A 144179-nucleotide genomic window follows, 5' to 3' on the forward strand; every position below is an offset into this window, starting at 1 on the left:
ACCAAGTTTAGCTCAGTTCTGGGCATCTTTGAAATACCTATACAAACTTGTTCCTACATAGTAACTTGCATCTTTGAATGAGAATGTGCTTGCTTACAGCAACGTGCTATATGTTCTGAATGCCCGAATTGGGAATCTGTGTCAAAACTTTGTTAGGAATTATGTGATCCTTACTAGATGGAAGTAAGGGAGATGGGGGCATGAAGTTATTTCTAGGAGTTGGACACATACCAAGTTTAGCTCAGTTCTGGGCATCTTTGAAATACCTATACAAACTTGTTCCTACATAGTAACTTGCATCTTTGAATGAGAATCTGCTTGCTTACAGCAACGTGCTATATGTTCTGAATGCCCGAATTGGGAATCTGTGTCAAAACTTTGTTAGGAATTATGTGATCCTTACTAGCTGGAAGTAAGGGAGATGGGGCATGAAGTTATTTCTAGGAGTTGGACACATACCAAGTTTAGCTCAGTTCTGGGCATCTTTGAAATACCTATACAAACTTGTTCCTACATAGTAACTTGCAACTTTGAATGAGAATGTGATTGCCTGCAGCAACGTGCTATATGTTCTGAATGCCCGAATTGGGAATCTGTGTCAAAACTTTGTTAGGAATTATGTGATCCTTACTAGCTGGAAGTAAGGGAGATGGGGCATGAAGTTATTTCTAGGAGTTGGACACATACCAAGTTTAGCTCAGTTCTGGGCATCTTTGAAATACCTATACAAACTTGTTCCTACATAGTAACTTGCATCTTTGAATGAGAATCTGCTTGCTTACAGCAACGTGCTATATGTTCTGAATGCCCGAATTGGGAATCTGTGTCAAAACTTTGTTAGGAATTATGTGATCCTTACTAGCTGGAAGTAAGGGAGATGGGGCATGAAGTTATTTCTAGGAGTTGGACACATACCAAGTTTAGCTCAGTTCTGGGCATCTTTGAAATACCTATACAAACTTGTTCCTACATAGTAACTTGCAACTTTGAATGAGAATGTGCTTGCTTACAGCAACGTGCTATATGTTCTGAATGCCCGAATTGGCAATCTGTGTCAAAACTTTGTTAGGAATTATGTGATCCTTACTAGCTGGAAGTAAGGGAGATGGGGCATGAAGTTATTTCTTGGAGTTGGAGACATACCAAGTTTAGCTCAGTTCTGGGCATCTTTCAAATACCTATACAAACTTGTTCCTACATAGTAACTTGCAACTTTGAATGAGAATGTGCTTGCTTGCAGCAACGTGCTATATGTTCTGAATGCCCGATTTGGGAATCTGTGTCAAAACTTTGTTAGGAATTATGTGATCCTTACTAGCTGGAAGTAAGGGAGATGGAGCATGAAGTTATTTCTAGGAGTTCGACACATACCAAGTTTAGCTCAGTTCTGGGCATCTTTGAAATACCTATACAAACTTGTTCCTACATAGTAACTTGCATCTTTGAATGAGAATGTGCTTGCTTACAGCAACGTGCTATATGTTCTGAATGCCCGAATTGGCAGTCTGTGTCAAAACTTTGTTAGGAATTATGTGATCCTTACTAGCTGGAAGTAAGGGAGATGGGGCATGAAGTTATTTCTAGGAGTTGGACACATACCAAGTTTAGCTCAGTTCTGGGCATCTTTGAAATACCTATACAAACTTGTTCCTACATAGTAACTTGCAACTTTGAATGAGAATGTGCTTGCCTACAGCAACGTGCTATATGTTCTGAATGCCCGAATTGGCAATCTGTGTCAAAACTTTGTTAGGAATTATGTGATCCTTACTAGCTGGAAGTAAGGGAGATGGGGCTGAAGTTATTTCTAGGAGTTGGACACATACCAAGTTTAGCTCAGTTCTGGGCATCTTTGAAATACCTATACAAACTTGTTCCTACATAGTAACTTGCAACTTTGAATGAAAATGTGCTTGCTTACAGCAACGTGCTATATGTTCTGAATGCCCGAATTGGCAATCTGTGTCAAAACTTTGTTAGGAATTATATGATCCTTACTAGCTGGAAGTAAGGGAGATTGGGCATGAAGATATTTCTAGGAGTTGGACACATACCAAGTTTAGCTCAGTTCTGGGCATCTTTGAAATACCTATACAAACTTGTTCCTACATAGTAACTTGCAACTTTGAATGAAAATGTGCTTGCTTACAGCAACGTGCTATATGTTCTGAATGCCCGAATTGGGAATCTGTGTCAAAGCTTTGTTAGGAATTATGTGATCCTTACTAGCTGGAAGTAAGGGAGATGGGGCATGAAGTTATTTCTAGGAGTTGGACACATACCAAGTTTAGCTCAGTTCTGGGCATCTTTGAAATACCTATACAAACTTGTTCCTACCTAGTAACTTGCATCTTTGAATGAGAATCTGCTTGCTTACAGCAACGTGCTATATGTTCTGAATGCCCGAATTGGGAATCTGTGTCAAAACTTTGTTAGGAATTATGTGATCCTTACTAGCTGGAAGTAAGGGAGATGGGGCATGAAGTTATTTCTAGGAGTTGGACACATACCAAGTTTAGCTCAGTTCTGGGCATCTTTGAAATACCTATACAAACTTGTTCCTACATAGTAACTTGCAACGTTGAATGAAAATGTGCTTACTTACAGCAACGTGCTATATGTTCTGAATGCCCGAATTGGCAATCTGTGTCAAAACTTTGTTAGGAATTATGTGATCCTTACTAGCTTGAAGTAAGGGAGATGGGGCATGAAGTTATTTATAGGAGTTGGACACATACCAACTGTAGCTCAATTCTGGGCATCATTGAAATACCTATACAAACTTGTTCCTACATAGTAACTTGCAACTTTGAATGAGAATGTGCTTGCTTACAGCAACGTGCTATATATTCTGAATGCCCGAATTGGCAATCTGTGTCAAAACTTTGTTAGGAATTATGCGATCCTTACTAGCTGGAAGTAAGGGAGATGGGGCATGAAGTTATTTCTAGGAGTTGGACACATACCAAGTTTAGCTCAGTTCTGGGCATCTTTGAAATACCTATACAAACTTGTTCCTACATAGTAACTTGCAACTTTGAATGAGAATCTGCTGCTTACAGCAACGTGCTATATGTTCTGAATAGCCGAATTGGGAATCTGTGTCAAAACTTTGTTGGGAATTATGTGATCCTTACTAGCTGGAAGTAAGGGAGATGGGGCATGAAGTTATTTCTAGGAGTTGGACACATACCAAGTTTAGCTCAGTTCTGGGCATCTTTGTAATACCTATACAAACTTGTTCCTACATAGTAACTTGCAACTTTGAATGAGAATCTGCTTGCTTACAGCAACGTGCTATATGTTCTGAATGCCCGAATTGGGAATCTGTGTCAAAACTTTGTTAGGAATTATGTGATCCTTACTAGCTGGAAGTAAGGGAGATGGGGCATGAAGTTATTTCTAGGAGTTGGACACATACCAAGTTTAGCTCAGTTCTGGGCATCTTTGAAATACCTATACAAACTTGTTCCTACATAGTAACTTGCAACTTTGAATGAGAATGTGCTTGCCTACAGCAACGTGCTATATGTTCTGAATGCCCGAATTGGGAATCTGTGTCAAAACTTTGTTAGGAATTATGTGATCCTTACTAGCTGGAAGTAAGGGAGATGGGGCTGAAGTTATTTCTAGGAGTTGGACACATACCAAGTTTTGCTCAGTTCTGGGCATCTTTGAAATACCTATACAAACTTGTTCCTACATAGTAACTTGCAACTTTGAATGAAAATGTGCTTGCTTACAGCAACGTGCTATATGTTCTGAATGCCCGAATTGGCAATCTGTGTCAAAACTTTGTTAGGAATTATATGATCCTTACTAGCTGGAAGTAAGGGAGATGGGGCATGAAGTTATTTCTAGGAGTTGGACACATACCAACTTTAGCTCAATTCTGGGCATCATTGAAATACCTATACAAACTTGTTCCTACATAGTAACTTGCAACTTTGAATGAGAATGTGCTTGCTTACAGCAACGTGCTATATATTCTGAATGCCCGAATTGGCAATCTGTGTCAAAACTTTGTTAGGAATTATGCGATCCTTACTAGCTGGAAGTAAGGGAGATGGGGCATGAAGTTATTTCTAGGAGTTGGACACATACCAAGTTTAGCTCAGTTCTGGGCATCTTTGAAACACCTATACAAACTTGTTCCTACATAGTAACTTGCAACTTTGAATGAGAATCTGCTGCTTACAGCAACGTGCTATATGTTCTGTATGCCCGAATTGGGAATCTGTGTCAAAACTTTGTTAGGAATTATGTCATCCTTACTAGCTGGAAGTAAGGGAGATGGAGCATGAAGTTATTTCTAGGAGTTGGACACATACCAAGTTTAGCTCAGTTCTGGGCATCTTTGAAATACCTATACAAACTTGTTCCTACATAGTAACTTGCATCTTTGAATGAGAATGTGCTTGCTTACAGCAACGTGCTATATGTTCTGAATGCCCGAATTGGCAATCTGTGTCAAAACTTTGTTAGGAATTATGTGATCCTTACTAGCTGGAAGTAAGGGAGATGGGGCATGAAGTTATTTCTAGGAGTTGGACACATACCAAGTTTAGCTCAGTTCTGGGCATCTTTGAAATACCTATACAAACTTGTTCCTACATAGTAACTTGCAACTTTGAATGAGAATGTGCTTGCTTACAGCAACGTGCTATATGTTCTGAATGCCCGAATTGGGAATCTGTGTCAAAACTTTGTTAGGAATTATGTGATCCTTACTAGCTGGAAGTAAGGGAGATGGGGCATGAAGTTATTTCTAGGAGTTGGACACATACCAAGTTTAGCTCAGATCTGGGCATCTTTGAAATACCTATACAAACTTGTTCCCACATAGTAACTTGCAACTTTGAATGAGAATGTGCTTGCTTACAGCAACGTGCTATATGTTCTGAATGCCCGAATTGGCAATCTGTGTCAAAACTTTGTTAGGAATTATGTGATCCTTACTAGCTGGAAGTAAGGGAGATGGGGCATGAAGTTATTTCTTGGAGTTGGAGACATACCAAGTTTAGCTCAGTTCTGGGCATCTTTCAAATACCTATACAAACTTGTTCCTACATAGTAACTTGCAACTTTGAATGAGAATGTGCTTGCTTGCAGCAACGTGCTATATGTTCTGAATGCCCGATTTGGGAATCTGTGTCAAAACTTTGTTAGGAATTATGTGATCCTTACTAGCTGGAAGTAAGGGAGATGGAGCATGAAGTTATTTCTAGGAGTTCGACACATACCAAGTTTAGCTCAGTTCTGGGCATCTTTGAAATACCTATACAAACTTGTTCCTACATAGTAACTTGCATCTTTGAATGAGAATGTGCTTGCTTACAGCAACGTGCTATATGTTCTGAATGCCCGAATTGGGAATCTGTGTCAAAACTTTGTTAGGAATTATGTGATCCTTACTAGCTGGAAGTAAGGGAGATGGGGCATGAAGTTATTTCTAGGAGTTGGACACATACCAAGTTTAGCTCAGTTCTGGGCATCTTTGAAATACCTATACAAACTTGTTCCTACATAGTAACTTGCATCTTTGAATGAGAATGTGCTTGCTTACAGCAACGTGCTATATGTTCTGAATGCCCGAATTGGCAGTCTGTGTCAAAACTTTGTTAGGAATTATGTGATCCTTACTAGCTGGAAGTAAGGGAGATGGGGCATGAAGTTATTTCTAGGAGTTGGACACATACCAAGTTTAGCTCAGTTCTGGGCATCTTTGAAATACCTATACAAACTTGTTCCTACATAGTAACTTGCAACTTTGAATGAGAATGTGCTTGCCTACAGCAACGTGCTATATGTTCTGAATGCCCGAATTGGCAATCTGTGTCAAAACTTTGTTAGGAATTATGTGATCCTTACTAGCTGGAAGTAAGGGAGATGGGGCTGAAGTTATTTCTAGGAGTTGGACACATACCAAGTTTAGCTCAGTTCTGGGCATCTTTGAAATACCTATACAAACTTGTTCCTACATAGTAACTTGCAACTTTGAATGAAAATGTGCTTGCTTACAGCAACGTGCTATATGTTCTGAATGCCCGAATTGGCAATCTGTGTCAAAACTTTGTTAGGAATTATATGATCCTTACTAGCTGGAAGTAAGGGAGATTGGGCATGAAGATATTTCTAGGAGTTGGACACATACCAAGTTTAGCTCAGTTCTGGGCATCTTTGAAATACCTATACAAACTTGTTCCTACATAGTAACTTGCAACTTTGAATGAAAATGTGCTTGCTTACAGCAACGTGCTATATGTTCTGAATGCCCGAATTGGGAATCTGTGTCAAAGCTTTGTTAGGAATTATGTGATCCTTACTAGCTGGAAGTAAGGGAGATGGGGCATGAAGTTATTTCTAGGAGTTGGACACATACCAAGTTTAGCTCAGTTCTGGGCATCTTTGAAATACCTATACAAACTTGTTCCTACCTAGTAACTTGCATCTTTGAATGAGAATCTGCTTGCTTACAGCAACGTGCTGTATGTTCTGAATGCCCGAATTGGGAATCTGTGTCAAAACTTTGTTAGGAATTATGTGATCCTTACTAGCTGGAAGTAAGGGAGATGGGGCATGAAGTTATTTCTAGGAGTTGGACACATACCAAGTTTAGCTCAGTTCTGGGCATCTTTGAAATACCTATACAAACTTGTTCCTACATAGTAACTTGCAACTTTGAATGAGAATGTGCTTGCTTACAGCAACGTGCTATATGTTCTGAATGCCCGAATTGGGAATCTGTGTCAAAACTTTGTTAGGAATTATGTGATCCTTACTAGCTGGAAGTAAGGGAGATGGGGCATGAAGTTATTTCTAGGAGTTGGACACATACCAAGTTTAGCTCAGATCTGGGCATCTTTGAAATACCTATACAAACTTGTTCCTACATAGTAACTTGCAACTTTGAATGAGAATGTGCTTGCTTACAGCAACGTGCTATATGTTCTGAATGCCCGAATTGGCAATCTGTGTCAAAACTTTGTTAGGAATTATGTGATCCTTACTAGCTGGAAGTAAGGGAGATGGGGCATGAAGTTATTTCTTGGAGTTGGAGACATACCAAGTTTAGCTCAGTTCTGGGCATCTTTCAAATACCTATACAAACTTGTTCCTACATAGTAACTTGCAACTTTGAATGAGAATGTGCTTGCTTGCAGCAACGTGCTATATGTTCTGAATGCCCGATTTGGGAATCTGTGTTAAAACTTTGTTAGGAATTATGTGATCCTTACTAGCTGGAAGTAAGGGAGATGGAGCATGAAGTTATTTCTAGGAGTTCGACACATACCAAGTTTAGCTCAGTTCTGGGCATCTTTGAAATACCTATACAAACTTGTTCCTACATAGTAACTTGCATCTTTGAATGAGAATGTGCTTGCTTACAGCAACGTGCTATATGTTCTGAATGCCCGAATTGGGAATCTGTGTCAAAACTTTGTTAGGAATTATGTGATCCTTACTAGCTGGAAGTAAGGGAGATGGGGCATGAAGTTATTTCTAGGAGTTGGACACATACCAAGTTTAGCTCAGTTCTGGGCATCTTTGAAATACCTATACAAACTTGTTCCTACATAGTAACTTGCATCTTTGAATGAGAATGTGCTTGCTTACAGCAACGTGCTATATGTTCTGAATGCCCGAATTGGCAGTCTGTGTCAAAACTTTGTTAGGAATTATGTGATCCTTACTAGCTGGAAGTAAGGGAGATGGGGCATGAAGTTATTTCTAGGAGTTGGACACATACCAAGTTTAGCTCAGTTCTGGGCATCTTTGAAATACCTATACAAACTTGTTCCTACATAGTAACTTGCAACTTTGAATGAGAATGTGCTTGCCTACAGCAACGTGCTATATGTTCTGAATGCCCGAATTGGCAATCTGTGTCAAAACTTTGTTAGGAATTATGTGATCCTTACTAGCTGGAAGTAAGGGAGATGGGGCTGAAGTTATTTCTAGGAGTTGGACACATACCAAGTTTAGCTCAGTTCTGGGCATCTTTGAAATACCTATACAAACTTGTTCCTACATAGTAACTTGCAACTTTGAATGAGAATGTGCTTGCTTACAGCAACGTGCTATATGTTCTGAATGCCCGAATTGGCAATCTGTGTCAAAACTTTGTTAGGAATTATATGATCCTTACTAGCTGGAAGTAAGGGAGATTGGGCATGAAGATATTTCTAGGAGTTGGACACATACCAAGTTTAGCTCAGTTCTGGGCATCTTTGAAATACCTATACAAACTTGTTCCTACATAGTAACTTGCAACTTTGAATGAAAATGTGCTTGCTTACAGCAACGTGCTATATGTTCTGAATGCCCGAATTGGGAATCTGTGTCAAAGCTTTGTTAGGAATTATGTGATCCTTACTAGCTGGAAGTAAGGGAGATGGGGCATGAAGTTATTTCTAGGAGTTGGACACATACCAAGTTTAGCTCAGTTCTGGGCATCTTTGAAATACCTATACAAACTTGTTCCTACCTAGTAACTTGCATCTTTGAATGAGAATCTGCTTGCTTACAGCAACGTGCTATATGTTCTGAATGCCCGAATTGGGAATCTGTGTCAAAACTTTGTTAGGAATTATGTGATCCTTACTAGCTGGAAGTAAGGGAGATGGGGCATGAAGTTATTTCTAGGAGTTGGACACATACCAAGTTTAGCTCAGTTCTGGGCATCTTTGAAATACCTATACAAACTTGTTCCTACATAGTAACTTGCAACGTTGAATGAAAATGTGCTTACTTACAGCAACGTGCTATATGTTCTGAATGCCCGAATTGGCAATCTGTGTCAAAACTTTGTTAGGAATTATGTGATCCTTACTAGCTTGAAGTAAGGGAGATGGGGCATGAAGTTATTTATAGGAGTTGGACACATACCAACTGTAGCTCAATTCTGGGCATCATTGAAATACCTATACAAACTTGTTCCTACATAGTAACTTGCAACTTTGAATGAGAATGTGCTTGCTTACAGCAACGTGCTATATATTCTGAATGCCCGAATTGGCAATCTGTGTCAAAACTTTGTTAGGAATTATGCGATCCTTACTAGCTGGAAGTAAGGGAGATGGGGCATGAAGTTATTTCTAGGAGTTGGACACATACCAAGTTTAGCTCAGTTCTGGGCATCTTTGAAATACCTATACAAACTTGTTCCTACATAGTAACTTGCAACTTTGAATGAGAATCTGCTGCTTACAGCAACGTGCTATATGTTCTGAATAGCCGAATTGGGAATCTGTGTCAAAACTTTGTTGGGAATTATGTGATCCTTACTAGCTGGAAGTAAGGGAGATGGGGCATGAAGTTATTTCTAGGAGTTGGACACATACCAAGTTTAGCTCAGTTCTGGGCATCTTTGTAATACCTATACAAACTTGTTCCTACATAGTAACTTGCAACTTTGAATGAGAATCTGCTTGCTTACAGCAACGTGCTATATGTTCTGAATGCCCGAATTGGGAATCTGTGTCAAAACTTTGTTAGGAATTATGTGATCCTTACTAGCTGGAAGTAAGGGAGATGGGGCATGAAGTTATTTCTAGGAGTTGGACACATACCAAGTTTAGCTCAGTTCTGGGCATCTTTGAAATACCTATACAAACTTGTTCCTACATAGTAACTTGCAACTTTGAATGAGAATGTGCTTGCCTACAGCAACGTGCTATATGTTCTGAATGCCCGAATTGGGAATCTGTGTCAAAACTTTGTTAGGAATTATGTGATCCTTACTAGCTGGAAGTAAGGGAGATGGGGCTGAAGTTATTTCTAGGAGTTGGACACATACCAAGTTTAGCTCAGTTCTGGGCATCTTTGAAATACCTATACAAACTTGTTCCTACATAGTAACTTGCAACTTTGAATGAAAATGTGCTTGCTTACAGCAACGTGCTATATGTTCTGAATGCCCGAATTGGCAATCTGTGTCAAAACTTTGTTAGGAATTATATGATCCTTACTAGCTGGAAGTAAGGGAGATGGGGCATGAAGTTATTTCTAGGAGTTGGACACATACCAACTTTAGCTCAATTCTGGGCATCATTGAAATACCTATACAAACTTGTTCCTACATAGTAACTTGCAACTTTGAATGAGAATGTGCTTGCTTACAGCAACGTGCTATATATTCTGAATGCCCGAATTGGCAATCTGTGTCAAAACTTTGTTAGGAATTATGCGATCCTTACTAGCTGGAAGTAAGGGAGATGGGGCATGAAGTTATTTCTAGGAGTTGGACACATACCAAGTTTAGCTCAGTTCTGGGCATCTTTGAAACACCTATACAAACTTGTTCCTACATAGTAACTTGCAACTTTGAATGAGAATCTGCTGCTTACAGCAACGTGCTATATGTTCTGTATGCCCGAATTGGGAATCTGTGTCAAAACTTTGTTAGGAATTATGTCATCCTTACTAGCTGGAAGTAAGGGAGATGGAGCATGAAGTTATTTCTAGGAGTTGGACACATACCAAGTTTAGCTCAGTTCTGGGCATCTTTGAAATACCTATACAAACTTGTTCCTACATAGTAACTTGCATCTTTGAATGAGAATGTGCTTGCTTACAGCAACGTGCTATATGTTCTGAATGCCCGAATTGGCAATCTGTGTCAAAACTTTGTTAGGAATTATGTGATCCTTACTAGCTGGAAGTAAGGGAGATGGGGCATGAAGTTATTTCTAGGAGTTGGACACATACCAAGTTTAGCTCAGTTCTGGGCATCTTTGAAATACCTATACAAACTTGTTCCTACATAGTAACTTGCAACTTTGAATGAGAATGTGCTTGCTTACAGCAACGTGCTATATGTTCTGAATGCCCGAATTGGGAATCTGTGTCAAAACTTTGTTAGGAATTATGTGATCCTTACTAGCTGGAAGTAAGGGAGATGGGGCATGAAGTTATTTCTTGGAGTTGGAGACATACCAAGTTTAGCTCAGTTCTGGGCATCTTTCAAATACCTATACAAACTTGTTCCTACATAGTAACTTGCAACTTTGAATGAGAATGTGCTTGCTTGCAGCAACGTGCTATATGTTCTGAATGCCCGATTTGGGAATCTGTGTCAAAACTTTGTTAGGAATTATGTGATCCTTACTAGCTGGAAGTAAGGGAGATGGAGCATGAAGTTATTTCTAGGAGTTCGACACATACCAAGTTTAGCTCAGTTCTGGGCATCTTTGAAATACCTATACAAACTTGTTCCTACATAGTAACTTGCATCTTTGAATGAGAATGTGCTTGCTTACAGCAACGTGCTATATGTTCTGAATAGCCGAATTGGGAATCTGTGTCAAAACTTTGTTGGGAATTATGTGATCCTTACTAGCTGGAAGTAAGGGAGATGGGGCATGAAGTTATTTCTAGGAGTTGGACACATACCAAGTTTAGCTCAGTTCTGGGCATCTTTGTAATACCTATACAAACTTGTTCCTACATAGTAACTTGCAACTTTGAATGAGAATCTGCTTGCTTACAGCAACGTGCTATATGTTCTGAATGCCCGAATTGGGAATCTGTGTCAAAACTTTGTTAGGAATTATGTGATCCTTACTAGCTGGAAGTAAGGGAGATGGGGCATGAAGTTATTTCTAGGAGTTGGACACATACCAAGTTTAGCTCAGTTCTGGGCATCTTTGAAATACCTATACAAACTTGTTCCTACATAGTAACTTGCAACTTTGAATGAGAATGTGCTTGCCTACAGCAACGTGCTATATGTTCTGAATGCCCGAATTGGGAATCTGTGTCAAAACTTTGTTAGGAATTATGTGATCCTTACTAGCTGGAAGTAAGGGAGATGGGGCTGAAGTTATTTCTAGGAGTTGGACACATACCAAGTTTAGCTCAGTTCTGGGCATCTTTGAAATACCTATACAAACTTGTTCCTACATAGTAACTTGCAACTTTGAATGAAAATGTGCTTGCTTACAGCAACGTGCTATATGTTCTGAATGCCCGAATTGGCAATCTGTGTCAAAACTTTGTTAGGAATTATATGATCCTTACTAGCTGGAAGTAAGGGAGATGGGGCATGAAGTTATTTCTAGGAGTTGGACACATACCAACTTTAGCTCAATTCTGGGCATCATTGAAATACCTATACAAACTTGTTCCTACATAGTAACTTGCAACTTTGAATGAGAATGTGCTTGCTTACAGCAACGTGCTATATATTCTGAATGCCCGAATTGGCAATCTGTGTCAAAACTTTGTTAGGAATTATGCGATCCTTACTAGCTGGAAGTAAGGGAGATGGGGCATGAAGTTATTTCTAGGAGTTGGACACATACCAAGTTTAGCTCAGTTCTGGGCATCTTTGAAACACCTATACAAACTTGTTCCTACATAGTAACTTGCAACTTTGAATGAGAATCTGCTGCTTACAGCAACGTGCTATATGTTCTGTATGCCCGAATTGGGAATCTGTGTCAAAACTTTGTTAGGAATTATGTCATCCTTACTAGCTGGAAGTAAGGGAGATGGAGCATGAAGTTATTTCTAGGAGTTGGACACATACCAAGTTTAGCTCAGTTCTGGGCATCTTTGAAATACCTATACAAACTTGTTCCTACATAGTAACTTGCATCTTTGAATGAGAATGTGCTTGCTTACAGCAACGTGCTATATGTTCTGAATGCCCGAATTGGCAATCTGTGTCAAAACTTTGTTAGGAATTATGTGATCCTTACTAGCTGGAAGTAAGGGAGATGGGGCATGAAGTTATTTCTAGGAGTTGGACACATACCAAGTTTAGCTCAGTTCTGGGCATCTTTGAAATACCTATACAAACTTGTTCCTACATAGTAACTTGCAACTTTGAATGAGAATGTGCTTGCTTACAGCAACGTGCTATATGTTCTGAATGCCCGAATTGGGAATCTGTGTCAAAACTTTGTTAGGAATTATGTGATCCTTACTAGCTGGAAGTAAGGGAGATGGGGCATGAAGTTATTTCTAGGAGTTGGACACATACCAAGTTTAGCTCAGATCTGGGCATCTTTGAAATACCTATACAAACTTGTTCCCACATAGTAACTTGCAACTTTGAATGAGAATGTGCTTGCTTACAGCAACGTGCTATATGTTCTGAATGCCCGAATTGGCAATCTGTGTCAAAACTTTGTTAGGAATTATGTGATCCTTACTAGCTGGAAGTAAGGGAGATGGGGCATGAAGTTATTTCTTGGAGTTGGAGACATATCAAGTTTAGCTCAGTTCTGGGCATCTTTCAAATACCTATACAAACTTGTTCCTACATAGTAACTTGCAACTTTGAATGAGAATGTGCTTGCTTGCAGCAACGTGCTATATGTTCTGAATGCCCGATTTGGGAATCTGTGTCAAAACTTTGTTAGGAATTATGTGATCCTTACTAGCTGGAAGTAAGGGAGATGGAGCATGAAGTTATTTCTAGGAGTTCGACACATACCAAGTTTAGCTCAGTTCTGGGCATCTTTGAAATACCTATACAAACTTGTTCCTACATAGTAACTTGCATCTTTGAATGAGAATGTGCTTGCTTACAGCAACGTGCTATATGTTCTGAATGCCCGAATTGGGAATCTGTGTCAAAACTTTGTTAGGAATTATGTGATCCTTACTAGCTGGAAGTAAGGGAGATGGGGCATGAAGTTATTTCTAGGAGTTGGACACATACCAAGTTTAGCTCAGTTCTGGGCATCTTTGAAATACCTATACAAACTTGTTCCTACATAGTAACTTGCAACTTTGAATGAGAATGTGCTTGCTTGCAGCAACGTGCTATATGTTCTGAATGCCCGAATTGGCAGTCTGTGTCAAAACTTTGTTAGGAATTATGTGATCCTTACTAGCTGGAAGTAAGGGAGATGGGGCATGAAGTTATTTCTAGGAGTTGGACACATACCAAGTTTAGCTCAGTTCTGGGCATCTTTGAAATACCTATACAAACTTGTTCCTACATAGTAACTTGCAACTTTGAATGAGAATGTGCTTGCTTACAGCAACGTGCTATATGTTCTGAATGCCCGAATTGGGAATCTGTGTCAAAACTTTGTTAGGAATTATGTGATCCTTACTAGCTGGAAGTAAGGGAGATGGAGCATGAAGTTATTTCTAGGAGTTGGACACATACCAAGTTTAGCTCAGTTCTGGGCATCTTTGAAATACCTATACAAACTTGTTCCTACATAGTAACTTGCATCTTTGAATGAGAATGTGCTTGCTTACAGCAACGTGCTATATGTTCTGAATGCCCGAATTGGCAATCTGTGTCAAAACTTTGTTAGGAATTATGTGATCCTTACTAGCTGGAAGTAAGGGAGATGGGGCATGAAGTTATTTCTAGGAGTTGGACACATACCAAGTTTAGCTCAGTTCTGGGCATCTTTGAAATACCTATACAAACTTGTTCCTACATAGTAACTTGCAACTTTGAATGAGAATGTGCTTGCTTACAGCAACGTGCTATATGTTCTGAATGCCCCAATTGGGAATCTGTGTCAAAACTTTGTTAGGAATTATGTGATCCTTACTAGCTGGAAGTAAGGGAGATGGGGCATGAAGTTATTTCTAGGAGTTGGACACATACCAAGTTTAGCTCAGATCTGGGCATCTTTGAAATACCTATACAAACTTGTTCCTACATAGTAACTTGCAACTTTGAATGAGAATGTGCTTGCTTACAGCAACGTGCTATATGTTCTGAATGCCCGAATTGGCAATCTGTGTCAAAACTTTGTTAGGAATTATGTGATCCTTACTAGCTGGAAGTAAGGGAGATGGGGCATGAAGTTATTTCTTGGAGTTGGAGACATACCAAGTTTAGCTCAGTTCTGGGCATCTTTCAAATACCTATACAAACTTGTTCCTACATAGTAACTTGCAACTTTGAATGAGAATGTGCTTGCTTGCAGCAACGTGCTATATGTTCTGAATGCCCGATTTGGGAATCTGTGTCAAAACTTTGTTAGGAATTATGTGATCCTTACTAGCTGGAAGTAAGGGAGATGGAGCATGAAGTTATTTCTAGGAGTTCGACACATACCAAGTTTAGCTCAGTTCTGGGCATCTTTGAAATACCTATACAAACTTGTTCCTACATAGTAACTTGCATCTTTGAATGAGAATGTGCTTGCTTACAGCAACGTGCTATATGTTCTGAATGCCCGAATTGGGAATCTGTGTCAAAACTTTGTTAGGAATTATGTGATCCTTACTAGCTGGAAGTAAGGGAGATGGGGCATGAAGTTATTTCTAGGAGTTGGACACATACCAAGTTTAGCTCAGTTCTGGGCATCTTTGAAATACCTATACAAACTTGTTCCTACATAGTAACTTGCATCTTTGAATGAGAATGTGCTTGCTTACAGCAACGTGCTATATGTTCTGAATGCCCGAATTGGCAGTCTGTGTCAAAACTTTGTTAGGAATTATGTGATCCTTACTAGCTGGAAGTAAGGGAGATGGGGCATGAAGTTATTTCTAGGAGTTGGACACATACCAAGTTTAGCTCAGTTCTGGGCATCTTTGAAATACCTATACAAACTTGTTCCTACATAGTAACTTGCAACTTTGAATGAGAATGTGCTTGCCTACAGCAACGTGCTATATGTTCTGAATGCCCGAATTGGCAATCTGTGTCAAAACTTTGTTAGGAATTATGTGATCCTTACTAGCTGGAAGTAAGGGAGATGGGGCATGAAGTTATTTCTAGGAGTTGGACACATACCAAGTTTAGCTCAGTTCTGGGCATCTTTGAAATACCTATACAAACTTGTTCCTACATAGTAACTTGCAACTTTGAATGAGAATGTGCTTGCCTACAGCAACGTGCTATATGTTCTGAATGCCCGAATTGGGAATCTGTGTCAAAACTTTGTTAGGAATTATGTGATCCTTACTAGCTGGAAGTAAGGGAGATGGGGCTGAAGTTATTTCTAGGAGTTGGACACATACCAAGTTTAGCTCAGTTCTGGGCATCTTTGAAATACCTATACAAACTTGTTCCTACATAGTAACTTGCAACTTTGAATGAAAATGTGCTTGCTTACAGCAACGTGCTATATGTTCTGAATGCCCGAATTGGCAATCTGTGTCAAAACTTTGTTAGGAATTATATGATCCTTACTAGCTGGAAGTAAGGGAGATGGGGCATGAAGTTATTTCTAGGAGTTGGACACATACCAACTTTAGCTCAATTCTGGGCATCATTGAAATACCTATACAAACTTGTTCCTACATAGTAACTTGCAACTTTGAATGAGAATGTGCTTGCTTACAGCAACGTGCTATATATTCTGAATGCCCGAATTGGCAATCTGTGTCAAAACTTTGTTAGGAATTATGCGATCCTTACTAGCTGGAAGTAAGGGAGATGGGGCATGAAGTTATTTCTAGGAGTTGGACACATACCAAGTTTAGCTCAGTTCTGGGCATCTTTGAAACACCTATACAAACTTGTTCCTACATAGTAACTTGCAACTTTGAATGAGAATCTGCTGCTTACAGCAACGTGCTATATGTTCTGTATGCCCGAATTGGGAATCTGTGTCAAAACTTTGTTAGGAATTATGTCATCCTTACTAGCTGGAAGTAAGGGAGATGGAGCATGAAGTTATTTCTAGGAGTTGGACACATACCAAGTTTAGCTCAGTTCTGGGCATCTTTGAAATACCTATACAAACTTGTTCCTACATAGTAACTTGCATCTTTGAATGAGAATGTGCTTGCTTACAGCAACGTGCTATATGTTCTGAATGCCCGAATTGGCAATCTGTGTCAAAACTTTGTTAGGAATTATGTGATCCTTACTAGCTGGAAGTAAGGGAGATGGGGCATGAAGTTATTTCTAGGAGTTGGACACATACCAAGTTTAGCTCAGTTCTGGGCATCTTTGAAATACCTATACAAACTTGTTCCTACATAGTAACTTGCAACTTTGAATGAGAATGTGCTTGCTTACAGCAACGTGCTATATGTTCTGAATGCCCGAATTGGGAATCTGTGTCAAAACTTTGTTAGGAATTATGTGATCCTTACTAGCTGGAAGTAAGGGAGATGGGGCATGAAGTTATTTCTTGGAGTTGGAGACATACCAAGTTTAGCTCAGTTCTGGGCATCTTTCAAATACCTATACAAACTTGTTCCTACATAGTAACTTGCAACTTTGAATGAGAATGTGCTTGCTTGCAGCAACGTGCTATATGTTCTGAATGCCCGATTTGGGAATCTGTGTCAAAACTTTGTTAGGAATTATGTGATCCTTACTAGCTGGAAGTAAGGGAGATGGAGCATGAAGTTATTTCTAGGAGTTCGACACATACCAAGTTTAGCTCAGTTCTGGGCATCTTTGAAATACCTATACAAACTTGTTCCTACATAGTAACTTGCATCTTTGAATGAGAATGTGCTTGCTTACAGCAACGTGCTATATGTTCTGAATAGCCGAATTGGGAATCTGTGTCAAAACTTTGTTGGGAATTATGTGATCCTTACTAGCTGGAAGTAAGGGAGATGGGGCATGAAGTTATTTCTAGGAGTTGGACACATACCAAGTTTAGCTCAGTTCTGGGCATCTTTGTAATACCTATACAAACTTGTTCCTACATAGTAACTTGCAACTTTGAATGAGAATCTGCTTGCTTACAGCAACGTGCTATATGTTCTGAATGCCCGAATTGGGAATCTGTGTCAAAACTTTGTTAGGAATTATGTGATCCTTACTAGCTGGAAGTAAGGGAGATGGGGCATGAAGTTATTTCTAGGAGTTGGACACATACCAAGTTTAGCTCAGTTCTGGGCATCTTTGAAATACCTATACAAACTTGTTCCTACATAGTAACTTGCAACTTTGAATGAGAATGTGCTTGCCTACAGCAACGTGCTATATGTTCTGAATGCCCGAATTGGGAATCTGTGTCAAAACTTTGTTAGGAATTATGTGATCCTTACTAGCTGGAAGTAAGGGAGATGGGGCTGAAGTTATTTCTAGGAGTTGGACACATACCAAGTTTAGCTCAGTTCTGGGCATCTTTGAAATACCTATACAAACTTGTTCCTACATAGTAACTTGCAACTTTGAATGAAAATGTGCTTGCTTACAGCAACGTGCTATATGTTCTGAATGCCCGAATTGGCAATCTGTGTCAAAACTTTGTTAGGAATTATATGATCCTTACTAGCTGGAAGTAAGGGAGATGGGGCATGAAGTTATTTCTAGGAGTTGGACACATACCAACTTTAGCTCAATTCTGGGCATCATTGAAATACCTATACAAACTTGTTCCTACATAGTAACTTGCAACTTTGAATGAGAATGTGCTTGCTTACAGCAACGTGCTATATATTCTGAATGCCCGAATTGGCAATCTGTGTCAAAACTTTGTTAGGAATTATGCGATCCTTACTAGCTGGAAGTAAGGGAGATGGGGCATGAAGTTATTTCTAGGAGTTGGACACATACCAAGTTTAGCTCAGTTCTGGGCATCTTTGAAACACCTATACAAACTTGTTCCTACATAGTAACTTGCAACTTTGAATGAGAATCTGCTGCTTACAGCAACGTGCTATATGTTCTGTATGCCCGAATTGGGAATCTGTGTCAAAACTTTGTTAGGAATTATGTCATCCTTACTAGCTGGAAGTAAGGGAGATGGAGCATGAAGTTATTTCTAGGAGTTGGACACATACCAAGTTTAGCTCAGTTCTGGGCATCTTTGAAATACCTATACAAACTTGTTCCTACATAGTAACTTGCATCTTTGAATGAGAATGTGCTTGCTTACAGCAACGTGCTATATGTTCTGAATGCCCGAATTGGCAATCTGTGTCAAAACTTTGTTAGGAATTATGTGATCCTTACTAGCTGGAAGTAAGGGAGATGGGGCATGAAGTTATTTCTAGGAGTTGGACACATACCAAGTTTAGCTCAGTTCTGGGCATCTTTGAAATACCTATACAAACTTGTTCCTACATAGTAACTTGCAACTTTGAATGAGAATGTGCTTGCTTACAGCAACGTGCTATATGTTCTGAATGCCCGAATTGGGAATCTGTGTCAAAACTTTGTTAGGAATTATGTGATCCTTACTAGCTGGAAGTAAGGGAGATGGGGCATGAAGTTATTTCTAGGAGTTGGACACATACCAAGTTTAGCTCAGATCTGGGCATCTTTGAAATACCTATACAAACTTGTTCCCACATAGTAACTTGCAACTTTGAATGAGAATGTGCTTGCTTACAGCAACGTGCTATATGTTCTGAATGCCCGAATTGGCAATCTGTGTCAAAACTTTGTTAGGAATTATGTGATCCTTACTAGCTGGAAGTAAGGGAGATGGGGCATGAAGTTATTTCTTGGAGTTGGAGACATACCAAGTTTAGCTCAGTTCTGGGCATCTTTCAAATACCTATACAAACTTGTTCCTACATAGTAACTTGCAACTTTGAATGAGAATGTGCTTGCTTGCAGCAACGTGCTATATGTTCTGAATGCCCGATTTGGGAATCTGTGTCAAAACTTTGTTAGGAATTATGTGATCCTTACTAGCTGGAAGTAAGGGAGATGGAGCATGAAGTTATTTCTAGGAGTTCGACACATACCAAGTTTAGCTCAGTTCTGGGCATCTTTGAAATACCTATACAAACTTGTTCCTACATAGTAACTTGCATCTTTGAATGAGAATGTGCTTGCTTACAGCAACGTGCTATATGTTCTGAATGCCCGAATTGGGAATCTGTGTCAAAACTTTGTTAGGAATTATGTGATCCTTACTAGCTGGAAGTAAGGGAGATGGGGCATGAAGTTATTTCTAGGAGTTGGACACATACCAAGTTTAGCTCAGTTCTGGGCATCTTTGAAATACCTATACAAACTTGTTCCTACATAGTAACTTGCAACTTTGAATGAGAATGTGCTTGCTTGCAGCAACGTGCTATATGTTCTGAATGCCCGAATTGGCAGTCTGTGTCAAAACTTTGTTAGGAATTATGTGATCCTTACTAGCTGGAAGTAAGGGAGATGGGGCATGAAGTTATTTCTAGGAGTTGGACACATACCAAGTTTAGCTCAGTTCTGGGCATCTTTGAAATACCTATACAAACTTGTTCCTACATAGTAACTTGCAACTTTGAATGAGAATGTGCTTGCTTACAGCAACGTGCTATATGTTCTGAATGCCCGAATTGGGAATCTGTGTCAAAACTTTGTTAGGAATTATGTGATCCTTACTAGCTGGAAGTAAGGGAGATGGAGCATGAAGTTATTTCTAGGAGTTGGACACATACCAAGTTTAGCTCAGTTCTGGGCATCTTTGAAATACCTATACAAACTTGTTCCTACATAGTAACTTGCATCTTTGAATGAGAATGTGCTTGCTTACAGCAACGTGCTATATGTTCTGAATGCCCGAATTGGCAATCTGTGTCAAAACTTTGTTAGGAATTATGTGATCCTTACTAGCTGGAAGTAAGGGAGATGGGGCATGAAGTTATTTCTAGGAGTTGGACACATACCAAGTTTAGCTCAGTTCTGGGCATCTTTGAAATACCTATACAAACTTGTTCCTACATAGTAACTTGCAACTTTGAATGAGAATGTGCTTGCTTACAGCAACGTGCTATATGTTCTGAATGCCCCAATTGGGAATCTGTGTCAAAACTTTGTTAGGAATTATGTGATCCTTACTAGCTGGAAGTAAGGGAGATGGGGCATGAAGTTATTTCTAGGAGTTGGACACATACCAAGTTTAGCTCAGATCTGGGCATCTTTGAAATACCTATACAAACTTGTTCCTACATAGTAACTTGCAACTTTGAATGAGAATGTGCTTGCTTACAGCAACGTGCTATATGTTCTGAATGCCCGAATTGGCAATCTGTGTCAAAACTTTGTTAGGAATTATGTGATCCTTACTAGCTGGAAGTAAGGGAGATGGGGCATGAAGTTATTTCTTGGAGTTGGAGACATACCAAGTTTAGCTCAGTTCTGGGCATCTTTCAAATACCTATACAAACTTGTTCCTACATAGTAACTTGCAACTTTGAATGAGAATGTGCTTGCTTGCAGCAACGTGCTATATGTTCTGAATGCCCGATTTGGGAATCTGTGTCAAAACTTTGTTAGGAATTATGTGATCCTTACTAGCTGGAAGTAAGGGAGATGGAGCATGAAGTTATTTCTAGGAGTTCGACACATACCAAGTTTAGCTCAGTTCTGGGCATCTTTGAAATACCTATACAAACTTGTTCCTACATAGTAACTTGCATCTTTGAATGAGAATGTGCTTGCTTACAGCAACGTGCTATATGTTCTGAATGCCCGAATTGGGAATCTGTGTCAAAACTTTGTTAGGAATTATGTGATCCTTACTAGCTGGAAGTAAGGGAGATGGGGCATGAAGTTATTTCTAGGAGTTGGACACATACCAAGTTTAGCTCAGTTCTGGGCATCTTTGAAATACCTATACAAACTTGTTCCTACATAGTAACTTGCATCTTTGAATGAGAATGTGCTTGCTTACAGCAACGTGCTATATGTTCTGAATGCCCGAATTGGCAGTCTGTGTCAAAACTTTGTTAGGAATTATGTGATCCTTACTAGCTGGAAGTAAGGGAGATGGGGCATGAAGTTATTTCTAGGAGTTGGACACATACCAAGTTTAGCTCAGTTCTGGGCATCTTTGAAATACCTATACAAACTTGTTCCTACATAGTAACTTGCAACTTTGAATGAGAATGTGCTTGCCTACAGCAACGTGCTATATGTTCTGAATGCCCGAATTGGCAATCTGTGTCAAAACTTTGTTAGGAATTATGTGATCCTTACTAGCTGGAAGTAAGGGAGATGGGGCATGAAGTTATTTCTAGGAGTTGGACACATACCAAGTTTAGCTCAGTTCTGGGCATCTTTGAAATACCTATACAAACTTGTTCCTACATAGTAACTTGCAACTTTGAATGAAAATGTGCTTGCTTACAGCAACGTGCTATATGTTCTGAATGCCCGAATTGGCAATCTGTGTCAAAACTTTGTTAGGAATTATATGATCCTTACTAGCTGGAAGTAAGGGAGATTGGGCATGAAGATATTTCTAGGAGTTGGACACATACCAAGTTTAGCTCAGTTCTGGGCATCTTTGAAATACCTATACAAACTTGTTCCTACATAGTAACTTGCAACTTTGAATGAAAATGTGCTTGCTTACAGCAACGTGCTATATGTTCTGAATGCACGAATTGGGAATCTGTGTCAAAACTTTGTTAGGAATTATGTGATCCTTACTAGCTGGAAGTAAGGGAGATGGGGCATGAAGTTATTTCTAGGAGTTGGACACATACCAAGTTTAGCTCAGTTCTGGGCATCTTTGAAATACCTATACAAACTTGTTCCTACATAGTAACTTGCAACTTTGAATGAAAATGTGCTTGCTTACAGCAACGTGCTATATGTTCTGAATGCCCGAATTGGGAATCTGTGTCAAAACTTTGTTAGGAATTATGTGATCCTTACTAGCTGGAATTAAGGGAGATGGGGCATGAAGTTATTTCTAGGAGTTGGACACATACCAAGTTTAGCTCAGTTCTGGGCATCTTTGAAATACCTATACAAACTTGTTCCTACATAGTAACTTGCAACGTTGAATGAGAATGTGCTTGCTTACAGCAACGTGCTATATGTTCTGAATGCTCGAATTGGGAATCTGTGTCAAAACTTTGTTAGGAATTATGTGATCCGTACTAGCTGGAAGTAAGGGAGATGGGGCATGAAGTTATTTCTTGGAGTTTGAGACATACCAAGTTTAGCTCAGTTCTGGGCATCTTTGAAATACCTATACAAACTTGTTCCTACATAGTAACTTGCATCTTTGAATGAGAATGTGCTTGCCTACAGCAACGTGCTATATGTTCTGAATGCCCGAATTGGGAATCTGTGTCAAAACTTTGTTAGGAATTATGTGATCCTTACTAGCTGGAAGTAAGGGAGATGGGGCATGAAGTTATTTCTAGGAGTTGGACACATACCAAGTTTAGCTCAGTTCTGGGCATCTTTGAAATACCTATACAAACTTGTTCCTACATAGTAACTTGCATCTTTGAATGAGAATGTGCTTGCTTACAGCAACGTGCTATATGTTCTTAATGCCCGAATTGGGAATCTGTGTCAAAACTTTGTTAGGAATTATGTGATCCTTACTAGCTGGAAGTAAGGGAGATGGGGCATGAAGTTATTTCTAGGAGTTGGACACATACCAAGTTTAGCTCAGTTCTGGGCATCTTTGTAATACCTATACAAACTTGTTCCTACATAGTAACTTGCAACTTTGAATGAAAATGTGCTTGCTTACAGCAACGTGCTATATGTTCTGAATGCCCGAATTGGGAATCTGTGTCAAAGCTTTGTTAGGAATTATGTGATCCTTACTAGCTGGAAGTAAGGGAGATGGGGCATGAAGTTATTTCTTGGAGTTGGACACATACCAAGTTTAGCTCAGTTCTGGGCATCTTTGAAATACCTATACAAACTTGTTCCTACCTAGTAACTTGCATCTTTGAATGAGAATCTGCTTGCTTACAGCAACGTGCTATATGTTCTGAATGCCCGAATTGGGAATCTGTGTCAAAACTTTGTTAGGAATTATGTGATCCTTACTAGCTGGAAGTAAGGGAGATGGGGCATGAAGTTATTTCTAGGAGTTGGACACATACCAAGTTTAGCTCAGTTCTGGGCATCTTTGAAATACCTATACAAACTTGTTCCTACATAGTAACTTGCAACGTTGAATGAAAATGTGCTTGCTTACAGCAACGTGCTATATGTTCTGAATGCCCGAATTGGCAATCTGTGTCAAAACTTTGTTAGGAATTATGTGATCCTTACTAGCTTGAAGTAAGGGAGATGGGGCATGAAGTTATTTATAGGAGTTGGACACATACCAAGTTTAGCTCAGTTCTGGGCATCATTGAAATACCTATACAAACTTGTTCCTACATAGTAACTTGCAACTTTGAATGAGAATGTGCTTGCTTACAGCAACGTGCTATATGTTCTGAATGCCCGAATTGGCAATCTGTGTCAAAACTTTGTTGGAATTATGCGATCCTTACTAGCTTGAAGTAAGGGAGATGGGGCATGAAGTTATTTATAGGAGTTGGACACATACCAAGTTTAGCTCAGTTCTGGGCATCATTGAAATACCTATACAAACTTGTTCCTACATAGTAACTTGCAACTTTGAATGAGAATGTGCTTGCTTACAGCAACGTGCTATATGTTCTGAATGCCCGAATTGGGAATCTGTGTCAAAACTTTGTTAGGAATTATGTGATCCTTACTAGCTGGAAGTAAGGGAGATGGGGCATGAAGTTATTTCTAGGAGTTGGACACATACCAAGTTTAGCTCAGTTCTGGGCATCTTTGAAATACCTATACAAACTTGTTCCTACATAGTAACTTGCATCTTTGAATGAGAATGTGCTTGCCTACAGCAACGTGCTATATGTTCTGAATGCCCGAATTGGGAATCTGTGTCAAATCTTTGTTAGGAATTATGTGATCCTTACTAGCTGGAAGTAAGGGAGATGGGGCATGAAGTTATTTCTAGGAGTGGACACATACCAAGTTTAGCTCAGTTCTGGGCATCTTTGAAATACCTATACAAACTTGTTCCTACATAGTAACTTGCATCTTTGAATGAGAATGTGCTTGCTTACAGCAACGTGCTATATGTTCTGAATGCCCGAATTGGCAATCTGTGTCAAAACTTTGTTAGGAATTATGTGATCCTTACTAGCTGGAAGTAAGGGAGATGGGGCATGAAGTTATTTCTAGGAGTTGGACACATACCAAGTTTAGCTCAGTTCTGGGCATCTTTGAAATACCTATACAAACTTGTTCCTACATAGTAACTTGCATCTTTGAATGAGAATGTGCTTGCTTACCGCAACGTGCTATATATTCTGAATGAACGAATTGGCAATCTGTGTCAAAACTTTGTTAGGAATTATGCGATCCGTACTAGCTGGAAGTAAGGGAGATGGGGCATGAAGTTATTTCTAGGAGTTGGACACATACCAAGTTTAGCTCAGTTCTGGGCATCTTTGAAATACCTATACAAACTTGTTCCTACATAGTAACTTGCAACTTTGAATGAGAATCTGCTGCTTACAGCAACGTGCTATATGTTCTGTATGCCCGAATTGGGAATCTGTGTCAAAACTTTGTTAGGAATTATGTCATCCTTACTAGCTGGAAGTAAGGGAGATGGGGCATGAAGTTATTTCTAGGAGTTGGACACATACCAAGTTTAGCTCAGTTCTGGGCATCTTTGAAATACCTATACAAACTTGTTCCTACATAGTAACTTGCATCTTTGAATGAGAATCTGCTTGCTTACAGCAACGTGCTATATGTTCTGAATGCCCGAATTGGGAATCTGTGTCAAAACTTTGTTAGGAATTATGTGATCCTTACTAGCTGGAAGTAAGGGAGATGGGGCATGAAGTTATTTCTAGGAGTTGGACACATACCAAGTTTAGCTCAGTTCTGGGCATCTTTGAAATACCTATACAAACTTGTTCCTACATAGTAACTTGCATCTTTGAATGAGAATGTGCTTGCTTACAGCAACGTGCTATATGTTCTGAATGCCCGAATTGGGAATCTGTGTCAAAACTTTGTTAGGAATTATGTGATCCTTACTAGCTGGAAGTAAGGGAGATGGGGCATGAAGTTATTTCTAGGAGTTGGACACATACCAAGTTTAGCTCAGTTCTGGGCATCTTTGAAATACCTATACAAACTTGTTCCTACATAGTAACTTGCATATTTGAATGAAAATGTGCTTGCTTACAGCAACGTGCTATATGTTCTGAATGCCCGAATTGGGAATCTGTGTCAAAGCTTTGTTAGGAATTATGTGATCCTTACTAGCTGGAAGTAAGGGAGATGGGGCATGAAGTTATTTCTAGGAGTTGGACACATACCAAGTTTAGCTCAGTTCTGGGCATCTTTGAAATACCTATACAAACTTGTTCCTACCTAGTAACTTGCATCTTTGAATGAGAATGTGCTTGCTTACAGCAACGTGCTATATGTTCTGAATGCCCGAATTGGGAATCTGTGTCAAAACTTTGTTAGGAATTATGTGATCCTTACTAGCTGGAAGTAAGGGAGATGGGGCATGAAGTTATTTCTAGGAGTTGGACACATACCAAGTTTAGCTCAGTTCTGGGCATTTTTGAAATACCTATACAAACTTGTTCCTACATAGTAACTTGCATCTTTGAATGAGAATCTGCTTGCTTACAGCAACGTGCTATATGTTCTGAATGCCCGAATTGGGAATCTGTGTCAAAACTTTGTTAGGAATTATGCGATCCTTACTAGCTGGAAGTAAGGGAGATGGGGCATGAAGTTATTTCTAGGAGTTGGACACATACCAAGTTTAGCTCAGTTCTGGGCATCTTTGAAATACCCATACAAACTTGTTCCTACATAGTAACTTGCAACTTTGAATGAGAATCTGCTGCTTACAGCAACGTGCTATATGTTCTGAATGCCCGAATTGGGAATCTGTGTCAAAACTTTGTTAGGAATTATGTCATCCTTACTAGCTGGAAGTAAGGGAGATGGGGCATGAAGTTATTTCTTGGAGTTTGAGACATACCAAGTTTAGCTCAGTTCTGGGCATCTTTGAAATACCTATACAAACTTGTTCCTACATAGTAACTTGCATCTTTGAATGAGAATGTGCTTGCTTACAGCAACGTGCTATATGTTCTGAATGCCCGAATTGGGAATCTGTGTCAAAACTTTGTTAGGAATTATGTGATCCTTACTAGCTGGAAGTAAGGGAGATGGGGCATGAAGTTATTTCTAGGAGATGGACACATACCAAGTTTAGCTCAGTTCTGGGCATCTTTGAAATACCTATACAAACTTGTTCCTACATAGTAACTTGCATCTTTGAATGAGAATGTGCTTGCTTACAGCAACGTGCTATATGTTCTGAATGCCCGAATTGGCAATCTGTGTCAAATCTTTGTTAGGAATTATGTGATCCTTACTAGCTGGAAGTAAGGCAGATGGGGCATGAAGTTATTTCTAGGAGTTGGACACATACCAAGTTTAGCTCAGTTCTGGGCATCTTTGAAATACCTATACAAACTTGTTCCTACATAGTAACTTGCAACTTTGAATGAAAATGTGCTTGCTTACAGCAACGTGCTATATGTTCTGAATGCCCGAATTGGGAATCTGTGTCAAAGCTTTGTTAGGAATTATGTGATCCTTACTAGCTGGAAGTAAGGGAGATGGGGCATGAAGTTATTTCTAGGAGTTGGACACATACCAAGTTTAGCTCAGTTCTGGGCATCTTTGAAATACCTATACAAACTTGTTCCTACCTAGTAACTTGCATCTTTGAATGAGAATCTGCTTGCTTACAGCAACGTGCTATATGTTCTGAATGCCCGAATTGGTAATCTGTGTCAAAACTTTGTTAGGAATTATGTGATCCTTACCAGCTGGAAGTAAGGGAGATGGGGCATGAAGTTATTTCTAGGAGTTGGACACATACCAAGTTTAGCTCAGTTCTGGGCATTTTTGAAATACCCATACAAACTTGTTCCTACATAGTAACTTGCAACTTTGAATGAAAATGTGCTTGCTTACAGCAACGTGCTATATGTTCTGAATGCCCGAATTGGCAATCTGTGTCAAAACTTTGTTAGGAATTATGTGATCCTTACTAGCTGGAAGTAAGGGAGATGGGGCATGAAGTTATTTCTAGGAGTTGGACACATACCAAGTTTAGCTCAGTTCTGGGCATCTTTGAAATACCTATACAAACTTGTTCCTACATAGTAACTTGCAACTTTGAATGAAAATGTGCTTGCTTACAGCAACGTGCTATATATTCTGAATGCCCGAATTGGGAATCTGTGTCAAAACTTTGTTAGGAATTATGTGATCCTTACTAGCTGGAAGTATGGGAGATGGGGCATGAAGTTATTTCTAGGAGTTGCACACATACCAAGTTTAGCTCAGTTCTGGGCATCTTTGAAATACCTATACAAACATGTTCCTACATAGTAACTTGCAACTTTGAATGAGAATGTGCTTGCTTACAGCAACGTGCTATATGTTCTGAATGCCCGAATTGGGAATCTGTGTCAAAACTTTGTTAGGAATTATGTCATCCTTACTAGCTGGAAGTAAGGGAGATGGGGCATGAAGTTATTTCTTGGAGTTTGAGACATACCAAGTTTAGCTCAGTTCTGGGCATCTTTGAAATACCTATACAAACTTGTTCCTACATAGTAACTTGCATCTTTGAATGAGAATGTGCTTGCTTACAGCAACGTGCTATATGTTCTGAATGCCCGAATTGGGAATCTGTGTCAAAACTTTGTTAGGAATTATGTGATCCTTACTAGCTGGAAGTAAGGGAGATGGGGCATGAAGTTATTTCTAGGAGTTGGACACATACCAAGTTTAGCTCAGTTCTGGGCATCTTTGAAATACCTATACAAACTTGTTCCTACATAGTAACTTGCAACTTTGAATGAGAATCTGCTGCTTACAGCAACGTGCTATATGTTCTGAATGCCCGAATTGGGAATCTGTGTCAAAACTTTGTTAGGAATTATGTGATCCTTACTAGCTGGAAGTAAGGGAGATGGGGCATGAAGTTATTTCTAGGAGTTGGACACATACCAAGTTTAGCTCAGTTCTGGGCATCTTTGAAATACCTATACAAACTTGTTCCTACATAGTAACTTGCATCTTTGAATGAGAATGTGCTTGCTTACAGCAACGTGCTATATGTTCTGAATGCCCGAATTGGCAATCTGAGTCAAAACTTTGTTAGGAATTATGTGATCCTTACTAGCTGGAAGTAAGGGAGATGGGGCATGAAGTTATTTCTAGGTGTTGGACACATACCAAGTTTAGCTCAGTTCTGGGAATCTTTGAAATACCTATACAAACTTGTTCCTACATAGTAACTTGCATCTTTGAATGAGAATGTGCTTGCTTACAGCAACGTGCTATATGTTCTGAATGCCCGAATTGGGAATCTGTGTCAAAACTCTTAGGAATTATGTGATCCTTACTAGCTGGAAGTAAGGGAGATGGGGCATGAAGTTATTTCTAGGAGTTGGACACATACCAAGTTTAGCTCAGTTCTTGGCATATTTGAAATACCTATACAAACTTGTTCCTACATAGCAACTTGCAACTTTGAATGAAAATGTGCTTGCTTACAGCAACGTGCTATATGTTCTGAATGCCCGAATTGGGAATCTGTGTCAAAACTTTGTTAGGAATTATGTGATCCTTACTAGCTGGAAGTAAGGGAGATGGGGCATGAAGTTATTTCTAGGAATTGGACACATACCAAGTTTAGCTCGGTTCTGGGCATCTTTGAAATACCTATACAAACTTGTTCCTCCATAGTAATTTGCAACTTTGAATGAAAATGTGCTTGCTTACAGTAACGTGCTATATGTTCTGAATGCCCGAATTGGGTATCTATGTCAAAACTTTGTTAGGAATTATGTGATCCTTACAAGCTGGAAGTAAGGGAGATGGGGCATGAAGTTATTTCTTGGAGTTGGACACATACCAAGTTTAGCTCAGTTCTGGGCATCTTTGAAATACATATACAAACTTGTTCCTACATAGTAACTTGCATCTTTGAATGAGAATGTGCTTGCTTGCAGCAACGTGCTATATGTTCTGAATGCCCGAATTGGGAATCTGTGTCAAAACTTTGTTAGGAATTATGTGATCCTTACAAGCTGGAAGTAAGGGAGATGGAGCATGAAGTTATTTCTAGGAGTTGGACACATACCAAGTTTAGCTCAGTTCTGGGCATCTTTGAAATACCTATACAAACTTGTTCCTACATAGTAACTTGCATCTTTGAATGAGAATGTGCTTGCTTACAGCAACGTGCTATATGTTCTGAATGCCCGAATTGGCAATCTGTGTCAAAACTTTGTTAGGAATTATGTGATCCTTACTAGCTGGAAGTAAGGGAGATGGGGCATGAAGTTATTTCTAGGAGTTGGACACATACCAAGTTTAGCTCAGTTCTGGGCATCTTTGAAATACCTATACAACTTGTTCCTACATAGTAACTTGCAACTTTGAATGAGAATGTGCTTGCTTACAGCAACGTGCTATATGTTCTGAATGCCCGAATTGGGAATCTGTGTCAAAACTTTGTTAGGAATTATGTGATCCTTACTAGCTGGAAGTAAGGGAGATGGGGCATGAAGTTATTTCTAGGAGTTGGACACATACCAAGTTTAGCTCAGTTCTGGGCATCTTTGAAATACCTATGCAAACTTGTTCCTACATAGTAACTTGCAACTTTGAATGAAAATGTGTTTGCTTACAGCAACGTGCTATATGTTCTGAATGCCCGAATTGGGAATCTGTGTCAAAACTTTGTTAGGAATTATGTGATCCTTACTAGCTGGAAGTAAGGGAGATGGGGCATGAAGTTATTTCTAGGAGTTGGACACATACCAAGTTTAGCTCAGTTCTGGGCATCTTTGAAATACCTATACAAACTTGTTCCTACATAGTAACTTGCAACTTTGAATGAGAATGTGCTTGCTTACAGCAACGTGCTATATGTTCTGAATGCCCGAATTGGGAATCTGTGTCAAAACTTTGTTAGGAATTATGTGATCCTTACTAGCTGGAAGTAAGGGAGATGGGGCATGAAGTTATTTCTAGGAGTTGGACACATACCAAGTTTAGCTCAGTTCTGGGCATCTCTGAAATACCTATACAAACTTGTTCCTACATAGCAACTTGCAACTTTGAATGAGAATGTGCTTGCTTGCAGCAACGTGCTATATGTTCTGAATGCCCGAATAGGGAATCTGTGTCAAAACTTTGTTAGGAATTATGTGATCCTTACTAGCTGGAAGTAAGGGAGATGGGGGATGAAGTTATTTCTTGGAGTTGGACACATACCAAGTTTAGCTCAGTTCTGGGCATCTTTGAAATACCTATACAAACTTGTTCCTACATAGTAACTTGCAACTTTGAATGAGAATGTGCTTGCTTACAGCAACGTGCTATATGTTCTGAATGCCCGAATAGGGAATCTGTGTCAAAACTTTGTTAGGAATTATGTGATCCTTACTAGCTGGAAGTAAGGGAGATGGGGCATGAAGTTATTTCTAGGAGTTGGACACATACCAAGTTTAGCTCAGTTCTGGGCATCTTTGAAATACCTATACAAACTTGTTCCTACATAGTAACTTGCATCTTTGAATGAGAATGTGCTTGCTTACAGCAACGTGCTATATGTTCTGAATGCCCGAATTGGGAATCTGTGTCAAAACTTTGTTAGGAATTATGTGATCCTTACTAGCTGGAAGTAAGGGAGATGGGGCATGAAGTTATTTCTAGGAGTTGGACACATACCAAGTTTAGCTCAGTTCTGGGCATCTTTGAAATACCTATACAAACTTGTTCCTACATAGTAACTTGCATCTTTGAATGAGAATGTGCTTTCTTACAGCAACGTGCTATATGTTCTGAATGCCCGAATTGGGAATCTGTGTCAAAACTTTGTTAGGAATTATGTGATCCTTACTAGCTGGAAGTAAGGGAGATGGGGCATGAAGTTATTTCTAGGAGTTGGACACATACCAAGTTTAGCTCAGTTCTGGGCATCTTTGAAATACCTATACAAACTTGTTCCTACATAGTAACTTGCAACTTTGAATGAAAATGTGCTTGCTTACAGCAACGTGCTATATGTTCTGAATGCCCGATTTGGGAATCTGTGTCAAAACTTTGTTAGGAATTATGTGATCCTTACTAGCTGGAAGTAAGGGAGATGGGGCATGAAGTTATTTCTTGGAGTTGGAGACATACCAAGTTTAGCTCAGTTCTGGGCATCTTTGAAATACCTATACAAACTTGTTCCTACATAGTAACTTGCAACTTTGAATGAGAATGTGCTTGCTTGCAGCAACGTGCTATATGTTCTGAATGCCCGATTTGGGATTCTGTGTCAAAACTTTGTTAGGAATTATGTAATCCTTACAAGCTGGAAGTAAGGGAGATGGAGCATGAAGTTATTTCTAGAAGTTGGACACATACCAAGTTTAGCTCAGTTCTGGGCATCTTTGAAATACCTACACAAACTTGTTCCTACATAGTAACTTGCATCTTTGAATGAGAATGTGCTTGCTTACAGCAACGTGCTATATGTTCTGAATGCCCGAATTGGCAATCTGTGTCAAAACTTTGTTAGGAATTATGTGATCCTTACTAGCTGGAAGTAAGGGAGATGGGGCATGAAGTTATTTCTAGGAGTTGGACACATACCAAGTTTAGCTCAGTTCTGGGCATCTTTGAAATACCTATACAAACTTGTTCCTACATAGTAACTTGCATCTTTGAATGAGAATCTGCTTGCTTACAGCAACGTGCTATATGTTCTGAATGCCCGAATTGGCAATCTGTGTCAAAACTTTGTTAGGAATTATGTGATCCTTACTAGCTGGAAGTAAGGGAGATGGGGCACGAAGTTATTTCTAGGAGTTGGACACATACCAAGTTTAGCTCAGTTCTGGGCATCTTTGAAATACCTATACAAACTTGTTCCTACATAGTAACTTGCATCTTTGAATGAGAATGTGCTTGCTTACAGCAACGTGCTATATGTTCTGAAGGCCCGAATTGGGAATCTGTGTCAAAACTGTTAGGAATTATGTGATCCTTACTAGCTGGAAGTAAGGGAGATGGGGCATGAAGTTATTTCTAGGAGTTGGACACATACCAAGTTTAGCTCAGTTCTGGGCATCTTTGAAATACCTATACAAACTTGTTCCTACATAGTAACTTGCAACTTTGAATGAGAATGTGCTTGCTTACAGCAACGTGCTATATGTTCTGAATGCCCGAATTGGGAATCTGTGTCAAAACTTTGTTAGGAATTATGTGATCCTTACTAGCTGGAAGTAAGGGAGATGGGGCATGAAGTTATTTCTAGGAGTTGGACACATACCAAGTTTAGCTCAGTTCTGGGCATCTTTGAAATACCTATACAAACTTGTTTCTACATAGTAACTTGCAACTTTGAATGATAATGTGCTTGCTTACAGCAACGTGCTATATGTTCTGAATGCCCGAATTGGGAATCTGTGTCAAAACTTTGTTAGGAATTATGTGATCCTTACCAGCTGGAAGTAAGGGAGATGGGGCATGAAGTTATTTCTAGGAGTTGGACACATACCAAGTTTAGCTCAGTTCTGGGCATCTTTGAAATACCTATACAAACTTGTTCCTACATAGTAACTTGCAACTTTGAATGAGAATGTGCTTGCTTACAGCAACGTGCTATATGTTCTGAATGCCCGAATTGGCAATCTGTGTCAAAACTTTGTTAGGAATTATGTGATCCTTACTAGCTGGAAGTAAGGGAGATGGGGCATGAAGTTATTTCTAGGAGTTGGACACATACCAAGTTTAGCTCAGTTCTGGGCATCTTTGAAATACCTATACAAACTTGTTCCTACATAGTAACTTGCATCTTTGAATGAGAATCTGCTTGCTTACAGCAACGTGCTATATGTTCTGAATGCCCGATTTGGGAATCTGTGTCAAAACTTTGTTAGGAATTATGTGATCCTTACTAGCTGGAAGTAAGGGAGATGGAGCATGAAGTTATTTCTAGGAGTTCGACACATACCAAGTTTAGCTCAGTTCTGGGCATCTTTGAAATACCTATACAAACTTGTTCCTACATAGTAACTTGCATCTTTGAATGAGAATGTGCTTGCTTACAGCAACGTGCTATATGTTCTGAATAGCCGAATTGGGAATCTGTGTCAAAACTTTGTTGGGAATTATGTGATCCTTACTAGCTGGAAGTAAGGGAGATGGGGCATGAAGTTATTTCTAGGAGTTGGACACATACCAAGTTTAGCTCAGTTCTGGGCATCTTTGTAATACCTATACAAACTTGTTCCTACATAGTAACTTGCAACTTTGAATGAGAATCTGCTTGCTTACAGCAACGTGCTATATGTTCTGAATGCCCGAATTGGGAATCTGTGTCAAAACTTTGTTAGGAATTATGTGATCCTTACTAGCTGGAAGTAAGGGAGATGGGGCATGAAGTTATTTCTAGGAGTTGGACACATACCATGTTTAGCTCAGTTCTGGGCATCTTTGAAATACCTATACAAACTTGTTCCTACATAGTAACTTGCAACTTTGAATGAGAATGTGCTTGCCTACAGCAACGTGCTATATGTTCTGAATGCCCGAATTGGGAATCTGTGTCAAAACTTTGTTAGGAATTATGTGATCCTTACTAGCTGGAAGTAAGGGAGATGGGGCTGAAGTTATTTCTAGGAGTTGGACACATACCAAGTTTAGCTCAGTTCTGGGCATCTTTGAAATACCTATACAAACTTGTTCCTACATAGTAACTTGCAACTTTGAATGAAAATGTGCTTGCTTACAGCAACGTGCTATATGTTCTGAATGCCCGAATTGGCAATCTGTGTCAAAACTTTGTTAGGAATTATGTGATCCTTACTAGCTGGAAGTAAGGGAGATGGGGCATGAAGTTATTTCTAGGAGTTGGACACATACCAACTTTAGCTCAATTCTGGGCATCATTGAAATACCTATACAAACTTGTTCCTACATAGTAACTTGCAACTTTGAATGAGAATGTGCTTGCTTACAGCAACGTGCTATATATTCTGAATGCCCGAATTGGCAATCTGTGTCAAAACTTTGTTAGGAATTATGCGATCCTTACTAGCTGGAAGTAAGGGAGATGGGGCATGAAGTTATTTCTAGGAGTTGGACACATACCAAGTTTAGCTCAGTTCTGGGCATCTTTGAAACACCTATACAAACTTGTTCCTACATAGTAACTTGCAACTTTGAATGAGAATCTGCTGCTTACAGCAACGTGCTATATGTTCTGTATGCCCGAATTGGGAATCTGTGTCAAAACTTTGTTAGGAATTATGTCATCCTTACTAGCTGGAAGTAAGGGAGATGGAGCATGAAGTTATTTCTAGGAGTTGGACACATACCAAGTTTAGCTCAGTTCTGGGCATCTTTGAAATACCTATACAAACTTGTTCCTACATAGTAACTTGCATCTTTGAATGAGAATGTGCTTGCTTACAGCAACGTGCTATATGTTCTGAATGCCCGAATTGGCAATCTGTGTCAAAACTTTGTTAGGAATTATGTGATCCTTACTAGCTGGAAGTAAGGGAGATGGGGCATGAAGTTATTTCTAGGAGTTGGACACATACCAAGTTTAGCTCAGTTCTGGGCATCTTTGAAATACCTATACAAACTTGTTCCTACATAGTAACTTGCAACTTTGAATGAGAATGTGCTTGCTTACAGCAACGTGCTATATGTTCTGAATGCCCGAATTGGGAATCTGTGTCAAAACTTTGTTAGGAATTATGTGATCCTTACTAGCTGGAAGTAAGGGAGATGGGGCATGAAGTTATTTCTAGGAGTTGGACACATACCAAGTTTAGCTCAGATCTGGGCATCTTTGAAATACCTATACAAACTTGTTCCCACATAGTAACTTGCAACTTTGAATGAGAATGTGCTTGCTTACAGCAACGTGCTATATGTTCTGAATGCCCGAATTGGCAATCTGTGTCAAAACTTTGTTAGGAATTATGTGATCCTTACTAGCTGGAAGTAAGGGAGATGGGGCATGAAGTTATTTCTTGGAGTTGGAGACATACCAAGTTTAGCTCAGTTCTGGGCATCTTTCAAATACCTATACAAACTTGTTCCTACATAGTAACTTGCAACTTTGAATGAGAATGTGCTTGCTTGCAGCAACGTGCTATATGTTCTGAATGCCCGATTTGGGAATCTGTGTCAAAACTTTGTTAGGAATTATGTGATCCTTACTAGCTGGAAGTAAGGGAGATGGAGCATGAAGTTATTTCTAGGAGTTCGACACATACCAAGTTTAGCTCAGTTCTGGGCATCTTTGAAATACCTATACAAACTTGTTCCTACATAGTAACTTGCATCTTTGAATGAGAATGTGCTTGCTTACAGCAACGTGCTATATGTTCTGAATGCCCGAATTGGGAATCTGTGTCAAAACTTTGTTAGGAATTATGTGATCCTTACTAGCTGGAAGTAAGGGAGATGGGGCATGAAGTTATTTCTAGGAGTTGGACACATACCAAGTTTAGCTCAGTTCTGGGCATCTTTGAAATACCTATACAAACTTGTTCCTACATAGTAACTTGCAACTTTGAATGAGAATGTGCTTGCTTGCAGCAACGTGCTATATGTTCTGAATGCCCGAATTGGCAGTCTGTGTCAAAACTTTGTTAGGAATTATGTGATCCTTACTAGCTGGAAGTAAGGGAGATGGGGCATGAAGTTATTTCTAGGAGTTGGACACATACCAAGTTTAGCTCAGTTCTGGGCATCTTTGAAATACCTATACAAACTTGTTCCTACATAGTAACTTGCAACTTTGAATGAGAATGTGCTTGCTTACAGCAACGTGCTATATGTTCTGAATGCCCGAATTGGGAATCTGTGTCAAAACTTTGTTAGGAATTATGTGATCCTTACTAGCTGGAAGTAAGGGAGATGGAGCATGAAGTTATTTCTAGGAGTTGGACACATACCAAGTTTAGCTCAGTTCTGGGCATCTTTGAAATACCTATACAAACTTGTTCCTACATAGTAACTTGCATCTTTGAATGAGAATGTGCTTGCTTACAGCAACGTGCTATATGTTCTGAATGCCCGAATTGGCAATCTGTGTCAAAACTTTGTTAGGAATTATGTGATCCTTACTAGCTGGAAGTAAGGGAGATGGGGCATGAAGTTATTTCTAGGAGTTGGACACATACCAAGTTTAGCTCAGTTCTGGGCATCTTTGAAATACCTATACAAACTTGTTCCTACATAGTAACTTGCAACTTTGAATGAGAATGTGCTTGCTTACAGCAACGTGCTATATGTTCTGAATGCCCCAATTGGGAATCTGTGTCAAAACTTTGTTAGGAATTATGTGATCCTTACTAGCTGGAAGTAAGGGAGATGGGGCATGAAGTTATTTCTAGGAGTTGGACACATACCAAGTTTAGCTCAGATCTGGGCATCTTTGAAATACCTATACAAACTTGTTCCTACATAGTAACTTGCAACTTTGAATGAGAATGTGCTTGCTTACAGCAACGTGCTATATGTTCTGAATGCCCGAATTGGCAATCTGTGTCAAAACTTTGTTAGGAATTATGTGATCCTTACTAGCTGGAAGTAAGGGAGATGGGGCATGAAGTTATTTCTTGGAGTTGGAGACATACCAAGTTTAGCTCAGTTCTGGGCATCTTTCAAATACCTATACAAACTTGTTCCTACATAGTAACTTGCAACTTTGAATGAGAATGTGCTTGCTTGCAGCAACGTGCTATATGTTCTGAATGCCCGATTTGGGAATCTGTGTCAAAACTTTGTTAGGAATTATGTGATCCTTACTAGCTGGAAGTAAGGGAGATGGAGCATGAAGTTATTTCTAGGAGTTCGACACATACCAAGTTTAGCTCAGTTCTGGGCATCTTTGAAATACCTATACAAACTTGTTCCTACATAGTAACTTGCATCTTTGAATGAGAATGTGCTTGCTTACAGCAACGTGCTATATGTTCTGAATGCCCGAATTGGGAATCTGTGTCAAAACTTTGTTAGGAATTATGTGATCCTTACTAGCTGGAAGTAAGGGAGATGGGGCATGAAGTTATTTCTAGGAGTTGGACACATACCAAGTTTAGCTCAGTTCTGGGCATCTTTGAAATACCTATACAAACTTGTTCCTACATAGTAACTTGCATCTTTGAATGAGAATGTGCTTGCTTACAGCAACGTGCTATATGTTCTGAATGCCCGAATTGGCAGTCTGTGTCAAAACTTTGTTAGGAATTATGTGATCCTTACTAGCTGGAAGTAAGGGAGATGGGGCATGAAGTTATTTCTAGGAGTTGGACACATACCAAGTTTAGCTCAGTTCTGGGCATCTTTGAAATACCTATACAAACTTGTTCCTACATAGTAACTTGCAACTTTGAATGAGAATGTGCTTGCCTACAGCAACGTGCTATATGTTCTGAATGCCCGAATTGGCAATCTGTGTCAAAACTTTGTTAGGAATTATGTGATCCTTACTAGCTGGAAGTAAGGGAGATGGGGCATGAAGTTATTTCTAGGAGTTGGACACATACCAAGTTTAGCTCAGTTCTGGGCATCTTTGAAATACCTATACAAACTTGTTCCTACATAGTAACTTGCAACTTTGAATGAAAATGTGCTTGCTTACAGCAACGTGCTATATGTTCTGAATGCCCGAATTGGCAATCTGTGTCAAAACTTTGTTAGGAATTATATGATCCTTACTAGCTGGAAGTAAGGGAGATTGGGCATGAAGATATTTCTAGGAGTTGGACACATACCAAGTTTAGCTCAGTTCTGGGCATCTTTGAAATACCTATACAAACTTGTTCCTACATAGTAACTTGCAACTTTGAATGAAAATGTGCTTGCTTACAGCAACGTGCTATATGTTCTGAATGCACGAATTGGGAATCTGTGTCAAAACTTTGTTAGGAATTATGTGATCCTTACTAGCTGGAAGTAAGGGAGATGGGGCATGAAGTTATTTCTAGGAGTTGGACACATACCAAGTTTAGCTCAGTTCTGGGCATCTTTGAAATACCTATACAAACTTGTTCCTACATAGTAACTTGCAACTTTGAATGAAAATGTGCTTGCTTACAGCAACGTGCTATATGTTCTGAATGCCCGAATTGGGAATCTGTGTCAAAACTTTGTTAGGAATTATGTGATCCTTACTAGCTGGAATTAAGGGAGATGGGGCATGAAGTTATTTCTAGGAGTTGGACACATACCAAGTTTAGCTCAGTTCTGGGCATCTTTGAAATACCTATACAAACTTGTTCCTACATAGTAACTTGCAACGTTGAATGAGAATGTGCTTGCTTACAGCAACGTGCTATATGTTCTGAATGCTCGAATTGGGAATCTGTGTCAAAACTTTGTTAGGAATTATGTGATCCGTACTAGCTGGAAGTAAGGGAGATGGGGCATGAAGTTATTTCTTGGAGTTTGAGACATACCAAGTTTAGCTCAGTTCTGGGCATCTTTGAAATACCTATACAAACTTGTTCCTACATAGTAACTTGCATCTTTGAATGAGAATGTGCTTGCCTACAGCAACGTGCTATATGTTCTGAATGCCCGAATTGGGAATCTGTGTCAAAACTTTGTTAGGAATTATGTGATCCTTACTAGCTGGAAGTAAGGGAGATGGGGCATGAAGTTATTTCTAGGAGTTGGACACATACCAAGTTTAGCTCAGTTCTGGGCATCTTTGAAATACCTATACAAACTTGTTCCTACATAGTAACTTGCATCTTTGAATGAGAATGTGCTTGCTTACAGCAACGTGCTATATGTTCTTAATGCCCGAATTGGGAATCTGTGTCAAAACTTTGTTAGGAATTATGTGATCCTTACTAGCTGGAAGTAAGGGAGATGGGGCATGAAGTTATTTCTAGGAGTTGGACACATACCAAGTTTAGCTCAGTTCTGGGCATCTTTGTAATACCTATACAAACTTGTTCCTACATAGTAACTTGCAACTTTGAATGAAAATGTGCTTGCTTACAGCAACGTGCTATATGTTCTGAATGCCCGAATTGGGAATCTGTGTCAAAGCTTTGTTAGGAATTATGTGATCCTTACTAGCTGGAAGTAAGGGAGATGGGGCATGAAGTTATTTCTTGGAGTTGGACACATACCAAGTTTAGCTCAGTTCTGGGCATCTTTGAAATACCTATACAAACTTGTTCCTACCTAGTAACTTGCATCTTTGAATGAGAATCTGCTTGCTTACAGCAACGTGCTATATGTTCTGAATGCCCGAATTGGGAATCTGTGTCAAAACTTTGTTAGGAATTATGTGATCCTTACTAGCTGGAAGTAAGGGAGATGGGGCATGAAGTTATTTCTAGGAGTTGGACACATACCAAGTTTAGCTCAGTTCTGGGCATCTTTGAAATACCTATACAAACTTGTTCCTACATAGTAACTTGCAACGTTGAATGAAAATGTGCTTGCTTACAGCAACGTGCTATATGTTCTGAATGCCCGAATTGGCAATCTGTGTCAAAACTTTGTTAGGAATTATGTGATCCTTACTAGCTTGAAGTAAGGGAGATGGGGCATGAAGTTATTTATAGGAGTTGGACACATACCAAGTTTAGCTCAGTTCTGGGCATCATTGAAATACCTATACAAACTTGTTCCTACATAGTAACTTGCAACTTTGAATGAGAATGTGCTTGCTTACAGCAACGTGCTATATGTTCTGAATGCCCGAATTGGCAATCTGTGTCAAAACTTTGTTGGAATTATGCGATCCTTACTAGCTTGAAGTAAGGGAGATGGGGCATGAAGTTATTTATAGGAGTTGGACACATACCAAGTTTAGCTCAGTTCTGGGCATCATTGAAATACCTATACAAACTTGTTCCTACATAGTAACTTGCAACTTTGAATGAGAATGTGCTTGCTTACAGCAACGTGCTATATGTTCTGAATGCCCGAATTGGGAATCTGTGTCAAAACTTTGTTAGGAATTATGTGATCCTTACTAGCTGGAAGTAAGGGAGATGGGGCATGAAGTTATTTCTAGGAGTTGGACACATACCAAGTTTAGCTCAGTTCTGGGCATCTTTGAAATACCTATACAAACTTGTTCCTACATAGTAACTTGCATCTTTGAATGAGAATGTGCTTGCCTACAGCAACGTGCTATATGTTCTGAATGCCCGAATTGGGAATCTGTGTCAAATCTTTGTTAGGAATTATGTGATCCTTACTAGCTGGAAGTAAGGGAGATGGGGCATGAAGTTATTTCTAGGAGTGGACACATACCAAGTTTAGCTCAGTTCTGGGCATCTTTGAAATACCTATACAAACTTGTTCCTACATAGTAACTTGCATCTTTGAATGAGAATGTGCTTGCTTACAGCAACGTGCTATATGTTCTGAATGCCCGAATTGGCAATCTGTGTCAAAACTTTGTTAGGAATTATGTGATCCTTACTAGCTGGAAGTAAGGGAGATGGGGCATGAAGTTATTTCTAGGAGTTGGACACATACCAAGTTTAGCTCAGTTCTGGGCATCTTTGAAATACCTATACAAACTTGTTCCTACATAGTAACTTGCATCTTTGAATGAGAATGTGCTTGCTTACCGCAACGTGCTATATATTCTGAATGAACGAATTGGCAATCTGTGTCAAAACTTTGTTAGGAATTATGCGATCCGTACTAGCTGGAAGTAAGGGAGATGGGGCATGAAGTTATTTCTAGGAGTTGGACACATACCAAGTTTAGCTCAGTTCTGGGCATCTTTGAAATACCTATACAAACTTGTTCCTACATAGTAACTTGCAACTTTGAATGAGAATCTGCTGCTTACAGCAACGTGCTATATGTTCTGTATGCCCGAATTGGGAATCTGTGTCAAAACTTTGTTAGGAATTATGTCATCCTTACTAGCTGGAAGTAAGGGAGATGGGGCATGAAGTTATTTCTAGGAGTTGGACACATACCAAGTTTAGCTCAGTTCTGGGCATCTTTGAAATACCTATACAAACTTGTTCCTACATAGTAACTTGCATCTTTGAATGAGAATCTGCTTGCTTACAGCAACGTGCTATATGTTCTGAATGCCCGAATTGGGAATCTGTGTCAAAACTTTGTTAGGAATTATGTGATCCTTACTAGCTGGAAGTAAGGGAGATGGGGCATGAAGTTATTTCTAGGAGTTGGACACATACCAAGTTTAGCTCAGTTCTGGGCATCTTTGAAATACCTATACAAACTTGTTCCTACATAGTAACTTGCATCTTTGAATGAGAATGTGCTTGCTTACAGCAACGTGCTATATGTTCTGAATGCCCGAATTGGGAATCTGTGTCAAAACTTTGTTAGGAATTATGTGATCCTTACTAGCTGGAAGTAAGGGAGATGGGGCATGAAGTTATTTCTAGGAGTTGGACACATACCAAGTTTAGCTCAGTTCTGGGCATCTTTGAAATACCTATACAAACTTGTTCCTACATAGTAACTTGCATATTTGAATGAAAATGTGCTTGCTTACAGCAACGTGCTATATGTTCTGAATGCCCGAATTGGGAATCTGTGTCAAAGCTTTGTTAGGAATTATGTGATCCTTACTAGCTGGAAGTAAGGGAGATGGGGCATGAAGTTATTTCTAGGAGTTGGACACATACCAAGTTTAGCTCAGTTCTGGGCATCTTTGAAATACCTATACAAACTTGTTCCTACCTAGTAACTTGCATCTTTGAATGAGAATGTGCTTGCTTACAGCAACGTGCTATATGTTCTGAATGCCCGAATTGGGAATCTGTGTCAAAACTTTGTTAGGAATTATGTGATCCTTACTAGCTGGAAGTAAGGGAGATGGGGCATGAAGTTATTTCTAGGAGTTGGACACATACCAAGTTTAGCTCAGTTCTGGGCATTTTTGAAATACCTATACAAACTTGTTCCTACATAGTAACTTGCATCTTTGAATGAGAATCTGCTTGCTTACAGCAACGTGCTATATGTTCTGAATGCCCGAATTGGGAATCTGTGTCAAAACTTTGTTAGGAATTATGCGATCCTTACTAGCTGGAAGTAAGGGAGATGGGGCATGAAGTTATTTCTAGGAGTTGGACACATACCAAGTTTAGCTCAGTTCTGGGCATCTTTGAAATACCCATACAAACTTGTTCCTACGTAGTAACTTGCAACTTTGAATGAGAATCTGCTGCTTACAGCAACGTGCTATATGTTCTGAATGCCCGAATTGGGAATCTGTGTCAAAACTTTGTTAGGAATTATGTCATCCTTACTAGCTGGAAGTAAGGGAGATGGGGCATGAAGTTATTTCTTGGAGTTTGAGACATACCAAGTTTAGCTCAGTTCTGGGCATCTTTGAAATACCTATACAAACTTGTTCCTACATAGTAACTTGCATCTTTGAATGAGAATGTGCTTGCTTACAGCAACGTGCTATATGTTCTGAATGCCCGAATTGGGAATCTGTGTCAAAACTTTGTTAGGAATTATGTGATCCTTACTAGCTGGAAGTAAGGGAGATGGGGCATGAAGTTATTTCTAGGAGATGGACACATACCAAGTTTAGCTCAGTTCTGGGCATCTTTGAAATACCTATACAAACTTGTTCCTACATAGTAACTTGCATCTTTGAATGAGAATGTGCTTGCTTACAGCAACGTGCTATATGTTCTGAATGCCCGAATTGGCAATCTGTGTCAAATCTTTGTTAGGAATTATGTGATCCTTACTAGCTGGAAGTAAGGCAGATGGGGCATGAAGTTATTTCTAGGAGTTGGACACATACCAAGTTTAGCTCAGTTCTGGGCATCTTTGAAATACCTATACAAACTTGTTCCTACATAGTAACTTGCAACTTTGAATGAAAATGTGCTTGCTTACAGCAACGTGCTATATGTTCTGAATGCCCGAATTGGGAATCTGTGTCAAAGCTTTGTTAGGAATTATGTGATCCTTACTAGCTGGAAGTAAGGGAGATGGGGCATGAAGTTATTTCTAGGAGTTGGACACATACCAAGTTTAGCTCAGTTCTGGGCATCTTTGAAATACCTATACAAACTTGTTCCTACCTAGTAACTTGCATCTTTGAATGAGAATCTGCTTGCTTACAGCAACGTGCTATATGTTCTGAATGCCCGAATTGGTAATCTGTGTCAAAACTTTGTTAGGAATTATGTGATCCTTACCAGCTGGAAGTAAGGGAGATGGGGCATGAAGTTATTTCTAGGAGTTGGACACATACCAAGTTTAGCTCAGTTCTGGGCATTTTTGAAATACCCATACAAACTTGTTCCTACATAGTAACTTGCAACTTTGAATGAAAATGTGCTTGCTTACAGCAACGTGCTATATGTTCTGAATGCCCGAATTGGCAATCTGTGTCAAAACTTTGTTAGGAATTATGTGATCCTTACTAGCTGGAAGTAAGGGAGATGGGGCATTAAGTTATTTCTAGGAGTTGGACACATACCAAGTTTAGCTCAGTTCTGGGCATCTTTGAAATACCTATACAAACTTGTTCCTACATAGTAACTTGCAACTTTGAATGAAAATGTGCTTGCTTACAGCAACGTGCTATATATTCTGAATGCCCGAATTGGGAATCTGTGTCAAAACTTTGTTAGGAATTATGTGATCCTTACTAGCTGGAAGTATGGGAGATGGGGCATGAAGTTATTTCTAGGAGTTGCACACATACCAAGTTTAGCTCAGTTCTGGGCATCTTTGAAATACCTATACAAACATGTTCCTACATAGTAACTTGCAACTTTGAATGAGAATGTGCTTGCTTACAGCAACGTGCTATATGTTCTGAATGCCCGAATTGGGAATCTGTGTCAAAACTTTGTTAGGAATTATGTCATCCTTACTAGCTGGAAGTAAGGGAGATGGGGCATGAAGTTATTTCTAGGAGTTGGACACATACCAAGTTTAGCTCAGTTCTGGGCATCTTTGAAATACCTATACAAACTTGTTCCTACATAGTAACTTGCAACTTTGAATGAGAATGTGCTTGCTTACAGCAACGTGCTATATGTTCTGAATGCCCGAATTGGGAATCTGTGTCAAAACTTTGTTAGGAATTATGTGATCCTTACTAGCTGGAAGTAAGGGAGATGGGGCATGAAGTTATTTCTAGGAGTTGGACACATACCAAGTTTAGCTCAGTTCTGGGCATCTTTGAAATACCTATACAAACTTGTTCCTACATAGTAACTTGCAACTTTGAATGAGAATGTGCTTGCTTACAGCAACGTGCTATATGTTCTGAATGCCCGAATTGGGAATCTGTGTCAAAACTTTGTTAGGAATTATGTGATCCTTACTAGCTGGAAGTAAGGGAGATGGGGCATGAAGTTATTTCTAGGAGTTGGACACATACCAAGTTTAGCTCAGTTCTGGGCATCTTTGAAATACCTATACAAACTTGTTCTTACATAGTAACTTGCATCATTGAATGAGAATCTGCTTGCTTACAGCAACGTGCTATATGTTCTGAATGCCCGAATTGAGAATCTGTGTCAAAACTTTGTTAGGAATTATGTGATCCTTACTAGCTGGAAGTAAGGGAGATGGGGCATGAAGTTATTTCTAGGAGTTGGACACATACCAAGTTTAGCTCAGTTCTGGGCATCTTTCAAATACCTATACAAACTTGTTCCTACATAGTAACTTGCAACTTTGAATGAGAATGTGCTTGCTTACAGCAACGTGCTATATGTTCTGAATGCCCGAATTGGGAATCTGTGTCAAAACTTTGTTAGGAATTATGTGATCCTTACTAGCTGGAAGTAAGGGAGATGGGGCATGAAGTTATTTCTTGGAGTTGGACACATACCAAGTTTAGCTCAGTTCTGGGCATCTTTGAAATACCTATACAAACTTGTTCCTACATAGTAACTTGCAACTTTGAATGAGAATGTGCTTGCTTGCAGCAACGTGCTATATGTTCTGAATGCCCGAATAGGGAATCTGTGTCAAAACTTTGTTAGGAATTATGTGATCCTTACTAGCTGGAAGTAAGGGAGATGAGGCATGAAGTTATTTCTAGGAGTTGGACACATACCAAGTTTAGCTCAGTTCTGGGCATCTTTGAAATACCTATACAAACTTGTTCCTACATAGTAACTTGCATCTTTGAATGAGAATGTGCTTGCTTACAGCAACGTGCTATATGTTCTGAATGCCCGAATTGGCAATCTGAGTCAAAACTTTGTTAGGAATTATGTGATCCTTACTAGCTGGAAGTAAGGGAGATGGGGCATGAAGTTATTTCTAGGTGTTGGACACATACCAAGTTTAGCTCAGTTCTGGGAATCTTTGAAATACCTATACAAACTTGTTCCTACATAGTAACTTGCATCTTTGAATGAGAATGTGCTTGCTTACAGCAACGTGCTATATGTTCTGAATGCCCGAATTGGGAATCTGTGTCAAAACTCTTAGGAATTATGTGATCCTTACTAGCTGGAAGTAAGGGAGATGGGGCATGAAGTTATTTCTAGGAGTTGGACACATACCAAGTTTAGCTCAGTTCTGGGCATCTTTGAAATACCTATACAAACTTGTTCCTACATAGTAACTTGCATCTTTGAATGAGAATCTGCTTGCTTACAGCAACGTGCTATATGTTCTGAATGCCCGAATTGGGAATCTGTGTCAAATCTTTGTTAGGAATTATGTGATCCTTACTAGCTGGAAGTAAGGGAGATGGGGCATGAAGTTATTTCTAGGAGTTGGACACATACCAAGTTTAGCTCAGTTCTGGGCATCTTTGAAATACCTATACAAACTTGTTCTTACATAGTAACTTGCATCATTGAATGAGAATCTGCTTGCTTACAGCAACGTGCTATATGTTCTGAATGCCCGAATTGGGAATCTGTGTCAAAACTTTGTTAGGAATTATGTGATCCGTACTAGCTGGAAGTAAGGGAGATGGGGCATGAAGTTATTTCTTGGAGTTTGAGACATACCAAGTTTAGCTCAGTTCTGGGCATCTTTGAAATACCTATACAAACTTGTTCCTACATAGTAACTTGCATCTTTGAATGAGAATGTGCTTGCTTACAGCAACGTGCTATATGTTCTGAATGCCCGAATTGGGAATCTGTGTCAAAACTTTGTTAGGAATTATGTGATCCTTACTAGCTGGAAGTAAGGGAGATGGGGCATGAAGTTATTTCTAGGAGTTGGACACATACCAAGTTTAGCTCAGTTCTGGGCATCTTTGAAATACCTATACAAACTTGTTCCTACATAGTAACTTGCAACTTTGAATGAGAATCTGCTGCTTACAGCAACGTGCTATATGTTCTGAATGCCCGAATTGGGAATCTGTGTCAAAACTTTGTTAGGAATTATGTGATCCTTACTAGCTGGAAGTAAGGGAGATGGGGCATGAAGTTATTTCTAGGAGTTGGACACATACCAAGTTTAGCTCAGTTCTGGGCATCTTTGAAATACCTATACAAACTTGTTCCTACATAGTAACTTGCATCTTTGAATGAGAATGTGCTTGCTTACAGCAACGTGCTATATGTTCTGAATGCCCGAATTGGCAATCTGAGTCAAAACTTTGTTAGGAATTATGTGATCCTTACTAGCTGGAAGTAAGGGAGATGGGGCATGAAGTTATTTCTAGGTGTTGGACACATACCAAGTTTAGCTCAGTTCTGGGAATCTTTGAAATACCTATACAAACTTGTTCCTACATAGTAACTTGCATCTTTGAATGAGAATGTGCTTGCTTACAGCAACGTGCTATATGTTCTGAATGCCCGAATTGGGAATCTGTGTCAAAACTCTTAGGAATTATGTGATCCTTACTAGCTGGAAGTAAGGGAGATGGGGCATGAAGTTATTTCTAGGAGTTGGACACATACCAAGTTTAGCTCAGTTCTTGGCATATTTGAAATACCTATACAAACTTGTTCCTACATAGCAACTTGCAACTTTGAATGAAAATGTGCTTGCTTACAGCAACGTGCTATATGTTCTGAATGCCCGAATTGGGAATCTGTGTCAAAACTTTGTTAGGAATTATGTGATCCTTACTAGCTGGAAGTAAGGGAGATGGGGCATGAAGTTATTTCTAGGAATTGGACACATACCAAGTTTAGCTCGGTTCTGGGCATCTTTGAAATACCTATACAAACTTGTTCCTCCATAGTAATTTGCAACTTTGAATGAAAATGTGCTTGCTTACAGTAACGTGCTATATGTTCTGAATGCCCGAATTGGGTATCTATGTCAAAACTTTGTTAGGAATTATGTGATCCTTACAAGCTGGAAGTAAGGGAGATGGGGCATGAAGTTATTTCTTGGAGTTGGACACATACCAAGTTTAGCTCAGTTCTGGGCATCTTTGAAATACATATACAAACTTGTTCCTACATAGTAACTTGCATCTTTGAATGAGAATGTGCTTGCTTGCAGCAACGTGCTATATGTTCTGAATGCCCGAATTGGGAATCTGTGTCAAAACTTTGTTAGGAATTATGTGATCCTTACAAGCTGGAAGTAAGGGAGATGGAGCATGAAGTTATTTCTAGGAGTTGGACACATACCAAGTTTAGCTCAGTTCTGGGCATCTTTGAAATACCTATACAAACTTGTTCCTACATAGTAACTTGCATCTTTGAATGAGAATGTGCTTGCTTACAGCAACGTGCTATATGTTCTGAATGCCCGAATTGGCAATCTGTGTCAAAACTTTGTTAGGAATTATGTGATCCTTACTAGCTGGAAGTAAGGGAGATGGGGCATGAAGTTATTTCTAGGAGTTGGACACATACCAAGTTTAGCTCAGTTCTGGGCATCTTTGAAATACCTATACAACTTGTTCCTACATAGTAACTTGCAACTTTGAATGAGAATGTGCTTGCTTACAGCAACGTGCTATATGTTCTGAATGCCCGAATTGGGAATCTGTGTCAAAACTTTGTTAGGAATTATGTGATCCTTACTAGCTGGAAGTAAGGGAGATGGGGCATGAAGTTATTTCTAGGAGTTGGACACATACCAAGTTTAGCTCAGTTCTGGGCATCTTTGAAATACCTATGCAAACTTGTTCCTACATAGTAACTTGCAACTTTGAATGAAAATGTGTTTGCTTACAGCAACGTGCTATATGTTCTGAATGCCCGAATTGGGAATCTGTGTCAAAACTTTGTTAGGAATTATGTGATCCTTACTAGCTGGAAGTAAGGGAGATGGGGCATGAAGTTATTTCTAGGAGTTGGACACATACCAAGTTTAGCTCAGTTCTGGGCATCTTTGAAATACCTATACAAACTTGTTCCTACATAGTAACTTGCAACTTTGAATGAGAATGTGCTTGCTTACAGCAACGTGCTATATGTTCTGAATGCCCGAATTGGGAATCTGTGTCAAAACTTTGTTAGGAATTATGTGATCCTTACTAGCTGGAAGTAAGGGAGATGGGGCATGAAGTTATTTCTAGGAGTTGGACACATACCAAGTTTAGCTCAGTTCTGGGCATCTCTGAAATACCTATACAAACTTGTTCCTACATAGCAACTTGCAACTTTGAATGAGAATGTGCTTGCTTGCAGCAACGTGCTATATGTTCTGAATGCCCGAATAGGGAATCTGTGTCAAAACTTTGTTAGGAATTATGTGATCCTTACTAGCTGGAAGTAAGGGAGATGGGGGATGAAGTTATTTCTTGGAGTTGGACACATACCAAGTTTAGCTCAGTTCTGGGCATCTTTGAAATACCTATACAAACTTGTTCCTACATAGTAACTTGCAACTTTGAATGAGAATGTGCTTGCTTACAGCAACGTGCTATATGTTCTGAATGCCCGAATTGGGAATCTGTGTCAAAACTTTGTTAGGAATTATGTGATCCTTACTAGCTGGAAGTAAGGGAGATGGGGCATGAAGTTATTTCTAGGAGTTGGACACATACCAAGTTTAGCTCAGTTCTGGGCATCTTTGAAATACCTATACAAACTTGTTCCTACATAGTAACTTGCATCTTTGAATGAGAATGTGCTTTCTTACAGCAACGTGCTATATGTTCTGAATGCCCGAATTGGGAATCTGTGTCAAAACTTTGTTAGGAATTATGTGATCCTTACTAGCTGGAAGTAAGGGAGATGGGGCATGAAGTTATTTCTAGGAGTTGGACACATACCAAGTTTAGCTCAGTTCTGGGCATCTTTGAAATACCTATACAAACTTGTTCCTACATAGTAACTTGCAACTTTGAATGAAAATGTGCTTGCTTACAGCAACGTGCTATATGTTCTGAATGCCCGATTTGGGAATCTGTGTCAAAACTTTGTTAGGAATTATGTGATCCTTACTAGCTGGAAGTAAGGGAGATGGGGCATGAAGTTATTTCTTGGAGTTGGAGACATACCAAGTTTAGCTCAGTTCTGGGCATCTTTGAAATACCTATACAAACTTGTTCCTACATAGTAACTTGCAACTTTGAATGAGAATGTGCTTGCTTGCAGCAACGTGCTATATGTTCTGAATGCCCGATTTGGGATTCTGTGTCAAAACTTTGTTAGGAATTATGTAATCCTTACAAGCTGGAAGTAAGGGAGATGGAGCATGAAGTTATTTCTAGAAGTTGGACACATACCAAGTTTAGCTCAGTTCTGGGCATCTTTGAAATACCTACACAAACTTGTTCCTACATAGTAACTTGCATCTTTGAATGAGAATGTGCTTGCTTACAGCAACGTGCTATATGTTCTGAATGCCCGAATTGGCAATCTGTGTCAAAACTTTGTTAGGAATTATGTGATCCTTACTAGCTGGAAGTAAGGGAGATGGGGCATGAAGTTATTTCTAGGAGTTGGACACATACCAAGTTTAGCTCAGTTCTGGGCATCTTTGAAATACCTATACAAACTTGTTCCTACATAGTAACTTGCATCTTTGAATGAGAATCTGCTTGCTTACAGCAACGTGCTATATGTTCTGAATGCCCGAATTGGCAATCTGTGTCAAAACTTTGTTAGGAATTATGTGATCCTTACTAGCTGGAAGTAAGGGAGATGGGGCACGAAGTTATTTCTAGGAGTTGGACACATACCAAGTTTAGCTCAGTTCTGGGCATCTTTGAAATACCTATACAAACTTGTTCCTACATAGTAACTTGCATCTTTGAATGAGAATGTGCTTGCTTACAGCAACGTGCTATATGTTCTGAAGGCCCGAATTGGGAATCTGTGTCAAAACTGTTAGGAATTATGTGATCCTTACTAGCTGGAAGTAAGGGAGATGGGGCATGAAGTTATTTCTAGGAGTTGGACACATACCAAGTTTAGCTCAGTTCTGGGCATCTTTGAAATACCTATACAAACTTGTTCCTACATAGTAACTTGCAACTTTGAATGAGAATGTGCTTGCTTACAGCAACGTGCTATATGTTCTGAATGCCCGAATTGGGAATCTGTGTCAAAACTTTGTTAGGAATTATGTGATCCTTACTAGCTGGAAGTAAGGGAGATGGGGCATGAAGTTATTTCTAGGAGTTGGACACATACCAAGTTTAGCTCAGTTCTGGGCATCTTTGAAATACCTATACAAACTTGTTTCTACATAGTAACTTGCAACTTTGAATGATAATGTGCTTGCTTACAGCAACGTGCTATATGTTCTGAATGCCCGAATTGGGAATCTGTGTCAAAACTTTGTTAGGAATTATGTGATCCTTACCAGCTGGAAGTAAGGGAGATGGGGCATGAAGTTATTTCTAGGAGTTGGACACATACCAAGTTTAGCTCAGTTCTGGGCATCTTTGAAATACCTATACAAACTTGTTCCTACATAGTAACTTGCAACTTTGAATGAGAATGTGCTTGCTTACAGCAACGTGCTATATGTTCTGAATGCCCGAATTGGCAATCTGTGTCAAAACTTTGTTAGGAATTATGTGATCCTTACTAGCTGGAAGTAAGGGAGATGGGGCCTGAAGTTATTTCTAGGAGTTGGACACATACCAAGTTTAGCTCAGTTCTGGGCATCTTTGAAATACCTATACAAACTTGTTCCTACATAGTAACTTGCATCTTTGAATGAGAATCTGCTTGCTTACAGCAACGTGCTATAGGTTCTGAATGCCCGAATTGGCAATCTGTGTCAAAACTTTGTTAGGAATTATGTGATCCTTACTAGCTGGAAGTAAGGGAGATGGGGCATGAAGTTATTTCTAGGAGTTGGACACATACCAAGTTTAGCTCAGTTCTGGGCATCTTTGAAATACCTATACAAACTTGTTCCTACATAGTAACTTGCATCTTTGAATGAGAATCTGCTTGCTTACAGCAACGTGCTATATGTTCTGAATGCCCGAATTGGGAATCTGTGTCAAAACTTTGTTAGGAATTATGTGATCCTTACTAGCTGGAAGTAAGGGAGATGGGGCATGAAGTTATTTCTAGGAGTTGGACACATACCAAGTTTAGCTCAGTTCTGGGCATCTTTGAAATACCTATACAAACTTGTTCCTACATAGTAACTTGCAACTTTGAATGAGAATGTGCTTGCTTACAGCAACGTGCTATATGTTCTGAATGCCCGAATTGGGAATCTGTGTCAAAACTTTGTTAGGAATTATGTGATCCATACTAGCTGGAAGTAAGGGAGATGGGGCATGAAGTTATTTCTAGGAGTTGGACACATACCAAGTTTAGCTCAGTTCTGGGCATCTTTGAAACACCTATACAAACTTGTTCCTACATAGTAACTTGCAACTTTGAATGAGAATGTGCTTGCTTACAGCAACGTGCTATATGTTCTGAATGCCCGAATTGGGAATCTGTGTCAAAACTTTGTTAGGAATTATGTGATCCTTACTAGCTGGAAGTAAGGGAGATGGGGCATGAAGTTATTTCTAGGAGTTGGACACATACCAAGTTTCGCTCAGTTCTGGGCAACTTTGAAATACCTATACAAACTTGTTCCTACATAGTAACTTGCAACTTTGAATGAGAATGTGCTTGCTTACAGCAACGTGCTATAGGTTCTGAATGCCCGAATTGGGAATCTGTGTCAAAACTTTGTTAGGAATTATTTGATCCTTACTAGCTGGAAGTAAGGGAGATGGGGCATGAAGTTATTTCTTGGAGTTGGAGACATACCAAGTTTAGCTCAGTTCTGGGCATCTTTGAAATACCTATACAAACTTGTTCCTACATAGTAACTTGCAACTTTGAATGAGAATGTGCTTGCTTGCAGCAACGTGCTATATGTTCTGAATGCCCGATTTGGGAATCTGTGTCAAAACTTTGTTAGGAATTATGTGATCCTTACTAGCTGGAAGTAAGGGAGATGGGGCATGAAGTTATTTCTTGGAGTTGGAGACATACCAAGTTTAGCTCAGTTCTGGGCATCTTTGAAATACCTATACAAACTTGTTCCTACATAGTAACTTGCATCTTTGAATGAGAATGTGCTTGCTTACAGCAACGTGCTATATGTTCTGAATGCCCGATTTGGGAATCTGTGTCAAAACTTTGTTAGGAATTATGTGATCCTTACTAGCTGGAAGTAAGGGAGATGGGGCATGAAGTTATTTCTAGGAGTTGGGCACATACCAAGTTTAGCTCAGTTCTGGGCATCTTTGAAATACCTATACAAACTTGTTCCTACATAGTAACTTGCAACTTTGAATGAGAATGTGCTTGCTTGCAGCAACGTGCTATATGTTCTGAATGCCCGAATTGGCAATCTGTGTCAAAACTTTGTTAGGAATTATGTGATCCTTACTAGCTGGAAGTAAGGGAGGTGGGGCATGAAGTTATTTCTAGGAGTTGGACACATACCAAGTTTAGCTCAGTTCTGGGCATCTTTGAAATACCTATACGAACTTGTTTCTACATAGTAACTTGCATCTTTGAATGAGAATGTGCTTGCTTACAGCAACGTGCTATATGTTCTGAATGCCCGAATTGGGAATCTGTGTCAAAATTTGTTAGGAATTATGTGATCCTTACTAGCTGGAAGTAAGGGAGGTGGGGCATGAAGTTATTTCTAGGAGTTGGACACATACCAAGTTTAGCTCAGTTCTGGGCATCTTTGAATTACCTATACAAACTTGTTCCTACATAGTAACTTGCAACTTTGAATGAGAATGTGCTTGCTTACAGCAACGTGCTATATGTTCTGAATGCCCGATTTGGGAATCTGTGTCAAAACTTTGTTAGGAATTATGTGATCCTTACTAGCTGGAAGTAAGGGAGGTGGGGCATGAAGTTATTTCTAGGAGTTGGACACATACCAAGTTTAGCTCAGTTCTGGGCATCTTTGAATTACCTATACAAACTTGTTCCTACATAGTAACTTGCAACTTTGAATGAGAATGTGCTTGCTTGCAGCAACGTGCTATATGTTCTGAATGCCCGAATTGGCAATCTGTGTCAAAACTTTGTTAGGAATTATGTGATCCTTACTAGCTGGAAGTAAGGGTGGTGGGGCATGAAGTTATTTCTAGGAGTTGGACACATACCAAGTTTAGCTCAGTTCTGGGCATCTTTGAAATACCTATACAAACTTGTTCCTACATAGTAACTTGCATCTTTGAATGAGAATCTGCTTGCTTACAGCAACGTGCTATAGGTTCTGAATGCCCGAATTGGCAATCTGTGTCAAAACTTTGTTAGGAATTATGTGATCCTTACTAGCTGGAAGTAAGGGAGATGGGGCATGAAGTTATTTCTAGGAGTTGGACACATACCAAGTTTAGCTCAGTTCTGGGCATCTTTGAAATACCTATACAAACTTGTTCCTACATAGTAACTTGCATCTTTGAATGAGAATCTGCTTGCTTACAGCAACGTGCTATATGTTCTGAATGCCCGAATTGGGAATCTGTGTCAAAACTTTGTTAGGAATTATGTGATCCTTACTAGCTGGAAGTAAGGGAGATGGGGCATGAAGTTATTTCTAGGAGTTGGACACATACCAAGTTTAGCTCAGTTCTGGGCATCTTTGAAATACCTATACAAACTTGTTCCTACATAGTAACTTGCAACTTTGAATGAGAATGTGCTTGCTTACAGCAACGTGCTATATGTTCTGAATGCCCGAATTGGGAATCTGTGTCCAAACTTTGTTAGGAATTATGTGATCCTTACTAGCTGGAAGTAAGGGAGATGGGGCATGAAGTTATTTCTAGGAGTTGGACACATACCAAGTTTAGCTCAGTTCTGGGCATCTTTGAAACACCTATACAAACTTGTTCCTACATAGTAACTTGCATCTTTGAATGAGAATGTGCTTGCTTACAGCAACGTGCTATAGGTTCTGAATGCCCGAATTGGGAATCTGTGTCAAAACTTTGTTAGGAATTATGTGATCCTTACTAGCTGGAAGTAAGGGAGATGGGGCATGAAGTTATTTCTAGGAGTTGGACACATACCAAGTTTAGCTCAGTTCTGGGCAACTTTGAAATACCTATACAAACTTGTTCCTACATAGTAACTTGCAACTTTGAATGAGAATGTGCTTGCTTACAGCAACGTGCTATAGGTTCTGAATGCCCGAATTGGGAATCTGTGTCCAAACTTTGTTAGGAATTATGTGATCCTTACTAGCTGGAAGTAAGGGAGATGGGGCATGAAGTTATTTCTAGGAGTTGGACACATACCAAGTTTAGCTCAGTTCTGGGCATCTTTGAAATACCTATACAAACTTGTTCCTACATAGTAACTTGCAACTTTGAATGAGAATGTGCTTGCTTACAGCAACGTGCTATATGTTCTGAATGCCCGAATTGGGAATCTGTGTCCAAACTTTGTTAGGAATTATGTGATCCTTACTAGCTGGAAGTAAGGGAGATGGGGCATGAAGTTATTTCTAGGAGTTGGACACATACCAAGTTTAGCTCAGTTCTGGGCATCTTTGAAACACCTATACAAACTTGTTCCTACATAGTAACTTGCAACTTTGAATGAGAATGTGCTTGCTTACAGCAACGTGCTATATGTTCTGAATGCCCGAATTGGGAATCTGTGTCAAAACTTTGTTAGGAATTATGTGATCCTTACTAGCTGGAAGTAAGGGAGATGTTGCATGAAGTTATTTCTAGGAGTTGGACACATACCAAGTTTAGCTCAGTTCTGGGCATCTTTGAAATACCTATACAAACTTGTTCCTACATAGTAACTTGCATCTTTGAATGAGAATGTGCTTGCTTACAGCAACGTGCTATATGTTCTGAATGCCCGAATTGGGAATCTGTGTCAAAACTTTGTTAGGAATTATGTGATCCTTACTAGCTGGAAGTAAGGGAGATGGGGCATGAAGTTATTTCTAGGAGTTGGACACATACCAAGTTTCGCTCAGTTCTGGGCAACTTTGAAATACCTATACAAACTTGTTCCTACATAGTAACTTGCAACTTTGAATGAGAATGTGCTTGCTTACAGCAACGTGCTATAGGTTCTGAATGCCCGAATTGGGAATCTGTGTCAAAACTTTGTTAGGAATTATTTGATCCTTACTAGCTGGAAGTAAGGGAGATGGTGCATGAAGTTATTTCTTGGAGTTGGAGACATACCAAGTTTAGCTCAGTTCTGGGCATCTTTGAAATACCTATACAAACTTGTTCCTACATAGTAACTTGCAACTTTGAATGAGAATGTGCTTGCTTGCAGCAACGTGCTATATGTTCTGAATGCCCGATTTAGGAATCTGTGTCAAAACTTTGTTAGGAATTATGTGATCCTTACTAGCTGGAAGTAAGGGAGATGGGGCATGAAGTTATTTCTTGGAGTTGGAGACATACCAAGTTTAGCTCAGTTCTGGGCATCTTTGAAATACCTATACAAACTTGTTCCTACATAGTAACTTGCATCTTTGAATGAGAATGTGCTTGCTTACAGCAACGTGCTATATGTTCTGAATGCCCGATTTGGGAATCTGTGTCAAAACTTTGTTAGGAATTATGTGATCCTTACTAGCTGGAAGTAAGGGAGATGGGGCATGAAGTTATTTCTAGGAGTTGGGCACATACCAAGTTTAGCTCAGTTCTGGGCATCTTTGAAATACCTATACAAACTTGTTCCTACATAGTAACTTGCAACTTTGAATGAGAATGTGCTTGCTTGCAGCAACGTGCTATATGTTCTGAATGCCCGAATTGGCAATCTGTGTCAAAACTTTGTTAGGAATTATGTGATCCTTACAAGCTGGAAGTAAGGGAGGTGGAGCATGAAGTTATTTCTAGGAGTTGGACACATACCAAATTTAGCTCAGATCTGGGCATCTTTGAAATACCTATACAAACTTGTTCCTACATAGTAACTTGCATCTTTGAATGAGAATGTGCTTGCTTACAGCAACGTGCTATATGTTCTGAATGCCCGAATTGGCAATCTGTGTCAAAACTTTGTTAGGAATTATGTGATCCTTACTAGCTGGAAGTAAGGGAGATGGGGCATGAAGTTATTTCTAGGAGTTGGACACATACCAAGTTTAGCTCAGTTCTGGGCATCTTTGAAATACCTATACAAACTTGTTCCTACATAGTAACTTGCATCTTTGAATGAGAATCTGCTTGCTTACAGCAACGTGCTATATGTTCTGAATGCCGGAATTGGGAATCTGTGTCAAAACTTTGTTAGGAATTATGTGATCCTTACTAGCTGGAAGTAAGGGAGATGGGGCATGAAGTTATTTCTAGGAGTTGGACACATACCAAGTTTAGCTCAGTTCTGGGCATCTTTGAAATACCTATACAAACTTGTTCCTACATAGTAACTTGCAACTTTGAATGAGAATGTGCTTGCTTACAGCAACGTGCTATATGTTCTGAATGCCCGAATTGGGAATCTGTGTCAAAACTTTGTTAGGAATTATGTGATCCTTACTAGCTGGAAGTAAGGGAGATGGGGCATGAAGTTATTTCTAGGAGTTGGACACATACCAAGTTTAGCTCAGTTCTGGGCATCTTTGAAATACCTATACAAACTTGTTCCTACATAGTAACTTGCAACTTTGAATGAGAATGTGCTTGCTTACAGCAACGTGCTATATGTTCTGAATGCCCGAATTGGCAATCTGTGTCAAAACTTTGTTAGGAATTATGTGATCCTTACTAGCTGGAAGTAAGGGAGATGGGGCATGAAGTTATTTCTAGGAGTTGGACACATACCAAGTTTAGCTCAGTTCTGGGCATCTTTGAAATACCTATACAAACTTGTTCCTACATAGTAACTTGCAACTTTGAATGAGAATGTGCTTGCTTACAGCAACGTGCTATATGTTCTGAATGCCCGAATTGGGAATCTGTGTCAAAACTTTGTTAGGAATTATGTGATCCTTACTAGCTGAAAGTAAGGGAGATGGGGCATGAAGTTATTTCTAGGAGTTGGACACATACCAAGTTTAGCTCAGTTCTGGGCATCTTTGAAATACCTATACAAACTTGTTTCTACATAGTAACTTGCATCTTTGAATGAGAATGTGCTTGCTTACAGCAACGTGCTATATGTTCTGAATGCCCGAATTGGGAATCTGTGTCAAAACTTTGTTAGGAATTATGTGATCCTTACTAGCTGGAAGTAAGGGAGATGGGGCATGAAGTTATTTCTAGGAGTTGGACACATACCAAGTTTAGCTCAGTTCTGGGCATCTTTGAAATACCTATACAAACTTGTTCCTACATAGTAACTTGCAACTTTGAATGAGAATGTGCTTGCTTACAGCAATGTGCTATATGTTCTGAATGCCCGAATTGGGAATCTGTGTCAAAACTTTGTTAGGAATTATGTGATCCTTACTAGCTGGAAGTAAGGGAGGTGGGGCATGAAGTTATTTCTAGGAGTTGGACACATATCAAGTTTAGCTCAGTTCTGGGCATCTTTGAAATACCTATACAAACTTGTTCCTACATAGTAACTTGCAACTTTGAATGAGAATGTGCTTGCTTGCAGCAACGTGCTATATGTTCTGAATGCCCGATTTGGGAATCTGTGTCAAAACTTTGTTAGGAATTATGTGATCCTTACTAGCTGGAAGTAAGGGAGGTGGGGCATGAAGTTATGTCTAGGAGTTGGACACATACCAAGTTTAGCTCAGTTCTGGGCATCTTTGAAATACCTATACAAACTTGTTCCTACATAGTAACTTGCATCTTTGAATGAGAATGTGCTTGCTTACAGCAACGTGCTATAGGTTCTGAATGCCCGAATTGGCAATCTGTGTCAAAACTTTGTTAGGAATTATGTGATCCTTACTAGCTGGAAGTAAGGGAGATGGGGCATGAAGTTATTTCTAGGAGTTGGACACATATCAAGTTTAGCTCAGTTCTGGGCATCTTTGAAATACCTATACAAACTTGTTCCTACATAGTAACTTGCATCTTTGAATGAGAATCTGCTTGCTTACAGCAACGTGCTATATGTTCTGAATGCCCGAATTGGCAATCTGTGTCAAAACTTTGTTAGGAATTATGTGATCCTTACTAGCTGGAAGTAAGGGAGATGGGGCATGAAGTTATTTCTAGGAGTTGGACACATACCAAGTTTAGCTCAGTTCTGGGCATCTTTGAAATACCTATACAAACTTGTTCCTACATAGTAACTTGCAACTTTGAATGAGAATGTGCTTGCTTACAGCAACGTGCTATATGTTCTGAATGCCCGAATTGGGAATCTGTGTCAAAACTTTGTTAGGAATTATGTGATCCTTACTACCTGGAAGTAAGGGAGATGGGGCATGAAGTTATTTCTAGGAGTTGGACACATACCAAGTTTAGCTCAGTTCTGGGCATCTTTGAAATACCTATACAAACTTGTTTCTACATAGTAACTTGCATCTTTGAATGAGAATGTGCTTGCTTACAGCAACGTGCTATATGTTCTGAATGCCCGAATTGGGAATCTGTGTCAAAACTTTGTTAGGAATTATGTGATCCTTACTAGCTGGAAGTAAGGGAGATGGGGCATGAAGTTATTTCTAGGAGTTGGACACATACCAAGTTTAGCTCAGTTCTGGGCATCTTTGAAATACCTATACAAACTTGTTCCTACATAGTAACTTGCAACTTTGAATGAGAATGTGCTTGCTTACAGCAACGTGCTATATGTTCTGAATGCCCGAATTGGGAATCTGTGTCAAAACTTTGTTAGGAATTATGTGATCCTTACTAGCTGGAAGTAAGGGAGGTGGGGCATGAAGTTATTTCTAGGAGTTGGACACATATCAAGTTTAGCTCAGTTCTGGGCATCTTTGAAATACCTATACAAACTTGTTCCTACATAGTAACTTGCAACTTTGAATGAGAATGTGCTTGCTTGCAGCAACGTGCTATATGTTCTGAATGCCCGATTTGGGAATCTGTGTCAAAACTTTGTTAGGAATTATGTGATCCTTACTAGCTGGAAGTAAGGGAGGTGGGGCATGAAGTTATGTCTAGGAGTTGGACACATACCAAGTTTAGCTCAGTTCTGGGCATCTTTGAAATACCTATACAAACTTGTTCCTACATAGTAACTTGCATCTTTGAATGAGAATGTGCTTGCTTACAGCAACGTGCTATAAGTTCTGAATGCCCGAATTGGCAATCTGTGTCAAAACTTTGTTAGGAATTATGTGATCCTTACTAGCTGGAAGTAAGGGAGATGGGGCATGAAGTTATTTCTAGGAGTTGGACACATATCAAGTTTAGCTCAGTTCTGGGCATCTTTGAAATACCTATACAAACTTGTTCCTACATAGTAACTTGCATCTTTGAATGAGAATCTGCTTGCTTACAGCAACGTGCTATATGTTCTGAATGCCCGAATTGGGAATCTGTGTCAAAACCTTGTTAGGAATTATGTGATCCTTACTAGCTGGAAGTAAGGGAGGTGGGGCATGAAGTTATTTCTAGGAGTTGGACACATACCAAGTTTAGCTCAGTTCTGGGCATCTTTGAAATACCTATACAAACTTGTTTCTACATAGTAACTTGCATCTTTGAATGAGAATGTGCTTGCTTGCAGCAACGTGCTATATGTTCTGAATGCCCGAATTGGGAATCTGTGTCAAAACTTTGTTAGGAATTATGTGATCCTTACTAGCTGGAAGTAAGGGAGGTGGGGCATGAAGTTATTTCTAGGAGTTGGACACATACCAAGTTTAGCTCAGTTCTGGGCATCTTTGAAATACCTATACAAACTTGTTCCTACATAGTAACTTGCAACTTTGAATGAGAATGTGCTTGCTTACAGCAACGTGCTATATGTTCTGAATGCCCGATTTGGGAATCTGTGTCAAAACTTTGTTAGGAATTATGTGATCCTTACTAGCTGGAAGTAAGGGAGGTGGGGCATGAAGTTATTTCTAGGAGTTGGACACATACCAAGTTTAGCTCAGTTCTGGGCATCTTTGAATTACCTATACAAACTTGTTCCTACATAGTAACTTGCAACTTTGAATGAGAATGTGCTTGCTTGCAGCAACGTGCTATATGTTCTGAATGCCCGATTTGGGAATCTGTTTCAAAACTTTGTTAGGAATTATGTGATCCTTACTAGCTGGAAGTAAGGGAGATGGGGCATGAAGTTATTTCTAGGAGTTGGACACATACCAAGTTTCGCTCAGTTCTGGGCATCTTTGAAATACCTATACAAACTTGTTTCTACATAGTAACTTGCATCTTTGAATGAGAATGTGCTTGCTTACAGCAACGTGCTGTATGTTCTGAATGCCCGAATTGGGAATCTGTGTCAAAACTTTGTTAGGAATTATGTGATCCTTACTAGCTGGAAGTAAGGGAGATGGGGCATGAAGTTATTTCTAGGAGTTGGACACATACCAAGTTTAGCTCAGTTCTGGGCATCTTTGAAATACCTATACAAACTTGTTCCTACATAGTAACTTGCATCTTTGAATGAGAATGTGCTTGCTTACAGCAACGTGCTATATGTTCTGAATGCCCGAATTGGGAATCTGTGTCAAAACTTTGTTAGGAATTATGTGATCCTTACTAGCTGGAAGTAAGGGAGGTGGGGCATGAAGTTATTTCTAGGAGTTGGACACATACCAAGTTTAGCTCAGTTCTGGGCATCTTTGAAATACCTATACAAACTTGTTTCTACATAGTAACTTGCATCTTTGAATGAGAATGTGCTTGCTTGCAGCAACGTGCTATATGTTCTGAATGCCCGAATTGGGAATCTGTGTCAAAACTTTGTTAGGAATTATGTGATCCTTACTAGCTGGAAGTAAGGGAGGTGGGGCATGAAGTTATTTCTAGGAGTTGGACACATACCAAGTTTAGCTCAGTTCTGGGCATCTTTGAAATACCTATACAAACTTGTTCCTACATAGTAACTTGCAACTTTGAATGAGAATGTGCTTGCTTACAGCAACGTGCTATATGTTCTGAATGCCCGATTTGGGAATCTGTGTCAAAACTTTGTTAGGAATTATGTGATCCTTACTAGCTGGAAGTAAGGGAGGTGGGGCATGAAGTTATTTCTAGGAGTTGGACACATACCAAGTTTAGCTCAGTTCTGGGCATCTTTGAATTACCTATACAAACTTGTTCCTACATAGTAACTTGCAACTTTGAATGAGAATGTGCTTGCTTGCAGCAACGTGCTATATGTTCTGAATGCCCGATTTGGGAATCTGTGTCAAAACTTTGTTAGGAATTTTGTGATCCTTACTAGCTGGAAGTAAGGGAGGTGGGGCATGAAGTTATTTCTAGGAGTTGGACACATACCAAGTTTAGCTCAGTTCTGGGCATCTTTGAAATACCTATACAAACTTGTTCCTACATAGTAACTTGCATCTTTGAATGAGAATGTGCTTGCTTACAGCAACGTGCTATAGGTTCTGAATGCCCGAATTGGCAATCTGTGTCAAAACTTTGTTAGGAATTATGTGATCCTTACTAGCTGGAAGTAAGGGAGATGGGGCATGAAGTTATTTCTAGGAGTTGGACACATACCAAGTTTAGCTCAGTTCTGGGCATCTTTGAAATACCTATACAAACTTGTTCCTACATAGTAACTTGCATCTTTGAATGAGAATCTGCTTGCTTACAGCAACGTGCTATATGTTCTGAATGCCCGAATTGGGAATCTGTGTCAAAACTTTGTTAGGAATTATGTGATCCTTACTAGCTGGAAGTAAGGGAGATGGGGCATGAAGTTATTTCTAGGAGATGGACACATACCAAGTTTAGCTCAGTTCTGGGCATCTTTGAAATACCTATACAAACTTGTTCCTACATAGTAACTTGCAACTTTGAATGAGAATGTGCTTGCTTACAGCAACGTGCTATATGTTCTGAATGCCCGAATTGGGAATCTGTGTCAAAACTTTGTTAGGAATTATGTGATCCTTACTAGCTGGAAGTAAGGGAGATGGGGCATGAAGTTATTTCTAGGAGATGGACACATACCAAGTTTAGCTCAGTTCTGGGCATCTTTGAAATACCTATACAAACTTGTTCCTACATAGTAACTTGCATCTTTGAATGAGAATGTGCTTGCTTACAGCAACGTGCTATATGTTCTGAATGCCCGAATTGGGAATCTGTGTCAAAACTTTGTTAGGAATTATGTGATCCTTACTAGCTGGAAGTAAGGGAGATGGGGCATGAAGTTATTTCTAGGAGTTGGACACATACCAAGTTTAGCTCAGTTCTGGGCATCTTTGAAATACCTATACAAACTTGTTCCTACATAGTAACTTGCAACTTTCAATGAGAATGTGCTTGCTTACAGCAACGTGCTATATGTTCTGAATGCCCGAATTGGGAATCTGTGTCAAAACTTTGTTAGGAATTATGTGATCCTTACTAGCTGGAAGTAAGGGAGATGGGGCATGAAGTTATTTCTAGGAGTTGGAGACATACCAAGTTTAGCTCAGTTCTGGGCATCTTTGAAATACCTATACAAACTTGTTCCTACATAGTAACTTGCAACTTTCAATGAGAATGTGCTTGCTTACAGCAACGTGCTATAGGTTCTGAATGCCCGAATTGGGAATCTGTGTCAAAACTTTGTTAGGAATTATTTGATCCTTACTAGCTGGAAGTAAGGGAGATGGTGCATGAAGTTATTTCTTGGAGTTGGAGACATACCAAGTTTAGCTCAGTTCTGGGCATCTTTGAAATACCTATACAAACTTGTTCCTACATAGTAACTTGCAACTTTGAATGAGAATGTGCTTGCTTACAGCAACGTGCTATATGTTCTGAATGCCCGATTTGGGAATCTGTGTCAAAACTTTGTTAGGAATTATGTGATCCTTACTAGCTGGAAGTAAGGGAGATGGGGCATGAAGTTATTTCTTGGAGTTGGGCACATACCAAGTTTAGCTCAGTTCTGGGCATCTTTGAAATACCTATACAAACTTGTTCCTACATAGTAACTTGCATCTTTGAATGAGAATGTGCTTGCTTACAGCAACGTGCTACATGTTCTGAATGCCCGAATTGGGAATCATTGTCAAAACTTTGTTAGGAATTATGTGATCCTTACTAGCTGGAAGTAAGGGAGATGGGGCATGAAGTTATTTCTAGGAGTTGGGCACATACCAAGTTTAGCTCAGTTCTGGGCATCTTTGAAATACCTATACAAACTTGTTCCTACATAGTAACTTGCATCTTTGAATGAGAATGTGCTTGCTTACAGCAACGTGCTATAGGTTCTGAATGCCCGAATTGGGAATCATTGTCAAAACTTTGTTAGGAATTATGTGATCCTTACTAGCTGGAAGTAAGGGAGATGGGGCATGAAGTTATTTCTAGGAGTTGGACACATACCAAGTTTAGCTCAGTTCTGGGCATCTTTGAAATACCTATACAAACTTGTTCCTACATAGTAACTTGCATCTTTGAATGAGAATGTGCTTGCTTGTAGCAACGTGCTATATGTTCTGAATGCCCGAATTGGGAATCTGTGTCAAAACTTTGTTAGGAATTATGTGATCCTTACTAGCTGGAAGTAAGGGAGATGGGGCATGAAGTTATTTCTAGGAGTTGGACACATACCAAGTTTAGCTCAGTTCTGGGCATCTTTGAAATACCTATACAAACTTGTTCCTACATAGTAACTTGCATCTTTGAATGAGAATGTGCTTGCTTACAGCAACGTGCTATAGGTTCTGAATGCCCGAATTGGGAATCTGTGTCAAAACTTTGTTAGGAATTATGTGATCCTTACTAGCTGGAAGTAAGGGAGATGGGGCATGAAGTTATTTCTAGGAGTTGGACACATACCAAGTTTAGCTCAGTTCTGGGCATCTTTGAAATACCTATACAAACTTGTTCCTACATAGTAACTTGCAACTTTGAATGAGAATGTGCTTGCTTACAGCAAAGTGCTATATGTTCTGAATGCCCGAATTGGGAATCTGTGTCAAAACTTTGTTAGGAATTATGTGATCCTTACTAGCTGGAAGTAAGGGAGATGGGGCATGAAGTTATTTCTAGGAGTTGGACACATACCAAGTTTAGCTCAGTTCTGGGCATCTTTGAAATACCTATACAAACTTGTTCCTACATAGTAACTTGCAACTTTGAATGAGAATGTGCTTGCTTACAGCAACGTGCTATATGTTCTGAATGCCCGAATTGGGAATCTGTGTCAAAACTTTGTTAGGAATTATGTGATCCTTACTAGCTGGATGTAAGGGAGATGGGGCATGAAGTTATTTCTAGGAGTTGGACACATACCAAGTTTAGCTCAGTTCTGGGCATCTTTGAAATACCTATACAAACTTGTTGCTACATAGTAACTTGCATCATTAATGAGAATGTGCTTGCTTACAGCAACGTGCTATATGTTCTGAATGCCCGAATTGGGAATCTGTGTCAAAACTTTGTTAGGAATTATGTGATCCTTACTAGCTGGAAGTAAGGGAGATGGGGCATGAAGTTATTTCTAGGAGTTGGACACATACCAAGTTTAGCTCAGTTCTGGGCATCTTTGAAATACCTATACAAACTTGTTCCTACATAGTAACTTGCATCATTAATGAGAATGTGCTTGCTTACAGCAACGTGCTATATGATCTGAATGCCCGATTTGGGAATCTGTGTCAAAACTTTGTTAGGAATTATGTGATCCTTACTAGCTGGAAGTAAGGGAGATGGGGCATGAAGTTATTTCTAGGAGTTGGACACATACCAAGTTTAGCTCAGTTCTGGGCATCTTTGAAATACCTATACAAACTTGTTCCTACATAGTAACTTGCATCATTAATGAGAATGTGCTTGCCTACAGCAACGTGCTATATGTTCTGAATGCCCGAATTGGGAATCTGTGTCAAAACTTTGTTAGGAATTATGTGATCCTTACTAGCTGGAAGTAAGGGAGATGGGGCATGAAGTTATTTCTAGGAGTTGGACACATACCAAGTTTAGCTCAGTTCTGGGCATCTTTGAAATACCTATACAAACTTGTTCCTACATAGTAACTTGCATCTTTGGATGAGAATGTGCTTGCTTACAGCAACGTGCTATATGTTCTGAATGCCCGAATTGGGAATCTGTGTCAAAACTTTGTTAGGAATTATGTGATCCTTACTAGCTGGAAGTAAGGGAGATGGGGCATGAAGTTATTTCTAGGATTTGGACACATACCAAGTTTAGCTCAGTTCTGGGCATCTTTGAAATACCTATACAAACTTGTTCCTACATAGTAACTTGCAACTTTGAATGAGAATGTGCTTGCTTACAGCAACGTGCTATAGGTTCTGAATGCCCGAATTGGGAATCTGTGTCAAAACTTTGTTAGGAATTATGTGATCCTTACTAGCTGGAAGTAAGGGAGATGGGGCATGAAGTTATTTCTTGGAGTTGGAGACATACCAAGTTTAGCTCAGTTCTGGGCATCATTGAAATACCTATACAAACTTGTTCCTACATAGTAACTTGCAACTTTGAATGAGAATGTGCTTGCTTGCAGCAACGTGCTATATGTTCTGAATGCCCTATTTGGGAATCTGTGTCAAAACTTTGTTAGGAATTATGTGATCCTTACTAGCTGGAAGTAAGGGAGATGGTGCATGAAGTTATTTCTTGGAGTTGGAGACATACCAAGTTTAGCTCAGTTCTGGGCATCTTTGAAATACCTATACAAACTTGTTCCTACATAGTAACTTGCATCTTTGAATGAGAATGTGCTTGCTTACAGCAACGTGCTATATGTTCTGAATGCCCGAATTGGGAATCTGTGTCAAAACTTTGTTAGGAATTATGTGATCCTTACTAGCTGGAAGTAAGGGAGATGGGGCATGAAGTTATTTCTAGGAGTTGGACACATACCAAGTTTAGCTCAGTTCTGGGCATCTTTGAAATACCTATACAAACTTGTTGCTACGTAGTAACTTGCATCATTAATGAGAATGTGCTTGCTTACAGCAACGTGCTATATGTTCTGAATGCCCGAATTGGGAATCTGTGTCAAAAGTTTGTTAGGAATTATGTGATCCTTACTAGCTGGAAGAAAGGGAGATGGGGCATGAAGTTATTTCTAGGAGTTGGACACATACCAAGTTTAGCTCAGTTCTGGGCATCTTTGAAATACCTATACAAACTTGTTCCTACATAGTAACTTGCATCTTTAATGAGAATGTGCTTGCTTACAGCAACGTGCTATATGTTCTGAATGCCCGAATTGGGAATCTGTGTCAAAACTTTGTTAGGAATTATGTGATCCTTACTAGCTGGAAGTAAGGGAGATGGGGCATGAAGTTATTTCTAGGAGTTGGACACATACCAAGTTTAGCTCAGTTCTGGGCATCTTTGAAATACCTATACAAACTTGTTCCTACATAGTAACTTGCATCTTTGAATGAGAATCTGCTTGCTTACAGCAACGTACTATATGTTCTGAATGCCCGAATTGGGAATCTGTGTCAAAACTTTGTTAGGAATTATGTGATCCTTACTAGCTGGAAGTAAGGGAGATGTGGCATGAAGTTATTTCTAGGAGTTGGACACATACCAAGTTTAGCTCAGTTCTGGGCATCTTTGAAATACCTATACAAACTTGTTCCTACATAGTAACTTGCAACTTTGAATGAGAATGTGCTTGCTTACAGCAACGTGCTATATGTTCTGAATGCCCGAATTGGGAATCTGTGTCAAAACTTTGTTAGGAATTATGTGATCCTTACTAGCTGGAAGTAAGGGAGATGGGGCATGAAGTTATTTCTAGGAGTTGGACACATACCAAGTTTAGCTCAGTTCTGGGCATCTTGGAAATACCTATACAAACTTGTTCCTACATAGTAACTTGCATCTTTGAATGAGAATGTGCTTGCTTACAGCAACGTGCTATATGTTCTGAATGCCCGAATTGGGAATCTGTGTCAAAACTTTGTTAGGAATTATGTGATCCTTACTAGCTGGAAGTAAGGGAGATGGGGCATGAAGTTATTTCTAGGAGTTGGACACATACCAAGTTTAGCTCAGTTCTGGGCATCTTTGAAATACCTATACAAACTTGTTCCTACATAGTAACTTGCATCTTTGAATGAGAAAGTGCTTGCTTACAGCAACGTGCTATATGTTCTGAATGCCCGAATTGGGAATCTGTGTCAAAACTTTGTTAGGAATTATGTGATCCTTACTGGCTGGAAGTAAGTGAGATGGGGCATGAAGTTATTTCTAGGAGTTGGACACATACCAAGTTTAGCTCAGTTCTGGGCATCTTTGAAATACCTATACAAACTTGTTCCTACATAGTAACTTGCATCTTTAATGAGAATGTGCTTGCTTACAGCAACGTGCTATATGTTCTGAATGCCCGAATTGGGAATCTGTGTCAAAACTTTGTTAGGAAGTATGTGATCCTTACTGGCTGGAAGTAAGGGAGATGGGGCATGAAGTTATTTCTAGGAGTTGGACACATACCAAGTTTAGCTAAGTTCTGGGCATCTTTGAAATTCCTATACAAACTTGTTCCTACATAGTAACTGGCAACTTTGAATGAAAATGTGCTTGCTTACAGCAACGTGCTATATGTTCTGAATGCCCGAATTGGGAATCTGTGTCAAAACTTTGTTAGGAATTATGTGATCCTTACTAGCTGGAAGTAAGGGAGATGGGGCATGAAGTTATTTCTAGGAGTTGGACACATACCAAGTTTAGCTCAGTTCTGGGCATCTTTGAAATTCCTATACAAACTTGTTCCTACATAGTAACTTGCATCTTTGAATGAGAATGTGCTTGCTTACAGCAATGTGCTATATGTTCTTAATGCCCGAATTGGCAATCTGTGTCAAAACTTTGTTAGGAATTATGTGATCCTTACTAGCTGGAAGTAAGGGAGATGGGGCATGAAGTTATTGCTCGGAGTTGGACACATACCAAGTTTAGCTCAGTTCTGGGCATCTTTGAAATACCTATGCAAACTTGTTCCTACATAGTAACTTGCAACTTTGAATGAGAATGTGCTTGCTTACCGCAACGTGCTATATATTCTGAATGCCCGAATTGGCAATCTGTGTCAAAACTTTGTTAGGAATTATGCGATCCTTACTAGCTGGAAGTAAGGGAGATGGGGCATGAAGTTATTTCTAGGAGTTGGACACATACCAATTTTAGCTCAGTTCTGGGCATCTTTGAAATACCTATACAAACTTGTTCCTACATAGTAACTTGCAACTTTGAATGAGAATCTGCTGCTTACAGCAACGTGCTATATGTTCTGAATAGCCGAATTGGGAATCTGTGTCAAAACTTTGTTGGGAATTATGTGATCCTTACTAGCTGGAAGTAAGGGAGATGGGGCATGAAGTTATTTCTAGGAGTTGGACACATACCAAGTTTAGCTCAGTTCTGGGCATCTTTGTAATACCTATACAAACTTGTTCCTACATAGTAACTTGCAACTTTGAATGAGAATCTGCTTGCTTACAGCAACGTGCTATATGTTCTGAATGCCCGAATTGGGAATCTGTGTCAAAACTTTGTTAGGAATTATGTGATCCTTACTAGCTGGAAGTAAGGGAGATGGGGCATGAAGTTATTTCTAGGAGTTGGACACATACCAAGTTTAGCTCAGTTCTGGGCATCTTTGAAATACCTATACAAACTTGTTCCTACATAGTAACTTGCAACTTTGAATGAGAATGTGCTTGCCTACAGCAACGTGCTATATGTTCTGAATGCCCGAATTGGGAATCTGTGTCAAAACTTTGTTAGGAATTATGTGATCCTTACTAGCTGGAAGTAAGGGAGGTGGGGCATGAAGTTATGTCTAGGAGTTGGACACATACCAAGTTTAGCTCAGTTCTGGGCATCTTTGAAATACCTATACAAACTTGTTCCTACATAGTAACTTGCATCTTTGAATGAGAATGTGCTTGCTTACAGCAACGTGCTATAAGTTCTGAATGCCCGAATTGGCAATCTGTGTCAAAACTTTGTTAGGAATTATGTGATCCTTACTAGCTGGAAGTAAGGGAGATGGGGCATGAAGTTATTTCTAGGAGTTGGACACATATCAAGTTTAGCTCAGTTCTGGGCATCTTTGAAATACCTATACAAACTTGTTCCTACATAGTAACTTGCATCTTTGAATGAGAATCTGCTTGCTTACAGCAACGTGCTATATGTTCTGAATGCCCGAATTGGGAATCTGTGTCAAAACCTTGTTAGGAATTATGTGATCCTTACTAGCTGGAAGTAAGGGAGGTGGGGCATGAAGTTATTTCTAGGAGTTGGACACATACCAAGTTTAGCTCAGTTCTGGGCATCTTTGAAATACCTATACAAACTTGTTTCTACATAGTAACTTGCATCTTTGAATGAGAATGTGCTTGCTTGCAGCAACGTGCTATATGTTCTGAATGCCCGAATTGGGAATCTGTGTCAAAACTTTGTTAGGAATTATGTGATCCTTACTAGCTGGAAGTAAGGGAGGTGGGGCATGAAGTTATTTCTAGGAGTTGGACACATACCAAGTTTAGCTCAGTTCTGGGCATCTTTGAAATACCTATACAAACTTGTTCCTACATAGTAACTTGCAACTTTGAATGAGAATGTGCTTGCTTACAGCAACGTGCTATATGTTCTGAATGCCCGATTTGGGAATCTGTGTCAAAACTTTGTTAGGAATTATGTGATCCTTACTAGCTGGAAGTAAGGGAGGTGGGGCATGAAGTTATTTCTAGGAGTTGGACACATACCAAGTTTAGCTCAGTTCTGGGCATCTTTGAATTACCTATACAAACTTGTTCCTACATAGTAACTTGCAACTTTGAATGAGAATGTGCTTGCTTGCAGCAACGTGCTATATGTTCTGAATGCCCGATTTGGGAATCTGTTTCAAAACTTTGTTAGGAATTATGTGATCCTTACTAGCTGGAAGTAAGGGAGATGGGGCATGAAGTTATTTCTAGGAGTTGGACACATACCAAGTTTCGCTCAGTTCTGGGCATCTTTGAAATACCTATACAAACTTGTTTCTACATAGTAACTTGCATCTTTGAATGAGAATGTGCTTGCTTACAGCAACGTGCTGTATGTTCTGAATGCCCGAATTGGGAATCTGTGTCAAAACTTTGTTAGGAATTATGTGATCCTTACTAGCTGGAAGTAAGGGAGATGGGGCATGAAGTTATTTCTAGGAGTTGGACACATACCAAGTTTAGCTCAGTTCTGGGCATCTTTGAAATACCTATACAAACTTGTTCCTACATAGTAACTTGCATCTTTGAATGAGAATGTGCTTGCTTACAGCAACGTGCTATATGTTCTGAATGCCCGAATTGGGAATCTGTGTCAAAACTTTGTTAGGAATTATGTGATCCTTACTAGCTGGAAGTAAGGGAGGTGGGGCATGAAGTTATTTCTAGGAGTTGGACACATACCAAGTTTAGCTCAGTTCTGGGCATCTTTGAAATACCTATACAAACTTGTTTCTACATAGTAACTTGCATCTTTGAATGAGAATGTGCTTGCTTGCAGCAACGTGCTATATGTTCTGAATGCCCGAATTGGGAATCTGTGTCAAAACTTTGTTAGGAATTATGTGATCCTTACTAGCTGGAAGTAAGGGAGGTGGGGCATGAAGTTATTTCTAGGAGTTGGACACATACCAAGTTTAGCTCAGTTCTGGGCATCTTTGAAATACCTATACAAACTTGTTCCTACATAGTAACTTGCAACTTTGAATGAGAATGTGCTTGCTTACAGCAACGTGCTATATGTTCTGAATGCCCGATTTGGGAATCTGTGTCAAAACTTTGTTAGGAATTATGTGATCCTTACTAGCTGGAAGTAAGGGAGGTGGGGCATGAAGTTATTTCTAGGAGTTGGACACATACCAAGTTTAGCTCAGTTCTGGGCATCTTTGAATTACCTATACAAACTTGTTCCTACATAGTAACTTGCAACTTTGAATGAGAATGTGCTTGCTTGCAGCAACGTGCTATATGTTCTGAATGCCCGATTTGGGAATCTGTGTCAAAACTTTGTTAGGAATTTTGTGATCCTTACTAGCTGGAAGTAAGGGAGGTGGGGCATGAAGTTATTTCTAGGAGTTGGACACATACCAAGTTTAGCTCAGTTCTGGGCATCTTTGAAATACCTATACAAACTTGTTCCTACATAGTAACTTGCATCTTTGAATGAGAATGTGCTTGCTTACAGCAACGTGCTATAGGTTCTGAATGCCCGAATTGGCAATCTGTGTCAAAACTTTGTTAGGAATTATGTGATCCTTACTAGCTGGAAGTAAGGGAGATGGGGCATGAAGTTATTTCTAGGAGTTGGACACATACCAAGTTTAGCTCAGTTCTGGGCATCTTTGAAATACCTATACAAACTTGTTCCTACATAGTAACTTGCATCTTTGAATGAGAATCTGCTTGCTTACAGCAACGTGCTATATGTTCTGAATGCCCGAATTGGGAATCTGTGTCAAAACTTTGTTAGGAATTATGTGATCCTTACTAGCTGGAAGTAAGGGAGATGGGGCATGAAGTTATTTCTAGGAGATGGACACATACCAAGTTTAGCTCAGTTCTGGGCATCTTTGAAATACCTATACAAACTTGTTCCTACATAGTAACTTGCAACTTTGAATGAGAATGTGCTTGCTTACAGCAACGTGCTATATGTTCTGAATGCCCGAATTGGGAATCTGTGTCAAAACTTTGTTAGGAATTATGTGATCCTTACTAGCTGGAAGTAAGGGAGATGGGGCATGAAGTTATTTCTAGGAGATGGACACATACCAAGTTTAGCTCAGTTCTGGGCATCTTTGAAATACCTATACAAACTTGTTCCTACATAGTAACTTGCATCTTTGAATGAGAATGTGCTTGCTTACAGCAACGTGCTATATGTTCTGAATGCCCGAATTGGGAATCTGTGTCAAAACTTTGTTAGGAATTATGTGATCCTTACTAGCTGGAAGTAAGGGAGATGGGGCATGAAGTTATTTCTAGGAGTTGGACACATACCAAGTTTAGCTCAGTTCTGGGCATCTTTGAAATACCTATACAAACTTGTTCCTACATAGTAACTTGCAACTTTCAATGAGAATGTGCTTGCTTACAGCAACGTGCTATATGTTCTGAATGCCCGAATTGGGAATCTGTGTCAAAACTTTGTTAGGAATTATGTGATCCTTACTAGCTGGAAGTAAGGGAGATGGGGCATGAAGTTATTTCTAGGAGTTGGAGACATACCAAGTTTAGCTCAGTTCTGGGCATCTTTGAAATACCTATACAAACTTGTTCCTACATAGTAACTTGCAACTTTCAATGAGAATGTGCTTGCTTACAGCAACGTGCTATAGGTTCTGAATGCCCGAATTGGGAATCTGTGTCAAAACTTTGTTAGGAATTATTTGATCCTTACTAGCTGGAAGTAAGGGAGATGGTGCATGAAGTTATTTCTTGGAGTTGGAGACATACCAAGTTTAGCTCAGTTCTGGGCATCTTTGAAATACCTATACAAACTTGTTCCTACATAGTAACTTGCAACTTTGAATGAGAATGTGCTTGCTTACAGCAACGTGCTATATGTTCTGAATGCCCGATTTGGGAATCTGTGTCAAAACTTTGTTAGGAATTATGTGATCCTTACTAGCTGGAAGTAAGGGAGATGGGGCATGAAGTTATTTCTTGGAGTTGGGCACATACCAAGTTTAGCTCAGTTCTGGGCATCTTTGAAATACCTATACAAACTTGTTCCTACATAGTAACTTGCATCTTTGAATGAGAATGTGCTTGCTTACAGCAACGTGCTACATGTTCTGAATGCCCGAATTGGGAATCATTGTCAAAACTTTGTTAGGAATTATGTGATCCTTACTAGCTGGAAGTAAGGGAGATGGGGCATGAAGTTATTTCTAGGAGTTGGGCACATACCAAGTTTAGCTCAGTTCTGGGCATCTTTGAAATACCTATACAAACTTGTTCCTACATAGTAACTTGCATCTTTGAATGAGAATGTGCTTGCTTACAGCAACGTGCTATAGGTTCTGAATGCCCGAATTGGGAATCATTGTCAAAACTTTGTTAGGAATTATGTGATCCTTACTAGCTGGAAGTAAGGGAGATGGGGCATGAAGTTATTTCTAGGAGTTGGACACATACCAAGTTTAGCTCAGTTCTGGGCATCTTTGAAATACCTATACAAACTTGTTCCTACATAGTAACTTGCATCTTTGAATGAGAATGTGCTTGCTTGTAGCAACGTGCTATATGTTCTGAATGCCCGAATTGGGAATCTGTGTCAAAACTTTGTTAGGAATTATGTGATCCTTACTAGCTGGAAGTAAGGGAGATGGGGCATGAAGTTATTTCTAGGAGTTGGACACATACCAAGTTTAGCTCAGTTCTGGGCATCTTTGAAATACCTATACAAACTTGTTCCTACATAGTAACTTGCATCTTTGAATGAGAATGTGCTTGCTTACAGCAACGTGCTATAGGTTCTGAATGCCCGAATTGGGAATCTGTGTCAAAACTTTGTTAGGAATTATGTGATCCTTACTAGCTGGAAGTAAGGGAGATGGGGCATGAAGTTATTTCTAGGAGTTGGACACATACCAAGTTTAGCTCAGTTCTGGGCATCTTTGAAATACCTATACAAACTTGTTGCTACATAGTAACTTGCATCATTAATGAGAATGTGCTTGCTTACAGCAATGTGCTATATGTTCTGAATGCCCGAATTGGGAATCTGTGTCAAAACTTTGTTAGGAATTATGTGATCCTTACTAGCTGGAAGTAAGGGAGATGGGGCATGAAGTTATTTCTAGGAGTTGGACACATACCAAGTTTAGCTCAGTTCTGGGCATCTTTGAAATACCTATACAAACTTGTTCCTACATAGTAACTTGCAACTTTGAATGAGAATGTGCTTGCTTACAGCAAAGTGCTATATGTTCTGAATGCCCGAATTGGGAATCTGTGTCAAAACTTTGTTAGGAATTATGTGATCCTTACTAGCTGGAAGTAAGGGAGATGGGGCATGAAGTTATTTCTAGGAGTTGGACACATACCAAGTTTAGCTCAGTTCTGGGCATCTTTGAAATACCTATACAAACTTGTTCCTACATAGTAACTTGCAACTTTGAATGAGAATGTGCTTGCTTACAGCAACGTGCTATATGTTCTGAATGCCCGAATTGGGAATCTGTGTCAAAACTTTGTTAGGAATTATGTGATCCTTACTAGCTGGATGTAAGGGAGATGGGGCATGAAGTTATTTCTAGGAGTTGGACACATACCAAGTTTAGCTCAGTTCTGGGCATCTTTGAAATACCTATACAAACTTGTTGCTACATAGTAACTTGCATCATTAATGAGAATGTGCTTGCTTACAGCAACGTGCTATATGTTCTGAATGCCCGAATTGGGAATCTGTGTCAAAACTTTGTTAGGAATTATGTGATCCTTACTAGCTGGAAGTAAGGGAGATGGGGCATGAAGTTATTTCTAGGAGTTGGACACATACCAAGTTTAGCTCAGTTCTGGGCATCTTTGAAATACCTATACAAACTTGTTCCTACATAGTAACTTGCATCATTAATGAGAATGTGCTTGCTTACAGCAACGTGCTATATGATCTGAATGCCCGATTTGGGAATCTGTGTCAAAACTTTGTTAGGAATTATGTGATCCTTACTAGCTGGAAGTAAGGGAGATGGGGCATGAAGTTATTTCTAGGAGTTGGACACATACCAAGTTTAGCTCAGTTCTGGGCATCTTTGAAATACCTATACAAACTTGTTCCTACATAGTAACTTGCATCATTAATGAGAATGTGCTTGCCTACAGCAACGTGCTATATGTTCTGAATGCCCGAATTGGGAATCTGTGTCAAAACTTTGTTAGGAATTATGTGATCCTTACTAGCTGGAAGTAAGGGAGATGGGGCATGAAGTTATTTCTAGGAGTTGGACACATACCAAGTTTAGCTCAGTTCTGGGCATCTTTGAAATACCTATACAAACTTGTTCCTACATAGTAACTTGCATCTTTGGATGAGAATGTGCTTGCTTACAGCAACGTGCTATATGTTCTGAATGCCCGAATTGGGAATCTGTGTCAAAACTTTGTTAGGAATTATGTGATCCTTACTAGCTGGAAGTAAGGGAGATGGGGCATGAAGTTATTTCTAGGATTTGGACACATACCAAGTTTAGCTCAGTTCTGGGCATCTTTGAAATACCTATACAAACTTGTTCCTACATAGTAACTTGCAACTTTGAATGAGAATGTGCTTGCTTACAGCAACGTGCTATAGGTTCTGAATGCCCGAATTGGGAATCTGTGTCAAAACTTTGTTAGGAATTATGTGATCCTTACTAGCTGGAAGTAAGGGAGATGGGGCATGAAGTTATTTCTTGGAGTTGGAGACATACCAAGTTTAGCTCAGTTCTGGGCATCATTGAAATACCTATACAAACTTGTTCCTACATAGTAACTTGCAACTTTGAATGAGAATGTGCTTGCTTGCAGCAACGTGCTATATGTTCTGAATGCCCTATTTGGGAATCTGTGTCAAAACTTTGTTAGGAATTATGTGATCCTTACTAGCTGGAAGTAAGGGAGATGGTGCATGAAGTTATTTCTTGGAGTTGGAGACATACCAAGTTTAGCTCAGTTCTGGGCATCTTTGAAATACCTATACAAACTTGTTCCTACATAGTAACTTGCATCTTTGAATGAGAATGTGCTTGCTTACAGCAACGTGCTATATGTTCTGAATGCCCGAATTGGGAATCTGTGTCAAAACTTTGTTAGGAATTATGTGATCCTTACTAGCTGGAAGTAAGGGAGATGGGGCATGAAGTTATTTCTAGGAGTTGGACACATACCAAGTTTAGCTCAGTTCTGGGCATCTTTGAAATACCTATACAAACTTGTTGCTACGTAGTAACTTGCATCATTAATGAGAATGTGCTTGCTTACAGCAACGTGCTATATGTTCTGAATGCCCGAATTGGGAATCTGTGTCAAAAGTTTGTTAGGAATTATGTGATCCTTACTAGCTGGAAGAAAGGGAGATGGGGCATGAAGTTATTTCTAGGAGTTGGACACATACCAAGTTTAGCTCAGTTCTGGGCATCTTTGAAATACCTATACAAACTTGTTCCTACATAGTAACTTGCATCTTTAATGAGAATGTGCTTGCTTACAGCAACGTGCTATATGTTCTGAATGCCCGAATTGGGAATCTGTGTCAAAACTTTGTTAGGAATTATGTGATCCTTACTAGCTGGAAGTAAGGGAGATGGGGCATGAAGTTATTTCTAGGAGTTGGACACATACCAAGTTTAGCTCAGTTCTGGGCATCTTTGAAATACCTATACAAACTTGTTCCTACATAGTAACTTGCATCTTTGAATGAGAATCTGCTTGCTTACAGCAACGTACTATATGTTCTGAATGCCCGAATTGGGAATCTGTGTCAAAACTTTGTTAGGAATTATGTGATCCTTACTAGCTGGAAGTAAGGGAGATGTGGCATGAAGTTATTTCTAGGAGTTGGACACATACCAAGTTTAGCTCAGTTCTGGGCATCTTTGAAATACCTATACAAACTTGTTCCTACATAGTAACTTGCAACTTTGAATGAGAATGTGCTTGCTTACAGCAACGTGCTATATGTTCTGAATGCCCGAATTGGGAATCTGTGTCAAAACTTTGTTAGGAATTATGTGATCCTTACTAGCTGGAAGTAAGGGAGATGGGGCATGAAGTTATTTCTAGGAGTTGGACACATACCAAGTTTAGCTCAGTTCTGGGCATCTTGGAAATACCTATACAAACTTGTTCCTACATAGTAACTTGCATCTTTGAATGAGAATGTGCTTGCTTACAGCAACGTGCTATATGTTCTGAATGCCCGAATTGGGAATCTGTGTCAAAACTTTGTTAGGAATTATGTGATCCTTACTAGCTGGAAGTAAGGGAGATGGGGCATGAAGTTATTTCTAGGAGTTGGACACATACCAAGTTTAGCTCAGTTCTGGGCATCTTTGAAATACCTATACAAACTTGTTCCTACATAGTAACTTGCATCTTTGAATGAGAAAGTGCTTGCTTACAGCAACGTGCTATATGTTCTGAATGCCCGAATTGGGAATCTGTGTCAAAACTTTGTTAGGAATTATGTGATCCTTACTGGCTGGAAGTAAGTGAGATGGGGCATGAAGTTATTTCTAGGAGTTGGACACATACCAAGTTTAGCTCAGTTCTGGGCATCTTTGAAATACCTATACAAACTTGTTCCTACATAGTAACTTGCATCTTTAATGAGAATGTGCTTGCTTACAGCAACGTGCTATATGTTCTGAATGCCCGAATTGGGAATCTGTGTCAAAACTTTGTTAGGAAGTATGTGATCCTTACTGGCTGGAAGTAAGGGAGATGGGGCATGAAGTTATTTCTAGGAGTTGGACACATACCAAGTTTAGCTAAGTTCTGGGCATCTTTGAAATTCCTATACAAACTTGTTCCTACATAGTAACTGGCAACTTTGAATGAAAATGTGCTTGCTTACAGCAACGTGCTATATGTTCTGAATGCCCGAATTGGGAATCTGTGTCAAAACTTTGTTAGGAATTATGTGATCCTTACTAGCTGGAAGTAAGGGAGATGGGGCATGAAGTTATTTCTAGGAGTTGGACACATACCAAGTTTAGCTCAGTTCTGGGCATCTTTGAAATTCCTATACAAACTTGTTCCTACATAGTAACTTGCATCTTTGAATGAGAATGTGCTTGCTTACAGCAATGTGCTATATGTTCTTAATGCCCGAATTGGCAATCTGTGTCAAAACTTTGTTAGGAATTATGTGATCCTTACTAGCTGGAAGTAAGGGAGATGGGGCATGAAGTTATTGCTCGGAGTTGGACACATACCAAGTTTAGCTCAGTTCTGGGCATCTTTGAAATACCTATGCAAACTTGTTCCTACATAGTAACTTGCAACTTTGAATGAGAATGTGCTTGCTTACCGCAACGTGCTATATATTCTGAATGCCCGAATTGGCAATCTGTGTCAAAACTTTGTTAGGAATTATGCGATCCTTACTAGCTGGAAGTAAGGGAGATGGGGCATGAAGTTATTTCTAGGAGTTGGACACATACCAATTTTAGCTCAGTTCTGGGCATCTTTGAAATACCTATACAAACTTGTTCCTACATAGTAACTTGCAACTTTGAATGAGAATCTGCTGCTTACAGCAACGTGCTATATGTTCTGAATAGCCGAATTGGGAATCTGTGTCAAAACTTTGTTGGGAATTATGTGATCCTTACTAGCTGGAAGTAAGGGAGATGGGGCATGAAGTTATTTCTAGGAGTTGGACACATACCAAGTTTAGCTCAGTTCTGGGCATCTTTGTAATACCTATACAAACTTGTTCCTACATAGTAACTTGCAACTTTGAATGAGAATCTGCTTGCTTACAGCAACGTGCTATATGTTCTGAATGCCCGAATTGGGAATCTGTGTCAAAACTTTGTTAGGAATTATGTGATCCTTACTAGCTGGAAGTAAGGGAGATGGGGCATGAAGTTATTTCTAGGAGTTGGACACATACCAAGTTTAGCTCAGTTCTGGGCATCTTTGAAATACCTATACAAACTTGTTCCTACATAGTAACTTGCAACTTTGAATGAGAATGTGCTTGCCTACAGCAACGTGCTATATGTTCTGAATGCCCGAATTGGGAATCTGTGTCAAAACTTTGTTAGGAATTATGTGATCCTTACTAGCTGGAAGTAAGGGAGATGGGGCTGAAGTTATTTCTAGGAGTTGGACACATACCAAGTTTAGCTCAGTTCTGGGCATCTTTGAAATACCTATACAAACTTGTTCCTACATAGTAACTTGCAACTTTGAATGAAAATGTGCTTGCTTACAGCAACGTGCTATATGTTCTGAATGCCCGAATTGGCAATCTGTGTCAAAACTTTGTTAGGAATTATATGATCCTTACTAGCTGGAAGTAAGGGAGATGGGGCATGAAGTTATTTCTAGGAGTTGGACACATACCAACTTTAGCTCAATTCTGGGCATCATTGAAATACCTATACAAACTTGTTCCTACATAGTAACTTGCAACTTTGAATGAGAATGTGCTTGCTTACAGCAACGTGCTATATATTCTGAATGCCCGAATTGGCAATCTGTGTCAAAACTTTGTTAGGAATTATGCGATCCTTACTAGCTGGAAGTAAGGGAGATGGGGCATGAAGTTATTTCTAGGAGTTGGACACATACCAAGTTTAGCTCAGTTCTGGGCATCTTTGAAACACCTATACAAACTTGTTCCTACATAGTAACTTGCAACTTTGAATGAGAATCTGCTGCTTACAGCAACGTGCTATATGTTCTGTATGCCCGAATTGGGAATCTGTGTCAAAACTTTGTTAGGAATTATGTCATCCTTACTAGCTGGAAGTAAGGGAGATGGAGCATGAAGTTATTTCTAGGAGTTGGACACATACCAAGTTTAGCTCAGTTCTGGGCATCTTTGAAATACCTATACAAACTTGTTCCTACATAGTAACTTGCATCTTTGAATGAGAATGTGCTTGCTTACAGCAACGTGCTATATGTTCTGAATGCCCGAATTGGCAATCTGTGTCAAAACTTTGTTAGGAATTATGTGATCCTTACTAGCTGGAAGTAAGGGAGATGGGGCATGAAGTTATTTCTAGGAGTTGGACACATACCAAGTTTAGCTCAGTTCTGGGCATCTTTGAAATACCTATACAAACTTGTTCCTACATAGTAACTTGCAACTTTGAATGAGAATGTGCTTGCTTACAGCAACGTGCTATATGTTCTGAATGCCCGAATTGGGAATCTGTGTCAAAACTTTGTTAGGAATTATGTGATCCTTACTAGCTGGAAGTAAGGGAGATGGGGCATGAAGTTATTTCTAGGAGTTGGACACATACCAAGTTTAGCTCAGATCTGGGCATCTTTGAAATACCTATACAAACTTGTTCCCACATAGTAACTTGCAACTTTGAATGAGAATGTGCTTGCTTACAGCAACGTGCTATATGTTCTGAATGCCCGAATTGGCAATCTGTGTCAAAACTTTGTTAGGAATTATGTGATCCTTACTAGCTGGAAGTAAGGGAGATGGGGCATGAAGTTATTTCTTGGAGTTGGAGACATACCAAGTTTAGCTCAGTTCTGGGCATCTTTCAAATACCTATACAAACTTGTTCCTACATAGTAACTTGCAACTTTGAATGAGAATGTGCTTGCTTGCAGCAACGTGCTATATGTTCTGAATGCCCGATTTGGGAATCTGTGTCAAAACTTTGTTAGGAATTATGTGATCCTTACTAGCTGGAAGTAAGGGAGATGGAGCATGAAGTTATTTCTAGGAGTTCGACACATACCAAGTTTAGCTCAGTTCTGGGCATCTTTGAAATACCTATACAAACTTGTTCCTACATAGTAACTTGCATCTTTGAATGAGAATGTGCTTGCTTACAGCAACGTGCTATATGTTCTGAATAGCCGAATTGGGAATCTGTGTCAAAACTTTGTTGGGAATTATGTGATCCTTACTAGCTGGAAGTAAGGGAGATGGGGCATGAAGTTATTTCTAGGAGTTGGACACATACCAAGTTTAGCTCAGTTCTGGGCATCTTTGTAATACCTATACAAACTTGTTCCTACATAGTAACTTGCAACTTTGAATGAGAATCTGCTTGCTTACAGCAACGTGCTATATGTTCTGAATGCCCGAATTGGGAATCTGTGTCAAAACTTTGTTAGGAATTATGTGATCCTTACTAGCTGGAAGTAAGGGAGATGGGGCATGAAGTTATTTCTAGGAGTTGGACACATACCAAGTTTAGCTCAGTTCTGGGCATCTTTGAAATACCTATACAAACTTGTTCCTACATAGTAACTTGCAACTTTGAATGAGAATGTGCTTGCCTACAGCAACGTGCTATATGTTCTGAATGCCCGAATTGGGAATCTGTGTCAAAACTTTGTTAGGAATTATGTGATCCTTACTAGCTGGAAGTAAGGGAGATGGGGCTGAAGTTATTTCTAGGAGTTGGACACATACCAAGTTTAGCTCAGTTCTGGGCATCTTTGAAATACCTATACAAACTTGTTCCTACATAGTAACTTGCAACTTTGAATGAGAATGTGCTTGCTTACAGCAACGTGCTATATGTTCTGAATGCCCGAATTGGCAATCTGTGTCAAAACTTTGTTAGGAATTATATGATCCTTACTAGCTGGAAGTAAGGGAGATGGGGCATGAAGTTATTTCTAGGAGTTGGACACATACCAACTTTAGCTCAATTCTGGGCATCATTGAAATACCTATACAAACTTGTTCCTACATAGTAACTTGCAACTTTGAATGAGAATGTGCTTGCTTACAGCAACGTGCTATATATTCTGAATGCCCGAATTGGCAATCTGTGTCAAAACTTTGTTAGGAATTATGCGATCCTTACTAGCTGGAAGTAAGGGAGATGGGGCATGAAGTTATTTCTAGGAGTTGGACACATACCAAGTTTAGCTCAGTTCTGGGCATCTTTGAAACACCTATACAAACTTGTTCCTACATAGTAACTTGCAACTTTGAATGAGAATCTGCTGCTTACAGCAACGTGCTATATGTTCTGTATGCCCGAATTGGGAATCTGTGTCAAAACTTTGTTAGGAATTATGTCATCCTTACTAGCTGGAAGTAAGGGAGATGGAGCATGAAGTTATTTCTAGGAGTTGGACACATACCAAGTTTAGCTCAGTTCTGGGCATCTTTGAAATACCTATACAAACTTGTTCCTACATAGTAACTTGCATCTTTGAATGAGAATGTGCTTGCTTACAGCAACGTGCTATATGTTCTGAATGCCCGAATTGGCAATCTGTGTCAAAACTTTGTTAGGAATTATGTGATCCTTACTAGCTGGAAGTAAGGGAGATGGGGCATGAAGTTATTTCTAGGAGTTGGACACATACCAAGTTTAGCTCAGTTCTGGGCATCTTTGAAATACCTATACAAACTTGTTCCTACATAGTAACTTGCAACTTTGAATGAGAATGTGCTTGCTTACAGCAACGTGCTATATGTTCTGAATGCCCGAATTGGGAATCTGTGTCAAAACTTTGTTAGGAATTATGTGATCCTTACTAGCTGGAAGTAAGGGAGATGGGGCATGAAGTTATTTCTAGGAGTTGGACACATACCAAGTTTAGCTCAGATCTGGGCATCTTTGAAATACCTATACAAACTTGTTCCCACATAGTAACTTGCAACTTTGAATGAGAATGTGCTTGCTTACAGCAACGTGCTATATGTTCTGAATGCCCGAATTGGCAATCTGTGTCAAAACTTTGTTAGGAATTATGTGATCCTTACTAGCTGGAAGTAAGGGAGATGGGGCATGAAGTTATTTCTTGGAGTTGGAGACATACCAAGTTTAGCTCAGTTCTGGGCATCTTTCAAATACCTATACAAACTTGTTCCTACATAGTAACTTGCAACTTTGAATGAGAATGTGCTTGCTTGCAGCAACGTGCTATATGTTCTGAATGCCCGATTTGGGAATCTGTGTCAAAACTTTGTTAGGAATTATGTGATCCTTACTAGCTGGAAGTAAGGGAGATGGAGCATGAAGTTATTTCTAGGAGTTCGACACATACCAAGTTTAGCTCAGTTCTGGGCATCTTTGAAATACCTATACAAACTTGTTCCTACATAGTAACTTGCATCTTTGAATGAGAATGTGCTTGCTTACAGCAACGTGCTATATGTTCTGAATGCCCGAATTGGGAATCTGTGTCAAAACTTTGTTAGGAATTATGTGATCCTTACTAGCTGGAAGTAAGGGAGATGGGGCATGAAGTTATTTCTAGGAGTTGGACACATACCAAGTTTAGCTCAGTTCTGGGCATCTTTGAAATACCTATACAAACTTGTTCCTACATAGTAACTTGCATCTTTGAATGAGAATGTGCTTGCTTACAGCAACGTGCTATATGTTCTGAATGCCCGAATTGGCAGTCTGTGTCAAAACTTTGTTAGGAATTATGTGATCCTTACTAGCTGGAAGTAAGGGAGATGGGGCATGAAGTTATTTCTAGGAGTTGGACACATACCAAGTTTAGCTCAGTTCTGGGCATCTTTGAAATACCTATACAAACTTGTTCCTACATAGTAACTTGCAACTTTGAATGAGAATGTGCTTGCCTACAGCAACGTGCTATATGTTCTGAATGCCCGAATTGGCAATCTGTGTCAAAACTTTGTTAGGAATTATGTGATCCTTACTAGCTGGAAGTAAGGGAGATGGGGCTGAAGTTATTTCTAGGAGTTGGACACATACCAAGTTTAGCTCAGTTCTGGGCATCTTTGAAATACCTATACAAACTTGTTCCTACATAGTAACTTGCAACTTTGAATGAGAATCTGCTGCTTACAGCAACGTGCTATATGTTCTGAATAGCCGAATTGGGAATCTGTGTCAAAACTTTGTTGGGAATTATGTGATCCTTACTAGCTGGAAGTAAGGGAGATGGGGCATGAAGTTATTTCTAGGAGTTGGACACATACCAAGTTTAGCTCAGATCTGGGCATCTTTGAAATACCTATACAAACTTGTTCCCACATAGTAACTTGCAACTTTGAATGAGAATGTGCTTGCTTACAGCAACGTGCTATATGTTCTGAATGCCCGAATTGGCAATCTGTGTCAAAACTTTGTTAGGAATTATGTGATCCTTACTAGCTGGAAGTAAGGGAGATGGGGCATGAAGTTATTTCTTGGAGTTGGACACATACCAAGTTTAGCTCAGTTCTGGGCATCTTTCAAATACCTATACAAACTTGTTCCTACATAGTAACTTGCAACTTTGAATGAGAATGTGCTTGCTTGCAGCAACGTGCTATATGTTCTGAATGCCCGATTTGGGAATCTGTGTCAAAACTTTGTTAGGAATTATGTGATCCTTACTAGCTGGAAGTAAGGGAGATGGAGCATGAAGTTATTTCTAGGAGTTCGACACATACCAAGTTTAGCTCAGTTCTGGGCATCTTTGAAATACCTATACAAACTTGTTCCTACATAGTAACTTGCATCTTTGAATGAGAATGTGCTTGCTTACAGCAACGTGCTATATGTTCTGAATGCCCGAATTGGGAATCTGTGTCAAAACTTTGTTAGGAATTATGTGATCCTTACTAGCTGGAAGTAAGGGAGATGGGGCATGAAGTTATTTCTAGGAGTTGGACACATACCAAGTTTAGCTCAGTTCTGGGCATCTTTGAAATACCTATACAAACTTGTTCCTACATAGTAACTTGCATCTTTGAATGAGAATGTGCTTGCTTACAGCAACGTGCTATATGTTCTGAATGCCCGAATTGGCAGTCTGTGTCAAAACTTTGTTAGGAATTATGTGATCCTTACTAGCTGGAAGTAAGGGAGATGGGGCATGAAGTTATTTCTAGGAGTTGGACACATACCAAGTTTAGCTCAGTTCTGGGCATCTTTGAAATACCTATACAAACTTGTTCCTACATAGTAACTTGCAACTTTGAATGAGAATGTGCTTGCCTACAGCAACGTGCTATATGTTCTGAATGCCCGAATTGGCAATCTGTGTCAAAACTTTGTTAGGAATTATGTGATCCTTACTAGCTGGAAGTAAGGGAGATGGGGCTGAAGTTATTTCTAGGAGTTGGACACATACCAAGTTTAGCTCAGTTCTGGGCATCTTTGAAATACCTATACAAACTTGTTCCTACATAGTAACTTGCAACTTTGAATGAAAATGTGCTTGCTTACAGCAACGTGCTATATGTTCTGAATGCCCGAATTGGCAATCTGTGTCAAAACTTTGTTAGGAATTATATGATCCTTACTAGCTGGAAGTAAGGGAGATGGGGCATGAAGTTATTTCTAGGAGTTGGACACATACCAACTTTAGCTCAGTTCTGGGCATCATTGAAATACCTATACAAACTTGTTCCTACATAGTAACTTGCAACTTTGAATGAGAATGTGCTTGCTTACAGCAACGTGCTATATATTCTGAATGCCCGAATTGGCAATCTGTGTCAAAACTTTGTTAGGAATTATGCGATCCTTACTAGCTGGAAGTAAGGGAGATGGGGCATGAAGTTATTTCTAGGAGTTGGACACATACCAAGTTTAGCTCAGTTCTGGGCATCTTTGAAACACCTATACAAACTTGTTCCTACATAGTAACTTGCAACTTTGAATGAGAATCTGCTGCTTACAGCAACGTGCTATATGTTCTGTATGCCCGAATTGGGAATCTGTGTCAAAACTTTGTTAGGAATTATGTCATCCTTACTAGCTGGAAGTAAGGGAGATGGAGCATGAAGTTATTTCTAGGAGTTGGACACATACCAAGTTTAGCTCAGTTCTGGGCATCTTTGAAATACCTATACAAACTTGTTCCTACATAGTAACTTGCATCTTTGAATGAGAATGTGCTTGCTTACAGCAACGTGCTATATGTTCTGAATGCCCGAATTGGCAATCTGTGTCAAAACTTTGTTAGGAATTATGTGATCCTTACTAGCTGGAAGTAAGGGAGATGGGGCATGAAGTTATTTCTAGGAGTTGGACACATACCAAGTTTAGCTCAGTTCTGGGCATCTTTGAAATACCTATACAAACTTGTTCCTACATAGTAACTTGCAACTTTGAATGAGAATGTGCTTGCTTACAGCAACGTGCTATATGTTCTGAATGCCCGAATTGGGAAGCTGTGTCAAAACTTTGTTAGGAATTATGTGATCCTTACTAGCTGGAAGTAAGGGAGATGGGGCATGAAGTTATTTCTAGGAGTTGGACACATACCAAGTTTAGCTCAGATCTGGGCATCTTTGAAATACCTATACAAACTTGTTCCCACATAGTAACTTGCAACTTTGAATGAGAATGTGCTTGCTTACAGCAACGTGCTATATGTTCTGAATGCCCGAATTGGCAATCTGTGTCAAAACTTTGTTAGGAATTATGTGATCCTTACTAGCTGGAAGTAAGGGAGATGGGGCATGAAGTTATTTCTTGGAGTTGGAGACATACCAAGTTTAGCTCAGTTCTGGGCATCTTTCAAATACCTATACAAACTTGTTCCTACATAGTAACTTGCAACTTTGAATGAGAATGTGCTTGCTTGCAGCAACGTGCTATATGTTCTGAATGCCCGATTTGGGAATCTGTGTCAAAACTTTGTTAGGAATTATGTGATCCTTACTAGCTGGAAGTAAGGGAGATGGAGCATGAAGTTATTTCTAGGAGTTCGACACATACCAAGTTTAGCTCAGTTCTGGGCATCTTTGAAATACCTATACAAACTTGTTCCTACATAGTAACTTGCATCTTTGAATGAGAATGTGCTTGCTTACAGCAACGTGCTATATGTTCTGAATGCCCGAATTGGGAATCTGTGTCAAAACTTTGTTAGGAATTATGTGATCCTTACTAGCTGGAAGTAAGGGAGATGGGGCATGAAGTTATTTCTAGGAGTTGGACACATACCAAGTTTAGCTCAGTTCTGGGCATCTTTGAAATACCTATACAAACTTGTTCCTACATAGTAACTTGCATCTTTGAATGAGAATGTGCTTGCTTACAGCAACGTGCTATATGTTCTGAATGCCCGAATTGGCAGTCTGTGTCAAAACTTTGTTAGGAATTATGTGATCCTTACTAGCTGGAAGTAAGGGAGATGGGGCATGAAGTTATTTCTAGGAGTTGGACACATACCAAGTTTAGCTCAGTTCTGGGCATCTTTGAAATACCTATACAAACTTGTTCCTACATAGTAACTTGCAACTTTGAATGAGAATGTGCTTGCCTACAGCAACGTGCTATATGTTCTGAATGCCCGAATTGGCAATCTGTGTCAAAACTTTGTTAGGAATTATGTGATCCTTACTAGCTGGAAGTAAGGGAGATGGGGCGAAGTTATTTCTAGGAGTTGGACACATACCAAGTTTAGCTCAGTTCTGGGCATCTTTGAAATACCTATACAAACTTGTTCCTACATAGTAACTTGCAACTTTGAATGAAAATGTGCTTGCTTACAGCAACGTGCTATATGTTCTGAATGCCCGAATTGGCAATCTGTGTCAAAACTTTGTTAGGAATTATATGATCCTTACTAGCTGGAAGTAAGGGAGATTGGGCATGAAGATATTTCTAGGAGTTGGACACATACCAAGTTTATCTCAGTTCTGGGCATCTTTGAAATACCTATACAAACTTGTTCCTACCTAGTAACTTGCATCTTTGAATGAGAATCTGCTTGCTTACAGCAACGTGCTATATGTTCTGAATGCCCGAATTGGGAATCTGTGTCAAAACTTTGTTAGGAATTATGTGATCCTTACTAGCTGGAAGTAAGGGAGATGGGGCATGAAGTTATTTCTAGGAGTTGGACACATACCAAGTTTAGCTCAGTTCTGGGCATCTTTGAAATACCTATACAAACTTGTTCCTACATAGTAACTTGCATCTTTAATGAGAATCTGCTAGCTTACAGCAACGTGCTATACGTTCTGAATGCCCGAATTGGGAATCTGTGTCAAAACTTTGTTAGGAATTATGTGATCCTTACTAGCTGGAAGTAAGGGAGATGGGGCATGAAGTTATTTCTAGGAGTTGGACACATACCAAGTTTAGCTCAGTTCTGGGCATCTTTGAAATACCTATACAAACTTGTTCCTACATTGTAACTTGCAACTTTGAATGAGAATGTGCTTGCTTACAGCAACGTGCTATATGTTCTGAATGCCCGAATTGGGAATCTGTGTCAAAACTTTGTTAGGAATTATGTGATCCTTACTAGCTGGAAGTAAGGGAGATGGAGCATGAAGTTATTTCTAGGAGTTGGACACATACCAAGTTTAGCTCAGTTCTGGGCATCTTTGAAATACCTATACAAACTTGTTCCTACATAGTAACTTGCATCTTTGAATGAGAATGTGCTTGCTTACAGCAACGTGCTATATGTTCTCAATGCCCGAATTGGCAATCTGTGTCAAAACTTTGTTAGGAATTATGTGATCCTTACTAGCTGGAAGTAAGGGAGATGGGGCATGAAGTTATTTCTAGGAGTTGGACACATACCAAGTTTAGCTCAGTTCTGGGCATCTTTGAAATACCTATACAAACTTGTTCCTACATAGTAACTTGCAACTTTGAATGAGAATGTGCTTGCTTACAGCAACGTGCTATATGTTCTGAATGCCCGAATTGGGAATCTGTGTCAAAACTTTGTTAGGAATTATGTGATCCTTACTAGCTGGAAGTAAGGGAGATGGGGCATGAAGTTATTTCTAGGAGTTGGACACATACCAAGTTTAGCTCAGTTCTGGGCCTCTTTGAAATACCTATACAAACTTGTTCCTACATAGTAACTTGCAACTTTGAATGAGAATGTGCTTGCTTACAGCAACGTGCTATATGTTCTGAATGCCCGAATTGGGAATCTGTGTCAAAACTTTGTTAGGAATTATGTGATCCTTACTAGCTGGAAGTAAGGGAGATGGGGCATGAAGTTATTTCTAGGAGTTCGACACATACCAAGTTTAGCTCAGTTCTGGGCATCTTTGAAATACCTATACAAACTTGTTCCTACATAGTAACTTGCATCTTTGAATGAGAATGTGCTTGCTTACAGCAACGTGCTATATGTTCTGAATGCCCGAATAGGGAATCTGTGTCAAAACTTTGTTAGGAATTATGTGATCCTTACTAGCTGGAAGTAAGGGAGATGGGGCATGAAGTTATTTCTAGGAGTTGGACACATACCAAGTTTAGCTCAGTTCTGGGCATCTTTGAAATACCTATACAAACTTGTTCCTACATAGTAACTTGCATCTTTGAATGAGAATCTGCTTGCTTACAGCAACGTGCTATATGTTCTGAATGCCCGAATTGGGAATCTGTGTCAAAACTTTGTTAGGAATTATGTGATCCTTACTAGCTGGAAGTAAGGGAGATGGGGCATGAAGTTATTTCTAGGAGTTGGACACATACCAAGTTTAGCTCAGTTCTGGGCATCTTTGAAATACCTATACAAACTTGTTCCTACATAGTAACTTGCATCTTTAATGAGAATCTTCTAGCTTACAGCAACGTGCTATATGTTCTGAATGCCCGAATTGGGAATCTGTGTCAAAACTTTGTTAGGAATTATGTGATCCTTACTAGCTGGAAGTAAGGGAGATGGGGCATGAAGTTATTTCTAGGAGTTGGACACATACCAAGTTTAGCTCAGTTCTGGGCATCTTTGAAATACCTATACAAACTTGTTCCTACATAGTAACTTGCAACTTTGAATGAGAATGTGCTTGCTTGCAGCAACGTGCTATATGTTCTGAATGCCCGATTTGGGAATCTGTGTCAAAACTTTGTTAGGAATTATGTGATCCTTACTAGCTGGAAGTAAGGGAGATGGGGCATGAAGTTATTTCTAGGAGTTGGACACATACCAAGTTTAGCTCAGTTCTGGGCATCTTTGAAATACCTATACAAACTTGTTCCTACATAGTAACTTGCAACTTTGAATGAGAATGTGCTTGCTTACAGCAACGTGCTATATGTTCTGAATGCCCGAATTGGGAATCTGTGTCAAAACTTTGTTAGGAATTATGTGATCCTTACTAGCTGGAAGTAAGGGAGATGGAGCATGAAGTTATTTCTAGGAGTTGGACACATACCAAGTTTAGCTCAGTTCTGGGCATCTTTGAAATACCTATACAAACTTGTTCCTACATAGTAACTTGCATCTTTGAATGAGAATGTGCTTGCTTACAGCAACGTGCTATATGTTCTGAATGCCCGAATTGGCAATCTGTGTCAAAACTTTGTTAGGAATTATGTGATCCTTACTAGCTGGAAGTAAGGGAGATGGGGCATGAAGTTATTTCTAGGAGTTGGACACATACCAAGTTTAGCTCAGTTCTGGGCATCTTTGAAATACCTATACAAACTTGTTCCTACATAGTAACTTGCAACTTTGAATGAGAATGTGCTTGCTTACAGCAACGTGCTATATGTTCTGAATGCCCCAATTGGGAATCTGTGTCAAAACTTTGTTAGGAATTATGTGATCCTTACTAGCTGGAAGTAAGGGAGATGGGGCATGAAGTTATTTCTAGGAGTTGGACACATACCAAGTTTAGCTCAGATCTGGGCATCTTTGAAATACCTATACAAACTTGTTCCTACATAGTAACTTGCAACTTTGAATGAGAATGTGCTTGCTTACAGCAACGTGCTATATGTTCTGAATGCCCGAATTGGCAATCTGTGTCAAAACTTTGTTAGGAATTATGTGATCCTTACTAGCTGGAAGTAAGGGAGATGGGGCATGAAGTTATTTCTTGGAGTTGGAGACATACCAAGTTTAGCTCAGTTCTGGGCATCTTTCAAATACCTATACAAACTTGTTCCTACATAGTAACTTGCAACTTTGAATGAGAATGTGCTTGCTTGCAGCAACGTGCTATATGTTCTGAATGCCCGATTTGGGAATCTGTGTCAAAACTTTGTTAGGAATTATGTGATCCTTACTAGCTGGAAGTAAGGGAGATGGAGCATGAAGTTATTTCTAGGAGTTCGACACATACCAAGTTTAGCTCAGTTCTGGGCATCTTTGAAATACCTATACAAACTTGTTCCTACATAGTAACTTGCATCTTTGAATGAGAATGTGCTTGCTTACAGCAACGTGCTATATGTTCTGAATGCCCGAATTGGGAATCTGTGTCAAAACTTTGTTAGGAATTATGTGATCCTTACTAGCTGGAAGTAAGGGAGATGGGGCATGAAGTTATTTCTAGGAGTTGGACACATACCAAGTTTAGCTCAGTTCTGGGCATCTTTGAAATACCTATACAAACTTGTTCCTACATAGTAACTTGCATCTTTGAATGAGAATGTGCTTGCTTACAGCAACGTGCTATATGTTCTGAATGCCCGAATTGGCAGTCTGTGTCAAAACTTTGTTAGGAATTATGTGATCCTTACTAGCTGGAAGTAAGGGAGATGGGGCATGAAGTTATTTCTAGGAGTTGGACACATACCAAGTTTAGCTCAGTTCTGGGCATCTTTGAAATACCTATACAAACTTGTTCCTACATAGTAACTTGCAACTTTGAATGAGAATGTGCTTGCCTACAGCAACGTGCTATATGTTCTGAATGCCCGAATTGGCAATCTGTGTCAAAACTTTGTTAGGAATTATGTGATCCTTACTAGCTGGAAGTAAGGGAGATGGGGCATGAAGTTATTTCTAGGAGTTGGACACATACCAAGTTTAGCTCAGTTGTGGGCATCTTTGAAATACCTATACAAACTTGTTCCTACATAGTAACTTGCAACTTTGAATGAAAATGTGCTTGCTTACAGCAACGTGCTATATGTTCTGAATGCCCGAATTGGCAATCTGTGTCAAAACTTTGTTAGGAATTATATGATCCTTACTAGCTGGAAGTAAGGGAGATTGGGCATGAAGATATTTCTAGGAGTTGGACACATACCAAGTTTAGCTCAGTTCTGGGCATCTTTGAAATACCTATACAAACTTGTTCCTACATAGTAACTTGCAACTTTGAATGAAAATGTGCTTGCTTACAGCAACGTGCTATATGTTCTGAATGCACGAATTGGGAATCTGTGTCAAAACTTTGTTAGGAATTATGTGATCCTTACTAGCTGGAAGTAAGGGAGATGGGGCATGAAGTTATTTCTAGGAGTTGGACACATACCAAGTTTAGCTCAGTTCTGGGCATCTTTGAAATACCTATACAAACTTGTTCCTACATAGTAACTTGCAACTTTGAATGAAAATGTGCTTGCTTACAGCAACGTGCTATATGTTCTGAATGCCCGAATTGGGAATCTGTGTCAAAACTTTGTTAGGAATTATGTGATCCTTACTAGCTGGAATTAAGGGAGATGGGGCATGAAGTTATTTCTAGGAGTTGGACACATACCAAGTTTAGCTCAGTTCTGGGCATCTTTGAAATACCTATACAAACTTGTTCCTACATAGTAACTTGCAACGTTGAATGAGAATGTGCTTGCTTACAGCAACGTGCTATATGTTCTGAATGCTCGAATTGGGAATCTGTGTCAAAACTTTGTTAGGAATTATGTGATCCGTACTAGCTGGAAGTAAGGGAGATGGGGCATGAAGTTATTTCTTGGAGTTTGAGACATACCAAGTTTAGCTCAGTTCTGGGCATCTTTGAAATACCTATACAAACTTGTTCCTACATAGTAACTTGCATCTTTGAATGAGAATGTGCTTGCCTACAGCAACGTGCTATATGTTCTGAATGCCCGAATTGGGAATCTGTGTCAAAACTTTGTTAGGAATTATGTGATCCTTACTAGCTGGAAGTAAGGGAGATGGGGCATGAAGTTATTTCTAGGAGTTGGACACATACCAAGTTTAGCTCAGTTCTGGGCATCTTTGAAATACCTATACAAACTTGTTCCTACATAGTAACTTGCATCTTTGAATGAGAATGTGCTTGCTTACAGCAACGTGCTATATGTTCTTAATGCCCGAATTGGGAATCTGTGTCAAAACTTTGTTAGGAATTATGTGATCCTTACTAGCTGGAAGTAAGGGAGATGGGGCATGAAGTTATTTCTAGGAGTTGGACACATACCAAGTTTAGCTCAGTTCTGGGCATCTTTGTAATACCTATACAAACTTGTTCCTACATAGTAACTTGCAACTTTGAATGAAAATGTGCTTGCTTACAGCAACGTGCTATATGTTCTGAATGCCCGAATTGGGAATCTGTGTCAAAGCTTTGTTAGGAATTATGTGATCCTTACTAGCTGGAAGTAAGGGAGATGGGGCATGAAGTTATTTCTAGGAGTTGGACACATACCAAGTTTAGCTCAGTTCTGGGCATCTTTGAAATACCTATACAAACTTGTTCCTACCTAGTAACTTGCATCTTTGAATGAGAATCTGCTTGCTTACAGCAACGTGCTATATGTTCTGAATGCCCGAATTGGCAATCTGTGTCAAAACTTTGTTAGGAATTATGTGATCCTTACTAGCTTGAAGTAAGGGAGATGGGGCATGAAGTTATTTATAGGAGTTGGACACATACCAAGTTTAGCTCAGTTCTGGGCATCATTGAAATACCTATACAAACTTGTTCCTACATAGTAACTTGCAACTTTGAATGAGAATGTGCTTGCTTACAGCAACGTGCTATATGTTCTGAATGCCCGAATTGGCAATCTGTGTCAAAACTTTGTTGGAATTATGCGATCCTTACTAGCTTGAAGTAAGGGAGATGGGGCATGAAGTTATTTATAGGAGTTGGACACATACCAAGTTTAGCTCAGTTCTGGGCATCATTGAAATACCTATACAAACTTGTTCCTACATAGTAACTTGCAACTTTGAATGAGAATGTGCTTGCTTACAGCAACGTGCTATATGTTCTGAATGCCCGAATTGGGAATCTGTGTCAAAACTTTGTTAGGAATTATGTGATCCTTACTAGCTGGAAGTAAGGGAGATGGGGCATGAAGTTATTTCTAGGAGTTGGACACATACCAAGTTTAGCTCAGTTCTGGGCATCTTTGAAATACCTATACAAACTTGTTCCTACATAGTAACTTGCATCTTTGAATGAGAATGTGCTTGCCTACAGCAACGTGCTATATGTTCTGAATGCCCGAATTGGGAATCTGTGTCAAATCTTTGTTAGGAATTATGTGATCCTTACTAGCTGGAAGTAAGGGAGATGGGGCATGAAGTTATTTCTAGGAGTGGACACATACCAAGTTTAGCTCAGTTCTGGGCATCTTTGAAATACCTATACAAACTTGTTCCTACATAGTAACTTGCATCTTTGAATGAGAATGTGCTTGCTTACAGCAACGTGCTATATGTTCTGAATGCCCGAATTGGCAATCTGTGTCAAAACTTTGTTAGGAATTATGTGATCCTTACTAGCTGGAAGTAAGGGAGATGGGGCATGAAGTTATTTCTAGGAGTTGGACACATACCAAGTTTAGCTCAGTTCTGGGCATCTTTGAAATACCTATACAAACTTGTTCCTACATAGTAACTTGCATCTTTGAATGAGAATGTGCTTGCTTACCGCAACGTGCTATATATTCTGAATGAACGAATTGGCAATCTGTGTCAAAACTTTGTTAGGAATTATGCGATCCTTACTAGCTGGAAGTAAGGGAGATGGGGCATGAAGTTATTTCTAGGAGTTGGACACATACCAAGTTTAGCTCAGTTCTGGGCATCTTTGAAATACCTATACAAACTTGTTCCTACATAGTAACTTGCAACTTTGAATGAGAATCTGCTGCTTACAGCAACGTGCTATATGTTCTGTATGCCCGAATTGGGAATCTGTGTCAAAACTTTGTTAGGAATTATGTCATCCTTACTAGCTGGAAGTAAGGGAGATGGGGCATGAAGTTATTTCTAGGAGTTGGACACATACCAAGTTTAGCTCAGTTCTGGGCATCTTTGAAATACCTATACAAACTTGTTCCTACATAGTAACTTGCATCTTTGAATGAGAATCTGCTTGCTTACAGCAACGTGCTATATGTTCTGAATGCCCGAATTGGGAATCTGTGTCAAAACTTTGTTAGGAATTATGTGATCCTTACTAGCTGGAAGTAAGGGAGATGGGGCATGAAGTTATTTCTAGGAGTTGGACACATACCAAGTTTAGCTCAGTTCTGGGCATCTTTGAAATACCTATACAAACTTGTTCCTACATAGTAACTTGCATCTTTGAATGAGAATGTGCTTGCTTACAGCAACGTGCTATATGTTCTGAATGCCCGAATTGGGAATCTGTGTCAAAACTTTGTTAGGAATTATGTGATCCTTACTAGCTGGAAGTAAGGGAGATGGGGCATGAAGTTATTTCTAGGAGTTGGACACATACCAAGTTTAGCTCAGTTCTGGGCATCTTTGAAATACCTATACAAACTTGTTCCTACATAGTAACTTGCATCTTTGAATGAAAATGTGCTTGCTTACAGCAACGTGCTATATGTTCTGAATGCCCGAATTGGGAATCTGTGTCAAAGCTTTGTTAGGAATTATGTGATCCTTACTAGCTGGAAGTAAGGGAGATGGGGCATGAAGTTATTTCTAGGAGTTGGACACATACCAAGTTTAGCTCAGTTCTGGGCATCTTTGAAATACCTATACAAACTTGTTCCTACCTAGTAACTTGCATCTTTGAATGAGAATGTGCTTGCTTACAGCAACGTGCTATATGTTCTGAATGCCCGAATTGGGAATCTGTGTCAAAACTTTGTTAGGAATTATGTGATCCTTACTAGCTGGAAGTAAGGGAGATGGGGCATGAAGTTATTTCTAGGAGTTGGACACATACCAAGTTTAGCTCAGTTCTGGGCATTTTTGAAATACCTATACAAACTTGTTCCTACATAGTAACTTGCATCTTTGAATGAGAATCTGCTTGCTTACAGCAACGTGCTATATGTTCTGAATGCCCGAATTGGGAATCTGTGTCAAAACTTTGTTAGGAATTATGCGATCCTTACTAGCTGGAAGTAAGGGAGATGGGGCATGAAGTTATTTCTAGGAGTTGGACACATACCAAGTTTAGCTCAGTTCTGGGCATCTTTGAAATACCCATACAAACTTGTTCCTACATAGTAACTTGCAACTTTGAATGAGAATCTGCTGCTTACAGCAACGTGCTATATGTTCTGAATGCCCGAATTGGGAATCTGTGTCAAAACTTTGTTAGGAATTATGTCATCCTTACTAGCTGGAAGTAAGGGAGATGGGGCATGAAGTTATTTCTTGGAGTTTGAGACATACCAAGTTTAGCTCAGTTCTGGGCATCTTTGAAATACCTATACAAACTTGTTCCTACATAGTAACTTGCATCTTTGAATGAGAATGTGCTTGCTTACAGCAACGTGCTATATGTTCTGAATGCCCGAATTGGGAATCTGTGTCAAAACTTTGTTAGGAATTATGTGATCCTTACTAGCTGGAAGTAAGGGAGATGGGGCATGAAGTTATTTCTAGGAGTTGGACACATACCAAGTTTAGCTCAGTTCTGGGCATCTTTGAAATACCTATACAAACTTGTTCCTACATAGTAACTTGCATCTTTGAATGAGAATGTGCTTGCTTACAGCAACGTGCTATATGTTCTGAATGCCCGAATTGGCAATCTGTGTCAAATCTTTGTTAGGAATTATGTGATCCTTACTAGCTGGAAGTAAGGCAGATGGGGCATGAAGTTATTTCTAGGAGTTGGACACATACCAAGTTTAGCTCAGTTCTGGGCATCTTTGAAATACCTATACAAACTTGTTCCTACATAGTAACTTGCAACTTTGAATGAAAATGTGCTTGCTTACAGCAACGTGCTATATGTTCTGAATGCCCGAATTGGGAATCTGTGTCAAAGCTTTGTTAGGAATTATGTGATCCTTACTAGCTGGAAGTAAGGGAGATGGGGCATGAAGTTATTTCTAGGAGTTGGACACATACCAAGTTTAGCTCAGTTCTGGGCATCTTTGAAATACCTATACAAACTTGTTCCTACCTAGTAACTTGCATCTTTGAATGAGAATCTGCTTGCTTACAGCAACGTGCTATATGTTCTGAATGCCCGAATTGGCAATCTGTGTCAAAACTTTGTTAGGAATTATGTGATCCTTACCAGCTGGAAGTAAGGGAGATGGGGCATGAAGTTATTTCTAGGAGTTGGACACATACCAAGTTTAGCTCAGTTCTGGGCATTTTTGAAATACCCATACAAACTTGTTCCTACATAGTAACTTGCAACTTTGAATGAAAATGTGCTTGCTTACAGCAACGTGCTATATGTTCTGAATGCCCGAATTGGCAATCTGTGTCAAAACTTTGTTAGGAATTATGTGATCCTTACTAGCTGGAAGTAAGGGAGATGGGGCATGAAGTTATTTCTAGGAGTTGGACACATACCAAGTTTAGCTCAGTTCTGGGCATCTTTGAAATACCTATACAAACTTGTTCCTACATAGTAACTTGCAACTTTGAATGAAAATGTGCTTGCTTACAGCAACGTGCTATATATTCTGAAAGCCCGAATTGGGAATCTGTGTCAAAACTTTGTTAGGAATTATGTGATCCTTACTAGCTGGAAGTATGGGAGATGGGGCATGAAGTTATTTCTAGGAGTTGCACACATACCAAGTTTAGCTCAGTTCTGGGCATCTTTGAAATACCTATACAAACATGTTCCTACATAGTAACTTGCAACTTTGAATGAGAATGTGCTTGCTTACAGCAACGTGCTATATGTTCTGAATGCCCGAATTGGGAATCTGTGTCAAAACTTTGTTAGGAATTATGTCATCCTTACTAGCTGGAAGTAAGGGAGATGGGGCATGAAGTTATTTCTAGGAGTTGGACACATACCAAGTTTAGCTCAGTTCTGGGCATCTTTGAAATACCTATACAAACTTGTTCCTACATAGTAACTTGCAACTTTGAATGAGAATGTGCTTGCTTACAGCAACGTGCTATATGTTCTGAATGCCCGAATTGGGAATCTGTGTCAAAACTTTGTTAGGAATTATGTGATCCTTACTAGCTGGAAGTAAGGGAGATGGGGCATGAAGTTATTTCTAGGAGTTGGACACATACCAAGTTTAGCTCAGTTCTGGGCATCTTTGAAATACCTATACAAACTTGTTCCTACATAGTAACTTGCAACTTTGAATGAGAATGTGCTTGCTTACAGCAACGTGCTATATGTTCTGAATGCCCGAATTGGGAATCTGTGTCAAAACTTTGTTAGGAATTATGTGATCCTTACTAGCTGGAAGTAAGGGAGATGGGGCATGAAGTTATTTCTAGGAGTTGGACACATACCAAGTTTAGCTCAGTTCTGGGCATCTTTGAAATACCTATACAAACTTGTTCTTACATAGTAACTTGCATCATTGAATGAGAATCTGCTTGCTTACAGCAACGTGCTATATGTTCTGAATGCCCGAATTGAGAATCTGTGTCAAAACTTTGTTAGGAATTATGTGATCCTTACTAGCTGGAAGTAAGGGAGATGGGGCATGAAGTTATTTCTAGGAGTTGGACACATACCAAGTTTAGCTCAGTTCTGGGCATCTTTCAAATACCTATACAAACTTGTTCCTACATAGTAACTTGCAACTTTGAATGAGAATGTGCTTGCTTACAGCAACGTGCTATATGTTCTGAATGCCCGAATTGGGAATCTGTGTCAAAACTTTGTTAGGAATTATGTGATCCTTACTAGCTGGAAGTAAGGGAGATGGGGCATGAAGTTATTTCTTGGAGTTGGACACATACCAAGTTTAGCTCAGTTCTGGGCATCTTTGAAATACCTATACAAACTTGTTCCTACATAGTAACTTGCAACTTTGAATGAGAATGTGCTTGCTTGCAGCAACGTGCTATATGTTCTGAATGCCCGAATAGGGAATCTGTGTCAAAACTTTGTTAGGAATTATGTGATCCTTACTAGCTGGAAGTAAGGGAGATGAGGCATGAAGTTATTTCTAGGAGTTGGACACATACCAAGTTTAGCTCAGTTCTGGGCATCTTTGAAATACCTATACAAACTTGTTCCTACATAGTAACTTGCATCTTTGAATGAGAATGTGCTTGCTTACAGCAACGTGCTATATGTTCTGAATGCCCGAATTGGCAATCTGAGTCAAAACTTTGTTAGGAATTATGTGATCCTTACTAGCTGGAAGTAAGGGAGATGGGGCATGAAGTTATTTCTAGGTGTTGGACACATACCAAGTTTAGCTCAGTTCTGGGAATCTTTGAAATACCTATACAAACTTGTTCCTACATAGTAACTTGCATCTTTGAATGAGAATGTGCTTGCTTACAGCAACGTGCTATATGTTCTGAATGCCCGAATTGGGAATCTGTGTCAAAACTCTTAGGAATTATGTGATCCTTACTAGCTGGAAGTAAGGGAGATGGGGCATGAAGTTATTTCTAGGAGTTGGACACATACCAAGTTTAGCTCAGTTCTGGGCATCTTTGAAATACCTATACAAACTTGTTCCTACATAGTAACTTGCATCTTTGAATGAGAATCTGCTTGCTTACAGCAACGTGCTATATGTTCTGAATGCCCGAATTGGGAATCTGTGTCAAATCTTTGTTAGGAATTATGTGATCCTTACTAGCTGGAAGTAAGGGAGATGGGGCATGAAGTTATTTCTAGGAGTTGGACACATACCAAGTTTAGCTCAGTTCTGGGCATCTTTGAAATACCTATACAAACTTGTTCTTACATAGTAACTTGCATCATTGAATGAGAATCTGCTTGCTTACAGCAACGTGCTATATGTTCTGAATGCCCGAATTGGGAATCTGTGTCAAAACTTTGTTAGGAATTATGTGATCCGTACTAGCTGGAAGTAAGGGAGATGGGGCATGAAGTTATTTCTTGGAGTTTGAGACATACCAAGTTTAGCTCAGTTCTGGGCATCTTTGAAATACCTATACAAACTTGTTCCTACATAGTAACTTGCATCTTTGAATGAGAATGTGCTTGCTTACAGCAACGTGCTATATGTTCTGAATGCCCGAATTGGGAATCTGTGTCAAAACTTTGTTAGGAATTATGTGATCCTTACTAGCTGGAAGTAAGGGAGATGGGGCATGAAGTTATTTCTAGGAGTTGGACACATACCAAGTTTAGCTCAGTTCTGGGCATCTTTGAAATACCTATACAAACTTGTTCCTACATAGTAACTTGCAACTTTGAATGAGAATCTGCTGCTTACAGCAACGTGCTATATGTTCTGAATGCCCGAATTGGGAATCTGTGTCAAAACTTTGTTAGGAATTATGTGATCCTTACTAGCTGGAAGTAAGGGAGATGGGGCATGAAGTTATTTCTAGGAGTTGGACACATACCAAGTTTAGCTCAGTTCTGGGCATCTTTGAAATACCTATACAAACTTGTTCCTACATAGTAACTTGCATCTTTGAATGAGAATGTGCTTGCTTACAGCAACGTGCTATATGTTCTGAATGCCCGAATTGGCAATCTGAGTCAAAACTTTGTTAGGAATTATGTGATCCTTACTAGCTGGAAGTAAGGGAGATGGGGCATGAAGTTATTTCTAGGTGTTGGACACATACCAAGTTTAGCTCAGTTCTGGGAATCTTTGAAATACCTATACAAACTTGTTCCTACATAGTAACTTGCATCTTTGAATGAGAATGTGCTTGCTTACAGCAACGTGCTATATGTTCTGAATGCCCGAATTGGGAATCTGTGTCAAAACTCTTAGGAATTATGTGATCCTTACTAGCTGGAAGTAAGGGAGATGGGGCATGAAGTTATTTCTAGGAGTTGGACACATACCAAGTTTAGCTCAGTTCTTGGCATATTTGAAATACCTATACAAACTTGTTCCTACATAGCAACTTGCAACTTTGAATGAAAATGTGCTTGCTTACAGCAACGTGCTATATGTTCTGAATGCCCGAATTGGGAATCTGTGTCAAAACTTTGTTAGGAATTATGTGATCCTTACTAGCTGGAAGTAAAGGAGATGGGGCATGAAGTTATTTCTAGGAATTGGACACATACCAAGTTTAGCTCGGTTCTGGGCATCTTTGAAATACCTATACAAACTTGTTCCTCCATAGTAATTTGCAACTTTGAATGAAAATGTGCTTGCTTACAGTAACGTGCTATATGTTCTGAATGCCCGAATTGGGTATCTATGTCAAAACTTTGTTAGGAATTATGTGATCCTTACAAGCTGGAAGTAAGGGAGATGGGGCATGAAGTTATTTCTTGGAGTTGGACACATACCAAGTTTAGCTCAGTTCTGGGCATCTTTGAAATACATATACAAACTTGTTCCTACATAGTAACTTGCATCTTTGAATGAGAATGTGCTTGCTTGCAGCAACGTGCTATATGTTCTGAATGCCCGAATTGGGAATCTGTGTCAAAACTTTGTTAGGAATTATGTGATCCTTACAAGCTGGAAGTAAGGGAGATGGAGCATGAAGTTATTTCTAGGAGTTGGACACATACCAAGTTTAGCTCAGTTCTGGGCATCTTTGAAATACCTATACAAACTTGTTCCTACATAGTAACTTGCATCTTTGAATGAGAATGTGCTTGCTTACAGCAACGTGCTATATGTTCTGAATGCCCGAATTGGCAATCTGTGTCAAAACTTTGTTAGGAATTATGTGATCCTTACTAGCTGGAAGTAAGGGAGATGGGGCATGAAGTTATTTCTAGGAGTTGGACACATACCAAGTTTAGCTCAGTTCTGGGCATCTTTGAAATACCTATACAACTTGTTCCTACATAGTAACTTGCAACTTTGAATGAGAATGTGCTTGCTTACAGCAACGTGCTATATGTTCTGAATGCCCGAATTGGGAATCTGTGTCAAAACTTTGTTAGGAATTATGTGATCCTTACTAGCTGGAAGTAAGGGAGATGGGGCATGAAGTTATTTCTAGGAGTTGGACACATACCAAGTTTAGCTCAGTTCTGGGCATCTTTGAAATACCTATGCAAACTTGTTCCTACATAGTAACTTGCAACTTTGAATGAAAATGTGTTTGCTTACAGCAACGTGCTATATGTTCTGAATGCCCGAATTGGGAATCTGTGTCAAAACTTTGTTAGGAATTATGTGATCCTTACTAGCTGGAAGTAAGGGAGATGGGGCATGAAGTTATTTCTAGGAGTTGGACACATACCAAGTTTAGCTCAGTTCTGGGCATCTTTGAAATACCTATACAAACTTGTTCCTACATAGTAACTTGCAACTTTGAATGAGAATGTGCTTGCTTACAGCAACGTGCTATATGTTCTGAATGCCCGAATTGGGAATCTGTGTCAAAACTTTGTTAGGAATTATGTGATCCTTACTAGCTGGAAGTAAGGGAGATGGGGCATGAAGTTATTTCTTGGAGTTTGAGACATACCAAGTTTAGCTCAGTTCTGGGCATCTTTGAAATACCTATACAAACTTGTTCCTACATAGTAACTTGCATCTTTGAATGAGAATGTGCTTGCTTACAGCAACGTGCTATATGTTCTGAATGCCCGAATTGGGAATCTGTGTCAAAACTTTGTTAGGAATTATGTGATCCTTACTAGCTGGAAGTAAGGGAGATGGGGCATGAAGTTATTTCTAGGAGTTGGACACATACCAAGTTTAGCTCAGTTCTGGGCATCTTTGAAATACCTATACAAACTTGTTCCTACATAGTAACTTGCAACTTTGAATGAGAATCTGCTGCTTACAGCAACGTGCTATATGTTCTGAATGCCCGAATTGGGAATCTGTGTCAAAACTTTGTTAGGAATTATGTGATCCTTACTAGCTGGAAGTAAGGGAGATGGGGCATGAAGTTATTTCTAGGAGTTGGACACATACCAAGTTTAGCTCAGTTCTGGGCATCTTTGAAATACCTATACAAACTTGTTCCTACATAGTAACTTGCATCTTTGAATGAGAATGTGCTTGCTTACAGCAACGTGCTATATGTTCTGAATGCCCGAATTGGCAATCTGAGTCAAAACTTTGTTAGGAATTATGTGATCCTTACTAGCTGGAAGTAAGGGAGATGGGGCATGAAGTTATTTCTAGGTGTTGGACACATACCAAGTTTAGCTCAGTTCTGGGAATCTTTGAAATACCTATACAAACTTGTTCCTACATAGTAACTTGCATCTTTGAATGAGAATGTGCTTGCTTACAGCAACGTGCTATATGTTCTGAATGCCCGAATTGGGAATCTGTGTCAAAACTCTTAGGAATTATGTGATCCTTACTAGCTGGAAGTAAGGGAGATGGGGCATGAAGTTATTTCTAGGAGTTGGACACATACCAAGTTTAGCTCAGTTCTTGGCATATTTGAAATACCTATACAAACTTGTTCCTACATAGCAACTTGCAACTTTGAATGAAAATGTGCTTGCTTACAGCAACGTGCTATATGTTCTGAATGCCCGAATTGGGAATCTGTGTCAAAACTTTGTTAGGAATTATGTGATCCTTACTAGCTGGAAGTAAAGGAGATGGGGCATGAAGTTATTTCTAGGAATTGGACACATACCAAGTTTAGCTCGGTTCTGGGCATCTTTGAAATACCTATACAAACTTGTTCCTCCATAGTAATTTGCAACTTTGAATGAAAATGTGCTTGCTTACAGTAACGTGCTATATGTTCTGAATGCCCGAATTGGGTATCTATGTCAAAACTTTGTTAGGAATTATGTGATCCTTACAAGCTGGAAGTAAGGGAGATGGGGCATGAAGTTATTTCTTGGAGTTGGACACATACCAAGTTTAGCTCAGTTCTGGGCATCTTTGAAATACATATACAAACTTGTTCCTACATAGTAACTTGCATCTTTGAATGAGAATGTGCTTGCTTGCAGCAACGTGCTATATGTTCTGAATGCCCGAATTGGGAATCTGTGTCAAAACTTTGTTAGGAATTATGTGATCCTTACAAGCTGGAAGTAAGGGAGATGGAGCATGAAGTTATTTCTAGGAGTTGGACACATACCAAGTTTAGCTCAGTTCTGGGCATCTTTGAAATACCTATACAAACTTGTTCCTACATAGTAACTTGCATCTTTGAATGAGAATGTGCTTGCTTACAGCAACGTGCTATATGTTCTGAATGCCCGAATTGGCAATCTGTGTCAAAACTTTGTTAGGAATTATGTGATCCTTACTAGCTGGAAGTAAGGGAGATGGGGCATGAAGTTATTTCTAGGAGTTGGACACATACCAAGTTTAGCTCAGTTCTGGGCATCTTTGAAATACCTATACAACTTGTTCCTACATAGTAACTTGCAACTTTGAATGAGAATGTGCTTGCTTACAGCAACGTGCTATATGTTCTGAATGCCCGAATTGGGAATCTGTGTCAAAACTTTGTTAGGAATTATGTGATCCTTACTAGCTGGAAGTAAGGGAGATGGGGCATGAAGTTATTTCTAGGAGTTGGACACATACCAAGTTTAGCTCAGTTCTGGGCATCTTTGAAATACCTATGCAAACTTGTTCCTACATAGTAACTTGCAACTTTGAATGAAAATGTGTTTGCTTACAGCAACGTGCTATATGTTCTGAATGCCCGAATTGGGAATCTGTGTCAAAACTTTGTTAGGAATTATGTGATCCTTACTAGCTGGAAGTAAGGGAGATGGGGCATGAAGTTATTTCTAGGAGTTGGACACATACCAAGTTTAGCTCAGTTCTGGGCATCTTTGAAATACCTATACAAACTTGTTCCTACATAGTAACTTGCAACTTTGAATGAGAATGTGCTTGCTTACAGCAACGTGCTATATGTTCTGAATGCCCGAATTGGGAATCTGTGTCAAAACTTTGTTAGGAATTATGTGATCCTTACTAGCTGGAAGTAAGGGAGATGGGGCATGAAGTTATTTCTAGGAGTTGGACACATACCAAGTTTAGCTCAGTTCTGGGCATCTCTGAAATACCTATACAAACTTGTTCCTACATAGCAACTTGCAACTTTGAATGAGAATGTGCTTGCTTGCAGCAACGTGCTATATGTTCTGAATGCCCGAATAGGGAATCTGTGTCAAAACTTTGTTAGGAATTATGTGATCCTTACTAGCTGGAAGTAAGGGAGATGGGGGATGAAGTTATTTCTTGGAGTTGGACACATACCAAGTTTAGCTCAGTTCTGGGCATCTTTGAAATACCTATACAAACTTGTTCCTACATAGTAACTTGCAACTTTGAATGAGAATGTGCTTGCTTACAGCAACGTGCTATATGTTCTGAATGCCCGAATAGGGAATCTGTGTCAAAACTTTGTTAGGAATTATGTGATCCTTACTAGCTGGAAGTAAGGGAGATGGGGCATGAAGTTATTTCTAGGAGTTGGACACATACCAAGTTTAGCTCAGTTCTGGGCATCTTTGAAATACCTATACAAACTTGTTCCTACATAGTAACTTGCATCTTTGAATGAGAATGTGCTTGCTTACAGCAACGTGCTATATGTTCTGAATGCCCGAATTGGGAATCTGTGTCAAAACTTTGTTAGGAATTATGTGATCCTTACTAGCTGGAAGTAAGGGAGATGGGGCATGAAGTTATTTCTAGGAGTTGGACACATACCAAGTTTAGCTCAGTTCTGGGCATCTTTGAAATACCTATACAAACTTGTTCCTACATAGTAACTTGCATCTTTGAATGAGAATGTGCTTGCTTACAGCAACGTGCTATATGTTCTGAATGCCCGAATTGGGAATCTGTGTCAAAACTTTGTTAGGAATTATGTGATCCTTACTAGCTGGAAGTAAGGGAGATGGGGCATGAAGTTATTTCTAGGAGTTGGACACATACCAAGTTTAGCTCAGTTCTGGGCATCTTTGAAATACCTATACAAACTTGTTCCTACATAGTAACTTGCAACTTTGAATGAAAATGTGCTTGCTTACAGCAACGTGCTATATGTTCTGAATGCCCGATTTGGGAATCTGTGTCAAAACTTTGTTAGGAATTATGTGATCCTTACTAGCTGGAAGTAAGGGAGATGGGGCATGAAGTTATTTCTTGGAGTTGGAGACATACCAAGTTTAGCTCAGTTCTGGGCATCTTTGAAATACCTATACAAACTTGTTCCTACATAGTAACTTGCAACTTTGAATGAGAATGTGCTTGCTTGCAGCAACGTGCTATATGTTCTGAATGCCCGATTTGGGATTCTGTGTCAAAACTTTGTTAGGAATTATGTAATCCTTACAAGCTGGAAGTAAGGGAGATGGAGCATGAAGTTATTTCTAGAAGTTGGACACATACCAAGTTTAGCTCAGTTCTGGGCATCTTTGAAATACCTACACAAACTTGTTCCTACATAGTAACTTGCATCTTTGAATGAGAATGTGCTTGCTTACAGCAACGTGCTATATGTTCTGAATGCCCGAATTGGCAATCTGTGTCAAAACTTTGTTAGGAATTATGTGATCCTTACTAGCTGGAAGTAAGGGAGATGGGGCATGAAGTTATTTCTAGGAGTTGGACACATACCAAGTTTAGCTCAGTTCTGGGCATCTTTGAAATACCTATACAAACTTGTTCCTACATAGTAACTTGCATCTTTGAATGAGAATCTGCTTGCTTACAGCAACGTGCTATATGTTCTGAATGCCCGAATTGGCAATCTGTGTCAAAACTTTGTTAGGAATTATGTGATCCTTACTAGCTGGAAGTAAGGGAGATGGGGCACGAAGTTATTTCTAGGAGTTGGACACATAGCAAGTTTAGCTCAGTTCTGGGCATCTTTGAAATACCTATACAAACTTGTTCCTACATAGTAACTTGCATCTTTGAATGAGAATGTGCTTGCTTACAGCAACGTGCTATATGTTCTGAAGGCCCGAATTGGGAATCTGTGTCAAAACTGTTAGGAATTATGTGATCCTTACTAGCTGGAAGTAAGGGAGATGGGGCATGAAGTTATTTCTAGGAGTTGGACACATACCAAGTTTAGCTCAGTTCTGGGCATCTTTGAAATACCTATACAAACTTGTTCCTACATAGTAACTTGCAACTTTGAATGAGAATGTGCTTGCTTACAGCAACGTGCTATATGTTCTGAATGCCCGAATTGGGAATCTGTGTCAAAACTTTGTTAGGAATTATGTGATCCTTACTAGCTGGAAGTAAGGGAGATGGGGCATGAAGTTATTTCTAGGAGTTGGACACATACCAAGTTTAGCTCAGTTCTGGGCATCTTTGAAATACCTATACAAACTTGTTTCTACATAGTAACTTGCAACTTTGAATGAGAATGTGCTTGCGTACAGCAACGTGCTATATGTTCTGAATGCCCGAATTGGGAATCTGTGTCAAAACTTTGTTAGGAATTATGTGATCCTTACCAGCTGGAAGTAAGGGAGATGGGGCATGAAGTTATTTCTAGGAGTTGGACACATACCAAGTTTAGCTCAGTTCTGGGCATCTTTGAAATACCTATACAAACTTGTTCCTACATAGTAACTTGCAACTTTGAATGAGAATGTGCTTGCTTACAGCAACGTGCTATATGTTCTGAATGCCCGAATTGGCAATCTGTGTCAAAACTTTGTTAGGAATTATGTGATCCTTACTAGCTGGAAGTAAGGGAGATGGGGCATGAAGTTATTTCTAGGAGTTGGACACATACCAAGTTTAGCTCAGTTCTGGGCATCTTTGAAATACCTATACAAACTTGTTCCTACATAGTAACTTGCAACTTTGAATGAGAATGTGCTTGCTTACAGCAACGTGCTATATGTTCTGAATGCCCGAATTGGGAATCTGTGTCAAAACTTTGTTAGGAATTATGTGATCCTTACTAGCTGGAAGTAAGGGAGATGGGGCATGAAGTTATTTCTAGGAGTTGGACACATACCAAGTTTAGCTCAGTTCTGGGCATCTTTGAAATACCTATACAAAGTTGTTTCTACATAGTAACTTGCATCTTTGAATGAGAATGTGCTTGCTTACAGCAACGTGCTATATGTTCTGAATGCCCGAATTGGGAATCTGTGTCAAAACTTTGTTAGGAATTATGTGATCCTTACTAGCTGGAAGTAAGGGAGGTGGGGCATGAAGTTATTTCTAGGAGTTGGACACATACCAAGTTTAGCTCAGTTCTGGACATCTTTGAAATACCTATACAAACTTGTTCCTACATAGTAACTTGCAACTTTGAATGAGAATGTGCTTGCTTACAGCAACGTGCTATATGTTCTGAATGCCCGAATTGGGAATCTGTGTCAAAACTTTGTTAGGAATTATGTGATCCTTACTAGCTGGAAGTAAGGGAGGTGGGGCATGAAGTTATTTCTAGGAGTTGGACACATACCAAGTTTAGCTCAGTTCTGGGCATCTTTGAAATACCTATACAAACTTGTTCCTACATAGTAACTTGCAACTTTGAATGAGAATGTGCTTGCTTGCAGCAACGTGCTATATGTTCTGAATGCCCGAATTGGGAATCTGTGTCAAAACTTTGTTAGGAATTATGTGATCCTTACTAGCTGGAAGTAAGGGAGGTGGGGCATGAAGTTATTTCTAGGAGTTGGACACATACCAAGTTTAGCTCAGTTCTGGGCATCTTTGAAATACCTATACAAACTTGTTCCTACATAGTAACTTGCATCTTTGAATGAGAATGTGCTTGCTTACAGCAACGTGCTATAGGTTCTGAATGCCCGAATTGGGAATCTGTGTCAAAACTTTGTTAGGAATTATGTGATCCTTACTAGCTGGAAGTAAGGGAGGTGGGGCATGAAGTTATTTCTAGGAGTTGGACACATACCAAGTTTAGCTCAGTTCTGGGCATCTTTGAAATACCTATACAAACTTGTTCCTACATAGTAACTTGCATCTTTGAATGAGAATGTGCTTGCTTGCAGCAACGTGCTATATGTTCTGAATGCCCGAATTGGGAATCTGTGTCAAAACTTTGTTAGGAATTATGTGATCCTTACTAGCTGGAAGTAAGGGAGATGGGGCATGAAGTTATTTCTAGGAGTTGGACACATACCAAGTTTAGCTCAGTTCTGGGCATCTTTGAAATACCTATACAAACTTGTTCCTACATAGTAACTTGCAACTTTGAATGAAAATGTGCTTGCTTACAGCAACGTGCTATATGTTCTGAATGCCCGATTTGGGAATCTGTGTCAAAACTTTGTTAGGAATTATGTGATCCTTACTAGCTGGAAGTAAGGGAGATGGGGCATGAAGTTATTTCTTGGAGTTGGAGACATACCAAGTTTAGCTCAGTTCTGGGCATCTTTGAAATACCTATACAAACTTGTTCCTACATAGTAACTTGCAACTTTGAATGAGAATGTGCTTGCTTGCAGCAACGTGCTATATGTTCTGAATGCCCGATTTGGGATTCTGTGTCAAAACTTTGTTAGGAATTATGTAATCCTTACAAGCTGGAAGTAAGGGAGATGGAGCATGAAGTTATTTCTAGAAGTTGGACACATACCAAGTTTAGCTCAGTTCTGGGCATCTTTGAAATACCTACACAAACTTGTTCCTACATAGTAACTTGCATCTTTGAATGAGAATGTGCTTGCTTACAGCAACGTGCTATATGTTCTGAATGCCCGAATTGGCAATCTGTGTCAAAACTTTGTTAGGAATTATGTGATCCTTACTAGCTGGAAGTAAGGGAGATGGGGCATGAAGTTATTTCTAGGAGTTGGACACATACCAAGTTTAGCTCAGTTCTGGGCATCTTTGAAATACCTATACAAACTTGTTCCTACATAGTAACTTGCATCTTTGAATGAGAATCTGCTTGCTTACAGCAACGTGCTATATGTTCTGAATGCCCGAATTGGCAATCTGTGTCAAAACTTTGTTAGGAATTATGTGATCCTTACTAGCTGGAAGTAAGGGAGATGGGGCACGAAGTTATTTCTAGGAGTTGGACACATAGCAAGTTTAGCTCAGTTCTGGGCATCTTTGAAATACCTATACAAACTTGTTCCTACATAGTAACTTGCATCTTTGAATGAGAATGTGCTTGCTTACAGCAACGTGCTATATGTTCTGAAGGCCCGAATTGGGAATCTGTGTCAAAACTGTTAGGAATTATGTGATCCTTACTAGCTGGAAGTAAGGGAGATGGGGCATGAAGTTATTTCTAGGAGTTGGACACATACCAAGTTTAGCTCAGTTCTGGGCATCTTTGAAATACCTATACAAACTTGTTCCTACATAGTAACTTGCAACTTTGAATGAGAATGTGCTTGCTTACAGCAACGTGCTATATGTTCTGAATGCCCGAATTGGGAATCTGTGTCAAAACTTTGTTAGGAATTATGTGATCCTTACTAGCTGGAAGTAAGGGAGATGGGGCATGAAGTTATTTCTAGGAGTTGGACACATACCAAGTTTAGCTCAGTTCTGGGCATCTTTGAAATACCTATACAAACTTGTTTCTACATAGTAACTTGCAACTTTGAATGAGAATGTGCTTGCTTACAGCAACGTGCTATATGTTCTGAATGCCCGAATTGGGAATCTGTGTCAAAACTTTGTTAGGAATTATGTGATCCTTACCAGCTGGAAGTAAGGGAGATGGGGCATGAAGTTATTTCTAGGAGTTGGACACATACCAAGTTTAGCTCAGTTCTGGGCATCTTTGAAATACCTATACAAACTTGTTCCTACATAGTAACTTGCAACTTTGAATGAGAATGTGCTTGCTTACAGCAACGTGCTATATGTTCTGAATGCCCGAATTGGCAATCTGTGTCAAAACTTTGTTAGGAATTATGTGATCCTTACTAGCTGGAAGTAAGGGAGATGGGGCATGAAGTTATTTCTAGGAGTTGGACACATACCAAGTTTAGCTCAGTTCTGGGCATCTTTGAAATACTTATACAAACTTGTTCCTACATAGTAACTTGCAACTTTGAATGAGAATGTGCTTGCTTACAGCAACGTGCTATATGTTCTGAATGCCCGAATTGGGAATCTGTGTCAAAACTTTGTTAGGAATTATGTGATCCTTACTAGCTGGAAGTAAGGGAGATGGGGCATGAAGTTATTTCTAGGAGTTGGACACATACCAAGTTTAGCTCAGTTCTGGGCATCTTTGAAATACCTATACAAAGTTGTTTCTACATAGTAACTTGCATCTTTGAATGAGAATGTGCTTGCTTACAGCAACGTGCTATATGTTCTGAATGCCCGAATTGGGAATCTGTGTCAAAACTTTGTTAGGAATTATGTGATCCTTACTAGCTGGAAGTAAGGGAGGTGGGGCATGAAGTTATTTCTAGGAGTTGGACACATACCAAGTTTAGCTCAGTTCTGGACATCTTTGAAATACCTATACAAACTTGTTCCTACATAGTAACTTGCAACTTTGAATGAGAATGTGCTTGCTTACAGCAACGTGCTATATGTTCTGAATGCCCGAATTGGGAATCTGTGTCAAAACTTTGTTAGGAATTATGTGATCCTTACTAGCTGGAAGTAAGGGAGGTGGGGCATGAAGTTATTTCTAGGAGTTGGACACATACCAAGTTTAGCTCAGTTCTGGGCATCTTTGAAATACCTATACAAACTTGTTCCTACATAGTAACTTGCAACTTTGAATGAGAATGTGCTTGCTTGCAGCAACGTGCTATATGTTCTGAATGCCCGAATTGGGAATCTGTGTCAAAACTTTGTTAGGAATTATGTGATCCTTACTAGCTGGAAGTAAGGGAGGTGGGGCATGAAGTTATTTCTAGGAGTTGGACACATACCAAGTTTAGCTCAGTTCTGGGCATCTTTGAAATACCTATACAAACTTGTTCCTACATAGTAACTTGCATCTTTGAATGAGAATGTGCTTGCTTACAGCAACGTGCTATAGGTTCTGAATGCCCGAATTGGGAATCTGTGTCAAAACTTTGTTAGGAATTATGTGATCCTTACTAGCTGGAAGTAAGGGAGGTGGGGCATGAAGTTATTTCTAGGAGTTGGACACATACCAAGTTTAGCTCAGTTCTGGGCATCTTTGAAATACCTATACAAACTTGTTCCTACATAGTAACTTGCATCTTTGAATGAGAATGTGCTTGCTTGCAGCAACGTGCTATATGTTCTGAATGCCCGAATTGGGAATCTGTGTCAAAACTTTGTTAGGAATTATGTGATCCTTACTAGCTGGAAGTAAGGGAGGTGGGGCATGAAGTTATTTCTAGGAGTTGGACACATACCAAGTTTAGCTCAGTTCTGGGCATCTTTGAAATACCTATACAAACTTGTTTCTACATAGTAACTTGCATCTTTGAATGAGAATGTGCTTGCTTACAGCAACGTGCTATATGTTCTGAATGCCCGAATTGGGAATCTGTGTCAAAACTTTGTTAGGAATTATGTGATCCTTACTAGCTGGAAGTAAGGGAGGTGGGGCATGAAGTTATTTCTAGGAGTTGGACACATACCAAGTTTAGCTCAGTTCTGGGCATCTTTGAATTACCAATACAAACTTGTTCCTACATAGTAACTTGCAACTTTGAATGAGAATGTGCTTGCTTACAGCAACGTGCTATATGTTCTGAATGCCCGATTTGGGAATCTGTGTCAAAACTTTGTTAGGAATTATGTGATCCTTACTAGCTGGAAGTAAGGGAGGTGGGGCATGAAGTTATTTCTAGGAGTTGGACACATACCAAGTTTAGCTCAGTTCTGGGCATCTTTGAATTACCTATACAAACTTGTTCCTACATAGTAACTTGCAACTTTGAATGAGAATGTGCTTGCTTGCAGCAACGTGCTATATGTTCTGAATGCCCGAATTGGCAATCTGTGTCAAAACTTTGTTAGGAATTATGTGATCCTTACTAGCTGGAAGTAAGGGTGGTGGGGCATGAAGTTATTTCTAGGAGTTGGACACATACCAAGTTTAGCTCAGTTCTGGGCATCTTTGAAATACCTATACAAACTTGTTCCTACATAGTAACTTGCATCTTTGAATGAGAATCTGCTTGCTTACAGCAACGTGCTATAGGTTCTGAATGCCCGAATTGGCAATCTGTGTCAAAACTTTGTTAGGAATTATGTGATCCTTACTAGCTGGAAGTAAGGGAGATGGGGCATGAAGTTATTTCTAGGAGTTGGACACATACCAAGTTTAGCTCAGTTCTGGGCATCTTTGAAATACCTATACAAACTTGTTCCTACATAGTAACTTGCATCTTTGAATGAGAATCTGCTTGCTTACAGCAACGTGCTATATGTTCTGAATGCCCGAATTGGGAATCTGTGTCAAAACTTTGTTAGGAATTATGTGATCCTTACTAGCTGGAAGTAAGGGAGATGGGGCATGAAGTTATTTCTAGGAGTTGGACACATACCAAGTTTAGCTCAGTTCTGGGCATCTTTGAAATACCTATACAAACTTGTTCCTACATAGTAACTTGCAACTTTGAATGAGAATGTGCTTGCTTACAGCAACGTGCTATATGTTCTGAATGCCCGAATTGGGAATCTGTGTCAAAACTTTGTTAGGAATTATGTGATCCTTACTAGCTGGAAGTAAGGGAGATGGGGCATGAAGTTATTTCTAGGAGTTGGACACATACCAAGTTTAGCTCAGTTCTGGGCATCTTTGAAACACCTATACAAACTTGTTCCTACATAGTAACTTGCAACTTTGAATGAGAATGTGCTTGCTTACAGCAACGTGCTATATGTTCTGAATGCCCGAATTGGGAATCTGTGTCAAAACTTTGTTAGGAATTATGTGATCCTTACTAGCTGGAAGTAAGGGAGATGTTGCATGAAGTTATTTCTAGGAGTTGGACACATACCAAGTTTAGCTCAGTTCTGGGCATCTTTGAAACACCTATACAAACTTGTTCCTACATAGTAACTTGCATCTTTGAATGAGAATGTGCTTGCTTACAGCAACGTGCTATATGTTCTGAATGCCCGAATTGGGAATCTGTGTCAAAACTTTGTTAGGAATTATGTGATCCTTACTAGCTGGAAGTAAGGGAGATGGGGCATGAAGTTATTTCTAGGAGTTGGACACATACCAAGTTTCGCTCAGTTCTGGGCAACTTTGAAATACCTATACAAACTTGTTCCTACATAGTAACTTGCAAATTTGAATGAGAATGTGCTTGCTTACAGCAACGTGCTATAGGTTCTGAATGCCCGAATTGGGAATCTGTGTCAAAACTTTGTTAGGAATTATTTGATCCTTACTAGCTGGAAGTAAGGGAGATGGTGCATGAAGTTATTTCTTGGAGTTGGAGACATACCAAGTTTAGCTCAGTTCTGGGCATCTTTGAAATACCTATACAAACTTGTTCCTACATAGTAACTTGCAACTTTGAATGAGAATGTGCTTGCTTGCAGCAACGTGCTATATGTTCTGAATGCCCGATTTGGGAATCTGTGTCAAAACTTTGTTAGGAATTATGTGATCCTTACTAGCTGGAAGTAAGGGAGATGGGGCATGAAGTTATTTCTTGGAGTTGGAGACATACCAAGTTTAGCTCAGTTCTGGGCATCTTTGAAATACCTATACAAACTTGTTCCTACATAGTAACTTGCATCTTTGAATGAGAATGTGCTTGCTTACAGCAACGTGCTATATGTTCTGAATGCCCGATTTGGGAATCTGTGTCAAAACTTTGTTAGGAATTATGTGATCCTTACTAGCTGGAAGTAAGGGAGATGGGGCATGAAGTTATTTCTAGGAGTTGGGCACATACCAAGTTTAGCTCAGTTCTGTGCATCTTTGAAATACCTATACAAACTTGTTCCTACATAGTAACTTGCAACTTTGAATGAGAATGTGCTTGCTTGCAGCAACGTGCTATATGTTCTGAATGCCCGAATTGGCAATCTGTGTCAAAACTTTGTTAGGAATTATGTGATCCTTACTAGCTGGAAGTAAGGGAGGTGGGGCATGAAGTTATTTCTAGGAGTTGGACACATACCAAGTTTAGCTCAGTTCTGGGCATCTTTGAAATACCTATACAAACTTGTTTCTACATAGTAACTTGCATCTTTGAATGAGAATGTGCTTGCTTACAGCAACGTGCTATATGTTCTGAATGCCCGAATTGGGAATCTGTGTCAAAATTTGTTAGGAATTATGTGATCCTTACTAGCTGGAAGTAAGGGAGGTGGGGCATGAAGTTATTTCTAGGAGTTGGACACATACCAAGTTTAGCTCAGTTCTGGGCATCTTTGAATTACCTATACAAACTTGTTCCTACATAGTAACTTGCAACTTTGAATGAGAATGTGCTTGCTTACAGCAACGTGCTATATGTTCTGAATGCCCGAATTGGGAATCTGTGTCAAAACTTTGTTAGGAATTATGTGATCCTTACTAGCTGGAAGTAAGGGAGATGGGGCATGAAGTTATTTCTAGGAGTTGGACACATACCAAGTTTAGCTCAGTTCTGGGCATCTTTGAAATACCTATACAAACTTGTTCCTACATAGTAACTTGCAACTTTGAATGAGAATGTGCTTGCTTACAGCAACGTGCTATATGTTCTGAATGCCCGAATTGGGAATCTGTGTCCAAACTTTGTTAGGAATTATGTGATCCTTACTAGCTGGAAGTAAGGGAGATGGGGCATGAAGTTATTTCTAGGAGTTGGACACATACCAAGTTTAGCTCAGTTCTGGGCATCTTTGAAACACCTATACAAACTTGTTCCTACATAGTAACTTGCAACTTTGAATGAGAATGTGCTTGCTTACAGCAACGTGCTATATGTTCTGAATGCCCGAATTGGGAATCTGTGTCAAAACTTTGTTAGGAATTATGTGATCCTTACTAGCTGGAAGTAAGGGAGATGTTGCATGAAGTTATTTCTAGGAGTTGGACACATACCAAGTTTAGCTCAGTTCTGGGCATCTTTGAAATACCTATACAAACTTGTTCCTACATAGTAACTTGCATCTTTGAATGAGAATGTGCTTGCTTACAGCAACGTGCTATATGTTCTGAATGCCCGAATTGGGAATCTGTGTCAAAACTTTGTTAGGAATTATGTGATCCTTACTAGCTGGAAGTAAGGGAGATGGGGCATGAAGTTATTTCTAGGAGTTGGACACATACCAAGTTTCGCTCAGTTCTGGGCAACTTTGAAATACCTATACAAACTTGTTCCTACATAGTAACTTGCAACTTTGAATGAGAATGTGCTTGCTTACAGCAACGTGCTATAGGTTCTGAATGCCCGAATTGGGAATCTGTGTCAAAACTTTGTTAGGAATTATGTGATCCTTACTAGCTGGAAGTAAGGGAGATGGGGCATGAAGTTATTTCTAGGAGTTGGACACATACCAAGTTTAGCTCAGTTCTGGGCATCTTTGAAATACCTATACAAACTTGTTCCTACATAGTAACTTGCAACTTTGAATGAGAATGTGCTTGCTTACAGCAACGTGCTATATGTTCTGAATGCCCGAATTGGGAATCTGTGTCCAAACTTTGTTAGGAATTATGTGATCCTTACTAGCTGGAAGTAAGGGAGATGGGGCATGAAGTTATTTCTAGGAGTTGGACACATACCAAGTTTAGCTCAGTTCTGGGCATCTTTGAAACACCTATACAAACTTGTTCCTACATAGTAACTTGCAACTTTGAATGAGAATGTGCTTGCTTACAGCAACGTGCTATATGTTCTGAATGCCCGAATTGGGAATCTGTGTCAAAACTTTGTTAGGAATTATGTGATCCTTACTAGCTGGAAGTAAGGGAGATGTTGCATGAAGTTATTTCTAGGAGTTGGACACATACCAAGTTTAGCTCAGTTCTGGGCATCTTTGAAATACCTATACAAACTTGTTCCTACATAGTAACTTGCATCTTTGAATGAGAATGTGCTTGCTTACAGCAACGTGCTATATGTTCTGAATGCCCGAATTGGGAATCTGTGTCAAAACTTTGTTAGGAATTATGTGATCCTTACTAGCTGGAAGTAAGGGAGATGGGGCATGAAGTTATTTCTAGGAGTTGGACACATACCAAGTTTCGCTCAGTTCTGGGCAACTTTGAAATACCTATACAAACTTGTTCCTACATAGTAACTTGCAACTTTGAATGAGAATGTGCTTGCTTACAGCAACGTGCTATAGGTTCTGAATGCCCGAATTGGGAATCTGTGTCAAAACTTTGTTAGGAATTATTTGATCCTTACTAGCTGGAAGTAAGGGAGATGGTGCATGAAGTTATTTCTTGGAGTTGGAGACATACCAAGCTTAGCTCAGTTCTGGGCATCTTTGAAATACCTATACAAACTTGTTCCTACATAGTAACTTGCAACTTTGAATGAGAATGTGCTTGCTTGCAGCAACGTGCTATATGTTCTGAATGCCCGATTTAGGAATCTGTGTCAAAACTTTGTTAGGAATTATGTGATCCTTACTAGCTGGAAGTAAGGGAGATGGGGCATGAAGTTATTTCTTGGAGTTGGAGACATACCAAGTTTAGCTCAGTTCTGGGCATCTTTGAAATACCTATACAAACTTGTTCCTACATAGTAACTTGCATCTTTGAATGAGAATGTGCTTGCTTGCAGCAACGTGCTATATGTTCTGAATGCCCGATTTAGGAATCTGTGTCAAAACTTTGTTAGGAATTATGTGATCCTTACTAGCTGGAAGTAAGGGAGATGGGGCATGAAGTTATTTCTTGGAGTTGGAGACATACCAAGTTTAGCTCAGTTCTGGGCATCTTTGAAATACCTATACAAACTTGTTCCTACATAGTAACTTGCATCTTTGAATGAGAATGTGCTTGCTTACAGCAACGTGCTATATGTTCTGAATGCCCGATTTGGGAATCTGTGTCAAAACTTTGTTAGGAATTATGTGATCCTTACTAGCTGGAAGTAAGGGAGATGGGGCATGAAGTTATTTCTAGGAGTTGGGCACATACCAAGTTTAGCTCAGTTCTGGGCATCTTTGAAATACCTATACAAACTTGTTCCTACATAGTAACTTGCAACTTTGAATGAGAATGTGCTTGCTTGCAGCAACGTGCTATATGTTCTGAATGCCCGAATTGGCAATCTGTGTCAAAACTTTGTTAGGAATTATGTGATCCTTACAAGCTGGAAGTAAGGGAGGTGGAGCATGAAGTTATTTCTAGGAGTTGGACACATACCAAATTTAGCTCAGATCTGGGCATCTTTGAAATACCTATACAAACTTGTTCCTACATAGTAACTTGCATCTTTGAATGAGAATGTGCTTGCTTACAGCAACGTGCTATATGTTCTGAATGCCCGAATTGGCAATCTGTGTCAAAACTTTGTTAGGAATTATGTGATCCTTACTAGCTGGAAGTAAGGGAGATGGGGCATGAAGTTATTTCTAGGAGTTGGACACATACCAAGTTTAGCTCAGTTCTGGGCATCTTTGAAATACCTATACAAACTTGTTCCTACATAGTAACTTGCATCTTTGAATGAGAATCTGCTTGCTTACAGCAACGTGCTATATGTTCTGAATGCCGGAATTGGGAATCTGTGTCAAAACTTTGTTAGGAATTATGTGATCCTTACTAGCTGGAAGTAAGGGAGATGGGGCATGAAGTTATTTCTAGGAGTTGGACACATACCAAGTTTAGCTCAGTTCTGGGCATCTTTGAAATACCTATACAAACTTGTTCCTACATAGTAACTTGCAACTTTGAATGAGAATGTGCTTGCTTACAGCAACGTGCTATATGTTCTGAATGCCCGAATTGGGAATCTGTGTCAAAACTTTGTTAGGAATTATGTGATCCTTACTAGCTGGAAGTAAGGGAGATGGGGCATGAAGTTATTTCTAGGAGTTGGACACATACCAAGTTTAGCTCAGTTCTGGGCATCTTTGAAATACCTATACAAACTTGTTCCTACATAGTAACTTGCAACTTTGAATGAGAATGTGCTTGCTTACAGCAACGTGCTATATGTTCTGAATGCCCGAATTGGCAATCTGTGTCAAAACTTTGTTAGGAATTATGTGATCCTTACTAGCTGGAAGTAAGGGAGATGGGGCATGAAGTTATTTCTAGGAGTTGGACACATACCAAGTTTAGCTCAGTTCTGGGCATCTTTGAAATACCTATACAAACTTGTTCCTACATAGTAACTTGCAACTTTGAATGAGAATGTGCTTGCTTACAGCAACGTGCTATATGTTCTGAATGCCCGAATTGGGAATCTGTGTCAAAACTTTGTTAGGAATTATGTGATCCTTACTAGCTGAAAGTAAGGGAGATGGGGCATGAAGTTATTTCTAGGAGTTGGACACATACCAAGTTTAGCTCAGTTCTGGGCATCTTTGAAATACCTATACAAACTTGTTTCTACATAGTAACTTGCATCTTTGAATGAGAATGTGCTTGCTTACAGCAACGTGCTATATGTTCTGAATGCCCGAATTGGGAATCTGTGTCAAAACTTTGTTAGGAATTATGTGATCCTTACTAGCTGGAAGTAAGGGAGATGGGGCATGAAGTTATTTCTAGGAGTTGGACACATACCAAGTTTAGCTCAGTTCTGGGCATCTTTGAAATACCTATACAAACTTGTTCCTACATAGTAACTTGCAACTTTGAATGAGAATGTGCTTGCTTACAGCAACGTGCTATATGTTCTGAATGCCCGAATTGGGAATCTGTGTCAAAACTTTGTTAGGAATTATGTGATCCTTACTAGCTGGAAGTAAGGGAGGTGGGGCATGAAGTTATTTCTAGGAGTTGGACACATATCAAGTTTAGCTCAGTTCTGGGCATCTTTGAAATACCTATACAAACTTGTTCCTACATAGTAACTTGCAACTTTGAATGAGAATGTGCTTGCTTGCAGCAACGTGCTATATGTTCTGAATGCCCGATTTGGGAATCTGTGTCAAAACTTTGTTAGGAATTATGTGATCCTTACTAGCTGGAAGTAAGGGAGGTGGGGCATGAAGTTATGTCTAGGAGTTGGACACATACCAAGTTTAGCTCAGTTCTGGGCATCTTTGAAATACCTATACAAACTTGTTCCTACATAGTAACTTGCATCTTTGAATGAGAATGTGCTTGCTTACAGCAACGTGCTATAGGTTCTGAATGCCCGAATTGGCAATCTGTGTCAAAACTTTGTTAGGAATTATGTGATCCTTACTAGCTGGAAGTAAGGGAGATGGGGCATGAAGTTATTTCTAGGAGTTGGACACATATCAAGTTTAGCTCAGTTCTGGGCATCTTTGAAATACCTATACAAACTTGTTCCTACATAGTAACTTGCATCTTTGAATGAGAATCTGCTTGCTTACAGCAACGTGCTATATGTTCTGAATGCCCGAATTGGCAATCTGTGTCAAAACTTTGTTAGGAATTATGTGATCCTTACTAGCTGGAAGTAAGGGAGATGGGGCATGAAGTTATTTCTAGGAGTTGGACACATACCAAGTTTAGCTCAGTTCTGGGCATCTTTGAAATACCTATACAAACTTGTTCCTACATAGTAACTTGCAACTTTGAATGAGAATGTGCTTGCTTACAGCAACGTGCTATATGTTCTGAATGCCCGAATTGGGAATCTGTGTCAAAACTTTGTTAGGAATTATGTGATCCTTACTAGCTGGAAGTAAGGGAGATGGGGCATGAAGTTATTTCTAGGAGTTGGACACATACCAAGTTTAGCTCAGTTCTGGGCATCTTTGAAATACCTATACAAACTTGTTTCTACATAGTAACTTGCATCTTTGAATGAGAATGTGCTTGCTTACAGCAACGTGCTATATGTTCTGAATGCCCGAATTGGGAATCTGTGTCAAAACTTTGTTAGGAATTATGTGATCCTTACTAGCTGGAAGTAAGGGAGATGGGGCATGAAGTTATTTCTAGGAGTTGGACACATACCAAGTTTAGCTCAGTTCTGGGCATCTTTGAAATACCTATACAAACTTGTTCCTACATAGTAACTTGCAACTTTGAATGAGAATGTGCTTGCTTACAGCAACGTGCTATATGTTCTGAATGCCCGAATTGGGAATCTGTGTCAAAACTTTGTTAGGAATTATGTGATCCTTACTAGCTGGAAGTAAGGGAGGTGGGGCATGAAGTTATTTCTAGGAGTTGGACACATATCAAGTTTAGCTCAGTTCTGGGCATCTTTGAAATACCTATACAAACTTGTTCCTACATAGTAACTTGCAACTTTGAATGAGAATGTGCTTGCTTGCAGCAACGTGCTATATGTTCTGAATGCCCGATTTGGGAATCTGTGTCAAAACTTTGTTAGGAATTATGTGATCCTTACTAGCTGGAAGTAAGGGAGGTGGGGCATGAAGTTATGTCTAGGAGTTGGACACATACCAAGTTTAGCTCAGTTCTGGGCATCTTTGAAATACCTATACAAACTTGTTCCTACATAGTAACTTGCATCTTTGAATGAGAATGTGCTTGCTTACAGCAACGTGCTATAGGTTCTGAATGCCCGAATTGGCAATCTGTGTCAAAACTTTGTTAGGAATTATGTGATCCTTACTAGCTGGAAGTAAGGGAGATGGGGAATGAAGTTATTTCTAGGAGTTGGACACATATCAAGTTTAGCTCAGTTCTGGGCATCTTTGAAATACCTATACAAACTTGTTCCTACATAGTAACTTGCATCTTTGAATGAGAATCTGCTTGCTTACAGCAACGTGCTATATGTTCTGAATGCCCGAATTGGGAATCTGTGTCAAAACCTTGTTAGGAATTATGTGATCCTTACTAGCTGGAAGTAAGGGAGGTGGGGCATGAAGTTATTTCTAGGAGTTGGACACATACCAAGTTTAGCTCAGTTCTGGGCATCTTTGAAATACCTATACAAACTTGTTTCTACATAGTAACTTGCATCTTTGAATGAGAATGTGCTTGCTTGCAGCAACGTGCTATATGTTCTGAATGCCCGAATTGGGAATCTGTGTCAAAACTTTGTTAGGAATTATGTGATCCTTACTAGCTGGAAGTAAGGGAGGTGGGGCATGAAGTTATTTCTAGGAGTTGGACACATACCAAGTTTAGCTCAGTTCTGGGCATCTTTGAAATACCTATACAAACTTGTTCCTACATAGTAACTTGCAACTTTGAATGAGAATGTGCTTGCTTACAGCAACGTGCTATATGTTCTGAATGCCCGATTTGGGAATCTGTGTCAAAACTTTGTTAGGAATTATGTGATCCTTACTAGCTGGAAGTAAGGGAGGTGGGGCATGAAGTTATTTCTAGGAGTTGGACACATACCAAGTTTAGCTCAGTTCTGGGCATCTTTGAATTACCTATACAAACTTGTTCCTACATAGTAACTTGCAACTTTGAATGAGAATGTGCTTGCTTGCAGCAACGTGCTATATGTTCTGAATGCCCGATTTGGGAATCTGTTTCAAAACTTTGTTAGGAATTATGTGATCCTTACTAGCTGGAAGTAAGGGAGATGGGGCATGAAGTTATTTCTAGGAGTTGGACACATACCAAGTTTCGCTCAGTTCTGGGCATCTTTGAAATACCTATACAAACTTGTTTCTACATAGTAACTTGCATCTTTGAATGAGAATGTGCTTGCTTACAGCAACGTGCTGTATGTTCTGAATGCCCGAATTGGGAATCTGTGTCAAAACTTTGTTAGGAATTATGTGATCCTTACTAGCTGGAAGTAAGGGAGATGGGGCATGAAGTTATTTCTAGGAGTTGGACACATACCAAGTTTAGCTCAGTTCTGGGCATCTTTGAAATACCTATACAAACTTGTTCCTACATAGTAACTTGCATCTTTGAATGAGAATGTGCTTGCTTACAGCAACGTGCTATATGTTCTGAATGCCCGAATTGGGAATCTGTGTCAAAACTTTGTTAGGAATTATGTGATCCTTACTAGCTGGAAGTAAGGGAGGTGGGGCATGAAGTTATTTCTAGGAGTTGGACACATACCAAGTTTAGCTCAGTTCTGGGCATCTTTGAAATACCTATACAAACTTGTTTCTACATAGTAACTTGCATCTTTGAATGAGAATGTGCTTGCTTGCAGCAACGTGCTATATGTTCTGAATGCCCGAATTGGGAATCTGTGTCAAAACTTTGTTAGGAATTATGTGATCCTTACTAGCTGGAAGTAAGGGAGGTGGGGCATGAAGTTATTTCTAGGAGTTGGACACATACCAAGTTTAGCTCAGTTCTGGGCATCTTTGAAATACCTATACAAACTTGTTCCTACATAGTAACTTGCAACTTTGAATGAGAATGTGCTTGCTTACAGCAACGTGCTATATGTTCTGAATGCCCGATTTGGGAATCTGTGTCAAAACTTTGTTAGGAATTATGTGATCCTTACTAGCTGGAAGTAAGGGAGATGGGGCATGAAGTTATTTCTAGGAGTTGGACACATACCAAGTTTAGCTCAGTTCTGGGCATCTTTGAAATACCTATACAAACTTGTTCCTACATAGTAACTTGCATCTTTGAATGAGAATCTGCTTGCTTACAGCAACGTGCTATATGTTCTGAATGCCCGAATTGGGAATCTGTGTCAAAACTTTGTTAGGAATTATGTGATCCTTACTAGCTGGAAGTAAGGGAGATGGGGCATGAAGTTATTTCTAGGAGTTGGACACATACCAAGTTTAGCTCAGTTCTGGGCATCTTTGAAATACCTATACAAACTTGTTCCTACATAGTAACTTGCAACTTTGAATGAGAATGTGCTTGCTTACAGCAACGTGCTATATGTTCTGAATGCCCGAATTGGGAATCTGTGTCAAAACTTTGTTAGGAATTATGTGATCCTTACTAGCTGGAAGTAAGGGAGATGGGGCATGAAGTTATTTCTAGGAGATGGACACATACCAAGTTTAGCTCAGTTCTGGGCATCTTTGAAATACCTATACAAACTTGTTCCTACATAGTAACTTGCAACTTTGAATGAGAATGTGCTTGCTTACAGCAACGTGCTATATGTTCTGAATGCCCGAATTGGGAATCTGTGTCAAAACTTTGTTAGGAATTATGTGATCCTTACTAGCTGGAAGTAAGGGAGATGGGGCATGAAGTTATTTCTAGGAGTTGGACACATACCAAGTTTAGCTCAGTTCTGGGCATCTTTGAAATACCTATACAAACTTGTTCCTACATAGTAACTTGCATCTTTGAATGAGAATGTGCTTGCTTACAGCAACGTGCTATATGTTCTGAATGCCCGAATTGGGAATCTGTGTCAAAACTTTGTTAGGAATTATGTGATCCTTACTAGCTGGAAGTAAGGGAGATGGGGCATGAAGTTATTTCTAGGAGTTGGACACATACCAAGTTTACCTCAGTTCTGGGCATCTTTGAAATACCTATACAAACTTGTTCCTACATAGTAACTTGCAACTTTCAATGAGAATGTGCTTGCTTACAGCAACGTGCTATAGGTTCTGAATGCCCGAATTGGGAATCTGTGTCAAAACTTTGTTAGGAATTATTTGATCCTTACTAGCTGGAAGTAAGGGAGATGGGGCATGAAGTTATTTCTTGGAGTTGGAGACATACCAAGTTTAGCTCAGTTCTGGGCATCTTTGAAATACCTATACAAACTTGTTCCTACATAGTAACTTGCAACTTTGAATGAGAATGTGCTTGCTTGCAGCAACGTGCTATATGTTCTGAATGCCCGATTTGGGAATCTGTGTCAAAACTTTGTTAGGAATTATGTGATCCTTACTAGCTGGAAGTAAGGGAGATGGTGCATGAAGTTATTTCTTGGAGTTGGAGACATACCAAGTTTAGCTCAGTTCTGGGCATCTTTGAAATACCTATACAAACTTGTTCCTACATAGTAACTTGCATCTTTGAATGAGAATGTGCTTGCTTACAGCAACGTGCTACATGTTCTGAATGCCCGATTTGGGAATCTGTGTCAAAGCTTTGTTAGGAATTATGTGATCCTTACTAGCTGGAAGTAAGGGAGATGGGGCATGAAGTTATTTCTAGGAGTTGGGCACATACCAAGTTTAGCTCAGTTCTGGGCATCTTTGAAATACCTATACAAACTTGTTCCTACATAGTAACTTGCATCTTTGAATGAGAATGTGCTTGCTTACAGCAACGTGCTATAGGTTCTGAATGCCCGAATTGGGAATCATTGTCAAAACTTTGTTAGGAATTATGTGATCCTTACTAGCTGGAAGTAAGGGAGATGGGGCATGAAGTTATTTCTAGGAGTTGGACACATACCAAGTTTAGCTCAGTTCTGGGCATCTTTGAAATACCTATACAAACTTGTTCCTACATAGTAACTTGCATCTTTGAATGAGAATGTGCTTGCTTGTAGCAACGTGCTATATGTTCTGAATGCCCGAATTGGGAATCTGTGTCAAAACTTTGTTAGGAATTATGTGATCCTTACTAGCTGGAAGTAAGGGAGATGGGGCATGAAGTTATTTCTAGGAGTTGGACACATACCAAGTTTAGCTCAGTTCTGGGCATCTTTGAAATACCTATACAAACTTGTTCCTACATAGTAACTTGCATCTTTGAATGAGAATGTGCTTGCTTACAGCAACGTGCTATAGGTTCTGAATGCCCGAATTGGGAATCTGTGTCAAAACTTTGTTAGGAATTATGTGATCCTTACTAGCTGGAAGTAAGGGAGATGGGGCATGAAGTTATTTCTAGGAGTTGGACACATACCAAGTTTAGCTCAGTTCTGGGCATCTTTGAAATACCTATACAAACTTGTTGCTACATAGTAACTTGCATCATTAATGAGAATGTGCTTGCTTACAGCAACGTGCTATATGTTCTGAATGCCCGAATTGGGAATCTGTGTCAAAACTTTGTTAGGAATTATGTGATCCTTACTAGCTGGAAGTAAGGGAGATGGGGCATGAAGTTATTTCTAGGAGTTGGACACATACCAAGTTTAGCTCAGTTCTGGGCATCTTTGAAATACCTATACAAACTTGTTCCTACATAGTAACTTGCAACTTTGAATGAGAATGTGCTTGCTTACAGCAAAGTGCTATATGTTCTGAATGCCCGAATTGGGAATCTGTGTCAAAACTTTGTTAGGAATTATGTGATCCTTACTAGCTGGAAGTAAGGGAGATGGGGCATGAAGTTATTTCTAGGAGTTGGACACATACCAAGTTTAGCTCAGTTCTGGGCATCTTTGAAATACCTATACAAACTTGTTCCTACATAGTAACTTGCAACTTTGAATGAGAATGTGCTTGCTTACAGCAACGTGCTATATGTTCTGAATGCCCGAATTGGGAATCTGTGTCAAAACTTTGTTAGGAATTATGTGATCCTTACTAGCTGGAAGTAAGGGAGATGGGGCATGAAGTTATTTCTAGGAGTTGGACACATACCAAGTTTAGCTCAGTTCTGGGCATCTTTGAAATACCTATACAAACTTGTTGCTACATAGTAACTTGCATCATTAATGAGAATGTGCTTGCTTACAGCAACGTGCTATATGTTCTGAATGCCCGAATTGGGAATCTGTGTCAAAACTTTGTTAGGAATTATGTGATCCTTACTAGCTGGAAGTAAGGGAGATGGGGCATGAAGTTATTTCTAGGAGTTGGACACATACCAAGTTTAGCTCAGTTCTGGGCATCTTTGAAATACCTATACAAACTTGTTCCTACATAGTAACTTGCATCATTAATGAGAATGTGCTTGCTTACAGCAACGTGCTATATGATCTGAATGCCCGATTTGGGAATCTGTGTCAAAACTTTGTTAGGAATTATGTGATCCTTACTAGCTGGAAGTAAGGGAGATGGGGCATGAAGTTATTTCTAGGAGTTGGACACATACCAAGTTTAGCTCAGTTCTGGGCATCTTTGAAATACCTATACAAACTTGTTCCTACATAGTAACTTGCATCATTAATGAGAATGTGCTTGCCTACAGCAACGTGCTATATGTTCTGAATGCCCGAATTGGGAATCTGTGTCAAAACTTTGTTAGGAATTATGTGATCCTTACTAGCTGGAAGTAAGGGAGATGGGGCATGAAGTTATTTCTAGGAGTTGGACACATACCAAGTTTAGCTCAGTTCTGGGCATCTTTGAAATACCTATACAAACTTGTTCCTACATAGTAACTTGCATCTTTGGATGAGAATGTGCTTGCTTACAGCAACGTGCTATATGTTCTGAATGCCCGAATTGGGAATCTGTGTCAAAACTTTGTTAGGAATTATGTGATCCTTACTAGCTGGAAGTAAGGGAGATGGGGCATGAAGTTATTTCTAGGATTTGGACACATACCAAGTTTAGCTCAGTTCTGGGCATCTTTGAAATACCTATACAAACTTGTTCCTACATAGTAACTTGCAACTTTGAATGAGAATGTGCTTGCTTACAGCAACGTGCTATAGGTTCTGAATGCCCGAATTGGGAATCTGTGTCAAAACTTTGTTAGGAATTATGTGATCCTTACTAGCTGGAAGTAAGGGAGATGGGGCATGAAGTTATTTCTTGGAGTTGGAGACATACCAAGTTTAGCTCAGTTCTGGGCATCATTGAAATACCTATACAAACTTGTTCCTACATAGTAACTTGCAACTTTGAATGAGAATGTGCTTGCTTGCAGCAACGTGCTATATGTTCTGAATGCCCTATTTGGGAATCTGTGTCAAAACTTTGTTAGGAATTATGTGATCCTTACTAGCTGGAAGTAAGGGAGATGGTGCATGAAGTTATTTCTTGGAGTTGGAGACATACCAAGTTTAGCTCAGTTCTGGGCATCTTTGAAATACCTATACAAACTTGTTCCTACATAGTAACTTGCATCTTTGAATGAGAATGTGCTTGCTTACAGCAACGTGCTATATGTTCTGAATGCCCGAATTGGGAATCTGTGTCAAAACTTTGTTAGGAATTATGTGATCCTTACTAGCTGGAAGTAAGGGAGATGGGGCATGAAGTTATTTCTAGGAGTTGGACACATACCAAGTTTAGCTCAGTTCTGGGCATCTTTGAAATACCTATACAAACTTGTTGCTACGTAGTAACTTGCATCATTAATGAGAATGTGCTTGCTTACAGCAACGTGCTATATGTTCTGAATGCCCGAATTGGGAATCTGTGTCAAAAGTTTGTTAGGAATTATGTGATCCTTACTAGCTGGAAGAAAGGGAGATGGGGCATGAAGTTATTTCTAGGAGTTGGACACATACCAAGTTTAGCTCAGTTCTGGGCATCTTTGAAATACCTATACAAACTTGTTCCTACATAGTAACTTGCATCTTTAATGAGAATGTGCTTGCTTACAGCAACGTGCTATATGTTCTGAATGCCCGAATTGGGAATCTGTGTCAAAACTTTGTTAGGAATTATGTGATCCTTACTAGCTGGAAGTAAGGGAGATGGGGCATGAAGTTATTTCTAGGAGTTGGACACATACCAAGTTTAGCTCAGTTCTGGGCATCTTTGAAATACCTATACAAACTTGTTCCTACATAGTAACTTGCATCTTTGAATGAGAATCTGCTTGCTTACAGCAACGTACTATATGTTCTGAATGCCCGAATTGGGAATCTGTGTCAAAACTTTGTTAGGAATTATGTGATCCTTACTAGCTGGAAGTAAGGGAGATGTGGCATGAAGTTATTTCTAGGAGTTGGACACATACCAAGTTTAGCTCAGTTCTGGGCATCTTTGAAATACCTATACAAACTTGTTCCTACATAGTAACTTGCAACTTTGAATGAGAATGTGCTTGCTTACAGCAACGTGCTATATGTTCTGAATGCCCGAATTGGGAATCTGTGTCAAAACTTTGTTAGGAATTATGTGATCCTTACTAGCTGGAAGTAAGGGAGATGGGGCATGAAGTTATTTCTAGGAGTTGGACACATACCAAGTTTAGCTCAGTTCTGGGCATCTTGGAAATACCTATACAAACTTGTTCCTACATAGTAACTTGCATCTTTGAATGAGAATGTGCTTGCTTACAGCAACGTGCTATATGTTCTGAATGCCCGAATTGGGAATCTGTGTCAAAACTTTGTTAGGAATTATGTGATCCTTACTAGCTGGAAGTAAGGGAGATGGGGCATGAAGTTATTTCTAGGAGTTGGACACATACCAAGTTTAGCTCAGTTCTGGGCATCTTTGAAATACCTATACAAACTTGTTCCTACATAGTAACTTGCATCTTTGAATGAGAAAGTGCTTGCTTACAGCAACGTGCTATATGTTCTGAATGCCCGAATTGGGAATCTGTGTCAAAACTTTGTTAGGAATTATGTGATCCTTACTGGCTGGAAGTAAGTGAGATGGGGCATGAAGTTATTTCTAGGAGTTGGACACATACCAAGTTTAGCTCAGTTCTGGGCATCTTTGAAATACCTATACAAACTTGTTCCTACATAGTAACTTGCATCTTTAATGAGAATGTGCTTGCTTACAGCAACGTGCTATATGTTCTGAATGCCCGAATTGGGAATCTGTGTCAAAACTTTGTTAGGAAGTATGTGATCCTTACTGGCTGGAAGTAAGGGAGATGGGGCATGAAGTTATTTCTAGGAGTTGGACACATACCAAGTTTAGCTAAGTTCTGGGCATCTTTGAAATTCCTATACAAACTTGTTCCTACATAGTAACTGGCAACTTTGAATGAAAATGTGCTTGCTTACAGCAACGTGCTATATGTTCTGAATGCCCGAATTGGGAATCTGTGTCAAAACTTTGTTAGGAATTATGTGATCCTTACTAGCTGGAAGTAAGGGAGATGGGGCATGAAGTTATTTCTAGGATTTCGACACATACCAAGTTTAGCTCAGTTCTGGGCATCTTTGAAATACCTATACAAACTTGTTCCTACATAGTAACTTGCATCTTTGAATGAGAATGTGCTTGCTTACAGCAACGTGCTATATGTTCTGAATGCCCGAATTGGGAATCTGTGTCAAAACTTTGTTAGGAATTATGTGATCCTTACTAGCTGGAAGTAAGGGAGATGGGGCATGAAGTTATTTCTAGGAGTTGGACGCATACCAAGTTTAGCTCAGTTCTGGGCATCTTTGAAATACCTATACAAACTTGTTCCTACATAGTAACTTGCAACTTTGAATGAGAATGTGCTTGCTTACAGCAACGTGCTATATGTTCTGAATGCCCGAATTGGGAATCTGTGTCAAAACTTTGTTAGGAATTATGTGATCCTTACTAGCTGGAAGTAAGGGAGATGGGGCATGAAGTTATTTCTATGAGTTGGACGCATACCAAGTTTAGCTCAGTTCTGGGCATCTTTGAAATACCTATACAAACTTGTTCCTACATAGTAACTTGCAACTTTGAATGAGAATGTGCTTGCTTACAGCAACGTGCTATATGTTCTGAATGCCCGAATTGGGAATCTGTGTCAAAACTTTGTTAGGAATTATGTGATCCTTACTAGCTGGAAGTAAGGGAGATGGGGCATGAAGTTATTTCTAGGAGTTGGACGCATACCAAGTTTAGCTCAGTTCTGGGCATCTTTGAAATACCTATACAAACTTGTTCCTACATAGTAACTTGCAACTTTGAATGAGAATGTGCTTGCTTACAGCAACGTGCTATATGTTCTGAATGCCCGAATTGGGAATCTGTGTCAAAAATTTGTTAGGAATTATGTGATCCTTACTAGCTGGAAGTAAGGGAGATGGGGCATGAAGTTATTTCTAGGAGTTGGACGCATACCAAGTTTAGCTCAGTTCTGGGCATCTTTGAAATACCTATACAAACTTGTTCCTACATAGTAACTTGCAACTTTGAATGAGAATGTGCTTGCTTACAGCAACGTGCTATATGTTCTGAATGCCCGAATTGGGAATCTGTGTCAAAACTTTGTTAGGAATTATGTGATCCTTACTAGCTGGAAGTAAGGGAGATGGGGCATGAAGTTATTTCTAGGAGTTGGACACATACCAAGTTTAGCTCAGTTCTGGGCATCTTTGAAATACCTATACAAACTTGTTCCTACATAGTAACTTGCATCTTTGAATGAGAATCTGCTTGCTTACCGCAACGTGCTATATGTTCTGAATGCCCGATTGGGAATCTGTGTCAAAACTTTGTTAGGAATTATGTGATCCTTACTAGCTGGAATAAGGGAGATGGGGCATGAAGTTATTTCTAGGAGTTGGACACATACCAAGTTTAGCTCAGTTCTGGGCATCTTTGAAATACCTATACAAACTTGTTCCTACATAGTAACTTGCATCTTTGAATGAGAATGTGCTTGGGTACAGCAATGTGCTATATGTTCTGAATGCCCGAATTGGGAATCTGTGTCAAAACTTTGTTAGGAATTATGTGATCCTTACTAGCTGGAAGTAAGGGAGATGGGGCATGAAGTTATTTCTAGGAGTTGGACACATACCAAGTTTAGCTCAGTTCTGGGCATCTTTGAAATACCTATACAAACTTGTTGCTACATAGTAACTTGCATCATTAATGAGAATGTGCTTGCTTACAGCAACGTGCTATATGTTCTGAATGCCCGAATTGGGAATCTGTGTCAAAACTTTGTTAGGAATTATGTGATCCTTACTAGCTGGAAGTAAGGGAGATGGGGCATGAAGTTATTTCTAGGAGTTGGACGCATACCAAGTTTAGCTCAGTTCTGGGCATCTTTGAAATACCTATACAAACTTGTTCCTACATAGTAACTTGCAACTTTGAATGAGAATGTGCTTGCTTACAGCAACGTGCTATATGTTCTGAATGCCCGAATTGGGAATCTGTGTCAAAACTTTGTTAGGAATTATGTGATCCTTACTAGCTGGAAGTAAGGGAGATGGGGCATGAAGTTATTTCTAGGAGTTGGACACATACCAAGTTTAGCTCAGTTCTGGGCATCTTTGAAATACCTATACAAACTTGTTCCTACATAGTAACTTGCAACTTTGAATGAGAATGTGCTTGCTTACAGCAACGTGCTATATGTTCTGAATGCCCGAATTGGGAATCTGTGTCAAAACTTTGTTAGGAATTATGTGATCCTTACTAGCTGGAAGTAAGGGAGATGGGGCATGAAGTTATTTCTAGGAGTTGGACGCATACCAAGTTTAGCTCAGTTCTGGGCATCTTTGAAATACCTATACAAACTTGTTCCTACATAGTAACTTGCAACTTTGAATGAGAATGTGCTTGCTTACAGCAACGTGCTATATGTTCTGAATGCCCGAATTGGGAATCTGTTTCAAAAATTTGTTAGGAATTATGTGATCCTTACTAGCTGGAAGTAAGGGAGATGGGGCATGAAGTTATTTCTAGGAGTTGGACGCATACCAAGTTTAGCTCAGTTCTGGGCATCTTTGAAATACCTATACAAACTTGTTCCTACATAGTAACTTGCATCTTTGAATGAGAATCTGCTTGCTTACAGCAACGTGCTATATGTTCTGAATGCCCGAATTGGGAATCTGTGTCAAAACTTTGTTAGGAATTATGTGATCCTTACTAGCTGGAAGTAAGGGAGATGGGGCATGAAGTTATTTCTAGGAGTTGGACACATACCAAGTTTAGCTCAGTTCTGGGCATCTTTGAAATACCTATACAAACTTGTTCCTACATAGTAACTTGCATCTTTGAATGAGAATCTGCTTGCTTACCGCAACGTGCTATATGTTCTGAATGCCCGATTGGGAATCTGTGTCAAAACTTTGTTAGGAATTATGTGATCCTTACTAGCTGGAATAAGGGAGATGGGGCATGAAGTTATTTCTAGGAGTTGGACACATACCAAGTTTAGCTCAGTTCTGGGCATCTTTGAAATACCTATACAAACTTGTTCCTACATAGTAACTTGCATCTTTGAATGAGAATGTGCTTGGGTACAGCAATGTGCTATATGTTCTGAATGCCCGAATTGGGAATCTGTGTCAAAACTTTGTTAGGAATTATGTGATCCTTACTAGCTGGAAGTAAGGGAGATGGGGCATGAAGTTATTTCTAGGAGTTGGACACATACCAAGTTTAGCTCAGTTCTGGGCATCTTTGAAATACCTATACAAACTTGTTGCTACATAGTAACTTGCATCATTAATGAGAATGTGCTTGCTTACAGCAACGTGCTATATGTTCTGAATGCCCGAATTGGGAATCTGTGTCAAAACTTTTTAGGAATTATGTGATCCTTACTAGCTGGAAGTAAGGGAGATGGGGCATGAAGTTATTTCTAGGAGTTGGACACATACCAAGTTTAGCTCAGTTCTGGGCATCTTTGAAATACCTATACAAACTTGATCCTACATAGTAACTTGCATCTTTAATGAGAATGTGCTTGCTTACAGCAACGTGCTATATGTTCTGAATGCCCGATTTGGGAATCTGTGTCAAAACTTTGTTAGGAATTATGTGATCCTTACTAGCTGGAAGTAAGGGAGATGGGGCATGAAGTTATTTCTAGGAGTTGGACACATACCAAGTTTAGCTCAGTTCTGGGCATCTTTGAAATACCTATACAAACTGGTTCCTACATAGTAACTTGCATCTTTGAATGAGAATGTGCTTGCTTACAGCAACGTGCTATATGTTCTGAATGCCCGAATTGGGAATCTGTGTCAAAACTTTGTTAGGAATTATGTGATCCTTACTAGCTGGAAGTAAGGGAGATGGGGCATGAAGTTATTTCTAGGAGTTGGACACATACCAAGTTTAGCTCAGTTCTGGGCATCTTTGAAATACCTATACAAACTTGTTCCTACATAGTAACTTGCAACTTTGAATGAGAATGTGCTTGCTTACAGCAACGTGCTATAGGTTCTGAATGCCCGAATTGGGAATCATTGTCAAAACTTTGTTAGGAATTATGTGATCCTTACTAGCTGGAAGTAAGGGAGATGGGGCATGAAGTTATTTCTAGGAGTTGGACACATACCAAGTTTAGCTCAGTTCTGGGCATCTTTGAAATACCTATACAAACTTGTTCCTACATAGTAACTTGCATCTTTGAATGAGAATGTGCTTGGTTACAGCAACGTGCTATATGTTCTGAATGCCCGAATTGGGAATCTGTGTCAAAACTTTGTTAGGAATTATGTGATCCTTACTAGCTGGAAGTAAGGGAGATGGGGCATGAAGTTATTTCTAGGAGTTGGAGACATACCAAGTTTAGCTCAGTTCTGGGCATCTTTGAAATACCTATACAAACTTATTCCTACATAGTAACTTGCATCTTTAATGAGAATGTGCTTGCTTACAGCAACGTGCTATATGTTCTGAATGCCCGATTTGGGAATCTGTGTCAAAACTTTGTTAGGAATTATGTGATCCTTACTAGCTGGAAGTAAGGGAGATGGGGCATGAAGTTATTTCTAGGAGTTGGACACATACCAAGTTTAGCTCAGTTCTGGGCATCTTTGAAATACCTATACAAACTTGTTCCTACATAGTAACTTGCATCATTAATGAGAATGTGCTTGCCTACAGCAACGTGCTATATGTTCTGAATGCCCGAATTGGGAATCTGTGTCAAAACTTTGTTAGGAATTATGTGATCCTTACTAGCTGGAAGTAAGGGAGATGGGGCATGAAGTTATTTCTAGGAGTTGGACACATACCAAGTTTAGCTCAGTTCTGGGCATCTTTGAAATACCTATACAAACTTGTTCCTACATAGTAACTTGCATCTTTGGATGAGAATGTGCTTGCTTACAGCAACGTGCTATATGTTCTGAATGCCCGAATTGGGAATCTGTGTCAAAACTTTGTTAGGAATTATGTGATCCTTACTAGCTGGAAGTAAGGGAGATGGGGCATGAAGTTATTTCTAGGAGTTGGACACATAGCAAGTTTAGCTCAGTTCTGGGCATCTTTGAAATACCTATACAAACTTGTTCCTACATAGTAACTTGCATCTTTGAATGAGAATCTGGTTGCTTACAGCAACGTGCTATATGTTCTGAATCCCCGAATTGGGAATCTGTGTCAAAACTTTGTTAGGAATTATGTGATCCTTACTAGCTGGAAGTAAGGGAGATGGGGCATGAAGATATTTCTAGGAGTTGGACACATACCAAGTTTAGCTCAGTTCTGGGCATCTTTGAAATACCTATACAAACTTGTTCCTACATAGTAACTTGCATCATTGAATGAGAAAGTGCTTGCTTACAGCAACGTGCTATATGTTCTGAATGCCCGAATTGGGAATCTGTGTCAAAACTTTGTTAGGAATTATGTGATCCTTACTAGCTGGAAGTAAGGGAGATGGGGCATGAAGTTATTTCTAGGAGTTGGACACATACCAAGTTTAGCTCAGTTCTGGGCATCTTTGAAATACCTATACAAACTTGTTCCTACATAGTAACTTGCATCTTTAATGAGAATGTGCTTGCTTACAGCAACGTGCTATATGTTCTGAATGCCCGAATTGGGAATCTGTGTCAAAACTTTGTTAGGAATTATGTGATCCTTACTGGCTGGAAGTAAGGGAGATGGGGCATGAAGTTATTTCTAGGAGTTGGACACATACCAAGTTTAGCTAAGTTCTGGGCATCTTTGAAATTCCTATACAAACTTGTTCCTACATAGTAACTTGCAACTTTGAATGAAAATGTGCTTGCTTACAGCAACGTGCTATATGTTCTGAATGCCCGAATTGGGAATCTGTGTCAAAACTTTGTTAGGAATTATGTGATCCTTACTAGCTGGAAGTAAGGGAGATGGGGCATGAAGTTATTTCTAGGAGTTCGACACATACCAAGTTTAGCTCAGTTCTGGGCATCTTTGAAATACCTATACAAACTTGTTGCTACATAGTAACTTGCATCTTTGAATGAGAATGTGCTTGCTTACAGCAACGTGCTATATGTTCTGAATGCCCGAATTGGGAATCTGTGTCAAAACTTTGTTAGGAATTATGTGATCCTTACTAGCTGGAAGTAAGGGAGATGCGGCATGAAGTTATTTCTAGGAGTTGGACGCATACCAAGTTTAGCTCAGTTCTGGGCATCTTTGAAATACCTATACAAACTTGTTCCTACATAGTAACTTGCAACTTTGAATGAGAATGTGCTTGCTTACAGCAACGTGCTATATGTTCTGAATGCCCGAATTGGGAATCTGTGTCAAAACTTTGTTAGGAATTATGTGATCCTTACTAGCTGGAAGTAAGGGAGATGGGGCATGAAGTTATTTCTAGGAGTTGGACGCATACCAAGTTTAGCTCAGTTTTGGGCATCTTTGAAATACCTATACAAACTTGTTCCTACATAGTAACTTGCATCTTTGAATGAGAATGTGCTTGGGTACAGCAACGTGCTATATGTTCTGAATGCCCGAATTGGGAATCTGTGTCAAAACTTTGTTAGGAATTATGTGATCCTTACTAGCTGGAAGTAAGGGAGATGGGGCATTAAGTTATTTCTAGGAGTTGGACACATACCAAGTTTAGCTCAGTTCTGGGCATCTTTGAAATATCTATACAAACTTGTTGCTACATAGTAACTTGCATCATTAATGAGAATGTGCTTGCTTACAGCAACGTGCTATATGTTCTGAATGCCCGAATTGGGAATCTGTGTCAAAACTTTGTTAGGAATTATGTGATCCTTACTAGCTGGAAGTAAGGGAGATGGGGCATGAAGTTATTTCTAGGAGTTGGACACATACCAAGTTTAGCTCAGTTCTGGGCATCTTTGAAATACCTATACAAACTTGATCCTACATAGTAACTTGCATCTTTAATGAGAAAGTGCTTGCTTACTGCAACGTGCTATATGTTCTGAATGCCCGAATTGGGAATCTGTGTCAAAACTTTGTTAGGAATTATGTGATCCTTACTAGCTGGAAGTAAGGGCTATGGGGCATGAAGTTATTTCTAGGAGTTGGACACATACCAAGTTTAGCTCAGTTCTGGGCATCTTTGAAATACCTATACAAACTTGTTCCTACATAGTAACTTGCATCTTTGAATGAGAATCTGCTTGCTTACAGCAACGTGCTATATGTTCTGATTGCCCGAATTGGGAATCTGTGTCAAAACTTTGTTAGGAATTATGTGATCCTTACTAGCTGGAAGTAAGGGAGATGGGGCATGAAGTTATTTCTAGGAGTTGGACACATACCAAGTTTAGCTCATTTCTGGGCATTTTTGAAATACCTATATAAACTTGTTCCTACATAGTAACTTGCAACTTTGAATGAGAATGTGCTTGCTTACAGCAACGTGCTATATGTTCTGAATGCCCGAATTGGGAATCTGTGTCAAAACTTTGTTAGAAATTATGTGATCCTTACTAGCTGGAAGTAAGGGAGATGGGGCATGAAGTTATTTCTAGGAGTTGGACACATACCAAGTTTAGCTCAGCTCTGGGCATCTTTGAAATACCTACACAAACTTGTTCCTACATAGTAACTTGCAACTTTGAATGAAAATGTGCTTGCTTACAGCAACGTGCTATATGCTCTGAATGCCCGAATTGGGAATCTGTGTCAAAACTTTGTTAGGAATTATGTGATCCTTACTAGCTGGAATAAGGGAGATGGGGCATGAAGTTATTTCTAGGAGTTGGACACATACCAAGTTTAGCTCAGTTCTGGGCATCTTTGAAATACCTATACAAACTTGTTCCTACATAGTAACTTGCAACTTTGAATGAGAATGTGCTTGGTTACAGCAACGTGCTATATGTTCTGAATGCCCGAATTGGGAATCTGTGTCAAATCTTTGTTAGGAATTATGTGATCCTTACTAGCTGGAAGTAAGGGAGATGGGGCATGAAGTTATTTCTAGGAGTTGGACACATACCAAGTTTAGCTCAGTTCTGGGCATCTTTGAAATACCTATACAAACTTGTTGCTACATAGTAACTTGCATCATTAATGAGAATGTGCTTGCTTACAGCAACGTGCTATATGTTCTGAATGCCCGAATTGGGAATCTGTGTCAAAACTTTGTTAGGAATTATGTGATCCTTACTAGCTGGAAGTAAGGGAGATGGGGCATGAAGTTATTTCTAGGAGTTGGACACATACCAAGTTTAGCTCAGTTCTGGGCATCTTTGAAATACCTATACAAACTTGTTCCTACATAGTAACTTGCATCTTTAATGAGAATGTGCTTGCTTACAGCAACGTGCTATATGTTCTGAATTCCCGAATTGGGAATCTGTGTCAAAACTTTGTTAGGAATTATGTGATCCTTACTAGCTGGAAGTAAGGGAGATGGGGCATGAAGTTATTTCTAGGAGTTGGACACATACCAAGTTTAGCTCAGTTCTGGGCATATTTGAAATACCTATACAAACTTGTTCCTACATAGTAACTTGCATCTTTGAATGAGAAAGTGCTTGCTTACAGCAACGTGCTTTATGTTCTGAATGCCCGAATTGGCAATCTGTGTCAAAACTTTGTTAGGAATTATGTGATCCTTACTAGCTGGAAGTAAGGGCTATGGGGCATGAAGATATTTCTAAGAGTTGGACACATACCAAGTTTCGCTCAGTTCTGGGCATCTTTGAAATACCTATACAAACTTGTTCCTACATAGTAACTTGCATCTTTGAATGAGAATCTGCTTGCTTACAGCAACGTGCTATATGTTCTGATTGCCCGAATTGGGAATCTGTGTCAAAACTTTGTTAGGAATTATGTGATCCTTGCTAGCTGGAAGTAAGGGAGATGGGGCATGAAGTTATTTCTAGGAGTTGGACACATACCAAGTTTAGCTCAGTTCTGGGCATTTTTGAAATACCTATACAAACTTGTTCCTACATAGTAACTTGCAACTTTGAATGAGAATGTGCTTGCTTACAGCAACGTGCTATATGTTCTGAATGCCCGAATTGGGAATCTGTGTCAAAACTTTGTTAGAAATTATGTGATCCTTACTGGCTGGAAGTAAGGGAGATGGGGCATGAAGTTATTTCTAGGAGTTGGACACATACCAAGTTTAGCTCAGCTCTGGGCATCTTTGAAATACCTACACAAACTTGTTCCTACATAGTAACTTGCAACTTTGAATGAAAATGTGCTTGCTTACAGCAACGTGCTATATGTTCTGAATGCCCGAATTGGGAATCTGTGTCAAAACTTTGTTAGGAATTATGTGATCCTTACTAGCTGGAAGTAAGGGAGATGGGGCATGAAGTTATTTCTAGGAGTTGGACACATACCAAGTTTAGCTCAGTTCTGGGCATCTTTGAAATACCTATACAAACTTGTTCCTACATAGTAACTTGCATCTTTGAATGAGAATGTGCATGCTTACAGCAACGTGCTATATGTTCTGAATGCCCGAATTGGGAATCTGTGTCAAAACTTTGTTAGGAATTATGTGATCCTTACTAGCTGGAAGTAAGGGAGATGGGGTATGAAGTTATTTCTAGGAGTTGGACACATACCAAGTTTAGCTCAGTTCTGGGCATCTTTGAAATACCTATACAAACTTGTTCCTACATAGTAACTTGCAACTTTGAATGAGAATCTGCTTGCTTACAGCAACGTGCTATATGTTCTGAATGCCCGAATTGGGAATCTGTGTCAAAACTTTGTTAGGAATTATGTGATCCTTACTAGCTGGAAGTAAGGGAGATGGGGCATGAAGTTATTTCTAGGAGTTGGACACATACCAAGTTTAGCTCAGTTCTGGGCATCTTTGAAATACCTATACAAACTTGTTCCTACCTAGTAACTTGCATCTTTGAATGAGAATCTGCTTGCTTACAGCAACGTGCTATATGTTCTGAATGCCCGAATTGGGAATCTGTGTCAAAACTTTGTTAGGAATTATGTGATCCTTACTAGCTGGAAGTAAGGGAGATGGGGCATGAAGTTATTTCTAGGAGTTGGACACATACCAAGTTTAGCTCAGTTCTGGGCATCTTTGAAATACCTATACAAACTTGTTCCTACCTAGTAACCTGCATCTTTGAATGAGAATGTGCTTGCTTGCAGCAACGTGCTATATGTTCTGAATGCCCGAATTGGGAATCTGTGTCAAAACTTTGTTAGGAATTATGTGATCCTTACTAGCTGGAAGTAAGGGAGATGGGGCATGAAGTTATTTCTAGGAGTTGGACACATACCAAGTTTAGCTCAGTTCTGGGCATCTTTGAAATACCTATACAAACTTGTTCCTACATAGTAACTTGCAACTTTGAATGAGAATGTGCTTGCTTGCAGCAACGTGCTATATGTTCTGAATGCCCGATTTGGGAATCTGTGTCAAAACTTTGTTAGGAATTATGTGATCCTTACTAGCTGGAAGTAAGGGAGATGGGGCATGAAGTTGTTTCTAGGAGTTCGACACATACCAAGTTTAGCTCAGTTCTGGGCATCTTTGAAATACCTATACAAACTTGTTCCTACATAGTAACTTGCAACTTTGAATGAGAATGTGCTTGCTTGCAGCAACGTGCTATATGTTCTGAATGCCCGAATTGGCAATCTGAGTCAAAACTTTGTTAGGAATTATGTGATCCTTACTAGCTGGAAGTAAGGGAGATGGGGCATGAAGTTATTTCTAGGAGTTGGACACATACCAAGTTTAGCTCAGTTCTGGGCATCTTTGAAATACCTATACAAACTTGTTCCTACATAGTAACTTGCAACTTTGAATGAGAATGTGCTTGCCTACAGCAACGTGCTATATGTTCTGAATGCCCGAATTGGGAATCTGTGTCAAAACTTTGTTAGGAATTATGTGATCCTTACTAGCTGGACGTAAGGGAGATGGGGCATGAAGTTATTTCTAGGAGTTGGACACATACCAAGTTTAGCTCAGTTCTGGGCATCTTTGAAATACCTATACAAACTTGTTGCTACATAGTAACTTGCAACTTTGAATGAGAATGTGGTTGCCTACAGCAACGTGCTATATGTTCTGAATGCCCGAATTGGGAATCTGTGTCAAAACTTTGTTAGGAATTATGTGATCCTTACTAGCTGGAAGTAAGGGAGATGGGGCATGAAGTTATTTCTAGGAGTTGGACACATACCAAGTTTAGCTCAGTTCTGGGCATCTTTGAAATACCTATACAAACTTGTTCCTACCTAGTAACTTGCATCTTTGAATGAGAATGTGCTTGCTTACAGCAACGTGCTATATGTTCTGAATGCCCGAATTGGGAATCTGTGTCAAAACTTTGTTAGGAATTATGTGATCCTTACTAGCTGGAAGTAAGGGAGATGGGGCATGAAGTTATTTCTAGGAGTTGGACACATACCAAGTTTAGCTCAGTTCTGGGCATCTTTGAAATACCTATACAAACTTGTTCCTACCTAGTAACTTGCATCTTTGAATGAGAATGTGCTTGCTTACAGCAACGTGCTATATGTTCTGAATGCCCGAATTGGGAATCTGTGTCAAAACTTTGTTAGGAATTATGTGATCCTTACTAGCTGGAAGTAAGGGAGATGGGGCATGAAGTTATTTCTAGGAGTTCGACACATACCAAGTTTAGCTCAGTTCTGGGCATCTTTGAAATACCTATACAAACTTGTTCCTACATAGTAACTTGCATCTTTGAATGAGAATGTGCTTGCCTACAGCAACGTGCTATATGTTCTGAATGCCCGAATTGGCAATCTGTGTCAAAACTTTGTTAGGAATTATGTGATCCTTACTAGCTGGAAGTAAGGGAGATGGGGCATGAAGTTATTTCTAGGAGTTGGACACATACCAAGTTTAGCTCAGTTCTGGGCATCTTTGAAATACCTATACAAACTTGTTCCTACATAGTAACTTGCATCTTTGAATGAGAATCTGCTTGCTTACAGCAACGTGCTATATGTTCTGAATGCCCGAATTGGGAATCTGTGTCAAAACTTTGTTAGGAATTATGTGATCCTTACTAGCTGGAAGTAAGGGAGATGGGGCATGAAGTTATTTCTAGGAGTTGGACACATACCAAGTTTAGCTCAGTTCTGGGCATCTTTGAAATACCTATACAAACTTGTTCCTACATAGTAACTTGCAACTTTGAATGAGCATGTGCTTGCTTACAGCAACGTGCTATATGTTCTGAATGCCCGAATTGGGAATCTGTGTCAAAACTTTGTTAGGAATTATGTGATCCGTACTAGCTGGAAGTAAGGGAGATGGGGCATGAAGTTATTTCTTGGAGTTGGAGACATAATAAGTTTAGCTCAGTTCTGGCCATCTTTGAAATACCTATACAAACTTGGTCCTACATAGTAACTTGCAACTTTGAATGAGAATGTGCTTGCTTACAGCAACGTGCTATATGTTCTGAATGCCCGAATTGGGAATCTGTGTCAAAAATTTGTTAGGAATTATGTGATCCGTACTAGCTGGAAGTAAGGGAGATGGGGCATGAAGTTATTTCTTGGAGTTGGAGACATACCAAGTTTAGCTCAGTTCTGGGCATCTTTGAAATACCTATACAAACTTGTTCCTACATAGTAACTTGCATCTTTGAATGAGAATCTGCTTGCTTACAGCAACGTGCTATATGTTCTGAAGGCCCGAATTGGGAATCTGTGTCAAAACTTTGTTAGGAATTATGTGATCCTTACTAGCTGGAAGTAAGGGAGATGGGGCATGAAGTTATTTCTAGGAGTTGGACACATACCAAGTTTAGCTTAGTTCTGGGCATCTTTGAAATACCTATACAAACTTGTTCCTACATAGTAAGTTGCATCTTTGAATGAGAATCTGCTTGCTTACAGCAACGTGCTATATGTTCTGAATGCCCGAATTGGGAATCTGTGTGAAAACATTGTTAGGAATTATGTGATCCTTACTAGCTGGAAGTAAGGGAGATCGGGCATGAAGTTATTTCTAGGAGTTGGACACATACCAAGTTTAGCTCAGTTCTGGGCATCTTTGAAATACCTATACAAACTTGTTCCTTCATAGTAACTTGCAACTTTGAATGAAAATGTGCTTGCTTACAGCAACGTGCTATATGATCTGAATGCCCGAATTGGGAATCTGTGTCAAAACTTTGTTAGGAATTATGTCATCCTTACTAGCTGGAAGTAAGTGAGATGGGGCATGAAGTTATTTCTAGGAGTTGGACACATACCAAGTTTAGCTCAGTTCTGGGCATCTTTGAAATACCTATACAAACTTGTTCCTACATAGTAACTTGCAACTTTGAATGAGAATCTGCTTGCTTACAGCAACGTGCTATATGTTCTGAATGCCCGAATTGGGAATCTGTGTCAAAACTTTGTTAGGAATTATGTGATCCTTACTAGCTGGAAGTAAGGGAGATGGGGCATGAAGTTATTTCTTGGAGTTGGAGACATACCAAGTTTAGCTCAGTTCTGGGCATCTTTGAAATACCTATACAAACTTGTTCCTACATAGTAACTTGCATCTTTGAATGAGAATGCGCTTGCCTACAGCAACGTGCTATATGTTCTGAATGCCCGAATTGGCAATCTGTGTCAAAACTTTGTTAGGAATTATGTGATCCTTACTAGCTGGAAGTAAGGCA

Source organism: Diceros bicornis, chromosome 3, assembly GCF_020826845.1.
Source record: "Diceros bicornis minor isolate mBicDic1 chromosome 3, mDicBic1.mat.cur, whole genome shotgun sequence".
Classification (NCBI taxonomy): Eukaryota; Metazoa; Chordata; class Mammalia; order Perissodactyla; family Rhinocerotidae; genus Diceros; species Diceros bicornis.